This window comes from Solanum lycopersicum, chromosome 10 (assembly GCF_036512215.1).
Source record: "Solanum lycopersicum chromosome 10, SLM_r2.1".
Lineage (NCBI taxonomy): Eukaryota > Viridiplantae > Streptophyta > Magnoliopsida > Solanales > Solanaceae > Solanum > Solanum lycopersicum.
Window position 1 is genome coordinate 58,389,292 of NC_090809.1, and position 144,179 is coordinate 58,533,470.

Below are 144,179 nucleotides of genomic sequence, written 5' to 3' on the forward strand. Positions count from 1 at the left end.
ACGACCAAAAATCTTGATACGGCCAAAGAAGAAAACACTTCCATTAGCTATGATAGGACTCGGTCCTCTGCAGAGTATGAAGAACCAATATCATCTGCAAAAAGTACAGATAGTTGTCTGCATCAGGGAGGTTGGTGAAGAGCAGAGTATTTCTCCAATGAAAATTGACTAGGTTGTTTTGTTTGATGGACAACAAATCTTGATGATATATATCAAACAAAACACAACATAATATTCATTCATCAAAAAGGCAAAAGTACCATCAAGCATCAAAACAACAAGATATTGATCAAAAGGCTTTCAGCTCTTCTTGTTATTTGTTGTTTTCATATTTGCTTGTAATTGTTCTCAAATTGTAGGATTTTTTCAAACTTGATAGAAATATATCAAACTTTGGGTGTTTCATTGTAAGGGCTTGGGTTACGAGTAACTTATGTCCTTACTGAGCAGTGTTGTATCTGCTCTTGCTCAGCTAAGTAATGGGGTGTATTGCTTAGTGAAGAGACTATAGAGTTAGTCTCTTGTTTTATAACCGACTTTTACTTTTTCTTGATTGAAGATTAGTGAAAGTGGTTGTTGAAAAGTCCTCTTGAGAACAGGTCGTGGTTTTACTCCCTTGAGCAAGGAGGTTTCCATGTAAAAGTGATTGTCTCTTTTACTTTCTGTCTTTTTTCTTTATTTACTGTTCATTGGTGTTACAGGGACCAGGTTCCATCTAAGATAAGTGCACACATACATTCCAACAAGTGGTATCAGAGCTTGACTTTTCATTTTGGTTAACACCAAGAAAAGGAAGATCCTGAATGAATGACTGCTCCACCGAATTTGGAGGAAGGACAATCATCCACAAGGCCACCTCGCTTCAATGGTCACTACTATGGGTGGTGGAAGAATCGAATGCACGACTACATTAATGCAGAAGACTATGAGTTATGGGATGTTATCCTGGATGGTCCTTATGTTCCTTTGAAGGAGGTGAAGGATGAAGCCTACCACCTTCGAGGTAAAGACCAGAAAGGAGTATACTGAGGTTGACATGAAAAAGATTGAAAATAAATATAAGGCGAAAAAACCCTAGTCTATGGTATTGGTGCTGATGAATATAACAGGATCTCAGCTTGTGAATCTGCAAAGGAAATTTGTGATTGTTTTCGAAATGCACATGAAGAACCAAGAGGGTGAAGGATTAAAAGGTGTACATTCTTACTACTCAATATGAGAACTTTGTGATGAAGGATGGTGAAACCATATTTGAAATGAACTCTCATTTCACTGCCATTATAAATGAGCTCAGAGGATTGGGAGAACCTATACCTGTGTGCAAACAAGTTTGAAAAATTCTCAAGCTTCTTCCAAAATCTTAGGAAAGTAAGGTGGATACAATCACTGAGACGAAAGATCTTATGAACTTGCCTATGGACAGCTTATAGGAAATCTGCAGACTTATGAGCTAAATAGGAAGCAAGGAGCAACAGGGAAGGAGTCAAAGAAGGGAAAGAACATTGAGTTAAAATCTCCACAAAGCGAGATGACTGAAGAGGAGGCTGAGATGGCATATATATGTGACAAAGAGGTTCCAAAAGATTATCAAAAAACATGGAGGCTTCTAAAAAAAGGATCAACCAGCAGAGTAGCAACAACTAATGACTCATGCCACAAGTGTGGTAAGGCTGGTCACTTTATGAGAGATTGTCCAAGTCAAATGCAAAAATCTCATGAAGTGAGATATCGTAAGAAGGACCTGGTGCCAGACAACTTTCAAAGGAAGGCACATGCTGATCAGATGATAAAAATGGCCTTTGCTGTCTGGGGTGATGATTCGAGTAAGTCAGGGGAAGAAGTTGAAGATCACGAAGATGTCTCTATGATGGCCATAGAAGATGATGAAAGCATTTTCAACTCAATCTTCTCCTTAATGGCAAAATCAGATGATGAGGACAATACACATGAGGTGACTCTCTTTGAATTGAAAGATGATTTAGGAAACCTTTCTGCTGAAAGTCTGAGGAAACTTGTTGCTCTACTAATTGATTCTGTAGACAAGCAGTCTACGGAAAACATAATGTTGACTGAAAAATTAAGTTTATTTGAAAATGAAAATGCAGCTTTTCTAACACAGATTTCTGAAATGAGTAGAGGAGTAGGGATATTGGAGTTTAACAACAAAGTTGATGAAGAAGAGCCTAGTACCTCTAAAAATGATAAAAGAAAACTTAGCATTTATGAGGAAGAACTGGAGGATAAACTTAAAATTTCTGAATCTAAGTTAGCTGCTTCTCTTGAAACTAATTCTCAGCTAAGGAAAGATCTACGGAAAATCAAAAAAGAGTTAAGTCGTTCTTTAAAATGGATCGACTATTCCAAGATTTTCTGTAATATCTCTCAGCAAAGTTTCAATGGGAAAAGAGGTCTAGGGAGCAAGCAAATAGAACCACCATACAATCCTCATAGCAAATATGCGTCTTTAGCTGATAATCTCTTGTGCACCCATTGTGGAATAAATGGAAATTTGAAGGAAAGGTGTAACAAACTAAAAGAGGCTAAGGAGAGGCATGTGAAGTTTGTAACTCAAGGAAAGATAGATCAACTTATGCAACAAAGATCGATAAATGAGTAAACCAAAATACATAGCAGATTCATGATATACTTAGACAAAAAGTGAACTAAGACTTCAAATCAAAACATAATCATCATATATTATTATAAGAGAGAACCAAAAAACTTAAAAGTTGAATTATGATTTTACCCTTATTATAAATTAAAATGTTATTAAAGTATTTAAATATTTAATTTAAATATTAAATTACATTATTTTAATAAAAATGTTAATGATTGTTGCACTTCTTTAGAATAATTTTTAATTAAAATATCTAATTTAATTTATTTTCTTGAAATTATTTACCCTTTAAATAGATGCATGTATATGGTTTATCTTTTAAATTAATTTATATTTTTTGTTAATCTGTCTTTAATTTTTGTAACACCTGACCTTTCAACTTTGTAAGTGAATCTTCATATTTCAAAGCTATATTTTTTTCCTATAAATATAAATTTTTTGACATTATTTTCATAGAAAGATTTATATGTGATACAATTTTTGTGTGTGGAAGACTAGAGAAGTTTTAATCAAGTGGAGAAAATTTCAAGGCAAGATGATTTGTGTCAAGATTACAAGACATAATGTGATTATAGGAATGAATAACACTTAAATTACTAGAACATCAAAGCTTGATGTATTTGTTTTTTTAAAACTTATTTATCGAGATTAGAACTATGATAAAACCCCTTCATTTATGTAGTTGAATATCACTTCCATTAATTTGTCTTCCAAAGATTTTAACTTTTTTTATGGTCAAAAGTTGAATGTTTATTACTATAACTTTGTTTCAATTTGCATTATCAATAAAAAACAGGAAAAAGATTGTCTTAGAATTTTTCAATTTTTCGTTGGTAGCCTTGTGCTAAACTTGCTACTATATATGATACTTTTTCTTTGTATTTGTAGTTTTGTTTTAAGAATATATTTGATTGAAGGGTGTATTTTTTGCTTTAGAAAATGAGACAAATACAATCATAAAAATAGTGTACAAGGCATGTAAAACAATTAATGCCTACAAGATATTCTAATTTCAAATTATTAATAATTACATTTTTGCATCTTAAATTTTAAATATTTGTAAAGAATAATTCTTACTTGTGCTTGTGGATAAAATCAATAGTTTTTGGAGAATTTTCATTAAAATTATCATGAGATTCAAATTCCAAAGTAAAAAAAATGATACACCAAAATGCTTAAAAAGTTAGAAGACCTTTTATCCTTAGACCAAATATTGCTCCTATTAATATTTAAACCAAAAAATGTAAAATATGTTTTAACAAACTTTTAATTGTAAGAATACTAATGTTGTCATTTGGCTCTCCATTAAATTAAAATTTGATTTATTTAATTAAATATTTATATTTTATTTGTACAATTACATAATTTAAATACCAATCATTGCACTTTAAATCTTTAGTTATTTCCTTCTAATAAGTCTCTTATTTATAAATTTGAATTACTTAATTGCATTCTACTTAATGAGAAGGAGAATTTCATCTTTTACTAAGTCAAACATTTTATCTTCTTGAAATGTACATCTTGTGTAACTATTAATTTAATTTCAACATTTTTACTCTATTCTATGAGATAAGAGAGACATTTTAAGAAAGAATTTCAATATTTTTACTCTATTCTATGAGACAAAAAAGACATTTTAAGGAAGTTAATCATAAGATAGTGTGCCTCCTTGTTTGTTTTTGCTACTTTATTTTGTCTTTTAGAATAAATATAAAATTTCTATATCAAAATTATAATAAAGGGAGGACTAAATGAAAAAAAAATTCTTCAAGTTAACTATACACTATAAACATTTTTTTAAAAGTTTATCATTTTATTCGTGGTTATGAAGTTACGTGCAAATGCACGTGCCGATATACTAGTGGGCAAATAAACAACAAAGGCAATTAAGCATCTGGAAAGAAAATTCAAAAGATGATCCTAATTCATACCACATTAAACAATATAATATGTAGAGACAATAATATTTCTTACTCACTACAAAAAATAAACAACAAGTATTTGCCAAACTTAAACCGGAAACAGAGAATTAATTGGAACAAAAAAATGAAGCAAGAAAAGAGAAATGGTTACCACTTGCCCAGAAATATCCCCTGTGAGATCCCACTTGACCAGAAATATCCTGTTGTGCGAAATTTGAGATAATACGAGAAAATATATAAACGCGAAAAACAAGACAACATATCCCCTGTGAGATCCTTTTCCTCAAACTACAGCTTGGCAAGAGCTCTAACTAGCATCATTTCCAGCGTAAGGTCGTCCCCCAGGTCCATAACATTCTGCAGGAACACACACATTTAAGCACAAAGATGACAAGTCCGCAGAGTTTCATGAAGCTTAATGATTGTTTTTGATATGTTAGGTTTACATTTGAGCAAGGAACTTATTGAGACTCATATCAAGATATTTGATCTATCAGGCCCTAAAGTTGTGGATGAATTTAATGTACATGAGACTGACTAACAGAACACATAATTCATCTTCATTTGACGATTTGTCAGTAAACAAGGACAAGGACTTCGGAATCCAAGAGTCATAAATTCAACTTATCCACTCCATAAATAAATAGAACTAGATAAATAACAAACTGAATATGTTTTCTGTTTCCTCAAAACCACAACAAAATAAGAAATGAATACATTAGTTACAAAGACTAGTTCATTACTAGCTAAACAAATGAACTGATGATAGCGAAGCTATTTGAATTAAACATGGAGAACTCAAGCCACTTGTCTAAGAATTACACACAGATCACCTTTTCTATCTTGAGGAATTGAACCTAAGACATCTATAAGCCTTTTGGACCACTTTCGTCCTTCGACTAGAATCGCCACCTAAACTAGCAGAGTTGCACACTTAATGGACATTCGAGAACATCAAACATCTCATCCAAAGACTTAAACCATCGTGTCAAGCACCAAATGTAAGAAAACAGAATGGATACTGCTTGTCAGGCCTACACAGTACACATCAGCCCAAATCCAGAATATTAAGCAATGGCGTGTAAAATACTACATTTCTATCACCTAAATTCACAATCATGAAAGTAAAATCCACCACCAAACGCAAATCACTCCAAAAATCCAAGTCATAATCAAAAAGCATCAAACAAGAAAACTGAAGATATAGAAGGCAAAATAGCTTACACTACTTACAGATTAAGAAGAATACCTCCTCCGAGAAACATCATAAATCTGGCACTTAATAGCCATCAATAGAGGCTTTTTCGGGATCAGACCCATCATATTCCTTCAACTCATCTTCAGTAACTTCTCCAAGTTGAACAGGAGGAGGCAAGGCTGTGTCTGTTCCTCGAAGTCTCTAGACCTTTGGTGGTAACCATGATCAGATAAGGGGAAGAACCTGAGATAACATTCTCTGTCAAAAAGATGAAAAAAGAAATACTCAGCCGTATCATAATTAATTGTCACCTGATCAAAAGCCATGTGTGGAAACATGTATCCCTATCATGCTAGTGTAACTCTTCCTTTTCAAAGGAAAGAAGGAAGTTGCAACAAGTGTTGCATTCTAAACTCTCCTCCCCCAAAAGAGGCTACTTTCCTCTTCAGTAACAAGAGGGTGTGTTCAAGTTCCTTGTACTCTATCCCCAATTTTTTCCTTTCCTTTCTTTATTTATTCAAAAGACCAAAAAGTCTGTACATTTGGCGTGGAATATAAACCATCCACTGAGGCACTAGCCATTGATGAGTTGCCAAAAGCTTCATCTGAATGCTGCAAAGTCCAGTCCTGACTAAAAGAAAAATTATGCAAATTACAAGAGTAAGACGGTGTTGAAAAAAAGAGGAGAGGGAAAAGAAAATCTTTTAGAAAACAAAATGAAAGACGTGCCAAGATCACCAGAACATATTTTTTTTTAAGACAATCACATTATATAGATATCAAGGAATCAACTTATCACCTCAAAAAAAACTAGCATCACCAAGTTACAAATCCATAATCAAAGTCCAAATACGCTTATCAGAAACATAAAAATAAGCCAGAATAGAAGGATTAGACCATGAATATTCATGACCTGCTTTTGGGATCCAAGTCAATCTCATGATTTTTGTTATGAAAACACTCAAAATATAAAATATAATGCTTGCTTTCATTGTACTACTACAACTATACCTCAGCCCCAATATCTAATCCGCTCCACTTGGACTCATCTTAACCAGAGCAATGCATGCTTAGGTGAGCACATTCCAATGTTCTGCGAGGAAAACACCACATAGAATTTCTAAGAACTATTGTCAATATGCCACAATTATTTTACCAGGCACAAGTTACTATCTGCCTACAAGCTATAAGGCTCGGACTCTTCAAAAATGTCGACGGGTGCATGTCGAATACTCCAAAAGTAGCACATTTTGGAGAATCTGACATGGGTGCAGCAATAATTTTGGAGAGTCTGAGTAACATAATCGACAAGTACTCAATCAAGTTAATGAGCCATAGGTCGCAAGCAATTCATTCAAGCCACTCGAGTTTCACGAGACTAACCAATAAGTTGTTTTGAGCTAGTAGTAAATATTAAATAGGAATAAGTGATGGTTCCTATAATTTGTAAAGATAGGCAACTTAACAAAATGTTCTGTTAGTTACCCTTTTCTCAAAAAAAAAAAAAGATGTTTTGAAGGTGAGGGAGGAGTGGGAAGATGAATGTTGATTTACTTTCATTATGAACAGAAATTGGTCTTGCCCTTTATTTGTCTAGTATAGCTAGAAGGAGGTAAAGTGGCATCTACTTTCTCCGTCCAACTTTGCAGGGATGAAAAAAACTAGTGTTTATTACATGCTTTTTATTTTCTAGTTGAAACTTTCTCCAAAGGTTATCTTCAGTAAGGATTGACTCCCTGATAGTTGTCCATGTAAAACACATGATTTTTTTTGGGAGTTTAGCTCCACAAATCAGCCTCCAAGGCCAGTAGTAGGCCACTTCATTTTGAGCAAACAATTTATTATAACATGCCTAGACTGACTAAGATCCCATACTTGAACTACCACATCTTAACGACTTAGCCTGTCGCTGTCCAGGGGGTGACTGTGCAACCTCCTAAAATTCAGAACCTACTAGTAGGATACTACTGGTATGATGTTGTTGTTGTTGAGGAGGTTCCAGCTCTATTTTGTGCTACTGTTGAGTTGTGGTTCACAGCCAGCAGATAGAATCTTAGTTGAGGGATTCTCTGGGGTTGTTTGTGAAGCTAGTTATCATTCAAAAGACTCACTAAATTTCCATTTCCAACTAAAAAGGAGTCATCGAGAAAGAAATCATCCCAGAGCTTGCTTATGTGTTTACTGGGCCCAAGACCTTGGGGAGCTCTGCTTGTACTGGTGCTCCAATGACTTCGTTTCCCATACTTGCCAGTCACCACCCTTGGCCATATCTCCACCATCATTTTCAAAAGCAGGCCGTTATTGTGTTCGGATGTGTCTATGAGGCGTCGTGCCCCGAGCCCCCCCCCCCCTCGACCTCAGGGCGTCATTCCCTGAGGGCCCCCCGCCTCTTCCCCAATATTAAATCTAATTATATTGGGATAAGACAAAAGTATCGCGTAGAATATAACTGAAATCTCATGGACACATACCTAAACATAACTAGAGTCATATTACCCCTCCCCCTATCCCCAAACTAATTTAAAATGGAATAAATACACCATAAATATTAACATGACATAGAGAGTATGCACACTCTCTTGAAGGCAAGTGATGAATGTACGAATTCAACACATGTCGTTTCTTAATTGATAACTTTATAATTAGGTCTAACCCATCGCGATGCAGCCTGTTAAAGTTGGCACGAAGTTTCACTTATTCACCTTAAGTAAACGATGTTCATTTTAAACACCTTACATGAGTCTCGTTGTATCATTTTGACACTCTTTTGTCAATAAACAAGAACTTGACTAAAACAAAAATGGAGAAGAGAGGTCACACCTATTTTGATGTTTGAAATTGATTGACTGAAGAGAAGATCCTTCTGAAATCAATTTAATAACTGCTAACCATTTGGAGAGAGAATTGTTCTAAAATAATTTAATAACTGCTAACAATTAAGAGAGAATTTAAGAAGAAAAAAAAAAGAAGTTAAAAAGGAAGTGTAAACGTGAATTTCACTAGTCAATGTTATGTATCTAGAAGTTTTAAAAATGAGAAAAGACATAAAATAACCATTTAAGTTATTTGGGATTTTTAAAAAGACACACATCATTCAATACATGACAATTGTTAATTTAATTAAAAATTTATTATTATTTTTCATTTTAATTCCTTTATCTTTTTGTTTTGTTTCTCTCTCTCTTACTTTTTGGATTTTAATTTTAATTTATTTTAAATTTCATTTCATTTTTTACCTTTTTCCATTTAATTTTTTTTTTCTCTTCACCTCCCACCCCTCATGTCAAATTGAATCTCACTCCCATTTTTTTCTTTTCTTTTTGTTATTCTTCTCCGGTCAAATTCTATTCATTATATTAATTATACTTTATTAAATTATTGATGACAAAATTAATTTTTTTTAAAAAATAATTAAAAATTTTGATGTATCATCAACTATTCATTTTCATATAAATCCAAAATTAGAAACATAATTTTAAAAGAATAAATTAATTTCTGAAAATTGAAAGAACTTAATTGAAATTGGATAAAATAAAAATTATATGATACTCCCTGATCATCTCATTAATTTAGCTCATTTTCATATAATTTCATAACTAGAAATAATAATTTCAAAAAAAATCATAATTCTTCGAAATTTGAAAAAGTTTGATTGAAATTTGGATTAAAAAAACTAAATCATACCTACTAATCATCTTGAAATCTAATGTGCTTATCAAATTGTTTGAATGTAATATAATGTTTCAATATAGTTTTGAATTAAAGAGATAGTTAAACTAATAATAGTAAAAAGGGAGATGAAATTGTGATAAAAAGTGACATTTAAAGTGAGGAACTTCAATTAAGACGAAAATGATTTTTTAAAGAAGGAAGAAAGAGAAAAAAATAATAAGGAGAAAAAGTTAAAATAATAAGAAAAACAAAAAAATATAAAAGAAATGATATAATAATATTAGTTCATAATTGTTTAGGGGTAATAGGACGTTTGCATATTTTAGGTGTCTTTTTAAAACTTCAGAACAACTATATCCGAAATTTCAACTACACACTCCAACTTCACGGGTGTCCCATTACACACCAAAGCTATATTTTGATCTATTTCTACCTACCTAAGTGCTGACCTCAACACATAAACCAAATAAATCAAGTTGCGTGATTCCACGCGTTGGGACCCACACCTAGAAACTCCCCTTTTTTTTTTCTCCCTTTTCCCCTCATTTCTCCCTAAACTAAAAGAAGAACAAAGGAAGCAAGAAAAATTCAAAAAACCTTCTTTTCATCTCCTACTCCCCTTTTGGTTATCATCAAACAATTATGCATCATCAAAAGTAAGAGCATTTACATCAGACGATTCTGCATTATCAAGTGATATCACAAAAATCTTCTTCCCAAATTTAATTTCGACCAAGAAGTTTGCAAATTCAGCAAAATTCCGTGTTTGTATCTCACTACAACGTTGAGCATTGAGTCTAATTTATCCATACAACGCGTATTCAAGATTTTATTTGCTATTTTTTTTATGAATTTTGAGAAAATTCAAACTTCTAATTAGAAACCTAAATAAGAAATTAGATCAGATTACAAATCCTAAATTTAAGATTTGAAGTACAAATGAACATTAACAACTAAACCCTACTTGATTTTGAGAGAAATTCGTGAATTTTTTTACTAAAGAAACAAGGATTAATGGTGGGGGAAGAAGACGTAATGGGTATTTAAAAGTGGGGAAGATGACTGTAGGAGAAGAGGAAATTTTTTGTCAAATTTTGCTTCAAACGTGTCTAGAGGCGGTGACAACACTTCTTATGACAGGTCAGCACTTAGGTGGGTAGAAAATAGATAAAATTATAGTTTAGGTGGGTAATGGGACACCCGTGAAGTTGGAGTGTGTAGTTGAAATTTTGGGTATGGATTAGGAGGCTTTTGATCATTTTTTCTATATAAGTAATTTTTCCTATCTTATCGATTTTTATCATTTATGTATATGAGTCATAAGGCTCTATGACAACTTTATGAGATGCTTCAAGCTGACCAAAATAATGAATTTCGATCCTTTATGCATAGTAAACTTAATAATAGGAAGTTATGTAATGTCAGTTATTTTAACTATTTTTTATTTTAATAAATTGTTGTAATCTTTTTACGTTTTGAATGAATTTTTATTTTTTTATTTTTGTGTATGATTAATAATCAAATAATCAAATCAAATCGAAATTGATAATAACCAAACTGAAACATATGTATTATATTTGATTTGATTTCAATAATCTTAAAATCGATTGAATCAGTTTGATTTTAATTTTAATTGATAACCAATCCTATCCGATCCGTGAAGACCCTATATATATTATATATATATATATATATATATATATATATATATGTGTGTGTGTGTGTGTGAGAGAGAGAGAGAGATCGAGATTACTGGTGATTAGTCAATAATAAATTCATTGAACAAGCTTAGATCCACCGACGAAAAATTGGATCCCCTTTCTCCATCAGTCAACCCCCTCCATTTATCGTATAAATCAACCAAAATCCCCATTTTTTTAGCCATAAATCAATCACCAAACTTCTCTGTATTTCACCAACGAAATTCTTAACAATGGCAGCCGCTTCGCCAACACCAGTTCTTCCAATTTCCAACCCCCAAACCACCTCCACAACCGTCGCCACCACCGATACCCAACAAACCGTCACCGGTGTGGGTCCTACCCCGGCTCTCCGTGCATTCATCAACCGCATCTCTGAAACCGTCCAAGGTGGTCTCTCCAATCGCCGTCCATGGGCTGAACTCGTTGATCGTTCTGCCTTCGCTAAACCCGAATCTGTTTCCGATGCTACCCTTCGTATCCGCAAAAACTACTCCTATTTCCGTACCAATTACCTTTCTCTCCTCGCCGTTGTCCTCGCTTTCAGTCTCATCACAAACCCATTTTCCCTCATTCTTCTCACCGGTCTCCTCGCTGCTTGGCTTTTTCTTTACCTTTTCCGTCCATCAGATCCGCCTTTGGTTCTATTTGGTCGGCAGTTTTCTGAACGGGAAACGCTTGGAGTTCTCATTGTTTCCACCGTCGTTGTTATTTTCCTCACCAGCGTCGGATCTGTTCTCGTTTCTGCTTTGATGATTGGTCTCGCAATTGTGTGTACACATGCTGCTTTTAGGGTTCCTGAAGATCTTTTCCTTGACGATCAGGAGTCTCCGGCAACTGGGTTTCTCTCTTTCTTGGCCGGCGCCGCCCCTACCTCTGGCCCCGCTGCTGTTTCCGCTAGGGTTTGAGGGTACAACGACACCGTATTGAGGTCCAAGGAAATTTATTTCTTGTAAAGGTAATTGAAATTGATTAGTAGAGTAAGAGAATAATCAAAAATTATATTAACCCAAAGAGATTGTTCTTTTTTGTTTTTTCTTTTTTAGTTAATATGGAATTGTATAATCAGGATCTGCTGGGGATTTTGTTTGTGTAATTTGTTTAGTACAAAGTTTATATGTCTTATCATTTGATTGATTCATTTCTTAATTGTTGTTAATAAATATGATATTGAATGTTATATATGTTTACTAAAGGTTTTTAATTCTAAATTTACATAATTAGAGAACATCATAACCACTCCTATATTAAATTGTTTTATTTCTTATTCATGTTGTTATACTTCCTATACATGAACAATTTATGTATTAAATTGTTGTCAAAAAATGTAATTAAATATCCTAAAACACTGGTAATACTATTCCTTTTGGATTGTGGGAGATCTTTAATGTTATTAGGTGGGGTGGACAATATTATATCATTTTTAATTAGAGGTTCAAATTCAATTGAAATGAAATTGCTAATGCTCTACCCTTTTAATTAAAATTTGTCGATTCAAATACGAATTTATTGAGATTTAAAATAAATATCAAATATTGAGTGGTTAATCAAAAAGGATTGGAGATTTTTGGTTTGAAGGCAATCTCATACTTGGCTCTTTAGCTTTGCTCGAGTGTCAAAATAGATATCAAACATCGAACGTTAAGTTGTAAATAAAAGATCGGAGATATTTGGTTTGAAGGCAACCTCATACCTTGATTGTTGTCATTCTTCCCATTCACCATATTTCACCCACACACTATTTAGACTTAATATTTTGATTCAATATTTTTATCATCAAACAATAAAAATAGTGAATCCATTAGAAAAGATGAGAACCTCGTTAATGTGCATCTGTTTCCATAGGTTCATTACTAAGCTGACTGTTGATTGATTATATCAAGGGTAACATCTAGCAACAATCATTAACCATCGTATCACATGAACTATATGATATACGTACGCTCAAAAATTATTGAGAAAATATATATGTAAAATTCAATTTAATCGGTAAAAATTGATTCCTTTTTATAGATTTATTACAACAAAATTTGTCAATTCAACAACAAAAGTTTCTCCCAATGGAATGGTTTTCAAGCCTCTGCCTAAGATCGATTTACTATCTCTTCTTTAGCTTTAACTTGAACACACGTGAATCACTCAATCGAAAAAGAGGAAGACATTAGGAGCACTCATTCCTTGTACCCGGGGAACTGATTCATAAGAAAGGGCTATACCAGAAAAGGAGTTTACGGTGAATTCCCATAGACACTATTTATTTCGAATAAAAAAGGAGCAGCATAAGCCTTTCGGTCTTATATATCATTAAAAAAATAGATATATCATTTAAAAAAAATAAAAGCATGAAAATAATGCAATGGTGATATTTAGTAGAATGCACATATCATTAAAAAAATAGAAGGGAAAAGAATTAAATCAATTTATAATTATCTAAACTCTTATCAATATCCACTACACAAATCTATTACTATTCAAAAGTCTTCTTCTTCTTTTTCAAGCCAAATAAAAGCATGACTATAATGTTATCGTGAAAATGAAGGATAACTTCGAACAGGATATACATTATAAAACAAAAAATATAAATTTATACATAAAATAATGGAGGAATAGCATAAGATTTCATATTTAATATTTAAAGGTTATGAATACGAAAAGTTGAAAATTGTGAAAGTTATGATATTTACACATTATAATATCTAATAAAGAAGATATAGTAGAAGGTGAAAAGTTGAGTACTTGAATATAAAGACTATGAATAACTAGAAGAAGTCGATGTTGTGGATCCTTAAAAGATCTTCAATGATTTCTAGACCTCAATGATATTGAAAGCAAATATGGTTAGTAAGCTACCGAGATTTTGACTGAACGAGAGTCAACATAATAGATATAATAAGACTTTACAATTATAATTTTGATAATTATATAGTATAATTATAGTTTTATTTGCAATAGAGACTAGTTTGTATATTTTTATTCATTGTGTATATATAAATAAGGTAAATAAATACAATAATTCACTTTGTATAAACGATAAAATAATTCACTTTTTTCATACAACAATTCACTTTATATCAATTATTATAGAAAATTAGAATCGTTACTCAGAACATAGCCGATCTCCTACCAATTATTTTTTAAAACCTTAGCCATGATTAATTCAAATTTCTCCAATTAATATGTTCTATAGATGAGAAGAAGAAAAAATAAAAAGGGTGTGCTTTTAGTTAAAATTTGTATTTAACAATTTGATAGACATTTCAAATCAAAGATGATAAATATTAAATTAGATTCAATAGTATTTTTAAAGAAAAAATTGATAGGGCGTAGGGGAAGAATATAAAGTGCATGAGACATCGAACTCATACCAAAAGTGAAGGCGGATTTACGTGAATTGGTGGGGGTGCTATGAGCCTATGACATACAATAATCTCGAAAAAACGTTATATATATATATATATATATATATATATATATATATATATATATATATATATATAAATTTTGCCAGCACCTAATTTTTGCTTGCTCATTTTTTTCTTTTTTGTCTTTTTTCCTTTTTTTTCTTTTCTTTCCTTTTTTTGTTTTTTTCAATAATGTGTAAAAGGCATAAAATATTTTTCATTTATTCGTATTTATTTACTATTCTTTATTAATTCAAAATCGACTCTTTTTTATGAATAATTTTTAGTTTTCTTACTTTCTTTTTCACTAATTATTAATCTCTTGTTATGAGTGTTGTATGTTTATTCTTTATCAATTATTGAGTATTGAATTATGAACGTCACCTAACCATTATTAAAATTATATTTAAATAGTAGTTTTTAAGAAATATAAATTTTTAAACGATTGAATATTATTATTAGATTATTTTTAAAAAATTTAAAGGTTCTTTCGATTTTCTCTAATGTTCTTATTAGCAAGATGACTAGGCTGAAACTAAGATTTTTATTCTTTCCCTACGATATTCTCCAACAACACATAAATTCAATGGAATATGAATATATTAAGTTAATGTCATTAGATGGTTTGTACAAGCTTAAATTTTAGTATGAAAAAACTTCTTTTACCTCAAAATTTAAGTGAATAAAACCTCTAATTTAAAAAATGACATAAAAATTGAATTGTTTAGTTATCTCTGATCTCAGAATATCTAAAAGAAATTAATACCAACACGCATACTTAAAATTAATAATCCAAATTATAACTCGAAATTAAAACAATTAATCATTTTATCTTAATTGAACGATGTGATTTCCACTCCTCTAAATCATAGATCCGTCTCTTAGTTCATATATAATGTGATAATTGAGGGGCATTCTTTACTCTTTAGCCCATAAAACAAGCTAGAGATATTTATAAAACAATAAATAAATAGAGGATATTTGGCCCTTGTCCATTAATTGAATTTAGTTCAATGACATTACTTGAACTTTTATCTTATAATGTACTTATTTTCAACCATGCAAGTAAATTACACATTTTATGGTAACCTTTTCATATTGTCTTATTATACTTTTCTCTTTGCGAGTAAGTCACATAAATTATATAAAGTCAATATCGATCAAATAAAATGAAACAGAAAGAATATTATGTATTTTCTTATGTGGCCTTTTGGTATTAACTTTGCGCACAAGAAACAAATAGTCACAAAATTGTAATGTAGAAACTGAAAGATCTCTACAGAAGTGGAAAGAATAAAAAAATACACAAAAATCGTGGTCACCAAGAAAATAGACAGGACAGCCACCAAAGCATTAAAAGATAATAACATTTTTTTTGCCTTTAATTTATAAAATATATTTGATTTCAAATGTGATATTATTTAATTTGACATATAATTTAAAATAAATAAAAAGCTTTTAATTCATCATTAGAACACATCTTATATATTTATGTAGTTGAAAACACGATATTATGCATAATTCTATGAGACTTGACAAAAAACTTTGTACATATTTTAATTATTTAAAAGGAGGCGAATCAAGTAGAAAACACGGACGATACTAACAATAGAGTACCATTATATTATTTTACAATAGTGTAAAAATAATTTTCAGCAAAAACAAAATACTTATATAACTGGAGAAAACAAATTAATTAGATCACACGTAATACTAATATTGAATATTCAACAAGAAAAATTTAAAACCTTACAAGAAAAAAAAATATTTAATACTTCATAACTTGTTATTCAAGGCCTTTGAAATTTCTTGTGGATTAAATATAGTAATAATTACTATCCGAGATGCTACAAATTAATTTACCTTCAATAATGTGAATAACATTATAGTTTGTGAAGTTGAGACTATTGAACGTTAATCGAGATTGTTTGTGTTCTTTTGACCGCACAAAAAAATATATTATTATTTTCATAACAGTGTTATAATACTTTTTTAATGCTAGCAGCATAAAATATCATCATAATCTACTCTCTATTGATTCAAACAAAATTAAATTCTAAAGAGAAACATTGATGATTGATGATTACAAAAATATATTTATCATTTATGATAATTAATAGGAAACTATCATTAATTATCATAGATGTCCGTGCTTTCAATCTCCTAGGCCCAAAGGCAAAAGATTATTTTTAAACTTGCTTTTAACATATAAATTTAATAGGTATGATTTCATTTTTTTTTTTTGATTTTAAAAAGTCTTTGCCTTTGTACCCAAGGAAAATCCCTTAATTAATTAGTTACATAAGATAAGCATAGTAAATACTGTTAAGTAATTCACACCATCACTACACGTTACTACCCAAAAAAAAAAAAACGCCTTATTTGTTTATTCATTTAATTTTTATCGAAAAAGGAATTCCAATCCCAATTAAGCTAGGAAAAGGATTTCAACATGTTAAAACAAATATATAAATACACAACAAATTCGTAAAAAAGACTATTCATTGGCCAAAACCAAAATACAAAACTTCCAATCAAAACATTTATATATATATATATATATCTTCGATGGCTTCTCACATTGTCCAGAGGTGATCTCTTGCCAACTTTGTAGTACTTAGTATTCTCAATTGATGATTAGTTTCAGTTTGTATGGTAATTCTCTGTCCTAATTTTAAACTGTTTATATAAGAATGGATTTTTATGATAACAGGAAAGTGAAAAGAAGGCGTAATGGATCTGATTCGATAGAAGAGATTTTATTGAGATGGAAAAATTTCAATCAGGAAGTTAATTGGAACCATGAACAAGTGAAGAAGAAGAGAAAATCTCCGGGTAATGGTTCAAACAAAGGTTGTATGCCAGGCAAAGGCGGTCCTGAGAATTCGGGTTGTAAATACAGAGGAGTGAGACAGAGGACTTGGGGTAAATGGGTGGCTGAAATTCGCGAGCCTGTTTATATTAGTGGTCAGTATAAGAGCAAAGGAAAGCGACTTTGGCTTGGTACTTACTCGACTGCTGGTGATGCTGCTGTTGCTTATGATGAAGCTGCTAAGGTTATGTATGGATCCAATGCCATACTTAATTTCCCCAATTCGAGTAATGGTAACATTACTAGAACATCGAGTGGTCAATCGTCGATTGATCATGAAGAGTCGGTGGTTGATGATGAGAAGAAAACTGAAATTGAGTCGGATTTGAAAGATGATGATGGTGATGGTGGTGTTGTTGTAAATATGGATTTAAGTTATGATTATGCGAATCATGGTTCGCCTGCTTGTTCCTGGACTGAAGAGGAATTGGAAGTTATCACGGAGGAGAATTCCGAGATAGAATTAACCAATTTGGAGTGTGATTCAAGATTTTTTCATAAATCTCATGTTAAAGTTGAGAGGCCGATAATGGAAGAAGAAATTGATGAGGATGAATTTGTACATAACGACGTCTCAAACACAATAGACGTGGAGCCAACCGTCATGTTTAGCAAAGATGACTTCTCGAGGCTTGATGAAACTCGTAATTCTAATGATCAAATTGTGCTACAAGACATGGATTTCAGATCTTCTGAAAATCTGAACGAAGATGTTAGTACGCTTCTAGAATACATGGAGCATTTTCTAATGGATGACAATTGTTCGATGGAAGCAGCAAATATATCAGACATCATTTGTTTGACAGAGAACCATGATGAAGCTTTCGATTTTCAGAGGTTTTTAGAAGAATCGTTTGATTTCGAGCTAAACTATGCGAAGAATGAGGAGCAATTTGATTGTACATATGCATACAACCAGCAAATTGACCACCAGAATTCAGAGACAAATTTCGAGATTCGATCAGATGGAATTCGGAAGGAGAAAAACTTGCATGGTTTCGGATTAGATGACTTTGGAGCAAGCAATAACCAGAGGAAAATATAGAAGATTTGCCTATGTGCAACTTTGATTTTGATATATCATCCTATATTAATGATATTAATTAGGAAAATATAATGTTTCAATTCATTATCCTTGTGATACTTTAGTAATTGTAGTCTGCTAGAACATAGAATAGAAAGTTTATAATGGTATTGGTATCAACTCTAAAAACAAGTTGTCTTCTAACTTATTTTCTTTTCATGTTTGATTGGTGAGTGAAAAATATTAGCTAATATTTGGTTGATGAATGAAAAAAAAATTGGCAAGAGAGTGGAAATTAACTTTTAGGAAAATAGTTTCTGACTCGCAAATCAACTCTGATAATCAATTCAGGACCAGATACCAACACTCAAATCGGGACACAATCTTGATGACCATTTCGAGACTCAACCCCGATGCCTAATCCGGGACTTGACCTCGATTCTCAAACTGGGACTCGATATATGAACAATTGGGGACCTGACCTCAATTCTCAACCTGGGACCTGATATTCAAATAGGGACTTTACCCTAAGCCCGACATCCAAAGAGGAACAAGGACTTCACTCTGAGCCTGAAATCCGAACAAGGACACAACCCCAATGACTGATTTGGGATTCGACTCAAGATCTGACCCCTGGTCCTGGCCCTAATTCCTGCTTGAGACCTAACATTCGAATGGACTCGACTGCGACTGCGACGTTAGAACCGGAAAACAACCTTGATAATTGAAGTGAAATCTGACCTCAACTCTACTCAAGACCCGACTTTCGAATTAGGAGTCGACCCCGACTCAACCCGTGAACCAACCCCAATACTCAACTTCAGACTCGACTCTGAAAGTCGACTCAAGTCTCAACTTTTGAATCAAAATACAACCCCAATAATCGATCAAGGATCCAACCTGGCCTGACTTTTGAATTAATACCCGACTTTCAAATTGAGACGCGACCTGTGATTTGACCCTGACACCTGACATCGACGAGTGTTTCGAGACCCTACCTCGACTGTTAACACGTGTCTCGACTTTCAAATCAGAATCCAACTACAACACCGAACCCGACTCTGACACTCGAATCTAGACATGACAGATTGGGATCCAACCCCAACACTCAATTCAAAAAGTGACTTTCGACTCCTTAACCCAAGATTGATACCTAAATAAAGACTCGACATCTGAATCGGAACCCGACTTCCTAATGAAGACAAGATCCCATCGTTCGATGTGGGACTTAACTTTTAAAGAGAGACCCAATCCTGACTCGAGATTCGACCCAACTTCTGACTCGAGATTCGAGACTTAATCCTGAAGACTTATCAAAGACTCGACCCTAAGACCTGACTTTTGATCTGAGACCCAACCCCGACCCAAACCGAACTTTTATATCAGGACCTAACTCTAACACTTTGATGCAAGACTTGATCCTAATACCTGACCCAAGACCTAACTATTGACTTGTGCAAGGTGGATGAAAAGAAGAATTTCGTCTAGAGTATTTTATGGCCAAAAGGTATCACCAAAACTTAAGGGCAAGTTTTATAGGTCTAATGGTGGTTAGACCAACTAAGTTGTATGGGGCAAGTTGTTATCTAGTTAATAAAAACTCTCACAAAAGTTTCAAAGACGAGGGTGATGCGGTGAATGTGTGGACAACTAGGAGAAATAAGATTATAAGTAAAGTCATTGACAAGATGCAGAAAATAGGGTTGAGAATATGGTTCAAACATATGAAGAAAGAGATATACGGATTCTCCAGTATGGTGGTGCGAGATGTTAGGTGCGAGATGTTAACTACGAATGGTTTCAAGAGACATAAAGGTAAAGTATTGAAGAGAGGTGATTACATAAAGATGACACATTTGCAGCTTATTGTGGAGGACGGTCTAGGATAAAAGGTTATAATTAGTAGGGAGTAGAGCATTTTGTTTCTCATCCTTATCTTACTAGTAGTCATAGAATTTCTCCTATAATTTCTTATCGTCTGATTTTCGTCAAAATTCTATTATTTCTTGTACTTCGATTATTATATTATTTTATTATAGTTATAATTCCATTTTTTTAAGAATGTTATGTAATGTTTTCCTTTAAAATTATTTTGATATGTTTTTCCCTTGAACTGTGGCCTTTGAGTGGAAAAAAGGTACTATTAGTCTATACTTTTCCTATTTTCAACTGTGCGTGTAAAGTTACACATAAAATATGTGACTTTTGGCATTGCCTTAGATTAATCTTTCTTTGCGCACAAGAAACAAATAGCCGCAAAAATTGTGGTGTACAAACTGAAAGAGAATTTTATAGAGGCGGCCGTTATAAAAATCTTATAAAGAATAAAAGATAATTTTATACTTAAGTTATTTCTTCTAATTATATAGAAATATGACCTGTTTTTCGGAAACCCTAAAAAAAATGAGCCAACTAACTTGGTGGGATAGGAGTAGTATTGCATTTTAATAAGTTTTAGAACTAATATTATGATCAAAATTTATTTATAATTTTCAAACACTCCCTCTGTTTCAAAGAGAATATTTCTATTTATTTTTTTTATAACAATTTAATTTTAACTTTTCACGTGGCATGTTTAATACTACAAAATTAAAGGACACTTTGGTATATTTGATATAACTTTAATTTAGAACCACAAAATTAAAAAAATCTTATTTTTTTTCTTAAACTCCACTCCAAATGATTAAATCATACCATTCTTTTTAAAACGAAGGAGTATTGAAATCAAAACCTATAATCAAAAGTGATAAACTTGGCATTACATTTCGTTGTTAATAGTTAGTCCCCAAGAAAAAACCCTTAATTAATTGGTTAGTTAGATAAGAATAGTAAATACAATTAAGTAATTCACACCATCAACACACGCTACTACCAAAAAAAAATGAATCCCAATCCCAATTCGACTAGAAAAAGATTTAACAAAATAAACACAATTATATAAGGAAGTATCATTGGCCAAAACAAAATGCAAACCTTCCATTTATTTATTTATCAGTTATAAGTTAAATATTTACTGTTTAAAAAAAATGATATGATTTGACTTGACATAAAATTTTTAAAAATAAAAAATACTTTCAAATCTTATGATTCTAAGTTACAGTTATATAAAATGTACAAAAAGAATTTTTAATCATGTGGCATTAAATATGTCAAGTGAAAAATTAAAACTAAAATATCACTTTAAAAAAAAGATTATTCCTTCTAAAACATATTTAAAAAGAAAGCAGTTCATTCTTTTTTAAACGGATATAGTATTTGATATGTCTTCTCACATTCCACAAAGGTGATTTCTTTTCTTTAATTTTCTCTTTTCTATCTACTTTTTATAATTTTTAAATTAAATAAATTAGAAATAACTGTAGTAGTACTCAGTATTTAGAATTTGGAGTGCAATTAGAGATTTTTTCCTAAACTATGGGAGGAATGAGGAGCAATTTGATCGTAAAATTTTAGGGGTGGACATGATTGAGTTGGTTCAGATTTTTTGAAATATCAAATCAAACTATTTGTGTTGGATTTTTGAATTCACAGACCAAACCAAATCAATAAAACTCGGATTATTCAACTTTGGATTTTTTCGTATTTTTCAAAAAAAATTGAATTTTTAGATTTTCTTGGTAAAGTATTCATACTAACATATAATCTACTTGTACTTCAAATATTTCTTTACTCCAACCAAAATACAACTATCTAAGTTATTTCTCAAGAAAATAAACAAAATATAATATGATTAATGATACTAAAATATCCACCAAAAAAATAATGAAATCACGTAAAACAAACATTGCGCATTAATAAGTCACAATGAAATTGATCATAATTTAAAGTATTAAATCATGCTAAAAGAAGTTTAGTAGATATTAATTACATGACTAAATATAAAAAGAAAGTAAAATTAGAACATATATTTTAATTGTCTAAATCTATGTAAAACTAAAACTAAAATACTCAATATTATTGTCATTCTTAGTGTTGAATATATTCTTTTTGCATTAGTATTAATTTGATTTTTATTTAAACTTTATTATAATTACCAACAAGTATTGAACTATAATTTTTATTAGATCATTAAAAATTCTAACTTTCAAACATGAAATAAATATCTTAAAGGACAAAAACTATGAAAAAGTACAAGAGAAATTTAAAAATTATATCAAAATAAATAGTTTTACGTATAAAATAAAATTTTAAAATTATATATACAATATCGGGTTGGTTTGGTCTTGGGTTGATTTTTTTTTTGTTCAAACCAAATCAATCCAAATATGGTCAGGTTTTTTTTCCAACACCAAACCCAAACCAAATCACTAGTCGGGGTTTTTTTTCTGTTTAACTCAATTTGCAATTTGATTTGCATCGACGTCTTGAGCAAGTGAGAGCCTTGATCCAAGGACGGTTGGTTCGATTTTGTACCCCCTAATAAATATGTATACAACCAATTGACCTCCAGAACTCAGAGACGAATTCCGAGATTCGATCAGATGGAATTTGGAAGGAGCAAAACTTGCGTGGTTTCGGATTAGATGATTTTGGAGCAAGCAATAGTTGGCAACCAAAGGATAATATCGAAGATTTGTCTATGTGCAGCTTTGATTTTGATGTATCATCCTATATAAATGATATTAATTAGGAATAAATAATGTTTAAATTCATTCTCCTTCTCATACTGTTGTAATTTTAGTATGCTACAATAGAGATAGAAAGTTTATAATGGTCTCGTAAAACAATTTGACTGTCTCGTGTTTGGTTGATAATTGAAAAATATTGTTTAATGTTGGGTTGGTGAATGAAGAAAATATTTTTGGCCGGAGAGTGGAAAATAACTTTTAGAAAAGTAGTTAATGACCCGCAAACCAACCTCAATGACCGATTCAGGACCCGATCCCAACACTCGAACCAGGACACGATCTTGATGACCGATTTGGGATCTAACCCGGCACTTGATCAGGGACGTGATCTCGATTCTCAACATGGAACCAGATATACGAACAAGGACTTTACTTTGACCCCGACACGGGCACGACCCTAACGACTTCTTTGGGATCCGACCCAGGACCTGATCCCGGTTCATGTTTGGGACCTCACATTCAAATTTGGGACTCAACTCCAACTGTGACACCTAAACTTGAATACAACCTCGATAATTGAACTGAGACCTAATCTGGGATCCGACCCTAAGACCTGACCTTGATGAATGATCCCAGCCAAAGCTTAACATCTCAACTCGGGTTTCGACTTCTGAATTGAGATCAAATCATGACAATTGACCCTAAATCCAAAATTCAAATCTAGACATGACCTCAATGACCCGTTAGGATCCAACTCCAATACTTAATTCAAAAACCTACTTTTGACTCCCTAATCTAAGAATGGATACTTAAATTGAGACTTTGACATCTGAATTAGGACATGACTTTCAGACCAAGACCCAAAACCTGACACCTAACTTTCATAGAGGGACTCAATCCTGACTCAAGATCCAACCTAACTTCCGACTTTCGATTTGAGACTCGGTTAATAAAAACTCTCACGTTTAGACAATAAAGTTTGCAAAGTTGAGGATGATTCGGTGAATGTGTGGGCAACTAGTAGAAATAAATTATAAATAAAGACATTCATGACAAGATGTGGAAAATAAGGTTTAGATGGTTCAGACATGTGAAGAGGAGATGCATGAATACTCTAGTGCAGTGCAGTGGTGTGAGATGTTAGCTATGAATGATTTCAGGAAAGGTAAAGGCAAGTCGAATAAGCATTGAAGAGAGGTGATCAGATAAGATGACACAGTTGCAACTTACTGTGGAAGATACAAACTAGAATAGAAGGTTATAGTTAGTAGGTAGTAGAACATTATTTGTTCATTCTTATCTTGTCAGTAGTCATAAAATTTCTCCTATGGTTTCTTGTCCTCCAATTTTTGTCAAAATTCTACTATCTTTTTATACTTCAATTATCGTACTATTTTATTATAGTTATTTTTCCTTCTTTTTTCTCTAGAATGTTATGTCATGTTTTCTTTGATATTTGTTTTAATATGTTTTTCCTTGAAGCGTGAGTATATTGTAAACTACCTTTTTTTTTAACTCCCAAAAGTTGTGATGTACAATATGAAAGATCTCTATAGTACTGGAAAGAGTCGGAAAACAAAAAATTCATGGTCACCAAGAATTTTTTGTTTTTAGATTAACCATATAAATAAGCTCTATAAATTTGTGTGGCTAGGGGCGGTAATTCATTTTGTTTATAAAGAATATAAAAAATAAAAATTAAAAAAAGAAGTAATAATTGTACTCAGAGTATTTGATATGTTATTATTGATTTTGTAATATTCTTTAAATGAAAAGTTATTTTGGGATATGATTTTAAGAAATTTTCTATGTTAACATATAGTTTATGCTCTCATCATTATGTATCGAATGTTTTTAGTAAAGATATAATAAATAATATTTAATTATTAAGAATCAATAAACATTATGTGTAATAAATTTATTTTTAAAATGAATCATTAAATTCTTGAATTTATTTTACAATGAATGATTTAACAAAAAAGAATTACACAAAGTACTTTATGTATAATGAATTTATTTTTTTGTGAATTCAATAAATATGATATCTAAATTAATAAGATACAATGATTTTAATATTATAAAAAATGAATTTTCATTAAATTTCTAAAAATTCTTTAAATTAATAAATATTAATTAATTGAATTAAATAATACACTTACAAAATTATAATATTTTATGATCCCACTAATATTAACATTTTAATGTAATTGCCACTACATTATTTGTACATTTATTCATTTCCTCAAAAGTGGATCCCAATTTGAATAGGAAAAATATTTCAAACATTTTCATCTCATATAAATATACCACAGATCATTGGCCAAACCAAAAAACAAAACTTCCAATCAAAGTTTATTTATTTATGAATTATAAATTATAATTTATACTTTTCATGTCTGCTCACATTCCACAAAGGTGATTTTCTTCTCTCATATTTTCTCCTTTTTATCTACTTCTTATAAATTTTAAATTAAATAAATACAAACAACTGCCAACTTTGTAGTAGTTACTCAATATTTTTGAATTTATTGTGTGCTATTTTCTGATTTAGCACGCTATATTTTTATCTACTTTTTATAAAATTGTTTCAAGTCATAAACTATTTATATGACCATAAATTTTTGTGTTAATAGGAAACTGAAAAGAAAGTGTACTGGATCGAATTCGACACAAGAGATTTTGTTAAAATGGAGAAATTTTAACCAAGAGGTTAATTTGAACGTTGAACAATCGAAGAAGAAGAGAAAATGGATCAAGAAAAGGTTGTATGCAAGGCAAAGGTGGTCCTGAGAATTCGAGTTGTAAATACAGAGGAGTTAGGCAGAGGACTTGGGGTAAATGGGTGGCTGAAATTCGCGAGCCTGCTTATATTAGTGGTGATAATAAAAGCAAAGGAAAGCGACTTTGGCTAGGTTCTTTTGATAGTGCTGATGAGGCTGCTATCGCTTATGATGAAGCTGCAAAGGTTATGTATGGATCCAATGCCACACTCAACTTCCCCAATTATTCGAGTAATGGTAGCATTACTCGAACATCTTCACTTGAATTGAGTGGTCAATCGTGTGTTGATCATGAAGATTTAGTGCTTGATGGTTCAAAGAATGATGAAATTGAGTCGGATTTGAAAACATCAGATACACCAAATACAGATTTAAGTTATGATTATGTTAATCATGGTTCGCCTGCTTGTTCCTGGAATGAAGAGGACTTGGAAGTAATCATGGAGGAGAACTCTAAAAATGAATTAATTGATTCGGAGTGCAATTCAGAGATATTTACCTAAATCTCAAAATTCTTGTGTTAAAGTTGAGACACCTTTAACGAAAGAAGATGAATTTGTACAATGCCTCAACTTCAACGATGTCTCAAACACAAAAAACGTGAATGAAGATGTTGGTGCGCGTCTAGAATACATGGAGCATTGTGTAATGGATGATAATTGTTCAATGGAAGCAACAAACGTATTAGATACCTTTTGTTTGACAGAGAACCATGATGAAGCTTTCGATTTTCAGAGGTTTTTAGAAGAATCGTTTGATTTCAAGCTAAACTATGCGGAGCAATTTGATTGTACATATGCATACAACCAGCAAATTGACCTCCAGAATTCAGAGACAGATTCCGAGATTCGATCAGATGGGATATGGAAGGAGCAAAACTTGGGTGGTTTCGGATTAGATAACTTTGGAGCAAGCAATAGTACGCAACCAGAGGATAATATCGAAGACTTGTCTATGTTCAGCTCTGATTTTGATGTATCATCCTTTCTTAATGATATTATTTAGGAAAATACAGTGTTTCAATTCATTATCCTTTGTTTATTTATAATGTGATTCAAAGTATCATGAACTGTTTCGATTTTACAAAGTAGACTTGACTGAGATTTTGCAAGCAGAAAGTTGTATGAAGTTGGAATTGTCAAAAATTAATGAATTCCTTCACAAAAAACACTTACGGTTCACGCTACTCTCAATAAAACTCTTTAAAGGCCTCATTTGTTTGTACTTAATGAAGGTCATCTGATTCAGATTCAGCACATTAAGTTCATTTGTTTTATTTTTAAAAGAACCTCTTAGTGGGTCTAAAGAGGTCTGAACGAATAAATCTGTAAGAGACTCTTAACAACATTCATATTCATTTGATAAGTTATTAAATAATACATCATAGTTTATCTGCTCTGAGTGTGCCTTTTTATCTCATAACTAAAAACTTTATTTCTCTCTTTTCTCAATCAAACACTATTTTTTCCAATATGTTAGTTTTTATAAATCCTTTCAAGTATATTTTTTATATTAATAATTTTTTTATATTGACGCGTGTCAAGAACATTGATTCTAACAATGTTTTTGGTGTATTGTTGTTTATCAAGGTTTTAAATGAAAAAATAGTACTCCAAATCATGATTATTCAAAATTTTAAAACTTTTTTTTAATCAAAAGTCATATATTTTGTTGGGAATGAAAATTTTATAATATTTTATTAATATAATGTTCAATTTTACTTTCACATTCAGATATTTAAAATAAACGACATTAATTATTTAGTGTTCAGATTAGGGACCACATCTTAATATTCAGATGTATATTCAGATAAACACCCAGATATTAACGCAAATCTTAATATTCAGATATGTATTCGGATTTAGACCTCTTAATCTTAGTGAAAACAAATGAGGCCAAAATCACCCTAAATAATCTATTTTGTCCATTCTACATACATCTAAAATTAAATATTGTGAAAATCTTTTAACAAACAATGTTTTGCATTGTCTTCCTTTTAATTAGCAATTTTATTTTTATTTACTTTTCATTTGACTTTATATCAAAAAATTATCAGTCGATTCTTCTTATTGAATCTGTGGCGTCGGTCAAAGACTTTTACTTCTAATAATGAAAACGAAACTCGAGTACTAGAGATTAAAATTAGCTAAATCTTGATTACTTGAAGTCCTCCACTATCAGTTAACCCCAAAAGTAATGATGTATATACTTTACAAGGTGAAGTTGGTATAAAATTAAGCTCCACCTTTATCTAACTGATAAAGGAAAAGAATATATCATGTCTTTCCATAAACTCACACAGTCCTAACATTTATTTATTTTTATTAGCAAACAAGGGTCTAAAAAAATATTTTTTTGAATGTTTTTCCAACAAACAATAAAATATTATATACATATATATAATCAGAATAGTATGGATTGCATTGGTGTAGTTTATACAGGGAGTATAGTTTTAAACTGTTCTTAGCCAAAAATTTGATGAAATTCATAAACAATTGGATAAAAAAGGGGAAGACAAATGGATTAACATAAATCTCAGCATAAACTATAGGTATATTGTTAGTGCAATAATCTCAGGTTAATACAGTTGTTAACCAATGACTAGGATTTGCGATAATATTTTATATATATTAAATTAACATTTTAAAATATAAATACATAATCTAAAAAAATTATTGATTTATGTAAACTTGTAAGTAATTACTTTAAATCTACTTTCAAATACATCTACAATTCAACTAAGAAGATTGAGTTGAGTACTAGGGAAAAATTTTTTCTATATAAACAGCCACGACTATAAATCAATTCTTCCGTCTTGTTTTCTGTATTTCAAAGATATGATGAATTAATGAAAATTGATAGTTAACTTTAATTTAAAGTTTTTAGTAGTTTAATCCATTGAGATGCATTATTTAATATCCAAAACTAATAAAAAATTAATATTTTAATTTCACCTTTGTTGATATTCAAAATTAGAGCTTCACCTATAAAACGATAAAATTAACCACCTAATTATATTTAAAAACTGTAGTTGATATGTATAATTAATTTATTAGAAATTCACTCCTAAATCGTAAAATTTACTAACTAAATAAACTCAAAACTCTTACCTCACCTTTATTGGTATTCAAAATTGAATTGGACAAAATAATAGTTATCTTTAACTACTTAAACTCAATATTTGTGTTAAAAAATCTATTTAATGTGAAACATTAATTTATTAAAAATTCACTAAGCTTCTATTTATAATATTAAAAGCCCACCAACTAAAAATTTTAATTTCACCCTGTTGATTTGATACTCAATTTGTTTCAACAATAATTTTATTACCCATAGGAAAAAAAAGCTACAAACCAAATAGGTGAGTGTCGTGTGAATATATACATGTTTTTTATTTGACAATCTTCACTCTCGCTCACAGTTCTAACATGTGAATATATATATGTCTTACGATTGTTTTTCTAAAAACTTATTTTTGAAAAACTAACAAAAACCAAATATTAATGTCACATTGATATTGTCATCCACTTGCCATTGTATTTTAGTGAAGCATTTAAAGTAAAACGTGGAACCATAACCACCTTAAATTAAAGCTAGCAAATAAATACTGTCTGAAATTTGGTATTTACTTTTCAGTCTGTGTAATCAGATAATAACATTAATACTATATGCTGAATTAGAATAATCACTCATGCTAATCATATACCTCCTTTCATAGTCTTACAAACATATTGCAAAATAATTTATGTTAGCTCCGATTTTCCGATTTTTTAAAAGTAGGCTATTTTTAAAAGATAACATACATCCAAATCAACATTTATTGAGGGATTTGATCAATGTAGCTATACTCCTTTTGTTTATTTTTATTTGGAGATAATTTCATACACCTCCATTCAGATTTTGCTCTATAACACTTGTGTTTTAAGATATTACATATTCCTCCTTTATTTTGATTTTTGATATCTATTTAAAATAAACATAAATTAAATATCGTTTGATATATTTACCCTTTTTATAATAGTTTCTTCATGTTAAAACATATTATTAGAAATGACTTATCTAATAAATAATTTTAAGAAAACTAACACAAATAAATTAATATATAGATACACGTATTTATTTTACAGAACAAAGTCTGAAGGTCTGCAAATAAAGTGAACTACTCGACTGGTGATTTAATTCACACTAAGCCCTATTATTCATGGGCGATTTCTTCAAATCAAAGGTGAAAATGGACTCCCGGGAAAGGAATAATATGAGAACAGTCAATTTGGTTTAATTTGACTTAGCCTCTGCAAGCAATAATTGCTTTGAGAAATCAACAACTTCTTCTGTTATTGATCTCTCATGCCTGATTTTATCTCTCAAATTATTTCTTTTATTTATTATATTTGAATTTGACATTTTTTTTTAAAAAAACTAATAAATAACATAATTATTTTACTATATTATTTCTATTAGATAATGTTTAATATTAAACTTTAAAAATAACTAAAAAATAAATAATTACTGTAGAGGATAAAACATAAAAAGAAAAAAGTAGTCACTTTTTTAATATGTTAAAAATAAATAACTAAAAATTAAAATCTATATCTATATTAATTAAAAGAGTAAACAAATAAAAATGAACAAATAAAATAATTAATAATGAGCAAGCATTTAAACTGAGCATAGGAAAATATGATCGCTAACCTAACAATGACCAATTATAACCTCCTAGTGAACCGGGCCGGGCTGGCTGAAAGCCTAGCCCATTAGGAAGCATAGGTTTAATAAGTGTGTTTTAAGAGGCTTAGTTCGGGCTCGGGCTCAAGCGCGAGCTGGTCCCATCAAGAGCCTAAACCGGATCCGTGGGCCTAACTAAGTCTTCACCCCTTATCTCCTTTCAAGCTTTTTAGGTCTAACCTTATCTAATCAACGACATCACATATATTGTGCTCTTCCAACTAAAGCAAACGTATTTAGTACGAAAGATCAACATGAAGCACCAAAAGCGAGCATGAAGAAGCCATAAAACTCAGGATGGATAGCGCTATAGATAGCCATTAAGATGTATTCATGGTGCTATCCCTCCTGAGCTTTATAGATTCCCCATGCCATTTCCACAAGAACAACATTCATAGTTGATCTCTTTAACACATATACATATATTGAGTGAGAAAATGAATGGCAAAAAAGGAGAAAGAAGTACAAATAAAAAGATATATAGATAAAATGTATGGTTGGGAAGTGTTAAAAGGGAAGGGGGGCCTATTTATAGTAGCAAAAGTAACATGGGAATTGACCAAGTATTTCAACAACATGTGTAGGTAAACATTTTTTTGTCTCTAAATTGGGACTTATTTTTCCTTTTGGTCATTATTTGCAAAAATTGAAATACTTTAAATAGTTAAATATTCCTCTGCCGACTACGTTACTCTCCTTCCAATACTTGAAATAATTAAAGTATTTAGGTACGGTATGAATTGAAAATTGTGAATTATTCCTTGCTTTTACAAATGGCTATTGAATTTCATTTGCAAACTTGGTCTTATTCGAGACAATTTTCCAAATTTTACGTTAGCTTCATCATTGCAAACACAAAATTCTTGAGATATCCTTTGACCGTACCTAAACTTGAATTATTCTCGTAAACAAAAAAGACATGATTGAAATATTTAAAACTTTATCAGTTTACATCCAATGTTTGATATCTGCGAATCTAAGATTTGTAGAATAATATTTTTGTATGATAGACGTCAATAGATAATATTATATTGATTCAAAATATCTAATTTTATGAAGATAACACACGTTCACGTATCCTGATTTTCAAATTGGACCCTTAACCAATTTAGGGTTTTCAACATTAAAATAGTCATTGTTGCAAATTTAAAGAAATGGGTTTTTAATTTAAATATAGAAATTGAGTATATAAATCAAGTGGTGTTTTTAAGTTTGGAAATCTTTACAAGGATGAAATTCATAGTACAAACTTCAAAAAGTAAGTTCGAAGTTTGATTTTTATCGGTGTCGACTCTATAAAATTTGTTTTCTAAAAGAAAAAACACATACTTTAGGCCCTCAATTTTTGAGGAGGTCCATTTTTTATTTATCAATAATATATTATAGCTTTTTCTTTTTTAAGAAAAAGTGTTGAACACTATTGTACAGCTAATGAAGAAGTTTGATATCTTTAGAATATTTTATGTCTAAAAATAAATAAATGAATTAATTATATCATTAATTAAAAAAGAATTATTAGAAAATTCATTATTAAAAGTTATTAGCCAATTTGCATCTCAAAAACTAGGAAAATAGACTTATAAAAGTATATTTCTTTGTCTTAAAGTTTAAGGCATGCGTTCAATCTTGACTTTAAACTAAATGTATGTTTGAGTCCCTCCTAGTTTTGGCAAGTCAAACATTAAGCAACAATGTTAAAAGTTATCTTGATAAGCTACATTTCAAACAAAAATGTTGAAAGTTTATGGTCAAACTTCATAATTTTTTTTAAAAAAAATTAAACTTCAATCGCATATGCTTAAAGTTGATACAACAATAATATCTAATTTAATATCAGTAGCTAGTTACAAAGCGACTAAATTTGTAATTTTTACACACTACGCTATAACTTAATGATTATTCCAAAGTCTTTAATCCATAAAATTGTCATGTATCAATGTTAATTGTAGTTTTGATAATTTAACAAATTAGAAATCTTGTAAAGAGACCTGATTCTTGTGCAAATTTACACAAAACTGGCAGGATGAAAAAGTACAATTGGTTGTTGCACAATCTCCAACTGTAGCAGAAACCTCGATCATCACATGATCTCGAAAGTTATGACTATTCTTCATAAAGATTATGTCCAATAGTCACAATCTTAGTTTTTGCAATTTAAAAACTCTCAACCTTGTAAAGGCTAACACTGAAGTGAAGAATCATCCTCAAGAACAATAGCGACCCCATAAAGCTGCAAGTTTAGGTGTCTTAGGATTAACACTTTTGCACTTATATTGTAAATTTGTTCCAAATCTATAAAGAATTCAGACCTTGTATTTATTTGTAAAAGTGTAAATCAGTTAAGGGTAACTGATTTAGTGGCAACATTATTTGTTGTTTGGTCAAAATTTTTAAGTCTCCTAAGTGCTAGTTGATTTAGTGGGAGAGTGGTAACTGCTTAGTCAAATTGTAATTGTCTAGTGATGATAAGTTTGTGGGTAGTGTGGTATCTGCCTAAGCTCGTTAAGTAATAGAGTTATTACTTAGTTATGAGATTAATAACTTTTCTTACTTGATTGTAACTGTGTTTCGCTTTTGCTTGAAGAGATTAGTGAAAACAATTGAAAATCCAATGAGACAGGTCGTGATTTTACTCCCTTGAGTAAGGAGATTTACACGTAAACTGCTTGTGTTGTGTTCTTGTTGTTATTTTCTCTTCATTATTGTTCTTGCTGAGTCATGAGACCTAGTCCGTTGAACCTAGTCCGCTAGTCCATGGCAGCTCTATGTTTTTGAAAGTAAGGCTTTTGTTTTGGGCCCCAAATTTCGGTGCCCCCAATTTTTCATCAAGAATAAATTATGTGTTAAAATTTCTATATGAAAAATTGATTATTTATGATAAAAATTATGTTTTTTTAAAATATATTATTTTACCCACTTTAACATTTCTTGTACTTTGTTAAAAATAAAATTTAACTGTGAAAAGTATTGAACAAAGTGAGTTACGAATTTTTTTTATTGCTTTTTAAATTTTAATTTCAAGTATTACTAGAGGCATATTAAAATGGGGTATATAAGTCATCAACTTCTTGCTTCAAATTCTATGGTTCTAACTCTTATCTTTATTTAATATTTGTTAACTTATTACCTACAGAATTATGTCAACAATCCATAAACTAATGGCCTCACTGAAGGGATGTATTTCAATGTTGAGTTGACAAAATCTTAATTAGCTAAAACTAATAATTCAAAAAATAATATTAAAATACTAATAATTTTTATCAAAAATAGTATAAAATAAATAAATTTTAAATAAATACATATATAAAATTTATTCATATTTTAGGCATGAATTAAAATTTCGCTTTTGACCTTCTATCACTTCGAGCTGCCCTGATTGAAGATGTCTTTGTTAAGTTAATTTATTACTATATGTTTAGTAATAATAATATTTTCCCACCTCACATCCAATGATGTTAAACAGGGATAGAAAAATAATTTAATCTCAAATTACGTCAGTATCACCTAAATCCCTTGGGGGACCAATGTAATCTTCGTTTTTACTATATAAAATCCAAGTGATAGCGAACCAACTTATAATGTTTAATTTTACACAAAAAAAAACGATATATTTATTTCTGGCAAGTTTTATTCAACATAACTTTCAAATATAATGATGTATTTACCACTAATATGTATTTAAAAAGATAATTAGATTTTTTATTTTTATTTTATCATGATACATTAAAATAGTAAAAGAGGTGAATGGGAAGGGTAGGAAAATAGTTATGTATATACATGGAAATCATACTGAATACACATCACATATATATCTGTATGTATATTCGATATGATTCACATGTACTGAAATAGTTAATTAATTTATAGGAAAATAGCGAATAAGATCATAACTAATAACTAAAAAGGAGTAGAACAAAAGTTTATTTATCTATCTCAAATACGTATAAATATAATATATTTAGCATAAATTATACCTATTTTGATCTTATATCTTTGAAAATACATATATATCATAATATATTTAAATATTAATGTTAAAAATTTGATAATATTATAACTAAAGAGGAAGAATGTCAGGTATTAGGTGAACCATTGAAACATTAATGAGATTTCGTCATAATTATAGTGTTTTGAGTATTATTTAGAGAGACTTCTTGGGAAATTGAACCCCTCTTTTCTGACTCTCATCATTTCTAAGCACTCAATATGAGTAGGTAAAAAGAAACTGCATGCCGCAGAAAATTAATTACGCTCTCCGTATTATTTTATGTGACACTATTTATTTTTTAGTCAAATCACTTTTTCTTATAACAATTATTCTTGTAACTTAGCCACTAGCAGACTGAATTTAAATGCGATGGATATTTTTATTTTTTAACAAAAATAATAATATAGTTTTTAATAGTGACCGAGGAATAATACAGTGAGGAACACACAAGTATATAGGTCAAGTATAATTAGTATGCTAATAATAATAATCAAACTTAAATATAATTAAAGCAATTGCGAGATATAACTTAATGGTTAGAGTTATATATTAAATATATGATGATGAAGGTTTGATTTTCAACTCAACACATTTCTTTGGTAAGTTCTATTCCAATATTCAAATTTCCTAATTTTTATTAAATATAATGCCCGTTGCACTACTAGATAGAGGCATTTCCCGTTACGAACCAATAATAAGTTCTGTGTTATAAAGCATGATTTTTTCATTCAATTTTTACTGAATAAGCTTACTAGAGAATGCATAGTAAGAAATAGATTCACACTGAAATAATGGAAAGAATTCTGATTTTCATATGAAAACACGTATTTTTATTCACAAATTCAATTAAAAGATATGCAGGAATAACTGCGAAATATTTTCCATGACAATGTTTAGTATAGTTATTTAGGTTTGAGGCTTAATTTGATGAAAAAATTACATAAATACACATCTTATTTTACTATAATTTTTAAAATTTTCCATCATTCTAAATAATTACAAAAATTTCCCCTCAGATACATTCATATCCTCTTTTAAATACATATTTATTCATAAGAATTTTGTAATTAGCTCATAAAATTATGAAATTAAGTTGATGCATTCTTCTTTCTTCTTTCTGTTTTTTTTAGTCATGGTCTTCATTTAGCGAAAAATGGGCCTTTTTAGAATGGGCTTCTCTTGGTGCGTAGTGTATTTTTGGGCGGATTTGTATAACTAAGATTTATTAAAAATTTTATATATAACCATTTAAAAATAATTAATTACTCTTCATAGCTATAGTTTAATAATTACAATTTTTAGTTACATGTTATATGAAGAGAGAGGTGAGCGAAACTGGGAGAGAAAGGAGGAAAAGAGTGAGAGAAATGTGAATTATATATGTATATTATACATATGTATTTGTATATATGCAAGAGAGATTGGAGAGGGAGGAGAGAAGCAAGCGAGACTGGGAGAGAGAGGAGAGAGGAGAGCGAGAGAGGCCAAAGAGTGGGAGAGGGGTGAATTGTATATGTATATAATTGTATATTATACATATACATTTGTATGTAGGGCAAGCCAGATTGGGAGAGGGAGGAGAGAGGTGAGCGATATTGAGAGAGAGAGGAGAGAGATGATCTATATTGGTAGACGGAGCAGAGAGGCGACTAAGAGAGGGAAGAGAGTGGGAGAGAGGTGAATTGTATATGTATATAGGTTAAATAATTATATATTATACATATGTATTTGTATATTCTGGCGAATTACACATATACAAATATGACTAATTATACAAATTCGAAGTCAGACCACATAATTAATGTTAGTGTTAGTCACGAGTGGTAATTATAGCAAACTATAACTATATAAGTAATTCAATAGTATAAATTTGCTTTGTTGCGTAATTTTTCCTACTTTTTTAGGGAAACTACACAAATTGAACTCATTAGGCATTTTTAAAAAAAATTTGACCGAATCTAATATATTTACCCTGATTAGATTCATAGAGCAAACTATTTACATGATTTCCTTCCTTGTTCTACTCATCGAACTACTACTAATACCATTTCAAAGTGTATTATATATATATATATATATATATATATATATATATATATACTATGATGGTCGATATACTATGATAGTATCAAGCAGTAGCCTTTCACTGAAATACTAGATTTTCTTTTTTGATGTCATCAAAATATATTTACTCTGATGATATCAAAGAATAATTGACCAGTAGTGTTTTTACTGAATCATTGATTTCCTCTTTGATACTATTAGAATACATATACACTCTAATGGTATCAATCAATAAACATTAATTAGTAGTTAAAGACATGGGGTATGAAAGTAATTGTGTATGTAGGGGTGTGCATTTGGTTTTTTGGTTCGGTTTATATTATCCAGTTTGGATTTTTGATTTTTGATTTTGAAGAAGTGCAACCCAATCTGAACCAAAATAAATTTGGTTTAGTTTAGTTTTTCTCTTTTTTTTTTGGATTTTTCGATTTGGTTAATCAGTTATGTCAATAATTAGAAACATTACAAAGTTATATTTGAAATTTAAAGCACTACTTCCTTTATATATATATCTATCTATCTATCTATCTATCTATCTATCTATCTATCTATCTATCTATCTATATATATATATATATATATATATATATATATATATAGATAGATAGATAGATAGATAGATAGATAGATAGATAGATAGATAGATAGATAATATCAAATAATAAACATGAATTAATAGTTAAAAATAAAAAGTATGAAAGTAAAGAAATAGCCGCTTGTAAATAATTCTTCTTTTGTAGTACCAGTGTTCTTTCCCCCATTTTTTATGCCACTGTTTAAATTTTGACCCCGTTAAAAAAGAATTAGGCTTAAGTCATGTACAGCCATTTAAAGTTGTCCGCAAAATTCACTTAGACACCTTAACTCATCCATATGCCGATTGAACACCTTATTTGTTCAAAAATCATTTCCATTAAACACAAAATGCTGACATGGCAAAAAATGTGTAGTTCACTTTCTTTGAGCGCGTTAAGTTATGAAAAATAATATATTTTCTTTTTTTTCATTAACTTTTACACCTAATTTAATTTTTTAAAAAAATTAACAAAAAAAAAGAATAAACATACATCTTCTTCCCCGATATTGCTGCAACTATTCTTCCACCATTTTTCATAATCTTTTTACATACACACACTACACTACACACCACCACCTCCACCTCTCTCTTTCTCTCACCCTCTATCGTTCTTCTTCTGCTTTTCCTTTTTCTTTCTTATGTTGATTTAAGTTTCAAATATCTTGATGAAGTCCTATTAATTATGATGAACAAAGATATGAATAGATTTTTTTGGACAAAAACTTGTTATTATTATTTTTCAAATTTAACAAATCTTAATTAATGATTAAGAAAAAGTGTGATTGGAAGAAATATCATTTCCAATATTGAATTAGATTCAAGGAGAGGGGTAGGTGGGTTGATCGGAAAAAAAAACATATAATTTCAAATTAAAAGGAAAAACTTCAAAGTGAATGGTTATTCGAAACGTGATTCGATTTTGTGTCTTTTGGTAAAAAAATGTGGAATTTAAAGTTGGGGTTGGGTGAGAGTGGTTCTGGGAAGAAGAAGGAGAAAAGGGAAGGTTGCTCTTTTTTAATTTTTTTTCTCAAAAAATAGTTTTTATTTATTTAATTCTGTTTTTCTGGGCCCAATGCCAGATGTCTCTTTTTTATTAGCTACCATGCCATGTTAGCCGCGAGTGTATGATACACCATCTTTATTTTTAGTTGATTGTCAAAATATGTTCGATATGTATTTTTTTAACTAAAAAAGGTGTTCAATTGAAACAAGTCTAAAATAAGGTGCCTAAATGAAATATGTGGACAACTTTAAGTGGCTGTAGATGACTTAAGCCAAAGAATTATGTACAAATACAAAAATAGAAGTAGCCTAGATAGTTTTCTATCTAACCATTTAAACAAAAAGTAATGGGTAGATCTAGAATTTAGGTATTATCCATGTTATGATATGTGTGTGATATATGTCTACGAGCTAGTAAAAATAAATAATGAATATAAACAATTATTTATGTAAAGTAATTTTAAAAATAACTTTTTTGTAAGAATCAAAAATAAAATATTGATAAGTCCTAATTTTAAAAATAACTTTTTTGTAAGAATCAAAAATAAAATATTGATAAGTCCCCAAAAAAACTTAACAAGAAGTTATATTTGATCATCTCGATTTGTGGGAAAATCCCCACAAATCTTGAATCTCACTAATATGTCGCGTAAAATTCATCAAGTAAATAGTTAATTTTTTTTACAATATTTATAATAATGATGTTACAAAGTGGACCGAATTTTATGAGCACATCTTTTTGGGAGGCAAATTAATTACTAGATTAAGTGTCTGACGGTCTTTTATTAGAAATAAAAATCTTTAATTAAAATAAGTAAAAATTGCTAGATCTTATTTTATTAATTTTAATGATCAAAATCTAAATAAAAAGCTACAGTAAATACTAGAAATAAGTTATATTAATCATAAGTCATCGTAACATTTATTTTCATCGGTCTTTTTCATATTTATATTTTTCAAATTTATTTTAAAAGCATTTTTTTCATGTTCATGTACACTTTATTCTTTCTAAATTTCATTTGTAGAATATATTATTGTTGTAATAGTAAGGAATAAGGCAGGTTACACAAATATTTTGACAAATAACACAACTATCATTATGATACGATATTTTCTTTAAAATAATTATAACCATTTTTATATATTCAGACCCAATTATAGCTAACAGACAAGCCTTCAACTTGAGAACAAAGGAATATAAAAGAAAAGGGATGGAATATATATTTATTTAGAATTAACATAAACAATAAGAAATGGTAAAAATTTAAAAGTAGCTTTTCCCTTGTTTTGTGAAGAGAAAGCAACAGAAGATTCTTTCATAAAAAAAGTTAACTTTTTTGAGATCCAATAGAAAGTTTAATAACATATTTTCTCTCCATTCTTTCTTCACAAATCAGAGTTTTTTTTTTTTTAAATACTTTTTCATACTAGTCAAAAGAGCAAATCTCCAAATGCAACAGTGGAATATATATTGAAAAGAAAATATTTATAACTAGCTTTTTGCATTCCATTCAAACTTAGTATTATCATATCCTACTTGTATTATTTAAATCTCATTGTATTCTTCATTTTACTATTAATAAGCACTAATAATCAAGATAAATAGTCGAAAGAAATACAATATTTAATACATATATATAAAAAAATATTTTTTGTTAACAAGAGTACATATGCACTAGTTAAGTCATTTTTGACTATGATATATACTACCATCCTGGTTCGTGATGGAATAATATAATTTCTTCAAATTTGATCAGAGATTTCTGAAATAAATCATTCGAATTAATCGAGATCTCAATATTGAAAGGCCGAAGGGAGTACGAATTATACTCAGTTGAATGTGTTGTAGCAAAAATGTGATCGATCGAGTTGTCACGTGATAACTCAATTGGGCTTGTTACATGAATTGATTATAAACAAATAAGGAAAAATTATATGGAATGACAAACATTCCTAAGTAATTATATAATAGGGGTATAGTTTAATTTGTTTACTTTTTATAATTATAGTTTATTTTTTTTTTGCTATAATTAATGGGGTCCACCACCTATTATATAACCAATAGTATAAAAACTTTTTTTTTAATTTTGTATATAATTTTACACAAAATAATATTATCTCTCCTATTCACATTCCACCTTTTTCTCCCGCAATTAATACTTATATCCGATTTGAATTTCAAATTGTCCAAAATTCAATTACTCCCTCCCAAAGTTGAATTCAATTTTCGTCCTAAATTTTAGTCGTTTTCCTTCTTTTTTTCCCTTATTCAACAATTGTATATTTATTGTGTTTCTTATGTTTTTTCATATATTTTTTGATGAAATAATCGATTGTTTGTTCTTATTAGATCTCAAATTAGTCACAGAATGAATGAATCATCTTCATCTATGAGGATCCATTGCATGTCAATTTTGTTGACAATTTACCATCGTTTTCAATTGGTTTAACTCAAGATTTTGGGGTTGATGTAGGGTCTATGGTAAAATCAAAACAAGTTCAACATGAACAAACAATGGAAGAATCGAAATCAAAGAAAAAATATGACCCTACGACAGTTCAAGAAGTTATTAACAATGCTAAAGCTAGAGGCATTAAAATTGTACAAGGAGGAAGAAAGAGGAAAGCAGTAAACATTGAGTCAGAGGAACATGCATGTGAAGTTGACGGATCTGAAGATCATAATTATGAAGTAATGGCTTAAAACACAAATTTAGATACAATTTTGTTGTTACTTAGATGTCAATATACAAAAAATTATTGTTTAAGTAAATTTTGTATTCACGTAATTGTATATAGTATATTGCATGTTTAATACACACATGTTTTAGTTATATATTTGTATATATGTCTGTGGATTTGATTACTTTATACGTACTTTAAGTTATGTATAATGAATAATATACTAAGTCTTAATAGTGGTAGTAGCAGATTGTATATTAAAGGCTCATTATTATTTTTGTTTTTGTATAAATATACAAAAAGTAATTGGACTTAATTATACAGATGGGAAAATTTCATATATGATTATAATTTGTATATTTTATTAGTTATATACAAATTATTGAAGTTAATATATATTAAGTTTATATACATATACAAAAATTGATCTGTCCATGACTGTTTTCAAAATTTAATGTTTTAGTATACATATATACTAAGTTTTAATAGTGGTAGTAGCGGATTGTATATAAAAGGCTCATTATTATTTTTGTTTTTGTATAAATATATGCACAAAGTAATTGGATTTAGTTATACAGATGGGAAAATTTCATATATGATTGTAATTTGTAATATTTTAGTAGTTATATAAAAATTATTGAAGTTAGTATATATTAAGTTTATATATTATTGGAGTATATACAAAGTCATTTAGACAGTTGTATATATTGTCATATTTAACTACTATATTCATGTACACATATTAACCAGAATGCATAACAAAAATAGCCAATGAAGCCATTATCTATTCAATTATAAAAACATATATATATTTCAAATCATTCAAAGAGATCATATATACAATTAATACAACACTATTATACAATCAAATTACTGAATTGATTTTACACTGATATTCTTTTTAATATACAAATACTACATCAAAAAAAGTATATAATTGTATCAAAAGTATAACACTTGCTTTATGGCTATATACAATTATCACCAACGATTACTTGTATTCGCTTACACTGATCTTCTTTATAGTATACAAATACTACATCAACAAAAAGTATATAATTGTATAGTACGAAATTTCTGCTTAAAATAATCATATTTTAAAACCAATTTTCAAAAAATAAAATAAAATTACGACACCACAATAACGAACGCACATAAATCAAATTTGTAAATCCTATAGAACATTGTATAATTATTGCAATAATAAACATGAATTTTCATCCAATGAACACTTACCTGAATTCGATTACAAAGAAAAAATAAAAAAAATTGATGAACTGATGTTTCATAAACAACAAAAACAAGTTTATCTTTTGTTTCAATTGCTGTATAATTCTTATTTTTTTGGAACGTTTACCTTAAAAAAAGGATGTTTACCTTAAATTATGACATTATCTATATTTATTGTTAGCATATTTAACGTTTCAGTTACAAACCACTTTTTAAAATAAAATTATATAAATAAAAAACAAAAGAAACCTTATATACACAATTAAAAATACCTAAATAACTAAACTATACCCATAGAATGTAATTAGGTAAGCTATACCCATATAATGTTATTTAATCAAATAAGTTTACCATATATGAAATTTTCCCAACAAATAAAGATCAAGTAAAAAGCTTATTTTTTTTATAACATTTCAAAATATATACTACTGTTGTATATAAAGATCCAAGCTTGGAGTTTTATGATTAAAAGAGATTACTTTTTGTATGGGAAATCAGAAGACAAAAAGAAGGCTGTATAGTGTACTATATTTATTCTTTGATTCCCCATATATATGTGACCATTTGGACAAAATGGAACAGAAGATCAAAATTTCAGAAAAAATATTGTACTTTCACCTGAATTAATGTCTAGACAACAATGAATATGACTGAAAAAGCGATAGAATAGTAATTATTTTATTCTCGAGTTTCCCTAATATTAAGTCATTTTTCTTATAGAGCACCTCAAAATATAGAATTTTCTAATAAAAACTTAACCGAACTTCAATATAAATATTGAACGTCGAAAAAAAAAACATAAATCTACATGCAATATCTCCACTGCTAATTTTCCATCTTTTTTTTTGTTTTCTTATCCAATTATGCAACTATTTGCTTTTCGTGTCTCCAGTAGATTCACTATTAAAAAGAGTACTCTACCTTGACTAATTACTCCCTCCCTCCTAATTTATATAATACATTTTAATTTTTGAATTCAAACGAATTGATTTGATTGTAATTTTTGAATATGTTTTCTAGATATTAATTAATATTACGACTTGTAGTATTCTATTATAACTAATTATTTTTTAATCTCAATTTGTATAGCACTTTTTAATTTTTGAGATTTAAACGAGCTAGTCTTTGGCTTTGTAATAATATTTTCATGTATTTTTAATTAGAAGCAGTAATTTTACCTAATGGACCTTTGTCAATATTCCTGAAAACTTTTAACTAAGAGAAAATACATAAATCAACCATTGAAGTTGTCTCGAATTTTTAAAAAGACACTTTAATTTTGTATGTGTCCTATTATCCCACTAAACAATTATGAACCGGTATTATTATACCATTTCTCGATCAACCTCAAAATTTAAAAAGCAAGTGTATTCACACACCAATCAATACATGACACGTGTTAATTTAATTAAAAATGTATTTTCTTTTTCATTTTAAGTTTTTCCTTTATTTTTTTTCTCTCTCTTACTTTTTGGATTTTAATTTTAATTTATTCTAAATTTCATTTATCTTCTGGCTTTCTCCATTTTTTTTCTTCACCGTCCACTTCTCATCTCAAATTGAATCTCACTCCCATTTCTTTTCTTTTCTTTTCTTTTTTCTTCTTCTTCTCTGGTCAAATTTTATTCATAATATTTTTATACTTTACTACATTATTGATGACAAAATTAATTATTTTTCTAAATAATTTAAAATTTTAAAGTATCATCAACTATTCATTTTCATATAATTCCAAAATTAGAATCATAATTTTAAAAGAATAAATTAATTTTTGAAAATTGAAAGAACTTAATTAAAATCGGATAAAACAAAAACTATATGATACTCCCTAATCATCTCATTAATTTAGCTCATTTTCATATAATTTCAAAACTAGAAATGATAATTTTGAAATAATCATAATTCTCCGAAAAATGAAAAAGTTTAATTGAAATTTGAATTAAAATAACTAAATAATACCCCTATTAATCATCTTGAAATCTAATGTGCTTATCAAATTGTTCGAATGTCATATAACGTTTAGTTATAGTTTTAGTTAAAGAGATAATTAAGCTAACAGTGGTAAAAAAGGAAGAAGAAATTGTGATAAAAATTGACATTTAAAGTGAGGATCTTCAATTAAGATGAAAATGATTTTTTGAAGATGAAGGAAAAAAGAAAAAGAAAAAATAATAAGGAGAAAAAGTTAAAACAATTAAAAAAAAAACAAGAAACTGTATTTTATAGCAAAATACTTGCAAAAATAAAATTATATTTATTTTTTTTGTTTGTTCACGCTCTTTAAGAGAGTGCATACACTCTCTATGTCAGGTGGACAATAAATGATGTAATAATATCAGTTTAAAATTGTTTAGGGGGTAATAAAACACTTGCATAATTTAGATATTTTTAAAAATTCGGAACAACTTCAGGTGTCACTTTATGTTTTTTCCCTTTGAATAAATAAACTCACCTAAGTAATATATCTCATTTGCTCATACATTAATGTTTTGTATAAAATATTTTGAAAATAAAAAAAGAAAAGGACTTAAGTACTTAACATAGTACTCACAACAAACTGGAGGAATATATTCTGTCCACTTTAATTTGTTGTACTCATAATTTGTCTATATGCTGTCTATTTTCTACTATAAATACCTACTCTAGCTAAAACTATAGAAAATAACCACAAAAAAATTGAATAAACTAAAAGTGGAAGCATAACTCATAACTATGGGGGAAGATAAGAAAATTAGTGGTGTTAGAGGATGCATCAAAACGAGCAGAGGGCCTTGGTTGGTTCACAGAACCGCGAAAGATGGCAGTGTTGTGACTAGGTTCCGTTATCCATCTGATAGGGAGCGACAGAAAAATAAGCAAAGGGAGAAAAATCGTCGAAGAGTAGCTCACAAAATCTTTGCTGGACTACGAGCTCATGGAAACTACAAACTTCCTAAGCATGCAGACACCAATGATCTTCTCATGGCTCTATGTAAGGAAGCTGGATGGCATGTTGAAGAAGATGGCACCATTAAGGGGAAGGTGAGGATGAACACTCTGCTATTGTTTCTTCACTTTGTTCGTCAACGTTTTGCATAATTTGAAAATGAAAACGTTTGATACTTCTCACTTTTTTGGTGTCAATGTGATTCATCATGATTTTACTTCTACCTTTTCCATAAGAGAAATCATGTTAGAAGGATTGACATTTTTTGGATTCTCAAACATGTATGTAAGCTTCTGAGGGCATTTTCACATCCTAATAAAAAAGTTTCCCTTGTTGGAGATAGCAGTTGGCTTTTGTCTAGTTGATAAGAGCTCTTTGCAACATTAGACAAATATTGAAAAGAGTAGAAAACTTGGCTATTCGAACTATAGTTTGCCAATTTTTCCAGATGATATGCAACAATATTGACCTTCCTTAGCAGTGACTAGCTTTAACACTACCATGTCTCGTCGTTTGTTATATGAGACTTATTTTGTTGTTAGAATATCTTGACAACTCTGTATTAAAAACCTTATAGGATCCGGTGAAGGACTTGCCAAGATTGATTGATGTAGACTCCGCTCAAGTTTCTATGGAAGATCAAACTAAAGAGGGAGACTATTGTAAATGTGAAGATCAAATCAAAAATGGAGAGTATTATTGTAAGTGTGAGGTTGACATGAACAATGTGGAAACCGAGAAAGGTAGGCCAGAAGGGTCGCTAACGTCATCTGCTTTTGATGTCAATTTGACTCTATCACTCTCTTCTTAACTATTTTTATCATAAAAAAAATAGTTATTTAGGACAAAGAAAATATAGTATGACTTCAATTTGAATATACGGTTTATCTATGTAATATATACTTGAGATTAAAGAAGTAATATGTCAAATATAATATGCGTATCTATATAACTATTATTATAAGCTAAATTTATCATCATTATGTTGTATTTGATATTTTTCCTAATTTTAAGATGAAACATTGTTTCACTGTCACAGCTGTATTCATCAATAACCTTGTTATTACTAGTTAGTAGACAAATGAAAACTCAAACAATCCTCTCGTTAGCAAATGTATGTGTTTATGTTCGAGAATACAAGTCAGCCCTATATATTTTCAACTTTGCAATTGTATTAGCTCATTATGAACTCGCAATTGCTGAATTTAGATGGTTGTTTGAATTTGGTCATTTTTCTCATTTGTTCAATTCTTGCTATTAGTTTGAACTCGATCTTTAAAACATTGCTTGATTCAAACATATAAGACGAGAAAAATCAAGTTTGGTAGGTTTGATTTTCTGAAGGATTTGATACAAATTCACTTCCCCTTTGTTGCTTCTTTCTCATTGTTCTTAGGTTGCTCAAGTTTTCAAGAAATATTAATATGCTATGTATTTTCAAAAGCACAGGGGTGTGTGACCATACTCCATATGGTTAGTGCTATTGATTATCAAATATTCCAACAAAATTGCTACTATTAGTGCTCGCTTGGTTGGGAACAAGTTATCCAAGATTGTTTATCTCACCTTCAATGTGGAATAAAAATAACACAACAATTTGGGGATAACTAAGCAAATGAAACTAGAAATAAAGAAAACTCTCTTCATTGTGCAATTGGTTACCATCATGACCTTCAAATAATTTTTTGACTATATATATGAACAACAAAAATCACATGCTTTTAAGATGGATATATAGTTGAAGGATCAGTTACAGAGAGTCCTGTCACACTCACTGTCTTTGACTTGTACTATATATCTCCAATTGAATATAATTCGTTATGTATACTTTGTATCACAGTGAGTGCACTAGTATATATCTCTATTCGTTTAATTCTCTTGACGAATCCATTATGTAGGCATGAAGAATCTGATTCCAAACATCAGGCACACCAGGAAGGCACCAATGTACACAGTCTGAATTTTTTCTTGGATTTAACAGTTGTTCTTTTGTTGGAGCAACCCAATTCCTCTTGTAAACGGATGGGTGTCCGTCTTTTCTATACTCGGAGAGTTGTGTTATGTTGAGATATTGTATGTCTAATCCCTTTCTCTTCAGCTCATTTACAGAGGCCTCTGCTATTTGCATCATATTTATATCACTTTCGTTACCCCAATACTCTCTTCTTGATATTGGTTCTGTTTCGCCATAGCAATTTTGATCATTTCCCCTGCCCCAATCTGTACCACTGCATGTAACAACAAAAAGGATTAATTCTTTCGTTGTTTGTGCAACAACGGACAAACAATTTAGTCATGATCGTACTTTTTATGAGAAGACGAGAGGCTCATGAAGAACAATTTAGTCCTTTTTCTTTCAATTTGAAACTCCAACCAATCTGACCATGTTCTTAAGGCCATCTCATAACGCCGTAGCTTCATTTCAACCTTCTTGTGTATTGCATCGGAGCTGTTAAACGATCCCCATCTGTGTAAAGTTGGCATGAAACTATGAGACAACAATCATCATGTTACTTATAACTACGAGATTGTCTTTACATTGTCAGTGTATATAACTTAATTCCAAATATGAAATGTTTGTGTAAAATGTGAAAGGAGTACTTATTTTGGTGTGAAGCAAAACAGGCTTACTGAAGTGTCATATGTGATTCAAGCCACCAAGTGAAGGAATCAAAGATGAGAATGTCTGCATCAATCCAATGCCTAGCATGTTTTTCAATGGCCTCAACTCTGATAATTCGATCGCGGACACGATGCTCCACCGGATCATCACAATTGGATTCTACTAGCAATGGTGACCAATAGAAATCAATTGTTGCATTGTATTCCTATATCATATTAGAAAATCAAAAACTTTAACCACACAATAGAAGCAAAACTTCTCTTGAAAGTAGAAACTCTTAACTAGTTGATATATTAACTAGTCTCTCCGACCCAATTTATGTGCTCTGAACAGGATTTTCTCTATAGGGGGCTCGAACTCGAGACCTCTGGTTAAAGTTGAAGCAATCCCACCACTGCACTACAACCCATGTTAGTTCTCATGATTTACCTCTTATTGTCGCATCATAAATGTCACTTTCTTGGTTTATACTTTATACAACAAATTGCAAGAATTTTTCTTTGGGAATAATATTTTATCTTATTTGAATTGATTAATCACCTAACAATCATGCAATTTTAGGCATCTCTAACAAACTCTAATAACAGACACATACAATGGAATACATTATTTGCCATTTGAATTAGTGATGTTGACAAATTTTGTGGATTTACTTGGTTTGTCTTCTTTCAAAGTGCACAATTTTCATGTGCAAGGTCTGATGAAAAGGCTAATTGTTTTGTGAGTCCAAGGTATGGCCTAGCGGTAAATAAAGTGAGATAAAAATCATGAGAGACCATGATTTAAATTCGAGCAAACGAAAAAAAAATATAGTGTAATTACCTTGACCTCAAAGGTGATTAAGTTGCCTTTCCAAATAGGTGGGTTGAGAGATGGAATTCCAGAGGATTCAATCAAGCATACCATAGAAGCCCATTGATTCTTGTTCAATGAATCCCCAACAAACAACACCCTCTTCCCTTTAAGCTTCTCCAACAATCCCTTGGCATTAAACCTACACTCTTACAACACACATATTTTAAAATAAAATTCAACTAACAAACAACAACATAGCCCCACAAGTTGAATCTGGGGAGTGTAGAATATACGGACACCTTACCCCTACCTTGGTAGGTAGCATACTCAGTACGTTCCCACAAGTGGAGTCTAGGAAGGGTAGGGGTAGAAAGACTATTTCCGAGAATGAAATTCAACAAAACAAGAAAAGAGGAAATCAAGGAGAGTTTTTTTTTTTTTTGTTACCTTGGAAGATCACAATGATAAGGTTGCCATCTCCAATAATGATATTTTGAGTCTTTTCTTCCAAATTTGTGGCAAGCAAAATCGTCAGGCATGAAAGAACATTGTTTTTCTTTGTACAAAGGATATGACACATTATCAAAAATCCATCTTCCAGAAAACAAATCACATTTTGGAGATGAATTTTTCCTTGTAGACTTATTAATTGCCAGAAAATTAACACCATCACTATTATCTCCTATAAGATAAAAAGACACAAAAAGAAAGAACAAGAGGAGGAATCCTAAAACAGAATGCAAATTATATTGAATTATCCATGATTTATGCACTAATTTTTCTGCCATATTCTTCTCTCAAATAACCTCTTAGCTTTGATTTATCTTCTTATAAGTAAGTACTTATAATACTAAGGAGAAAAAGCAGCACAAGGGAAATGAAGTTGTTGAATTTAAAAGATATTTGAGTGGGTAACTATACTTGCCCTTTTCGCAGGACGGACCGATAGAATTAAATAATTTTGACTAAATAATAGAGAATTTATTTTATATATTTCTTCTGTTTCAAAATAAATGTCACTTTACAAATTCAAGACAAAAATTAATAGGTATTTTCTAATAATTATACTACGTATTCTTAATGGTATTCAATTTTTAAGAGACCGTTATTAAATAAGATAATTAAGTAAACTACAAATTGATTTATAAATAGACATAATTTTGTCAAAGTAACACTTAATTTTACTCAAACAAACAAACAAACAGGAGATAAATATTAAATTAAGCAAAACAGAAGCAGGTCAAAAACTAGTAGCACTTTGAACAATGAGCAATATAATAACAGTGATTTAGTTGATTTTATTTGACTTTTTTCTAATGAATAATGAAACTACTTCTCTAACTAATTTAATATATGTTTAAGTTCACCTAATCTATGAGCTGATCAGTTAATTGATTTTGAGTCTGGTTTAAGTCTTTATTATGAGATTATCTGCCAAAGTCCTAATTAATTGTGGCATATAACATGAAGCAAACTTTTATTTTTTCTTTAATTACGACGTGTCTGCAAATCTATTATATTTAATTTCTAATTCAGAGATATGCTAAACTTTTTTTTTTTTTGGTCACTTTCAATTTTTTAAAATTTTGGTATAGATAAATTATTGCTATCTTCTGCAAGATTCTTGCTATGTCTGGCGATAAACGTGATGAAATTTTGACGAATGTTTGTTAATAATACATTCACATGCATCCACCTCGTAGAATGTACAACCTCTTAGGCTAATGCATTTATAATAATAATATACATCAAAAATGTATATTGATTATAAAATTTTTTGATTGTCCTACATCCATGTCAAATCAGTGGACAAGTCAAGTTTAAATAAACCATGATTCTATTGCCACTTTGAATGATTGATACTATCACTTGGATCTGGAACGTATACACATGTAGCATAACGTGTATCGATTTTTTCAATATTTTGTTTGGATCATTATTATATATAATTTGATCATAGTACATCATATTATATAGTATATATAATATTAAATCATTTCGATGGATATATTTGAATAAATATGTCATTTTTCATCGTAATAAACTGTTAATATTAATAATTTATAGCATGAGTCTACGAGATAAATAAGTTGAATGGAGTATATAGAAGTATTAAATGATAAAATATGATTACTAGATATTAAAAAAAGATAAAATGAATAAAATAATAATAATAGTAATAATAATAATATGTCACGATCCAAAAATGGGCGTGATGACACTCGTCTTATCCCACCAAGACAAGTCAGCCTAAAACTCAACCATTACAATAAAGTGCGGAAGTAAAATATAAGTAGCTTAATAAAACCCCCAAAACCTGGTAGTCACGTGTACAAGCCTCTAAAGTATTACAATTGATTCAAAAGAAAACTCAAGTCTCAAATGAACTTGTTTCTAGAATAGAACAAGATCATAATTAAGGAGAAGAAAGTCTGCTGCGATGGAAACAGCTATCTGACAAATCTCCAAGAAGCCTCGGAAAAGAAGAGAATGACAAGTACAACTGAAATACGAGTACTCCTACCACCTCCAACTGAACCGCCACAACCATAACCTGCATTAAAATCTACCCAACATAACAGCTCAGAGTTTACATAACACGTAGCTCAACAACAACACTTAGACAAATTACATATCCTCAACAACAACACTTTAACAAATTACATACCCTCAACAACAATACTTCAACAAATTACATATCCGCAATAACAAGCTCAATATTGATCTATCACAAGTTCCACAGGAGGCAATCAGAAGATCAGCAAAACACGATATCGAGTTCACTAATAATAAGTATGTGCAATGCAATGGAATGCAATGTCAAGTATAATGATGCATGTCTGACCTAATGATACACAATCGCTGTCTCTCAGTCCGGGACCCATGGGGGACACATCTGTCCATGCATCTGTCGCGGCGCACGACACGACCCTCGATAATAGTAACCATCGCGGCGCGCGATACGTCCCTCGAAATATAGTATCCATCGCGGCGCGCGATACGTTCCTCGAAATGGTACATCCTCTTTAAGTTCTCATTCTTTCTCAATACACATAACACTTTCACAACCATGTTACAGAATAATGCAAATGACATGTTCACACAAATAATGAGGATATGACCATTTTCACAACACTGCACAATTCACAACAACATCAACAATGATTAAACAAACTTTTCAAATCATTCTTTATTATCAACACATCACACACAAGCAATTATTCACATTGCCTTTTATCACCCTTTGTTTTCATCATTAGAATTATTTAATGTGGACAAGTCAACACATCACCAAGTCTCATTACTCTCAAACATATACCACAAGGAAATACACGCATTTCATACACTTAACAAGAGTTTAGAAATCCACTTGCCTCAATTTATCGAACAATCACTTTGGAACTTTAGCCTTCCTCCTTTGTTGCACTTCCAAATAAAATTCAGTCTATTCAAATAATTAAACACTATAAGGTTTCGAAGTTAACAACACACATATTGCACGTGTCTAGACTAAACCAAAAAAACTCACGCAAATTTATAATTAAGTTCTTAAGTTTCAAGATTAGGATTAAATTTTTAATTTCTTTTCAATATCATAAATCTTAAGACATTCACTTAATACCATATACCTAATACTTAATTATATATATATTAATATATCAAAATTTAAATGATAATATGAAAACTATTAAAAGGATCTCAAATTGATCCCAATTTATATCACCCATATTTGAACACCAAAATAAAGATATTTCATGAAATATTTTTATACGGAAGGCTTCTTGCATGTCTATTTACCTCCCTTCCCAATAATTGTTTCATGATCATCAACATGACTAAGGTGAAATTTATGCTAAATAACATATGCATACATGTACACAAAATTAAAATTAGTTTCACATATTAGTGTAAATTATACACGTTTTAATCTAAAAATCTACTTCTAATTACATAAAAACTTAATAGAAAGGATGGAAATAATTACCTTGACGCCTTGAGATGAAAATATTGATTTTTCTCCTCCTTTTCCCTTTTCTTTTCTCCCTTTCTTTTCTTTTCTTCTCTGCCTTTTTTTTCTTTTTCAAATCGTTTTTTCCCCTCAAATAAGCCGTCACAGGCTTTTTATAAGTTTAGGGCACTTTGCCCCTTTTCTTTTTATTTTATTTTATTTATTTAATTAATTAATTTTCTTTTTTTCCCCATTATTATTAGCAACAAAAAAATCTTTTATTAAATCTAAAAATCGTGTCACTCATTCTTACAAGTCATATAAATTATTTATAAAATCTACTAAAAAGGTTAATATAAAAAAATAATAGTTGAAATTTCTAAAACGACTAAGAGGGTCGTTACATAATAATAATAATAATAATAATGTAACAACGTGATCATATCAAATCTTTTTAGATAATACTAGTTTAATAATACAATATAATAAGGTTAAATAATAATTAAAATATATATTATATTTAAACTAAGAATACAATATGATGACTGACCTTCTAGTCATTAATTGGTGGTTGATTGGTTGAGGTGTTTACTCAAGGCCGGTAAACAGAAGAATATATTAAAAAAAGACCAAAATTTTTTAAACTTTACTTCCCAAAAAGCTCTTTACTTCTCCAGAATCATCAAAACAAAATTTCAAAAGATTTTAAAAAAATCGATGAGTCAAAAATATATTTAAAGTACCTATGTTTTTGGAGATTCATGTCTGAATTATCAAGTATATGAGTTTTCTATAAATTGTCACTAATTATTTATTAAAGACATAATACATATATGTGTTTTTTAACTTAGTTTCAAATTATAAATTTCACCTTTAACCTCGATAGTGTACAAAAAGACTCTCCAACTATCCAAAATTTATACAAAAAAATAGTCCAATATTTTAGATACAATGCATGATATACAAATACTTTGACATGATAATACCACTAAGTTGCTGCCAACTAACTAAAATAAATACACCCACATTTTGAAATAATAAAAATAAACTATAATATAGAATAAGGTGAAAAAGAAAAGAAATTCATTTCTTGAATTTTTTGTACCAAGCTCTTCTCCTTAATCTAAATTTCTAAAATTCATGCCCTTATATTCAAATTAAAGAAAAAATTGTTCAAGATATGTGCAAAAAATTCATATACTAGAACGATTACGTATTCTTCTTTCTTAATTTAGTCAAAGTATCAAAGTTCAACACTTTATAAACAAGAATTGCATATTGTTGGTTAGATGTTCAAGCCACAATGGGAATAACTAGAGGAAACTAACTTTTTGTTGCAAAATTATTTCAGAGCAGCCCATAGGTATAAGAAGTCATGAAAATCAACTAACTTATTCTTCTTTCTTTAGTTTGAAGTATATTTATGTTTTAAGTTGTCAAATACTTAATGGAAAAAAGAAGAAAATGTTTTGTACATTATGATTGTCATAGTAAGTAATTTACAATTACGAATTTTCAGAGGCTAAGAAATAAACATAGAGTCCTAAAAATTATTAAGTAAAATGGTACACTTAAACTGTTTAATAAAATGTCTAAATGAACTTTTCAAAGATTTTTGTCAAGTTAGAGTAACAATTTGATACCTAATCTAAATTTAAGGAATCTTGTAAGTGTGGATTGAAATAGTTGATTGATCATCTTCGGACTTAGATTGTGTTCGATTTTTACAAGTGTATACTTACTCTATCTTACTTACAATAGATATAGAAAAAAATAATAAAAAAAGAACTTCATTATAGCTTTTTTTTTTTCACAAAAACAAAAATAATTAAATGTCACTTGCAATTCGTGCATTTGCAATGAACAACAAATAATGCCAGGAAAAAAAGGGAAAATGTTAAAAAAAATTAGAAAGAGAAATAAATGAAATTTTATAAAAACATATATATATATATAAATATATATATATATTGCCAGGTAGGTTTCAAGTTCTTTTTTGTTTAAATTTTGGATAGTTAAAGTGCATATTTGTGCAGTGACAAAGTTAAAAGTCAAAGTTATAATTTGAATCCAAGTTAAGAGTCTGAGTTATGTGTTATGCCTTTAGTAAAATATACCTCAACTATCAATTGTTTCTATTTCCTATATAAACACAAATAATATATATTTCAGATGGAAATTCGCACCACTACCATTTAGATATAAAACTCAATTAAGAAGGAACCATTCTTCAAAAAAAGATATAGTTAGATTAATTCTTATGTGTTGTTTATCCCATTATATTAATCAAACAAAGGACCATGGAAGGTGATTGCAATAAATTCAACATATCAAGAAAAAAGTTCATTCCTTCCACTTCTCCCTTTTGCTAATTTACAAATTGTATCTCTATTCTTGTGGTAATTAACAGTATATGTACTTATTAATATTCATAAATTATATTGTAGCTAAAGATAAGTAAATTTCAGTGAGTACGCTTCTCTTCAACTAACTATAATGATTAAGAATTTGGATGATAATCTAAACCCTTAATTCCTATTATTATTTGTTGGAACTTATAATAGAACATTGATGGCTATCGACTCTAAATTCATAGGATGAAAATTAATAACAACCTTCACAAACTAAGGTGAAGTCATACGTTTATGATTTGATTTATATTCTCAAGTAGAAATTAAAGAGTAAAGTATCATATATTTGTTTTGGACTTCAATTCTAGAAATTATTATAGACAAGAAAAATAATGCACAACGAGGAGAAATTATCCCCCCCCCCCCCCTTTTTTTTTTTACAAAATAAAAAAATAAAATAAGTTGACCTCTAATCTCTTTATTACTTTGTAAAATTATTCTTAAAAAAATATTTTTTCAATTATTTACAAGGACAAAATGAGGGGTATCTAAATAAGATCCTATAGACATAATGTAAGTTCGCTTGTACTCCAAAAATTGTTCTATTCTTTTTAGAACATGCTTAAAAGAGAATATCATGTAAACTGGTTAATTATACTAGGTATTATAGCTAGAAGTTTAAAAAATAATAATTAGTTGTTATAGTTAAACCAATTTTAGCTATTCACTTGATTTGTTTAATTTGTCTGATTTGTACAAGTCCATAATTTATATAATTCGGTTCTGATTGTAAAAATTTAGAATTGTGTATATGCGTACCGTATCTATTTGTATACGATTTATGAAAACTTCATAATATATTACCATTTTTTTGGTATATTGGGAAACAAAATATACAAAAGAAGTTTTAAAAAATCCTAAATGTATAAACACAGAATTTGTATATATATATATATATATAGTCTATTTGTATATTTGCAAGTTAAATATACAAACAGACAGAAACGTACAAACCTTTGGAGTGACCATAGCAAATAAGACTATATCTATGGAGAGCAATTATCAAAACTATAATTATAGAGCCTTATTATGTCTATTATGTTTGTTGTTTTTAAAATTTTCTTGTCTGAACATTATTTTGTCTTGAACAAATTTTGTTCCTGAGTAATATTTCAAAAGAACTCAAACATATTGAGGAGTTCGAATCTAAAAATTTGGGCAATTTTGATGAGATTTGGGCTAGTCTTAGACTAGATTTCAATCATAGTTCGTCGAAGTTCAAAGTTACAGTCAAATTATATCAAATATTTATCTATCAAAGTTGTAATTTGTGTACTGTGTTTGTATGAAAATTATTTGTAAATTTGCATGTACCTTATGGTTGTATTGAATTTGTATGCATATTGTATAAAGGTTGTATACCATTAATATTCTTGTAGGTATATTTAAGTTTCAGAAATCAAAATGAATATTCTGCAAAATTTCGTGAGCGAGACATTCATATTTTATATCAATAGTATATTGTGATCCAAAATTCTAAGTTTTGAGCGAGATATTCATATTTCATATCAATAGTATGCATTTTCCATAAAGAAAAATGAGCAAAATTCTAAGTCTTGAGCGAAATATAAGTATTTCAAATAGATTTTATATAGTTTTTATACAGAAAAATGTGAGAAAATTTCTCAAGTCTTGAGCAAGATTTTGAATTTGTTTTGAAAAAAGCCTCTTGCTTATATTTTATATATGAAAATCTCCTACTATCTTGGTAAATATGAGTCTAATTTCACATATATGGATTTTTTTTCCTTCTCAATATTAATTGGACTAAAATAAGTTAAAACTAGAGTCAAGGTCAACTGACAAACTCTTATGAAGTTAATTTCTAGGTTTATTTTCTTATAAGTTAATCAATTACACATTTAATTTTTTTCTTTATTAAGTCTATACATGATAAATTAAATAATTTTATATTTTTTCACTTAAGTTACTCGTGGATCAACTTTTAGGATAAATATCCGATCAAGTATAATTAGGTTAAGTAATGTTCAATGACATTATAGATTTATGTCATGTGTACTGTATAATAATTTATGGTTGAGATTAACTTAAATTGTATTCTCATTATAATAATAGCTTATAAAATAACAAAGTTATCAACTTTTTAAAAAAAAACAAAATTATCAAATAAAGCAATTTAAGTGTACCAAGCTAATATTTCCAAGAAAGAAATTAAGATTGACGGAAATATGCAAACTTCTTGACTTTTTACCCGCTAAACTTCTTCTGGAGTAATGTCACACATGCTTTCTCCAAATTCTGAAGTAATCTCCAAAAATAGATCAACCTTAAAAACATCATTGAATTCTAAGGGCCCTTTTGGCCATAGATTTTTCAAATAATATTTGGAAAAAAACATGACAAACTGTGTTTGTCCATACACTTTGTCATTATTTGGCAAATATCCCAAATTTCCAAATACTAGTTTTTTCTAGTATTTGGGCCAAATCTCATTATTTGGGATATTTTAAAAATTGAAAGTTGACGCCAAACTTTTATCTTTTACAAAAACACCCTTTATATTTGTTGCTTACGTTGTATTACATAATTTTTTTTACATTAATTCCAAAGCAGTGATGAAATATTCGGTGAAAGAAATGATGATATAATTATTGATGAAAATGATGAATAATCGCTCAAGATAACAAAGTCATGTGTTTTATCTACTTCACGATGTATGAAATGATGCTTGTACTCACTCAAAATCACCACATTTCTCTAGTATCATGGACACTATTTGTTATTGTTGTAACAAAGATCCGATTGACTTGTAATACAAACTTATAGTTAGTTTTGATATTTTTAAAACTTAAGAGTATAAATCATATTTTTCTAAAAAAGTAAAATATATTTTCCAAATGCTATGGCCAAAACACAAGGTGAAATTTCATCCAAATTTTCACTCAAATAATATTTGTCGAGAATATTTGAAAATTTATGACCAAACGCTAGCCAAATAATAATTCAGTTAAAGAACATGATAATACATTTTTAATTTATTTTTTTTGGAGATTTTCATATAATTATAAATATATTTATTCAGATTCTTCAAAAGTGTCAAATACTTTAAAATTAGAATTTATTTAAAAAATTCAATACAAGTACAAGATTTGGCAGATAAAAAAGTCGAGAAGTTTGCATAATCCCGTCAATCTTATTTTTTTCTTGAAAATATTAGCTAGGGTACACTTAATTATTTTATTTGATAGTTTTAAAAATAAAAATAATTGACGAATTTGTTGTTTTTATTATTAAAATGAATATAATTTAAATGTATCTCAACCACAAATTATTATATAATATACATGACATAAATCTATAAAGTCATTAAAAATAACTTGACATAATTATACTTAATCAGGTCTTTATCTCAATTTTCAACTATATATTAGATCTTTTTTAAATAGAGTGAATTGGACATGACAAAATAGAGTAAATTAATAGATAAACGAATTATAGATCCGTTCAATTTAAAAATATGATCGGTTCATATGATCATATTTTTATGTATAAATTTTGTCACCTTATTCAAACTCCTAAGCACAAAGGTGTGAGTTATTAAAAATAAGGTTGAATTCATAGGCAGAATCTTAAAGATATCAAATTTCACTTAGACATTTCAAGTTGGTTTTGTTCATTTTAAACACCTCAAATAAAGGTTCGCTATGTCATTTTGACACCTTTTTGTCAATCAGCTAAAATTACAAAGTGTGTAATACACTTGCGGATGACATGGCATGATGACTAATTAAAATTTGTCATCTGACATTTGAATATAAAAATAATAATTTTAAAATAAATTATTAAAAAATAACTAATTTTTCAGTAAAAAAAATAAATAAAAATTACCTATTTTCAACCATCCCACCCCACCCCACCCCTACCCTATCTGCCTTACGTCCCTTTTGTCTCCCCAACTCTACAACCATTTTCTTGATTCTTCTTCAATTTTTTTTAAAAAATCATTAGATTTTCGATTTTTTAATTGATTTTGAAATTTATAAATGACATTCTTCTAATTTATTTTTTTTAAATGTGTCTCTTATTCTAAAAAGAACTTTTCAAAATTAGTATGATGATTTTTTAAAATTTTGTTCTTATAAATGTTTTTAAAATTAGTGTGATAATTTCTTAATTTTTTTTTCATATTTTATATGATCTTTTATCATGAATTTTCATGGGGAAGGTAGAATTAAGTGTTAGGGCTAAAAAGTGAAGAAGAAGAAGAAGAAGGAAAAAAATCCTAAAAGAAACCCTAACGCTCTCAAAATGGGTGCAACACACACAACATATCAAGTCAGCAAAAAGTGTCAAAATAACATAGTGAGACTCAACATGAGGTGTCTAAAATGAATAAAATTTAGTTGAAGTGTCTAAGTGAAAATTGATATCAACTTTAGAAGGCTACCGATAGATTCAACTTAAAAATAAATGAGAGCGAAGACTAAAGCTTCATATGTTTACAATATACACTATGATATACACATATCACAGTAGTATTTACGAAAATCAGTATGTAATAAATGTTGATATACATGATAATGATATATATATCACATGTGTTAAGATTCTCATCAGTTTTTGTTCCTTTTGGTTATTCAAAGGCCGTTTGGGTGATTGTCAATGGAATTCATTTGTCATTGGGGATTCCATACTTTGTTCCTTTTGGAAATTTAATTATCTCCAAGATGTAACCCTTATATATATATATATATATATATATATATATATATATATATATATATATATTAACAAAAGGAAAGCTTAACCTAAGATGTATTAGACAAAGTGCACAGATATCCGATTTTGACGCTTCCATTTATGTTCTATCTGTCTATAACCTAATCTACATAAAGTGATATGTAACAAGTAAAAATGAACGTAGTACAAAATTATTGTAATATTATCATCATCAATAACAGTAACAAAAACAAAAACAACAACAAACTCTGTAAAATTTTATTAAGTGGGGTCTAGAGAGGATATAGTAAACACAAAATTTATCATGACCTTGTGAAGATAGAGAGGTATTTCTGAGCATCAAATCCAATTAGTACAGGAGAAGACGCAATGAAGGGAGCATAAAAGTTAATAAGGAAGCAATGTAAAAGTCTAAAAGAAAGAAACAATAAAAATAATCAAATAGTGTAATAATCGAAATACAAAATACACATATGGCTAAAACTAGTAGTGAAGACACGATATTCAATAAGGGATTTAAAATTTGAAAAAAATAGATATACGAAGTAGACAAAGGGGGGTCGACATCTATTATATCTATCTAAAAATTTATTTTAACCTTGTATAAATAATATAATTTTTCATCGAAAATGATTCAAATGAGCCCTAACTGTAAGGTGGCTACGCCACTGGCTAAAATTACAAGAATATGTCTCGTACTAAGCAACAAATTATATCCCTACTAACTTTCTACGTAAAATTAAATCAATAAATCATTTCCTAATTTTTATGCCAATAATTTTCTCTCTTTTGTGCTAATTGTTAAAAGTAATTAGTTCATTTAGTTAGTTAGTTATAATTATAGAGTAGTTAGTTACAATTTAAGAAGTTAGTTACTTGAAAAGAGTCTTGATTAAATCTTCTATATAAACACTTCATTGTATCTCAATATGGATCAATAATATGAATGAAAAGCTGAGATATTCTCTCTACTATATACTCTTCTTCTTCCTAACTCATCTTCTCTTCGATTAATCTGTTTTTCCTCTCCTTCATCTTCTTCTTCTCTCTTTACTTCATAACAAGTTCATGGTATCAGAGCAGGGGATCTAACCTATGAAATCTGAATTGCTTCCGCTAATCAATCGTGAAAAACATTGAAGAAATCTAAATCTCTGAAAAATGGCTGGAGATGATGAACCAGTTATTGTTCAAGAGAATGCCAATCGAGCTGCCAACATTGGTCAAGAAATTGACTACAATCATCCATTGTTCTTATCTCCATCAGATGTTAGTGGAAATCAAATCATTTCATTCCAGCTAACAGGTATGGAAAACTATGCAATCTGGTTTCGATCCATGCGAATTGCTCTACTAGGAAGAAATAAACTAGGAATGGTAGATGGATCTTGTGATAAAGAAAAATATAGTGAAAATATGTGGAATCACTGGGATCGAGTTGATGCCATTGTTCAATCTTGGCTGATGAACTCTGTTTCTAAGAGTTTACTAGGGGGCATTATGTATGCAGCCACAGCTAAAGCAGTTTGGCAAGATCTACAAGAAAGGTTTACCAAGGTAGATGGTTCAAGAACCTTCAACTTGCATAAGGAAATAGCCACTCTAACTGAAGAAGTGAACTCTGTAACAGTCTATTTCTCCAAGCTCAAGACCCTTCGGGAGGAATTTGAGGCTTTGGTACCACCACCTGGTTGTAACTGTGAAAGATCTAAAGAGTTCATAGTGCATTTGCAAAAACTGAAACTATTTCAGTTTCTGATGGGGCTGAATGACTCTTATAATCAAGCAAGAAGTCAGATACTACTCATGAGTCCATTAACTTCAATCAATCAAGCCTATGCTATGGTGATGGGTGATGAGAGTCAAAAGTCTGTGTCAGCTATGAATGGAATCTTGGGTGCAAATCCAATGTCACATACAGGCAACTATGAGTCTGCTTTGTACAGCAGAACAAATGGTAATCAAAAGTTTACAAGAAATTCTCATTTGTATTGTGATGTTTGCAAAATAAGAGGACACAATAAGGATAATTATTGGAAAATAGTGGGATATCCCCCTGAATTCAAGTTCAAAAAAAGGAAATTATCTGAAGGTGGAAGTGTAGCTTACAATGTGAGTGCAAAAGAAAACACTCAAAATGAGGTACTTCAGGCTGGAAATGAGCAATCTGAGTTCAAGTATGGTTCTGATACGAATGTGTTCAGTCATGGAAAAAATTCAAGTAGCATGGATCAAACTCAGTCCAAACCAAGTCGAGTTGAGGCTAGTCACTTTACACCAGATCAATACAATCATATAGTACAGATGCTAGCACAACACAGTCCTCAAGTCAACCAGAATTCTATGTCTAACACAGCTGCAAACACAGCAGGTATGACTAACTCAATGGCTATGAATGTGTCTCACAAACCTAATTGGATTGTGGACACAGGAGCAACAAATCATATGGCTTCAAGTTTAGAGCTACTAAACAAGTTATCAGTTAATAAGTTAGGCTATAATAGAACTGTTGAATTGCCTAATGGAGATGAAACAAAAGTTACTCATACTGGATTAAGTAGTATATCTGATGGCAGTACTATATCTAATGTATTGTATGTGCCAGAGTTCAAATTTAATTTGTTATCAGTTTCAAAACTAACAAAAGAGTTACAATGTTCTGCTTCTTTCTTTTCTGAATTTTTTGTGTTGCAGGATCTCTTCACTGGGAAGGTGAAGGAGATTGGTAGAGAGCAGAATGGACTATATTGGCTACTAAATAAAGATGCAAGAAGATCTATCAGTCTAGCTGCTCAAGATGTTAAGAATGTGTCAACATACAAGATAAATTTGTGGCACAAAAGATTAGGACATACATCTACTTCAGTGTTACATAAACTGTTTAACATTGAGCTTACTTCTATTAGAACTTAGATAGGAGATTGTGTAGTATGTCCTTGTGCTAAACAATGTAGATTACCTTTTCAGAATAGCAGCATAAAAAGTAATAGTTGTTTTGAATTGATTCACTTAGATCTATGGGGTCCTTATAAAACCAATACATATGATGGACACAAATATTTCTTAACAGTTGTAGATGACTATTCAAGATATACATGGATATTTCTTTTGAGACAGAGATCTGATGTTTGTGTATCCCTTCAATATTTTATGAATTTTACTAGAAATCAGTTTGGTAAAACAGCTAAGATAGTTAGAACTGATAATGGAACTGAATTCATTAACTCTTTATGTGAAAAATTATTTAAACAATTAGGAGTTATTCATCAAACAACTCGTGTATATACACCCCAACAAAATGGGGTAGCTGAAAGAAAACATAGACATATTCTTGAAATAACTAGAGCCATTAGGTTGCAGGCTAATATACCTATAAAATTCTGGGGACATTGTGTCCTAGCTGCAGCTTACTTGATAAACAGGTTTCCTAGTTCTGTGTTAAAAGGAGAAACTCCCTTTAGCAAACTTCATGGAAAAGAGCCTTCTATAGCTCATCTAAGAGTTCTAGGGTGTTTATGCTTTACTAGAATGCCAAACCAATATGATAAACTTGAATCAAGGTCTATAATGTCTGTTCATATGGGATATTCAGAGGTGCAAAAAGGATATATTTTGTATGATCTAACTAATAAAGTGTTCTTTGTTAACAGGGATGTCATATTCAATGAAACAACATTTCCATTTGGTAAAGGAAAACAATTAGAACCTGTGTTTAAAGACACTCATTCAACCTTAGATCATGCATGTCAATGGTCAAGTATTCCTGTTACTACACCTACTCAACAAGTTCAGCAACTCATACAATATGAAGGTAGGGAATCATGCCAACAAAATGAGGAAGAGGAGTTAAGGACTGTGATAAATAAGGATACAACACAGATCCCTTTACAACCATCTAGAAAGTCTGGAAGAAGCAGTAAACCACCTATTTGATTAAAAGACTTTGTTTCTCTCAATATTGAGAAAAAATCAGATTATGGCATTCAAAACTATATAAGTTATGAGAATATTTCTGACAAATATAGTGCATACATAGCTGCAGCTTCGAATTATACTGAACCAAAGTCCTACAAAGAAGCTGCTAAAGATTCAAGATGGATAGAAGCTATGAAGTCAGAAATTGAAGCATTACAAAGTAACCATACTTGGGATTTAGTAACTCTTCCTGAAGGAAAAACTCCAATAGGCTGCAAGTGGATATTCAAAATTAAATATAAATCCACAGGAGAGGTAGAAAGGTATAAACCCAGACTAGTAGCTAAAGGATTCAACCAGCAAGAAGGTATTGACTACCAAGAAACATTCTCTCCTGTAGTAAAGATGAAGACTGTTAGAACAGTATTGGCACTAGCTGCAAAAAAGGGATGGTGTGTACACCAAATGGATGTGTTTAATGCTTTCTTACAAGGAGATTTGTTTGATGAAATATACATGAAATTGCCTCAAGGTTTCACAAGTCAGGGGGAGAAACAAGTATGTAGACTTGTGAAGTCATTATATGGATTGAAACAAGCCCCTAGACAGTGGAATGCTAAGTTGTCTAAGGCATTAGTGGAGCTTAAGTTTAAACAGAGTGAGTATGATCAGTCTATGTTCATCAAGGAAGATGAATCTGGAATGGTGATTATTCTTGTGTATGTGGATGATCTATTAGTCACAGGAGATAGTCTAAGAATTGTGAAAGAAACAAAAGAGAAGTTAAAACAGGTGTTTAAAATGAAGGATCTTGGAGAACTAAGATACTTCTTAGGCATTGAGTTTGCCAGGTCTGATCAAGGTATACTTATGCATCAAAGAAAATACACCTTGGAGCTTATATCAGAGACAGGGCTCAGCAGTTCTAAACCAGCTGCAACACCAATGGATACAAATGTTAAGTTAACAACTAAACAGCTTGATGAATATATCAGATTAAGAAATTCAGGAAAGTTCAACTCAAATGATCAATTAGCAGATCAAGGAGCATACCAAAGGCTGATAGGAAAGTTGTTATATCTAACTGTGACAAGACCTGATATAGCATTTGGTGTCAATACTCTAAGTCAGTTTCTTCAACAACCAAAGAAGTCACACATGGAAGCTGCCCTAAGGATTGTAAGGTATGTAAAGAATCAACCAGGGTTAGGAGTTCTGCTGTCCAGCAACAAGAATACAACTCTCACAGCCTACTGTGACTCAGACTGGGCTTCATGTCCTCATACAAGAAGGTCAGTGACAGGTTACTTGGTTAAATTTGGAGATTCTCTATTAACTTGGAAATCAAAGAAACAAACAACCATTTCAAAAAGCTCTGCAGAAGCAGAATACAGGAGCATGGCAGCCACAGTTTCAGAATTAATTTGGATCATAGGTCTGATGAAAGAGTTGGGAGTAAACTTGAAACTACCTGTTGATATTTACTCAGACAGCAAAGCTGCTATACAAATTGCAGCTAATCTAGTGTACCATGAAAGAACCAAACATATTGAAATAGACTGCCACTTCATAAGGGTAAAAATAGACAAAGGATTGGTAGCAACAAGATACATATCAACAAAAGATCAACCTGCTGATTTACTTACAAAAGGTCTTAATACTGTTCAACATTTGTATCTCAATTCCAAGCTAGGAACTTGTAACATTTTCACACTACCTAGCTTGAGGGGGAGTGTTAAAAGTAATTAGTTCATTTAGTTAGTTAGTTATAATTATAGAGTAATTAGTTACAATTCAAGAAGTTAGTTACTTGAAAAGAGTCTTGATTAAATCTTCTATATAAACACTTCATTGTATCTCAATATGGATCAATAATATGAATGAAAAGCTGAGATATTCTCTCTACTATATACTCTTCTTCTTCTTAACTCATCTTCTCTTCGATTAATCTGTTTTTCCTCTCCTTCATCTTCTTCTTCTCTCTTTACTTCATAACAAGTTCACTAATCATTTAAATCCAAAATGAGAAGAGATAGTAGAAGGAACCATAGCAAAATAACAAAGTTGAAAGCCCAAATTGGTGAAAGCATAAATGAAAAAGTTGGGCCAACACATGGGCATGCACGTGACATATTCACACTAAGAAATTCACTCTCTCAATTATAAAATATCATCTATCATCGTGACATATTTAATATAATTTCACAAATATATCAATAAAAAAAATTAAAAAGTGATTTGAATATAGATTTTATCATGTTACCTTATGCAGATAAAAGAAATAATTTTTGATAAACCCTTGATTTAATATAATTTTAGAATATTATGTTTAAATTGTAAGTGTAAAATTTAAAAAAATTAGAATAATACTAGCTATTTTTCAGTTGCAAAGAATCAACTGTAGCTATTTATTGTGAATTTTTCTCATAATACTTTTGACATTAACGTCCTTTGGATACTTTTTTCTTTTGTTATGTTATTCTCTTGGAATATATTTGATTCCACCTCCATTTTATTATTTGGTCAACAACTTAAAAAATAGTCATTACAAGCTGTTTGTTTGATTATTATTATTATTATTATTATTATTATTATTATTATTATTATTATTATTATTATTATTATTATAATTATTATTATTATTATTATTATTTAGACAGTTAAAAAATATTTTAAAAATAATTTTAAATTATTAACTATAGTGATAATCATCATTTTTCTTTATTTCCATTTGTAAGGAAATATTTTTGGGACTATTCCGCTTTGTGTTTGGGAGTTTATGCCATAATCCCTCTTTGCTGTACTCATTTTTTCAAAAATAAATAAATGAAAGTGAGATTTAAATGGTCCACAGTTAAAATTTGAAATTTCAAAATTCATAATTGTGAATTCAGACATACAAGTTTTAAGTTTTTATAAATTAAATTTATGTTGGATATTATAAATCACAATAATTAACAACTTTAATACATTTAAAAGACATAAAAATTGGATCAAAGAAAAATTAGTTGACTCAATTCTGTGCCACATAAATTTAAATAGGAAAGCAGTTTCTAAATACATAAATTTTATTTCAAAAAAACAATCAAAAACTATATATTCAAATTCACATTCAATATTAGCCAGTTTAATATTCCGAATCAAACCGAATAAAGGGAGAGAGTATCTTATTCCACATCGATCTGCAGTGGGGAAAGGCATAAATCTAAAACTACACTGTTCGTGTGGGGCAATTTTCAATTGCAGTTGTTAAGTCACTTTCACATGCCATATGCATGCATGTCTTAATAATTATATGATAAGTTCATCTTCTTTTCTTATTATTTACCAACCAAAAAAAAAACTTTATATCAAAATAATGTTCTTAAATAAAGGTGATTTTATGTCCGCAATTCAAATTTGAGATCACTAATTAAGAATAAAAGAATATTTATAGTCTATCACAATTTGCATTGATGGATAGCTCTTAACATCTTCAATCACTAATATAAAAATTGATGTTTAGCAGTAATTAGTTAATAATAATAATTTAATTATCTCTAAATATGTTTAAAAACAATTAACATTATTTATAAGTGTCTCTAAAGTCTATAACTATATTAAATCTAATGATAATTAACTAAAATCAATAAAATATTTCTAACATTATTTATTAATAATTATATTCAATATTGCTGCTAAAAGTTTATTTTTATTATAGTAAATAATCACTTGGAGATAAAATTAAAATGAATGGCCTAGTCAATTTGACTATTGAACTCTTTGAAATATAGCATTTTGATATAAGAAAATTGTAACTTAATTAGGAGTATATTTCAAGTAGGAGTATTTTTTAAACAAGAGTACTATATAAGTTTGAAAAGTTCAACTTTTCGATTTTGATTAATTTTCAAAATTAATCAGATTAAATTAGTTTAAAATATTTTAAATTAAAAAGTTGAATATTCATAAAATATTTTTGTTACAATTTTCACATATAAATATGTTTAGAAAATAGTATATCTTGATGTATAATACTTCTCCTGTCTCGAATTATTTGTTCACTATTAAATTCATATACCTATTAAAAAAATATTATTAATATAGTGAAATTATTAGCTTACTTCTATTAATTTTAAAGTTGATCAATAAAAAACTTAAAAATTTTAAAAAGTTTATGTCTTAATTTTTGTAACCTTCAAAGCCGCAATTAGCCAACTAATTAAAGAGCCCCAACCTAGAGTAGCTAGGTGGATAAAATTATAAAAAGGATCTTGAACTAGCATGATCTAATTAAGGTTGAATATACAATATTTTGAGATTGATTCTTTTGACAAAACAAAGTAAATGTAAAGTATATTACTTCATAGTTGGATTATTATTATTATATAATTAAATATTTAATAATTTCTTAACACATTGAATTTAGGTGAGCACGTATATTATTCTATCTATTCTGGATGTTCATAAAAAAGAATGTTACTTTTATAGATAAGTCTTTACATTATTTAAAATTTAATAGTCAAGAAAATATTTTGATTCTCGTATACTTCTTCACTATTTTAATTTATATTAAGTTGTTTTGATTGGGTACAAATTAAGTTTAAAAGAATAAAGGAGAGAATTTTAAAATTTATAATTTAAATAAGTTATCAATATTAATTTTGCTATAGGTTATCTCATTAAAAATGGAACAATATATAAAGTTAAATTGTTATTAGCTGTAACAAGATGTCGTTATTTTTTTCGTTTAGCTAAAAGAAAGATGAATACATAAATCGAGACAAAAAAAATACTCTTTCCATCTCAAATTATGCAGACATAATTTTTTAAAATTGTAAGTTCAAATTATTTGTTATTTTATAAGTTCACTACAACATTAATTATTTTCCCATTTTATCTTTAGTTTTAGTAGTAAGTGTTCTTGATGACTAGAATCATCATTGAATAGATATTCACTGAGAAATTATTCCATCCGTTTAAAAAAAGGATGATCTAATTTGATTTGAAATGGAAGTTAAAAAAAAAATTTAATCTTGTGGTTCTAAATTAAAGTTATGTTAAAAATGTATCAAAATGCCCTTTAATCTTGTGTTCTTAAATATGCTAAGTGAAAAATTAAAATTAAAATATTACCAAAAAAGAAAAAGAATCATTCTTTTTTTGAAACAAACTAAAAAAGAAAATATAAACATTATTTTTAAAACAAAAAAATATAGTTTAAAAATACAAAATATAGATTAAATAGTCAAAATTCCTCTTTAATAGTGTATAGCTAGAGCCATCTTAGGCTAAGGGTGATCTAATCCACACCTATATAAATGTTTAATATTAGCTATTATAAGTTTGTATTTCATATATACATCCTTAACACAATTGCAAAAAAAAAAAAAACCAAAAAAACATGAGTACATTTTAACTTCAATTTCTAACTTTGTTACTTGATTGATAATATTTTTTTACAGACCGCATGTATATAACAAAAAACACGATAAATAAATAGAGATAAATGAAAATAATACTAAACATTACTTATAATTATCAAATGTGATGAAGTGACTAATATTTTTTCATTCTAAATCAGAGATCTTAAATTTGAATATCCTCTAAGGATGATAAGAGTGGCGTGAAGACATTGATTAATATAAATAATAAGTGGACAAGAAGTTGCACGGGGATCATGAATTAGAAAATAGTACATCAAGTTGCAATAACAAGTTGCATAAATCTATTCAAAAATTGCCAGAAGATAAGTAGAGCAACTTGCATCTATCTCTCTGTCCCTTTTTTTACTTCTTTTTTTTTTTCCTACTTAGAAACACTACGTACGTAAACAAATCCTGATATGACAATTGAATATTTTGCAACTTGCTCTTTTATTGAATTGATAAATATAATAATACTATATACTATATGTCAGCTAATTGGCTTTTCTTTCCTTAAAGTTCCCTCCAACTTGCCTCTTTTATTCTCATCAACTTGTTCTCAATAATTTATACAGACACCCTACTAACCATATACTATATTAATTAGTTCTAGTTCTTAATTATATAATAATAATAATCGTATAATCATATATGTAAATTTCTAATTATCTATCTCTCATTCTACGACTTACTCCACGAATTCAAACAATATAGTTATTTATGTTTTCTTATTATTACCATTTGGGAGGAATACTTGCCTATCTGAGAAGTAAAAGCTCTTGTTAGTTGTTACTATATATAATGTCTTTGAATCGTGAAAAGTTATGGGAATACATTGTTTGAATTTCTTTTTTACATTTATGAAACTTCAAAAAATTCCATTCCATTTACAACTTTTGTGTTCCACATGTACTTACCATATCATCTAATTTTTTCTGTCCCTACATATATCTCTTATAACTTATTATTATTCTTGTATATAGATATAGGATTGATTAACTCATGAAAATAAATTTAAGGGGTAATGTAAAGAGTAACGCGTAATAATATGACTTACATGTTATTATCATTTCTACCTTTGTCTAATGTACCACAAAAAAATAATCAGTTATTATCCTTAATCCATGTATTTTTTTTTTGTCATTCGATGTTCAGTATTTATATTAAAATCGATTAAATTTGGATTCACCTTGAAAATCTGAGAGATAAATGACTACCTAACAAAGGAGGGGAAAAAAGTCATTAAATTAATATTTACCACTTGATTACGTTGTTAAATTTATTCATAAAACAATCAAACAAAATCAGAACCGTTTAGCTTCATTTCATTTTCTTATAATTTGAATCATATACAAATAGCATAAATAATTAGGGCATTGCTAAATAATATATACTCCTATTGGCATTTCATTTCAATATTAATATAGTACTATAGATATATCCATCTTTGGACTTCATCAAGATTATGAATTGATATCTTGCATTACTTATACTTAAAGGTTCTATCACAAATAATAAACTAGCATGAAAACAATTTTTTTTTAAAAACAACCGTATAAAGAAATTAACTCTAATCATGAATTTATCTTCAAACAAGTGATGAACAACATTAGCTAAAAAGGTGCAACGATTCTTCAAATCATCATATCCTAAAAAAAAATAAAAAAAATCGATACAGTATCATTGATCCACCTCAATTAATTTTACAAAATATTTCTATCTTACTTTAAATTCTCCGCGATCTGTTTCAGTGATAGAAGATTACATTTTACAATAGTATCAACAAAAACACACGTTTCATCTTTCGTATTCCCCTTTGGTATATCAACAACGTACGATTCCACAACGATCGTTCCATTACCAAACGGTTCTGGATGTAAAGTAGTGACAGATTTATAATTCGCGAGTCGGTGGTCCCCACCGACTACGCTAAAACTAATAACGTGGCGCTCTTCGTCAAGTATTTCGAGTCTCTCCGTGCTGTTGACAGCTGGCAGCCCGGAGATAACTCGGACTTCACGAAGAGTGCCTACGTTACCGTCTCCGTCGATGAGGTGGCAGCTCTTGATGAAGTGTTTATACGCTTGAGGGTTGTCGAATCGACGGACGACGGACCATACGGTGGATACCGGTGCTGAGATCCGCTGGATCGCAGCGGAGCAGCACTGGTAGGGTCCCACTAGATGCGCGTGATACTTGACGACGGAATCTGGTATATCTGCGGTGCATGGTATTGGTGTGTGGTGATGTAGTGATTGTTTGTTACAATTACAAGGATTGTTGGAAGTGATTCTTTGGAGTAAAATTGATGATTTTTGAGGATTTGGAATCATTTTTTTTTTGTGTGAGTGTTGAATATAATGAATTTTCAAACTATGTAATAGTGGCTAATATAAGATGAGAGTTTTTTTTTGTTGTGTTTTTTCTAGTGAATGATATAGTTTTGTATAGAGATATATAGAAGATCTAGAGAGAGAGAGAAATTGGACTTTGAAAGGAAGAAGAGACAATAGGTTTCATGTGAGGATGATAAAAATAGGAAGCTACTTGCTTATAGTCAACTTACCAAAACAACCCTAACCTTCAAGGATATTCTTTTTTTTTTTAATTATTATTATTTGAATTTTTCACTATTCTTTTGGAAGTTTATTGCCAAATAATTATTTACACTAGAATTTGCAACTCATATGATAGAATGATAAATAATTTAATACTAAATTTAGATATATTTCATCCTTTCTATGATTAAAATGAAATATTTAGATATATTTCATCCTTTCTATGATTAAAATGAAATATTCATAACGACATAATTTGATTTAATCATGTTAGGATTTTTTGGAGAGAGATGTACAACAAGGTAGAAAAGGTGTAGAAACAATTGATGTAATATTCAAGTATTTCTCCTTGTTTTTTTAACCCTAATCTAGTAAAGTTAGTGTGCTTGTGATTCGTTTTAAGTTTCTTTAAATTTGTACCCTTTTATAATGTGATATGATATTGTGTCAGATCTTCATCAATAAATTTTTTTAAGTATATTTCTTTTTACGATATCTGGAGGAGGATATATAATCACACATTTAAGAAGTGTATTTTATCATTAATGTCATCTCTTTATATAAAAGTTGTTATAGATATTACATGATCATTCACCAGATGTTATATACTTATATTCATCTTATTATTGAGCAGCGTTTATTAGAAGCAACACCATATATTCCAATTTACATTTATTTTTTTTGTTATGAACTTTTCCAACTGTCTGCCCTTTTTCGACTCACTTATCAATCTAATTCTTGTATGATTTTTTAACCAAAAACATTGAAGATGTCTTAACAATTTATGTTCGTACATATTTATATGGAGTCATAAGTCATTGTCCAAAACTTTTATAACCAAAGGTTGTTAATATTCTTGTAGAGAAGAAGTGAATGAGAAGAAACAGAGAAGAAATAGAGAACAAAGAAGAAGAAGCAAGGAAGAAGAGGAAGTATGGAGGAAGGAAACGTGTATCTCCTTGTGTATTTTCTCAAGTGTATCTCATCTGTACATTCAAACTTGAATATATACAAGAGTAACAAATTGAATTCTAACTACTTTAACAACCTTCTAACTACTTTAACAACTTCTTTGATGGATAGTCCTCTTAATTACAATTATTTACATAATGAACCTAACACTAAAGCTTTAAGTGATGCCTTCCTCCCCCTCAAGTTTGTAGGTATGAATAGATTCAATACACCAAACTTGGATAGTAGATATTCATGTTGAGTTTTTCCCAAGCCTTTTGTCAACATGTCTCTTCTTGTTCTTTGGTGCTCAAGTATTGAGTTTGCACTAATCCATTCTGTATCTTCTCTCTTATAAAACGGCAGTCCAACTCTATATGCTTTGTCCTCTCATGTAGCACAAGATTAGCAGCTATTTGGATAGCTGACTTGCTGTCACTATATATAGTTACTGGAGTGTGTACTTCAACTCCAAGCTCTTTGAATAGCTTCACTAACCACACAACTTCAGCCACTGCACTTGCCATACTTCTGTACTCAGCTTCAGTTGAGCTTCTAGAAATGGTTGCTTGCTTCTTAGACTTCCATGATATTAGTGAGCCTCCCAACTTTACCATGAAACCTGTAACTGATCTCCTTGTATGTAAACAACTACCCCAGTCTGAATCACAGTAAATTTGAAGTTCTTTGCTCTTTGCACTTGATAATAGAACACCCAGTCCAGCTTGCCTTTTGATATATCTCACTACTTTGAGGGCAGCATTTAGATGAGATTGTTTAGGCTGATGTAGAAATTGACTTAGTGTCTGTGTAGCAAATGCAATGTCTGGTCTAGTGACATTTAGATATAGTAATTTTCCAACTAATCTTCTGTACACTGATGGCTCTGTTAACAACATATCATCTTTGTTTATTCCATTTATTTCATCATACTCTTTAGTAGTTAACTGCACATAGGGATCTAGTGGAGTAGTAGCAGGTTTTGCAGCACTGAGACCTACCTCAGATATGATCTCCAATGAATATTTCCTTTGATGCATTACAATCCCCTCTTGTGATCTTGCAAATTCAATTCCAAGGAAATACCTGAGATTCCCTAGATCTTTCATTTTGAAGTTTTCTTGTAAGGTGCTTTTGGTTTGTTGAATGAGATTGATATCACTTCCAGTGATCATCAAGTCATCTACATATACTAAAAGTATAACCAGAGATGTACTAGTTTTCTTGATGAATAATGAGTAATCAAGATGACTTTGTACAAATCCCAATTTGACAAGAACTTCAGTGAGTTTTGCATTCCATTGCCTAGGTGCCTGTTTTAATCCATAAAGGGATTTAGTGAGCCTACACACTGGTTTCTCCCCCTGCACACTAAAGCCCTTTGGAGGCTTAAAACCAAAAGGAAGTACCATATAGACTTCATCATGTAAATCTCCCTGAAGAAATGCATTAGACACATCCATCTGATGAACATGCCAATGTTCTTTTGCAGCTAAAGACAGCACACTTCTAACAGTCACCATTTTCACAACTGGAGAAAAGGTCTCCTGATAGTCCAGCCCCTCTCTTTGATTAAATCCTTTTGCCACTAGTCGTGCCTTAAACCTGTCAATCTCACCAGAGGCATGATATTTGATTTTAAAAATCCACTTGCACCCAATAGCCTTCTTGTTGTGAGGTAAAGAAAACACCTGCCATGTTTGATTGGACTCCAAAGCTGATATTTCAGCTTGCATTGCTTCACCCCACCTTGAATCCTTACAGGCTTCCTCAAAAGAAGTAGGTTCAACTTCAGTACCAAATGAAGTAATGAAGGCTCGATAAGAAGAAGACAAGTTGTCATAGCCAATGTACTTATCAATGGAATACAAAGGTTTATTGGATTGAAGCTGAGTAGATGCCACATAATCCTGTAGCCATATAGGAGCTTTGGTACTTCTTTGTGATCTTCTTATAGAAGGAGTATCTTGTGCTGGAGCTTCCTCAGTATGTACAACTATGGTAGGATTAGGCTGGAACAAAGGTGCAACCTCTGAAGATTCATTAACCTTGGGAAACACTTGCCATGCAGTAGATGAAGGAGAAGCAAATGGAAATATAGCTTCTCTAAATAGTACATCTCTGCTAATGAAGAATATTTTGTCTTTGATGTTGTACAACATATATCCCTTTGTATGAGTACTATATCCCATGTGTACAACAATGACACTCCTAGGATGAAATTTGTCCTTAATGTGCATGTTTTTAGCAAAACACAGACAACCTATCACCCTCATATGATGTAGGGAAGGTTTGCACTTATGAAACATTTCATATGGAGATTTACCATGCAAAACAGATGTAGGTAATCTGTTTATAATATATGCAGCATTAAGAATGCAGTGTCCCCAAAATCTGATAGGAATGTGACCTTGGAATTTGATGGCTCTTGCGACCTCAAGTATATGTCTGTGTTTTCTTTCAGCTATACCATTCTGTTGCGGAGTGTGTATGCAGATTCTTTGATGAACAATACCCAAGCTTGTATACAAATGTGTACACTCAGTGTTAACAAACTCAGAACCATTATCAGTACGAATGCTTTTAACTAATAAGTTGAATTGAGTTAAGTAATACACCTGAATTATCTATTGAATGTAAGAACAATGGATGATTATGGCTCAGCTTCTCAGGCAACTCATTATCGACAGTTGCCATGGTTTTGGCTGAGATCTTGAAGCTCTACTGTGTAGGCTCTGATACCATGTTAATCTTCTTGTAGAGCAGAAGTGAATGAGAAGAAACAGAGAAGAAATAGAGAACAAAGAAGAAGAAGAAGCAAGGAAGAAGAGGAAGTATGGATGAAGGAAACGTGTATCTCCTTGTGTATTTTCTCAAGTGTATCTCATCTGTACATTCAAACTTAAATATATACAAGAATAACAAATTGAATTCTAACTACTTTAACAACCTTCTAACTACTTTAACAACTTCTTTGATGGATAGTCCTCTTAATTACAATTATTTACATAATGAACCTAACACTAAAGCTTTAAGTGATGCCTTCTTTAATAAAGGTGTCATATTTGGACACCCTTGATGGTTCCTAAGACGGGGTTTTACTAGATTTTATTTAGATTTGGTCTCCGTGGTGATTACTAATATGTTAACGAGGGTTTATTTGATAACTTACTGTTAAAAAATCTCATCGTCTAAGCCTCTAAGGGAAGCTAATAAGATGGCGGACTGTTTGGCTTAGATTGCGACTTGTTTAAAGATGTAAATATATGGTATATGAGACTAATATAACGTCAAAAACTAGCTCATGGGGCGAAGATTTCCCAAATTTATATATGTAGTGTAAGAAGTTCCAAACCGATAGAGAGATGAGAAATTGGTCCTCCTTATATGGACTTGGACAAACCTCCCCTCATAAGTTAGCTTTTGGGGTTGAGTTAAATCCATGTATTATTTCTTTACATCTTATCAGAGCTAGACCCATCCCATGTTGTTCAATTATGTTGGCCCCCATTTAGAAGTGTTCACGTCTGGGCGTGCGGGGAGTGTTAAGAAGTCCCATATCGGTAGAGGGCCTCATGAACTAAGCTTTTAGGGTTAATTAAGTCCAAATGTCATGTCTTTACAAGTAGACCGTCTATCAATTCCTCAACTAATATGGGACCTTAACCCACTCTAACATCCCCTTTCACGCCCATAAGCCCAACTGGAGTGTAGGTCGAGAGCCCAACAGGATGGACTGGCACTCACACTATGTAAAGATATGATACCTAAACCTAACTCAACCGTAAAAACTAGTTCATAAGGGGAGAATTACCCAAGACCATATTAGCAGATCAATAGTCTATTCCTCAGCTAGTTTAAAACCTTAACCCACTCTAACAAAACAACAATATTATCTACCAAGCTTCACAATGAGAAAAAAAGAGAGTAAATTTACATATAAAAGCTAGGCCCTTAGAAGTGTTCATGCTTCTGTTGAGGTCTGGATATATTGGGGGAGTGTTAAGAAGTCCTACATCGATAGTATGGGAAATTGATCTCCTTATATGGATTTGTCAAACCTCTGTCCTTGACATGTCGGAGAGTGTTAAGAAGTCCCACATTAGTAGAGGGATGGGAAATTGATCTCCTTATAAAGACTTGGACAAACCTCCACTTACGAGCTAACTTTTGTGGTTGAGTTAGATCCACATGTCATATCTTTACAAGTAGGCCGTCAATCAATTCCTCAACCAATGTAGGACCTTAACCCACTCTTTAACACCCCCTTTCACACCCAAAAGCGCAACTGGAGTGTTGGTCGGGAGCCCAAACAAGATGGACTGCCTCTCGCGCTATGTAAAGATATAACATCTGGACCTAACTCAACCCCAAAAATTACCTCAAGAGGAGGATTGTTCGACCATATAAGCAGACCAATAGTCTATTCCTCAACTAGTAACAAAACAACGATATTATCTACCAAGCTTCAGGAGAAAAAAAATGTAAATTTACATATAAAAGTACTTCTTGAAAATTACTATAGTTTAGGCTTCTAAACTTCCTTGAAGAGTTCATAATGGCTGAAAGGAACTGTTCATTAAGAACGGTCTCATTTTATTTTAGGAAAAAGGGTTAGAAATGCCCCTCAACTTTGTTTTATTGGTCGTCTATGCCTTTATCGTTAAAGTAGAGTTATATTTATCTCTTACTGTTAAAATGGAGTTATACTTACCCCAACCGTCACTAATTTGACCATTTATGCCCCTAAATTATATGAAAAGCCCCAAATTAATTAAAATTATCCACCACCCAACCCGAATATACAACCAATTTTTCTTCATTTTCATCTTTAAACTTGTGTTCATTTTCAAAAACAACAAAATTGTCTGATACAGCCAAACAATATCGAAAATAATGTAATAATGACTACGAATCCAAAACACAAGAACACAACAATGATTAAATGTAGGTAATCAAGCATTATTTTCTAGTCAGGTCTTAAAAATTGTCGGAATTACTGTAGCTTGGAGCTCTAATTCGTCGTTGTTGATTTTCTCCGATTTACCGAAATTGGAATTACGCGGATGTGGATGGACATTGTTCGCGATGTGGGTCTAGAGAAAGTCGAAAGAGTGGTTTTTGCTTGTTTCAGATTTGGTTTTGTTTATTACTTGTTGATTGGTAGTGGCTCGTCAGAGTTGGAGATGAAGAGAAGAGAAGATTGTGGTGGCTTGTAAGTCTGTACACTAGGGTGATTGTTGTTTGGCTGCTGAAAGAGGAAGGGTGTTTGGTTGAAAACCCTCCAATTTGTACCATTTCATCTCTGTCATCTTCTCTACTTGTGGACGACTGTTCTGCTGGTGAAAGAGAAAAATTCCTACTAAGATTACAGCGGCGCAGGTGCTGGTTATATTCTTGTAGCAAAAAAATTTGTGTGCTTTTGAATTACTCACTTATTAATGTTGAGATGAAATTGTAATTAGATTTGGAGAGTTTGGGATGAAATTCAGTAAAAATGAAAGAAAATTCTTCATTGTAAAGAATAACGATGATTAAAAAAAAGATGATTAAGGCTAATAAATTGGATATAAAAAGAGAAAAACGAGTATTTTGAAAAAGAAAAGAGGGAGAAGATGAACAAAAATGGGTTATAATATTTGGTGGGTCAGGACGGATTAAAATTGAGTAATTTAATTGATTTGGGTTTTTCATCCAATTGAGGGACATAAATAGTGAAATTAGTGATGTCAATGGTAAAAGTAATTCTATTTTAACGATAAGGATATAGTTAACCAACAAAACAAAGTTAAGGGGTATTTTTAACCCTTTTCTCTTTATTTTATTTTATTTAAAGGGGTGCAAAGACTGGACCAAAGACTTTTAAACAAGCAATAACCATTTTGTACCAAATTCATAATTAGCTGCAGAACTGGATAAATTATTTTATATTCTCTTGTCTAAATTTTAATAAATTAATTATGTTTGATAAAGTTGTGATATCATGCATGACCACTTGCATTTGAACCTATATATAAAAAGTTTGAATCAATATCTCAAACTCTGAGATATTATTTAGCAAAATCATTATTTATTTTGTATTGATAAAATTACATAATTGAAAATTGTATAAATAAAATAACTCAAATTAGATAAAATTACTTAACTAAATTTATATACAAAAAATTTGATATGATAAAATTATTTCTTTCATGTCAAGTTCATTTTATTATTAAATAGTAAAGTAATGGCTAAAATTTACTACTTCATTATAATTAATAGTAAAAAAAAGTACCCAAAAAAGAATAAGAACTAATTTAAATGATTTTATTTATGTAAAAAAAATCCTATTTTGTAAATGTAAATAAACTACTATAATTTGTTTTATGATTTTTAGATATTATTTAGAAGGAAAATTTCTGAGTAGTTAAATAACTAGAGAAAAATAATTCATCAATGTGCCGAATTTTTTTTTGTAATAATCCATTTTTGTTGGATGGATTTGTTTTTAATAGCAAGTCATGAATGACGTTGGAGGGTCAAGTGATCCTTAGGCATTTCTTATGGTTGATCGATCGACAAGATTCTTTTACACGTTAATTTTAACATAGAAGTGGTTGTATTATTCTTTTTTAAATCATCACCAACTATTTAAAAAATGACCATTATCCTCGGAGACTTTTGGTTTTAGGATTTTGGTTCCTATGGTTATTATTTCAAATTGATGGTGTTATATGCTATAACATGTGATTAATGGGTTAGGCCATACATTTAAAAGGAAGTCACAAAAAAATTGGAGAAATGAGATCTTTTGCACTCTTACCATCGACATTTTAAGATCTTAAAAATGAGCATATCTCTTATGAAAAGAAAAATGTGATTCATTAAAAGAAACTCACAAGGAAATGAGATCTCTTACCCTCTTACAGTTTGAATAGAAGAAAATGATATATTTAATAATTAAAAATAAAATGAAAAGTCAAGGAAATGTAATCTCTTACCCTCTTACATTATGAATAGAAGAAAATGACATCTTCAAATTGTCAAGTTAAATATTATGTTGTCAAATAAAAATCTCTTATAAAAAAGACAAAATTATAAAAAGTTTATAAAGGGCTAGGAAATCATTTCGGATAATATTGAAGCAAATTATAAATATTGTAACTTACTATAATTTAATTTGGTTTATTTGAATATCTAATAATCAAAATTTGGTTCCTTTAGTTAATTAGTTTATAGGTGAAAGATGACTAACCGAACAATAAGTATTCCTGCTTGGAAAAAACTTATTCGCATTCAGTGTTTATATCAAGTCAATGTAATTTTCATAATTACGTGATTCAATGAAATAAAATGAACTATAAATTCAAACACATGACATGCATGATTAATTTGATATAAACAGCCGATGCAAATAAGATTTACTCATTCCTACTATTCATGACCAGAATTAACTCATAATTCAGTTGAAGGCCCATGTAGTACCTGAGAAGAAATGGATCAAAAATGATATATTAAAAATTAATTTTTAAAAATAATAAAAACTACAAAACAAATCCATATTTTGCTTTTTCAAAACATAATTTTTTATATGAATAATTTTTCGTCAAACTAAATATTTCAAATTTAAAATTAAATCTAACCAAATCAAATCAAATATCTATTTTCAATCAATTTGATTCGAATTGTGATTTAATTTAATTTTCTAACCATAACCATAAAATAACTTTACTCGTGTATTGAGAATTTGCAATTTTTGTTTTATAATGTGAAAGGGTTATTTTAACCACTTCTTGTTTATCACTTAAAGTGTTGAAGGGCAAGAAATATAAACCCTCAATTTGATATATCATTGTCTTTAGATAACAATTTTTTCTCATAAATGATTCGACTACTTTTATTGCTAAAGACAAGGTGATTCTACAATGACAGATTATTGCTTGATCAAGTCAAATGAGAAAAAGAAGTCTATAGTAAATATATGATGTGTCAAGTTGGACATACAATAATTTTTATTTTTATATTTTTCAGTGAAATTTATATAATCATAAAAAGTCAATACGTGTTGAGCTATATTAAGTTTATAATATCATATAAAATTTAAAAGTCAATAAATCAATTATAAAGATAGTAAGTCAAATTTTTTATCACCGCTAATGAGATAATATAACTCACGCTTTAAATTTTTTCCAAAATAAACATATACTATTATTGTACCATGAAGTTCAAAAAAGAGTTCAATTAAATGAATCCCAAATCTTCTAAATTACTATTATTTAGATATGTAAATAGTTTCAAAATAACAATTTTATATATGTAGACATAGTGAAATGGAGAAATCTTTCTAAATTAACATAATGTTTATAAGTTTTTGGGTGGCTCCATTATTTGTATCAGCCCAAATTCAAAATTTTAGCCATTTTCTTCCAAATTTTGTACCTTTTTTTTTTAAAAAAAAATATTAATAAGCAATGTGAAATTGTATAAGCAATATATAACTAAGCTGTATTGTCTCTAACAATGATGTATTCTGTACATGTATATTGTATTTTAAATAAAATTGTATATAAGATTAAATTATTAAAAAGTAGCAATCAATATTAAAATAATACATTATATTTCTTTAAATAATATAAATAAATAGTGTATGTCAACTATGCCATTATAGGTTGTATCTCATTTTGTCTTCTTTTACAAAATGATTTATTGGAAATATATATATTTTTTGGGTCGCATTTTGAAGGTGCAATATATATTTATCCACGTGACATAATATTTTGAAAAATACAATTCAATGTTTTTCATAGTTTGACACTATAGTGTACTATTTACTATCGTACAAATATATTTAAATTAATGAAGAACTTTTCTAAATTATGATTAGATAATAATGTTTATTTAAATTAATGAAGAACTTTTCTAAATTATGATTAGATAATAATGTTTAACTTCCCTATATTATTTGTTTTTATCAAAAAATGATTTTCATAAAAAAATAGTTAGTTGACATTAATGTACAATATATGTAACATAAACTTAACAAGTATCCGTACAAATACAAAAATATATCTCATGAGGAAAATCAAATATGCTTCTTGGATAATCTCGTTACACCAATTTTACTGGATAAAACTTAGTCGTATGAAGTGATTATAACAAATCAAAACATGTATCTCATGTGTTTAAATTTATAATTTATTTTATTTTATTAAATTACGTGTTAAAATAACGACATTGAATCAATAAAATAGATACTGTAAATTTTTTTTTTTCTTACTTAAACAACATAAATTTATATTTTTAGTATACGGATCCATGCGATGCGCGACCATTTTACTAGGCAATTAATGATTTAAAGATATAAAAAGGTTTTACGATTGTGGCACGCACGATACTTAAAGAGTTGAACATTAATAGGAAACGAAGCTTTGCCAAAGCAAAATTGGGGTTAGAAGAAAACTCGATTCCACTTTATCTCTCTGAATTGGACTCAGAGAGAGAGAGAGGGAGGAAGGAGGAAGAAGAGTTGTTTAAGCTTTTGGATTTTTTGTTATTGGGTTTATAGAAATCTTCGACATTGAGAATGGATCAGATATTGAACAAAGTGGGTTCTTACTGGATAGGTAAAAGAGCCAACAAGGAGATCAATTCCGTCGGCGATGACATTAATGTACGCCCTTTTGTCCCTTACATTCGGTTTGCTTATCAAATGTATCGTGTTTTCTTTTTTGAATTTTGATTGTTATGATCTAATTTAGGGATGCGTTTCTTCTTTTATGAGTGTGGAAGTAATTGATTGTGCAATTTACCTGAATGATTAACAAGTTCGTTCTCAATTTTGATAAAGATTAGGTCTTTCTAGATAGGGTTTCTACTTGGTATACTGCGGTTCAAGCTGAGGATAGTGGGTGTGACCACAATTTCCTTTTTTCACAAAGTTATCGGTTATTAATCAACTTTAGTGTTTCGTTCAGTCCTGATTATTTGAGCCTTTTCTGTGGTCTAATTTTGGGAATTCTTAATTATGTTTGTTGGAAGCATTAAAATTTTACTGCTTTGAATGCAAAATTTATGTTAACGTTTAGGATTTTTATCCTCTCGTGACTCGTAGTGTATATTTGCTGAATGAGTGTTTCTTGCTAGAAGTGGATGTAGGATTTTAAGCCGGAGTGTTTTTGTTCTATGATTTAGGTAGAACAATGCAGGATGTGTGATGGATGGTGACAGAGTGCCAATTTTTTTAATTTATAATCCTCACGCGATGAGCCAAAACTCCTATTTGAGGATGTTATGCTATTTTACCAAATAAGACATTCTGTTGTCAAATGCATGGAATCTTGCTAGTTGCTAAGCATGACTTTTGAAAATTGTTGTCACTCTTTCCAATTCATGTGAAGATGTTTTGACTGGGCAATAACAGTTACGAATGAAAGGAAGACTTTTGAAACTTCTTGTCCAAAATAATCAGTGGGCATTTCACATTGAAAATGAGAAGTTTTAATGTAAATTGTTACTATATATAGAAAAGTTCCATTCTTTTTGGGACCTATCAAAAAAGAAAGAGAGTACATAAATCGGAGCGGGGGAGTATAGAACAGTGCATATGAAGATACCATTTTGCTGATTGCTCTGCAGCCTGGTTATCAACTGGCGCTCCCCCATATTTTGATCAATGTTGTTGCTATTCAGAACAACTTTGACTTGGGATAAATATGACTTCTGTGACATGATGGAAGTTAATTTAATTGGGGGGTGGGGGGGGGGGGTGGGGAGGGGTTTACTTCCATTGGCATTTGTGAGGATTATTTAGTGAGTGCTCTTGAAAATTAGTTTCGGTACATATTAGATGTACTGCATTTCCATCTGTACCTTGGTATTTAATCTTTAGATGTATTGGGAAAATGGCTCTTTGACTGTAAATGGGAATGCGGAACCCTTCTTAGTGGAAAGTGGATTAATTACCAGTTAATGCCGCTAGATTTCTTTTTTTGGACAAGACTTCCACATACAACAAGCTGGAGGCATGGTACCACTAGATTTTGTCACTGATGTGATAAAATTCACAACTTTTTGGATGAGCAGTATCTTCTCTCTCATGCTGTTCTTCCATTTTTTCGTATTTATTATCTTCTTCTTGGACAGTAGACAAATTTGTATTTTCCATTGCTAGTCTAAGGCTCATGTGGACTTATTTGTGTGGTTGCCCTTCGATTTTGATGAATTGCATCTCCTGTTGCATTTATTAGTTTCTGTTAGGACATGAGTTTTCTTTTCCCTTTTTTCTAAAAATATTTTCATTGAACATTGTTTTTGGTTAGTTTTTGAAGGTGATTTTTTTTCAAATTTGAAAAAGTGATTTTTTTTCTCACTCACGAAACTTTAAAAAGAAGAGGAAAGAATCAAGTGAAATGCATGTCTAAACGCAACTTCAATTTGCAATACAATTTTTCAACCTCTAGACTATTTCTTTTTTCAGATATCATTCCGTTAATGTCCAAACACCTACTTGATTGTTTTAAGGAATAATATAATTCTTTATATTCTGTGAGGATAAAGGAACCTTCTACGCATCTTCTCCACCTTTATTATTTAATATGAGCACTAACTTTACGGTTGGGAATGCTAGTGAATGCTGGTGTGAAACTATTAACTGTGAATGCAAGAGTTATACAATTGAAAACCTTTATCCTAAAGATGATGTAAAAGCCAAAAGCCAACAGAAACGTTCAAATTCTAAAATAACAAAAACCAATAGAAACTTTTATGTTCTAGTGTGATTAAAAGTATTATAATGTTATGACAGTTCTTCAGGAGAGAAAAATGGTAACCAAATCCACTCAAGTGTTCTGCTGCACTGAAGCAAATGACCATAATTGATGGAGAGATTGAAAAGAATTTCTGATTCTGGAAAATCTTGATAATGTCACTTTTCTAGCACATCAGTTGAAAGCAATTTAGAACTATTATTCCCTAGGAAGAATAGTAGATGTTTGCTAATTTTGGGTTGTTTGGCAAAGAGCAGTTGGTTCCTATCAGTCACTACTCTGTGTGGTATTTCTATACATCTGTTCCAGCCGTTTTGGTTCATACTGATCTTTTCCCTTTCCGTAATCAGTCATTGCAAAGCAGCATTGAAGGAGGAACCAAGTGGCTAGTGAACAAGCTTAAAGGTTTGTCTTCTCTCTGCATAACTTTTCACCATGCTTGCACTTCCACCCCCCACCTCATCCTTGTATGTTCAAAATTTGCTGTCTGATCCACTAGGACACCTGTCTTTCCCCATGGCAGTTTGAGGGCAAGGAAAGGAAAATAAAATCGCTATGTTGCTGCCAAGAATATCTCAGAATAGTGTTTATGAATATTAAAAATGGCGAGTGAATTAGTTGATGAGAAACCAGGAGTGCCAGGGTGGAACATATCTTGTAAGAGTCCGTCTGTGTTTATTCATGTGGCTCTTTTTTTCTTTTCTATTTGGGTGGAGAGGAATCGTCCGGCAAATTGAGGGAACTTTTTGTTTGTAAGGAGGGAACATTGGCTGAATATGGCGTAAGGAACCTTTCTCTAGTGATGTTTTTGTTGGGTGTTAGCTGTGGACTAGAAGACTGTTCCATTCTAACTTGTCTGGTTTCAAGTTCTTTATTATCTAACTGGGACTTACTCGTTTTCTTGAGGATTTCTAGCTAGATCAAAAAGTTATATAGTATGGTCGTTTGGTAGAAGATATAACCTTTTATCTTCCCTTCTTAATCTTGGTTTTGTAGGAAAAATGCAAAAGCCATTGCCAGATCTTCTGAAGGAATATGATGTTCCAGTAGGTATTTTTCCTCGTGATGCCACCAATTACGAGTTCAATGAAGAAACACGAAAGCTCACAGTCTTTATACCCTCTGTATGTGAAGTTGGCTACAAGGATTCATCTGTATTGCGCTTCTCTACAGCTGTTACTGGATATCTGGAAAAAGGAAAGCTAGTCGAGATTGAAGGAATGAAAACAAAAGTGATGGTGTGGGTAAAAGTTACTGCCATCTCTTCAGAAAAATCCAAGGTTCATTTCACAGCTGGGTTGAAGAAAACCCGAAGTAGGGAAGCTTACGAGGTTCTGAGAGATGGAGTAGCTATTGAAAAGTTCTAGTGAGATAATTGGCTTTGAACGTTCGATATACCATGAAACCATTTCGAGGGCTCAACTTCTATATGTTCATTTCTGTCTCTTCTTTTTTATGCTGCTGCTGCAACCGCTGTGTTGGTTTTCTAAGTTTGATTCCAAAATATGTTTCTTACCTTTGGCATGTTAGAGTAAGTAACAAACAAAGCCTGAACGACTTTGAACTGATATTATTACTTTGTTTTAGACCAGTCCTAGTATGAAAAAATTGTTAGCATTTTATTTACTTATTCTGGTCTCATACAATGATGCATACATATATACTATTGTAAAATTAGGTTGGATAAACTTTTTATTTGGTACAGATAATGTTTTCTTCTTTGACCACAAAATATACAACATATTTAGTAGGGTTATACACTAGGATGCTATTTTCTTCTTTTCCACATATTTCATGTTTTGGAGGAAAGGTATATTTAAACAACTAGATATATTTATGGGCAACTTTCACATATAGCAAACAAAAAATTCATATTTGTATGCTATAGCAAACTTTGCATAATTGCGCTCCATAGCAAACATAAAACTGTATAATTTGCTATACATATACAATTGTATAATTCCCTGGCGTATATTGTATAATTCGCTGGCCTATTTCGCTGCAATTGTATAATTTATTTTGCATACAGTTGAATCGAATTAAATATGTATATTGCATAATTATAAGTGTATAGCAAGAAGATATATGTTTTTCTCGCTTTATACAAAAACAGAAACACAATATATACACTTCTGTTGTATAAAGCTAGAGAAAATTGTATTTCACTGCAATTGTATAATTCGTTGGCCTTTTTCTCTCCAATTTTCGAAGTAAAATGTTTGTAAATTGTATAATTAAGTGTATAACACGAAGATATACATTTTTGCATGTGTATGTACAATTTTCTCTCGCTTTATACAAAACAGAAACAAAATTATACACTTCTGTGTATAAAGTGAGAGAGGCGAGCGAGAATGGAGAGTGGCGAGCGAGATTTTTGGGAGAGAGACGTTGACAAATTTTAGCTAATGTTTGCTATGGAGCACAATTAAATCAAACCCTAGCCATTCCATTTAATTTAGGTTATTAGTTTCCTATTATATACAATTTTTCCTATACTTAATTTGTGACATTATGTGATTTATTGAAACAAATTCATAAAAAAAAATTATTCTACTTATAATATTAATAAACTTAAATAAAATCATTAATAAAAAATAAATATGTAATGTACAAAGATGATGCAAATTCACATAAATTAACTATTGAATTATTATCTCATATTGTCAGTCAACTATGCACTATTTTCTCAGAAAGTCGCAATTTTGATATTTTCCAAAGTCACTCAACTATGAGTTTTTTTTTTTAGTACTCAACCATGAGTTCTTTTCTGATAAAGTCACTTAACTTTGATTTTTAATTCAAAAGTCACTTAACTATGAGTTTCACTTACAAAATCGTTCAATCTATTTAATTGATTTTTTTTTCATTAAAACTTACAAACATGAAATTTTTATTTCAAACTAAAATTATAAGAAATAAAGAGATATTTATTTAAACTATTTAATAACCCGATCAGTTGGAAATATATCATTTTAATGATTTAATTATTTTTTGAATTTACTAACATGAAAAAAAAATTTCTAACCATTTTTTTTCAAAAAAATAAAAGGATATTCATTTAAACCAATTAATTAATTTAACTCTAGCACTCTAAAATCAACATGTAAAGACCAATTTTTTTTAAAAAAAACATGTCAAGACCAATCTTAATCAACTTAATGGTAGGAGAAACATTAGTAACAAATTCAAGCCATTTTTTTCATTCACTTTTTTTTGTTCCTTCATTGATTATCGTTGTTACTAGAAATTTTAATTTATCTTAAAAAGTAATTTTGTAATTTCTAAATTTTATGAACAATGCACGAAGATCGTTGTATTCACACACAATTGGAGAAAAGGAGTAAAATAAAAGGTAATATATTATATTTTTGACCGATCGAATTATTTAATGATTTAAATGAATATCTTTTTATTTTTTAAAATTTTAGTATGAAATACAAATTTCATGTTTGTAAGTTTAATGAAAATATTTAATTAAATAGATTTGGTGACTTTGTAAGTAAAAACATTCATAGTTGAGTTACTTTATAAGTTAAACACTCATAGTTGACTGACTTTTGAAATAAAAATCAAAGTTGAGTGACTTTCTAAGAAAAAATCTCCTAGTTGAGTGACTTTCTAAAAAAAAAAAACTAATAATTGAGTGACTTTTAAGTTAAAAACCAAAATTGAATGACTTTATGAGAAAAAATGCATAGTTGAGTGATCATCTGAGATATTAACTCCTTAATTATTTGCTTGTTTTGTTCAATCAAATTAATTTTAGTAGATCTATCAATCTTCCATTACTATATCCGTTGCATTAGCGCATGTTACATTTTCTCTCAATTTTGGGAAGAATGATTTTTTTCCCCCTAAGTTTTGTATCAAGTTGTGCTACATGATTGTGACTATCTACCAATTAACAGACCCTTTTGAGGCATGATGATATAAATTCACCGATATATCAGAAATATTCATGCTATATCAATAACAATAATAACATATTTTGTGAAATTTTATAAGTGAAGTTTGAGTAAGATAGAGTGTACGTAAGTATTATTACTATCACATAGAGGTAAAGAGACTATTTTCGAAAGAAATTAGGCGCAAATACAACAATTTGATGTATAAAGTAGAAGAAAATGCAAAGCCTACAAGAAAAGAATATAACGAAATAATGTACGTAGTAGCGAAAACACAATAAGCTGATGATAGATATCAAAAACTAGAACTGCAAGAATATGTCTAGTACAACGAAACATCAACAAGTATGAAAGCTAGAAAATAAGGCAACACTCCACTACCAACTAACCTTCTTGCGTGACCTCCACACCCTCCTCTCTAAGGTTATTTCTCGATAATCTGAAGTTGCATCATGTCCTATCTAAATACCTTTACCCAATGCTTTTTTGACTTATCTCTACCTCTCCTCATGCCTATTACATCCAACCTCTTATACCTCCCCGCTAGGGCATCTGTGCATCTCTATTCACATGTCCAATAATAGATATTACAATAATTACGGGCAATAGAAACTTCATCGATGACAACCAACCGTATAATATTGCAATACTTGGTGTGCACATGCTTTGCACGTGCGTCTATTTTAGTGCACGTATTTTGCACATGTGTCTTAAGTCAATCAATAAAATTATACATATATTTTTTATATTTTGCCTTTAACATTAATTATTTATTTTCCAAATCATTTCCGAAGATCTAAGTCATCATTAAATTAGAAAAATTTAATAATTCAATTAAATATACATGCTTTGCACGTATATCACGATTAATAATAAAATGATAAATTATTGTTTGTATATTACATTATTATTGCAAAAAAAAAAGCACTACTATTAGGAAACATGTAGTGACCCACTCCAATTTTTACATTTTCTCTTCAAATAATGTAATTATTTGTGTTGTCATCGATATAATACTACCTTTGTCCCATTATTACAACGACTATACATAGGAGCCGCTACGTGATAATTTCTACCATTTTTTTGTTCCTTTAATATTCTTCCTCCAGTGACTGTATTGATAATTTCAGCTTTTGCAATAGCTATCTCGAATATAATGTTATTGTTTGTTGTAACTATGTTATCAACAATAATTTTATGTTGTCAATGTTAGCTAATAAACATTTAACGTGATTGTTTCTAAAGATGGAACCGGAGACTTAAAGGACAATAGTTGTAGCAAGATATACTAGGAGTACTACATCATAGTATCATGCAATACTACATAAAGATTAAGCTAGACACATATCGACAATATATTCAAGTTGCTAAAAAAAGACTAATATAGTCTTAATCGAAGAAGGAATGGATACTAAAATAATAACAGGTAATAGAAACTCCATCGTAGTATCCAAACATATGACACTACAGTAAAGTGTAATTCTATATATATTATACAGTGTGTTACATATTTCATTGATTTTGATTAATTATTGATATTCTAATTTAATTTGTAGGGGTACATGATTCACAACCCAAGATATCACCTTTAGGAATGATGATAGACCTATAAAACATCAAGCGGTAACATTAAGAGTAGAATCAAATTCTATTTCGTTCTATAAATGTCGTTTGGATGGATTTCAAGATACCTAAAAAATGATCGTCAATTTTATTGAAATTGTGAAATTTATGGTAGAATGAATTTTATTTTGTTTGATGCGACAATCCCGTTTCAAAACTGCTTAATTGAAATACGTATTCCATCGCTCAAGCAGTATAACACAATCACTGCACAACACAAAGAGCTTGAGAACTCTACAACTGGAATAATGCTTCAAAATTGCACTATAAAGGCTATGTAAGATTAGAACAATGTCAACACATATTTTGGTCGACCATGAGAAAAATTCTCTAGGACAGTGGTATGAAAAGTTATGTAGACAACTTGATAAAACCTAAAGGATAGATTGAATGTACAAACATTTGTTTTTTTTAACTCCAACCATATTATCTTGAGTATAAGAATAAAGGACCGAGTGCTAGTAAAAAGGACGTGTAACTTACACATCAATCACTTTGGATCCAAATATTGTGTCAAACACTTCATAAATGGTGACAAGTGGATTTCTGATAATGTTCCACATTATCTAGATTTTTCGTAAACAACATCAAGAAATTTGTTAATAGAAGCTTTCCGTGTAAATGAATATCATTGTATATTCTTTCTACAATAATTTGATTTATATAAATTTCTTCTTTAAAAAAAACTCTGCTAATTATAAAAACTAGTTTCTTATAAAATAAGAATGTTATAATTAACATAAAAATGAGTATAAAGGTGAAAAAGGAGATATATATAGTTTTCAATCAGTTTTTTCCTTAAACAAATCGAATATAATATCATTGTTTGTTGTTGCAACTATGTTATCAGGCATAGCTTTGTGTTGTCAAAGTTAGCTAATAGAAATACCTAGCACTGTTGTTTCTCAAGACGGTACAAGAGACCTTAATTAAGAACAATGTCTGTATCTATATTATCTTAATTAAGAACAATATATGTATCAATACTAGTAGCGCTAGATCATAATGTCAAACAATACTACATAAGGATAATTAACAGGACACGAATTAAAAATACATTCAAATTGATAAAAAGAAGACCAACATAGTGCTAATCGGAGAAAAAATGGATATTACAATACGAGCAATAAAAAACTTGATGACAACAACCAAACGTATAGCATTGCAACATTGGGTGTGTACGTGCTTTGCACGTGTATCAAATTTAATGTACGTGCTTTGCACGTGCATCTAATTTAATGTATGTGTTTTGCACATGTATCTAATTTAATGTATACGTGCTTTGTACGTGTATTATATCAATCAATAAAATTATACATATATTATTTCTATTTTATATCTTCAACCAATTATTATTCTTCAAATCATTTTCAAAACCTAAGTGATTATTAAATTAGAAGAAAACAATTTTGATTAAATGCACGTACTTTGCACGTGTATATCACGTTAATTAATAATAAAAATAATAAATTATTGTGTGTACATTATTGCAAAAAAACTACTTATATTAGGTTGCAATATCTATTAATTTGGAATATAATGTCATTTTTGTTGTTGCAATGTTATTAACCATAGTTTTATGTTTTCAAAGTAAACACCAAATGTGGTTATTTCTCGAGATGGGACCGGAGACTTAAAAGGACAATAGTTGAAGCAATAGTAGCACCACATCATAGTGTCATGCAATACAACATAAAAATTAAATAAGGCACGTATCAAGAATATATTCAAGTTGTTAAAAAAGAAGATCAATATAGTTTTAATCGGAGAAAAAATGAATACTACGATAATAATAGCAATATAAGCTTCTTTGACAAAAACCAAACGTATGAAACTACAATTATGGGTAAGTCTATTATATTGTGTATTGCATATTTCACTCTAATTTAATTTTTAGGGATACTTGAGGATGACTTCACAGCCCAAGACATCACTTTTAGGAATGATGCTGGACCAATAAAACATCAGGCAGTTGTATTAAGAGTATGAAGCAGATTTTGATTCATTCTACATGATACCGTTTGGACAGATATCAAGATACTTTATACATAAAAAAGATCGTCATTCTATAGAGATTATGAAATTTATGACACGATATATTTTATTTTCAATGAGACAACAATACTATTTCAAAATTGCTTGATTGAAGTATGCATTCCACTGCTCAAGCAGTATAATATAATTACTGTACAACACGGAGAGCTTGAGAATTCTACAAATAGTTCTTCAAAATTACACTATAAACGCTGCCAAGATCTGAGAAATGTCACTCATATTTTGGTAGACCATGACAAAAATTCTCCAGGACGATGGTAATAGAAAGTTACGATAAATCCTAAAGGATGAATTGAATGGATTGAATCAGTCAAATTTGTTGTTCAACGCCAATCATATTATCTTGACTACAAAAATAGAGGACAAAGTGTTGTTACAATGAGACATATAACATGGGCGTCTATCAATATGTCAAGTAGGAATCCAAATACTGCATCAAATTTTCATTTTCAGACACTTCATAAATTGTGATAAAGTGAATTCCCACAAGTATTCCACTATATAGACTTTTCCTAAACATCATTAAAGAATGTGTAAAAATGAGCTCTATATGCAAATGAGTTTCATTGTATAGTCTTTCTAAAATAATTTGATTTTTATATATCTTCTTTGTGAAACTTTGTAATTAGTATTACACACATTTATTGATATTAAAATTTATATGTGTTTAATTATTTTTATTTCTTTCTTTAAAATATCTATTATAATTTCTTTCTCACTTTAGAATTTTATTTTTGTCTATTAATTTTTCATATTTTCACTTCTAATTATTTTTAAAAGAATTATGTGTATTTTTTTTTAAAAAGTATAATTTTAATGTTGAATTTATATGTTATATTTGATTTTCTATACTTATTTTGATATCCTTTCGAAATTAAATTATTTTTAAAACAAAATATTTGGAATTAAATTTAAAATCAAATCAAAAGGATTTACAAAAAAAAATAAAAAGAGTAAACAAAATCAATAAAAATACAAAAGAGAAAAAAACAATGAATGAAAGTAAAAAATAAAAAGGTTTTAGATTAAGGCAAAAAAGTATGTGTATTAACTTAATTTAAACACAAGAAAATAAGAATATTTTTTTAAAAACAATTAAAAATAAAGATAAAATATCTACACGCATGTAAAAACACCACAAACTTGGGTGGTTGAAGGTCAAATAATGCTGGAAAGGCATTGTCATTATATGAAATGGACGTTGGCAAAGCAACAAGTCATGACATGGCTTGGACACTGACAAGCATTGGTTGTGGATGAAGTTAGCATGCGAAAAACACAGTCTGGTCAATTGCAGGAAAATCGAGTTGAGCTAAATTGAAGCATAGTCAAATGTGAATGAAACGCAGCAAGAAAACAATGAATAACACGAGTAAACAAAAAGATAACATGGTCAAGGCAAAGCAGCGGCAAGGCGTCTGTGGTGCGCAGGCATGGAAAATTGGTGGATGGATTCGGGTGGACTTTGATGAGACAATGACTATACAATGTTTAGGCATGGTATCAGAGCCAAAATTATGGAGGGAAAATGCAGCAAAGGGCCGAATCCAGTCAGCCAAGTCACATTCCAAGCACATGCAGTGATTACCTTTTTGTAACCGCTTGTGTCCAGATTCGTTGTATCTTTTGAATGCTTTTTGAAATCAAATTTTGAATGCTTCTTATCAGTTGGGGATGTCAACTGAATTATAATTTAGTGGGCTGATTATTTGACAAGTGTTAAACATGTGTCACAACACTATGCAATGCGAACACAAGACTACCACATGTTCTATAAATGGACAGTATTGTGTGATTGGACCTTTTTGGATAGGAAGAGAGGATAGACTTGTTAACCTAAAGGTAAAAGAGGAAAGAGTAAGTCTGGAATTTCACCAAGACACTTAGACAAACGCGAAGATTTTAAAAGGGTGTCAAAGACAGCAATCGACTTGTAATTGTGCTTAAGTCAAAGTCGAAGTCGAAGTTGGACAGAATGTCATTCCAACGAGTGATTGATTTGTATTTGTTTTGATTATTAATATAAAGGTTGGGTTTGACCCGTATGTTTATGTGTTCATTTCCTTATTGAACGTTTGAAAAATATTCAAAGGCAAAAATAGTAAAACGTCCTTAAAACGTTAGGCAGACTAGTGTCACGGACTTAGAGTATTTGTTAAGACTTTGTGCGGCACTCGACGACTCACTCACTAATTTTTCAAGATCTTGTAACTTCAAGGAAGCCTTTACTACTTGGAACGCTAAGAGAATGCTTGGAAAGACTTAGAAAAAACGAGAAAGAGAGTTTTTGAAGAAGGCTATGTATTATGCTTGGAGAATACTTTACAACTTCCTTGATCCTTTGCAAATGAAGGACACCTCTATTTATACTACTTTCTAGAGACTAAAGTGCAACTAATATTTACTTACAAGTCCCTGAAATATTTACACTTTGATCCCCTTTTTAGAGAATTCTACAATGCTTTGTGACCTTTCCTAGCCTTCTTGAGACTTCCAAAAGGTTCGAGAGTCCTCCGCACAACTCTAGAACGTTCTGTCCCCATCCGGACGCGAAATCAGGCTGAAATTGTGACGGGACGTCACACTAGTCTGCGAAAGGGCTGAGTTGAGTGAGACTTGACTGCCTCACATTGGGCTAACTTCTTGCACGAAATTTAGGTGAAGTGTGTTAATACAAAGTGTGCACAAAAAGTATGAGTTTTTTTTTGGGGGGGAGGGGGGGGGAGGGGAGAGGATCCTAGTTAAGCTTATCCAAATAATATTTGTCAAGAATATTTGAAAATCTATGATCAAACGCTAGTTAAAACTTTCTTCTCCAACTCACTCAATCAATAGGTTGAGACAATCAACTGAAAATCGACCAAAAAGACCTGTCAAGCTTTAAATGTCAAAGAATACTGTTAATACATTTCATTGATTATGAACTACATTCTGGAGAGAATTTGATTAAGAAGAAAAGAGAAAGTTTTCATATATGATCTGTTAGTTCACTACTGTAGCTACAACTTATTTATACAGCAATTTTGTAACAAACTTTGTAACTAACTCTGTAACTAACTCATCTAACAACTTACATGTGACTATTTAACAGATTTAACAAACACCAATTACTCTATATTATTTAATACTCCCCCTCAAGCTAGGATGAAAGACATCAAGTACTCCTAGCTTGGAAAGAATAAACTGATGTTGTACAGTCCCTAGACCTTTTGTAAGTAAGTCTGCCAGCTGAGATTTAGTTCCCACATATTCAGGCTTGATCAAGCCATCTTTGATCTTCTCCCTTATAAAATGACAATCAATCTCAATATGTTTGGTTCTCTCATGAAAGATTGGATTGGTAGCAATCTGTATAGCGGCCTTGCTATCACAACATATTCTAACTGGAGTAGTAATGTCTACCCTTAGATCCTTTAATAATCCAGTCAACCAAATAATCTCTGCTACTGTACCTGCCATGCTTCTGTATTCAGCCTCTGCTGAGCTTCTACTGATGGTATGCTGCTTCTTTGACTTCCATGAGATCAAGGAACTTCCAAGTTGAATTACATATCCTGTCATTGATCTCCTGGTATTAGGACAAGCTGCCCAATCTGAGTCACAGTATGCTGTCAAGCTTGTGATGAAATCTCTTGCAGTAACACTCCTTGCCCAGGTGCTTGTTTGAGGTATCTGAGCACTCTCAATGCTGCATCCCAATGTGACCTTTTTGGATGTTGCATGAACTGACTGAGAACTTGAACTGCAAAACATATGTCAGGCCTGGTGATTGTCACATAGATTAGTTTCCCAACTAATTGTTGATAACTGTGAATGTCACTTAGCATAGGATCTTCAACACCTCCAACTGCTGAGTCATACTCGAATGTAGTAAGCTTTACATTCATCTCCATGGGAGTGGAAGCTGGCTTAGATCCTCCCAATCCTACTGTCGAAAGTAATTCCAAAATGTACTTCCTTTGGTTAAGTAAAATTCCTTTTTCTGACCTCAACACTTCAATTCCTAAAAAGTATATGAGTTGACCCAAGTCTTTCACTTTGAATTTGCTATGTAATGTCTTCTGAGCATCTTCTATCAGTTGTTGGCTGTTTCCTGTGATCATCAAGTCATCAACATAAACCAGGATTACAACTATGTCATTTCCACAATATTTGGTGAATAAGGAATAGTCATGTGAGCTTTGAGTATATCCTGATTCCAACAAGGCAGTAGATAATTTGATATTCCATTGTCTAGAAGCCTGTTTCAGTCCATATAATGATTTCAACAGCTTACAAACTCTTGTCTCCCCCTGTCTGTGGAAATCTTGAGGCAGTGACATGTAAACCTCTTCATGTAAATCACCTTGAAGAAATGCATTATTGACATCCATGTGAATTAAAGGCCATTCTTTAGATGCTGCAACACTGATTAAAGTGCGTACGGTTATCATCTTTGCCACAGGTGAGAATGTTTCATGATAATCTAAACCTTCCTTTTGAGTGTATCCTTTAGCAACCAACCTTGCTTTATATTTATCAATAGTACCATCAGCCTTATGCTTAATTTTGAACACCCATTTAGAGCCAATAGCTTGTTTACCTGGTGGTAAGTCAACCACTTCCCAAGTCTTATTACTTTCCAAGGCACAAAGTTCATCAGTCATAGCTGCAATCCATTTTGCATCTTGAGATGCTTCTGTGAAGGATTTTGGCTCAACTTGAGAAGAAAAGGAACTTAAATATGCCTTATAAGAAGTGGACAAATGTGAATACTGAAGAGAGTCAGAAATGGGATATGAGCAGCTGACAGATGGTGGCTTAGCTTTAGAAGATGTGACATAATCATTTAACCATCCAGGTGGTTTAGTAGATCGGGAAGGTCTAGACTGAGTCTTGTCAATAATTTGGAGAGGTTCTTCTGAAGGCTGTATAGATGGTGATTCACCAGTTAGGATATTAGGAGTGTTCTCTATAACAGGATCAGGGATAGGAACAGTAGTGCATTCAGTTGGAGGAGCAGAGGAAATAACAAGAGGAAGGGAAAAAGAATCTGAATTATGTAATTCAAACATGTCAAGACCAGTAGAAATAGAGTCATTTTGGTAATTTTGATAAGGGAAGATAGATTCTCTGAAAGTCACATCTCTACTAACAAAAAATACCTTATTAACCAAATCAAACAACCTGTAACCCTTTTGAGTTTCAGAATAACCAAGAAAAATCGATTTTCTAGCTCTAGGAGCAAACTTATCCCCTCTTGGCAATTGAGTTGCATAACATAAACACCCAAAAACTCTTAAATGATGAAGACTAGGGATTTTCTTGAACAACATCTGATAAGGTGACCTACCACCAAGTACTTCAGTAGGGAGCTTATTGATCAAATACACAGCTGTCCTAACACATTCACCCCAAAAATGAATTGGAATAGAACTTTGAAATCTCAAAGCTCTTGCCATTTCCAAGATATGTCTGTGTTTTCTCTCTACCTTTCCATTTTGTTGAGGGCTGTATGCACAACTACTCTGATGTATAATACCTTGAGAAGCAAGTAAATCATCAACTGAAGAATTGAAAAACTTAGTACCATTATCAGATCTTAAGGTTTTCACAGACAAGCCAAATTGATTCTTTATTAATGCAATGAAATCCTTGAGCACTACAATAACCTCACTTTTAGAGTGAATGAGACATATCCAAGTATATCTACTATAGTCATCAACAAAAGTGACAAAATATTGCTTCTTATCAAAGGTAGGTTTCTTGTATGGCCCCCAAACATCCAAATGAATCATTTCAAATGCCTTCAAAGTTTTGCTTTCACTAACAGGAAACTGTAATCTACACTGTTTTGCTAAGGGACAGATGTCACATTTATGTTGCACACTCTTGTCTGAGAAATGCTTCAATGATTGAATATGCTGTAAAATACCAGTTGAGGCATGTCCTAATCTCAAATGCCATAATGTTGCATCCTCACTCATATTTGCAGTAGCCATAGCTTGTACTGATGGCTGTATTTGATTCTTTAAAATGTACAATCCTTCCTTCTCCTTACCAATCCCCAATACCTTGCCATCGTAGAGTCCCTGAAAGACACAGAAATCAGGGAAAAAACACACTGAACAAGATAATTCCCTGGTTAATTTTGATACTGACAGCAGACTAAATTTGAAGTCTGGCACATGCAAGACATTTCTAAGTTCACGATCCTCTAGAACCTGTGCATTGCCAATTCCTTTAATATCACATCTACTTCCTGTTGGAACTTGTACTCCATCACTACTATTTCCTTGTACTCTTCTGATGGTATTCAATGTCTCTTCATTAGGTGTGATGTGGTGTGTAGCTCCACTATCTATTATCCATTCATGAACTCTACTTGTTTTTGAGTTTGGAGAAGCCATACCTGACATGTTAGCAACACAATCTGATGTTCCTGCTCTCTGCATCCTGTCTACCAGATCCTGGTATTGAGGTGGTGTCATGTGACCTTCAGCTTGCTTTCCTTTATCATGGAAATCATCAGAGTTCTTTGTGAAATGTGCATTTGGTCTGAAGTCAGGCCTAAAACCTTCAGCTGCTTTGTATTCATTTTTATAACCATCAGTTCCTTTCTTTTTGCTTTGAAATCCTGGTGGATATCCTACCAATCTGTAGCAATCACTCTTATAATGACCTTTGAATCCACAGTGATCACATATTGTTCCAAGAGGCACAAATTTCTTTGGCCTGGGATTGTATGTCTGAGATTTTCCTGCTAAGAGTGTTAAAGGATCTCTTGTTTTCTCTGAAACTCCCAATGCTCTTTGATTTTCTTCTTGTGCTGCTACTGCATATGCTTCATTCACAGTTACTGTTGGTTTTTTAGACAAGATGTTACTTCTAATACTGCTGAAGCTCTCATTCAATCCCATTAAGAATTGTAGAAGTCTTTGTGATCTTAAATGTCTCACATAAATTATTGAATCCTCACAATTGCAGCCTGGCAATGGAATCAGCCCACAAATCCTTGAGTTTTGAATAATATGAATTTACAGAGTCAGTGCCCTGTTTAAGAGTTGCAATTTCAGACCACAAATGATAGATTCGTGTTAGATCTGATCTATCAAATCTTTCCTCAAAATCTTCCCAAACCTTTTTTCGCATTTGAGGCATATATGATCCCTGGCATTAGTTCACTTGTGACAGTACTTGCAATCCATGATAATACGATTGCATTACACTTTTCCCATTGCTCCTCCAGTGCTCCTTTGAAAGCTGTCTTTCTACATGATCCATCAATGAATCCAAGTTTTCCTTTTCCTCTAAGAGCTAATTTCATCGATCGACTCCATAAGGCATAATTTTCTGGTCCAGTTAACTTGATTGGAACCAAAATCACTCCAGGTGCATCAGATGCTTGAAGATAAAGTGGATGATTGTGATTCAGAGACGTGACTTCATTTTCTGCCATTGTTGTTGCTTCATCTGTCGGCATTGATGCTTCCTTTATGAATTCTTCTTCACTGCTTCTCCTTTATGCAGATTGATCCCTTACGATCTGGGCTCTGATACCATGTTAATACATTTCATTGATTATGAACTGCATTCTGGAGAGAATTAGATTAAGAAGAAAAGAGAAAGTTTTCATATATGATCTGTTAGTTCACTGTTGTAGCTACAACTTATTTATACAACAATTTTGTAACAAACTTTGTAACTAACTCTGTAACTAACTCATCTAACAACTTACATGTGACTATTTAACAGATTTAACAAACACCAATTACTCTATATTATTTAATAAATACATCACTTATCATTAACTTAATCTAACGAGTAATCGATACAATACAATTGTGTAAAAGGAAATGTAAGTTATGTTATCTATAATCAATTATGTTTCGTGAATGGAAAAAAAAAGGACCCGCCAATTAGTACTTTCACTTTTCTTTTCATCCTAAAAGTAACTCTTTTTACAGGTAAATTTATTACATAGATTTTTTATAAAAAAGAAGTATCATAAATTTAAAGAAGTAGAAAAAATAAAAATTAATGATGTAAGAGTAGAATGAACATTTTAAAATTATTCAGCTCGACAGTCGTCCTCTCAACCAGAAATTTGTACATTCATAAAGAAACATTTGAAAATAAGATTTAGCCCTTCAATAACCTTCTTCAACTTTAGTTAGAACATGATTTAAAATTTTACGATGTATCGAGGCAAATACATATAACTAATTAATATGATATATTTTAAGTGGTATGCTTGGAAGGAACTGACATTTGAAATATTTTTCTTATTACATGGTCATGATATTATTATTTAGGCTTCAGGTAATAGAAGGTACATTATATTACTTCAATAATAACTTGATACCCGTATACTTGTTCACAATTTTAATGTCACACTCCACCATTAATTTTTTTCTAATTAAAGCAGTATGTTTTGGAAGAAACTTGTTTAAATTATTCACTAATGACAATGTTGATCTTAGTATTCTATCTTAAAATTGGTACCTCATGGTATTCTTTATGTGATATGTCAACTTCTTTTTGTAACAAATTAATATCATCAACATAAAATAATCAATGTAGATTGAGTTGACCTATAGTTCAATTAATTTAGTATTGGCACAATAATTGAGGAGATTTTTTTTCAATGTTTTAGACTTTTAATGTACATTCGGAGTCAGGATTGTTATGTTATGAGTTTTAAACCATACCTCTTTTTTGCTTATTTGAGCTCTAGTAGATGAAAATTTTGATATAAATACAAGGTTTGAGTCAAAGCTACTGAATTCTGTCGACTTGTAACTACTATATACGGGCTCCGCCCCATGTTTTGTTAGTAGTATGGTGATTGAGGCATTATCAATCCTCAAAGAAAATGTATGGGATCCATACATGGGACTTGAGGAAAAACTAGAAACAGTAAAAAGAAAGATGGAAGTGTTGATTAGTCGAAGGAAGGATATCGCGGATGAGGTAAAGGATGCAGAGCTCCATTCGAGTAAAAGACGGAAGACAGAGGTTAAAAATTGGCTGAGTAGTGTACAAAAGCTAGAAAATGAGTTCCAATGCTTTGAGCAAGAATTAGAACAGAGTTCTAGCTTTTCGCGCATAGGATTGTCAAATCAAGCTGATAAAATACATGATGAAGTGGAATATCTCCTAGATCAAGGTAAATTTTCTGAAGGAATTTTGCTTCATTTGAATGAAGAGAAGATGCAACAGTTGGTGATGAAAAACTTGAAAGGTGAAGCATTTGTGGAGAGTCTAAGAAAGGTGTTAACGTCGTTGAATGAAGTTTCAAGTATTGGCATTTATGGTATGGGAGGCGTGGGGAAAACGACTCTTGCAATGCATATACATGATCATCTCCTCAAAGAATCAAGATTTTGGGGTAATGTCTACTGGATTACTGTATCACAAGATTTTAGCATTTCTAGAATTCAAAACAATATTGCTAATACCATCGGTCTAGACCTTTCGAGTGAGGATGATGACAAGAAGAGGACAGCGAAGTTGTTCCATAGTTTGAAGAGGAAGAAAAGCTTTGTGTTCATATTAGATGATGTATGGAATATATTTGATGTAACAAAAATGGGAATTCCACTGGAAATTGGTGGAGGTAAGATGATCATAACTAGTCGATCGTCTGAGGTGTGTGATAAGATTGGCTGTCAGAAGAAAGTAAAAGTGGAAACTCTTTCAATGACTGAATCATGGGAATTATTCATCAAGACACTTGGTTGTCAATGGGGAGATCTTTCGATGGAGATAGAAGAAATCGCGAAGAAAATGACTAAGAAATGTGATGGATTGCCACTGGGGATAATAACTATGGCTGCAAGTATGAGAGGAGTTAACGATGTTTTTGAATGGAGGGATGCGTTTGAAGAATTCACAAACTCTTGTATGGAAATGGAGGATATGAACAATGATGTGTTTCCGATTCTCCAGTGTAGTTATAAAAGACTGAGAGATCCAAAGCTACAAAAGTGTTTTCTTTATTGTTGCTTATACCCTGAAGACTACAAAATTCGGAGAGATGAATTGGTTCGCCTTCTCATAGTGGAAGAGTTACTTGTCAAAAGGAACAGCAGGAAAGCAGAACTTGACCAAGGCTATGCAGTATTGAACAAATTGGAAAGGGCGTGCTTACTAGAAAGTGTCGTGAATGGAAATGGATCTCGATGTGTGAGGATGCATGATTTAGTGAGAGAGATGGCGTTGCGAATTGCAAGAGATGAAATTAATTTGATGGTGAGAGCAGGAGCACAATTGCGCGAAATACCAGGGGAGCAAGAATGGACAGAGGACTTAGACAAGGTTTCTTTGATGAATAATGATATGACCAAAATTTCACAGCCATTATCCTCTATATGTCCGAAACTTACAACTTTGTTATTGCAAGGAAATTCCAGTCTGAGTCAAGTTATCGATCCCTTTTTCGTGCAGATGCCTGGTTTACGTGTTTTGGATTTAAGCTACACCGCGATACATCAGCTGCCCAGTTCTGTGTCAAATCTAGTAAGTCTCTCTGCATTGTTGTTACGACGTTGCTATGGACTTAGATTTGTTCCATCATTGAAAAATCTCAAGAACCTCATTGAGTTAGACCTTTTCCACACAATTATCCAGGAAGTGCCCCAAGGTTTAGAAAGCTTAGTTAAATTAAGATGCTTGGACATGACAAGAGATGAAAGAGTTCCAAAGACACTATCTAAGAAACCAGCTGTAGATATTTTAGCTAAGCTCTCTAATCTTCAATTCCTCTCGATTCCTTTTGTCGTACGAGTAGAAGACTTAGTAGGGATGAGACAACTAGAGGTATTTCATGGAAAGTTTGTTGATGTTTGTAGTTTTAATGGATTTGTCAAACATCAACAGCAATGGGGGAAGCCGAGTTCCTTTGTAATTGCTTTAGATACAAAAAGTTCTTCCGAGCCAATTTTGGAGAGTGGTCATCTTTCTTATGATTTGACCTTTTACGCTGAACGGGTGATTCTAAGGCATCTTCTTGTCACTGGAGACAGCATAGAGATGCTACGCTATGACCAGATAGTAGATGAAGCGCGAAATGTGACTCTTCTACCAGTAAACATTCAGGAGTTGCTTATTTCAGAATGTGATTTTCGTACGTTGGGTAATAGCTTGTTAGATGCTATTCCATCTCTGATTCAGACCAAAGACTTGAGGCTAATTAAAATTGGAAGATGCAATGGGATAGAGTTCCTAATTAGGACATCAAATTGTAGGTCAACGAGACATCAGGGACTCATGTCTACTTGTAATACACTCGAAACTCTTGAGAGATTGGTTCTGCATTGCTTAAAAGAGTTCAGTAGTCTTTGTAAGTTGGAATTAGGAGAACCTTTGCCTCCTGTTGGAACCTTTTCCCATCTCCGGTGCCTTGAAGTTTCGTTCTGTGATAAAATGAAGAAGTTAATCCCGAAGTGGCTGCTGCAATACCTCCAAAATCTCACAGAAATTGCTGTAAGGATCTGCGATGAAATGGAAGAGATAATAGCAGATGATGAAGAAGAACAAGTTAAACAATGCGCGAGCTCTGCCTCATCATCGCCTATTATTGTTCTACCGAAGTTGCAGATGCTTTATTTACATGCATTGCCAGAACTCAAGAGCATATACAAGGGAAGAATGACTTGTGGTTCTATTCAACGTGTAACAGTTTCGTTATGTGGGAAGCTAAAGAGACTTCCATTTACTCTTCCTCTTCAAAATGGGCAGCCATCAGCTCCACCAGAGCTTGAATATATTAGAATGAGTGAAAAATCATGGAAAACTTTGGATTGGGACCATCCTCAATACAAGAATGTCCTCCATCCTTTTGTGAAAAAAACATAGATACAAACCTCAGTTTACGTATATATATTTCTACTCATTGTTTAGATTATTGTAGCATGGCTTCATGTATATGGATTATCTTTAAGCTATATAGTTCATTGTGAGATTTTATTTTAATAATCATCAATCTTGAGCATAATTTTTACTTGGATCTAAAATATTGTTGAGATTATATGAATGATTGCGAAAAGAGAAACCGATTTGAAGTGGTTAAATAGAGGAGAAATATGTTACAAAATATTTGGTGTAATCTAGCTTTTTGTTTGGTTAGTACTGCAATAAGGATGAGCATACTATACCATGTCGAGTGGTAAAGTTTGCATATATTTTATCCTCTCCAGACTCTATTTGTGGGATACACTAGGTATGTTGTTGTTCACCAAAGAATGTGATGCAGTGGATGGAGTTGCTCCCCCTTAACCAAAGGTCTCGTCTTCAAGCCCCGAGTGCGAAAAAATAGGGAGGGCTACCCAGCACGAATCTAGATTACTCGGACTCCAATGGGTAGGAACACCGGATGAGAAAAAAAAACGTAAGTTCATAGTATCATCACATTGGAAAAACTCTCGACTGAGCAGAGTACCAGACATTCATACTATGCTGCAGTTCAATGTACATACAGAAGGAACCGTATCTTTGCAGTGTTACAAACAGAATCAGCAGCATTCTGCACTATGAAGTTCAAAAATATTTCGAGTTAGAATGCATTTGTATTTACAACTTCCCACACTTTTTCATCTTTTCAGTATTTTCCTCCCATCACGATTTTGATTTCTAACTCTTCTTTTCTTTTATGATTTTTGTTGCTGCGGTCATTGGAAGTCTCATCTGAATTCCTTTAAGCATAAATGAAGTGGATCATCACATGAATTAGTATTGGCCCTGTGTGCACCTTAAAAGAATTTAGGCAGAAGTGAGTCAGTGACTGACTGTCCAAAAAATAACAATCCTGAAGAAGCCAATGATTTTATCTGCTCTTTCACATTGATCGTTATTCATTAGATCGTTGTCGTGCTTTTGAATAAAGCTCAAGTGTATCTGCATGGCTAGAGTCAAGACACAGTGCTGCTTCACAATCTCGAATGGTAGATGTAGGCTCATTCATCGAGTCATGAAAAGCTGCTCGAAGATGGAGCAGGTGCAAGTCGGGCTTGAAAGCTATGACTTTTGTTAGCTCTGAAATTGCCTCAGATTCCTTATGGTCATCCATTAGAACTGAAAATACAAATACAGGATATTACTTCTCTAGCCAATCAATCAACTAAGAGATATAAAGATTGCAAGTAGCAGAAATGATCTCTTGCATGATCTTACTTCTCAGATTTCATTTCTCAGATTCTGATGCAAAAATATTTATTTATGTTTGGCAACAAAGTAAAAGTGACCATATTTTAAGACATTACTCCGATTTTCAAGTAAAACAGCCAAAAGACTTAAGTCGCTTCTCCCATCAGCCAATTGAAGTTCCCTCAGTAGCAACATTTCTTCTCTGCTACCAAATATGTCCACTTTGTAACACGGAGACTAGGTTGTACAAGATGCATTCTTTTTGAATCAAACAACAATGATGGTGCGCCCAAAGCAATCATAGGAATACATGGAATTGAAGAAAGATTTGGCTGATCAAGCAGTTAACTTTTTGTCATTACACATGTTAAGGGACAGAAATCAAGTGGATTTCACTAATATCTTTCTCTTTTTTAATATGTATACCAACCTATAGCCCACACAAGAAAACTCAAATGTAAGCATGCACAAAAAGTTATACGTCATTACATAGGACAAAAGCAACTAGACAGGCCGCCTAGGACCACAATCAACAAGACTCCACCTCACTGCATATGGCATGAAAAGATGCAACTTACCAGCTGCTTTATATCTGTATGGATATGTCCTGAGGGGATCTAACTTTGTTGCCATTGTAAGATCACTTTTTGCCAATTCACGATCACAATATTCAGAACGCTTCTCATAAGCTGATGCATTGTAGCTTGCCTTTTCAATCAACTTTGTCATCTCATCATATGCGGCTTTCCTCTGATTTTTGAGGTGGTAAACACGTGCCAGGCCCTGGTGGGCTCGTGTATGCTTAATTGTCAAGGCATTCACGTAGCAATCAATTGCATTGTCTAGCTTATCGACATCTACATAGATACTTGCCAGATTACTCAGAGCCTGCATGAGTATGTAACCTTTTGAGTGAATATTCTGGTTCATTAAACATTATGTATTTGCATATTCCTGCAAGGAGTACTCACCTGGCCTTTCCTAAGACCATCTGAAGGGCATCTAAGAGCTTCCTCAAGCAGTTGTATCACATACAATGATGACTCAGAATCTGAATTTGTTTCTGATAAAACATATGCTTTTAGGAAAAAGGCTTCAAATGATCTCTGGATTGAGATGGACTGTTCAGCTTTAGAAATAGCTTCTTCACGATAACCTGTGTCATATAGTATCCATCCTTCATAGACTAGCCTTTCATATTCGGTGGTAGCTTGGTTCCGGGCTTCTCTCAGACTACGCATTGCAGCTCTGTGGCTGTTCAACCTGTAATAAAACTGCAAATCAGTCTTACAGAATTTATGGAGTACAATAGAACATTACTTAAAGCTCCAGCCAGGTATTCAACTTGAGCTACTCATGCATGAGAAGACAACTGCCTGATGCAAAGTTGTTACGATGAACTGAGAGTTATGATTTAGAAAATTGTTTTAACATAGAGAAGTAAGATCATACTTTAATCGATCATTTAGAGATTGTTCAAATACCAATACAAAAAAATAACTGCACACATTTTATGGTTAATCAATTGATGTAAACGTTAAGAGCTTCAAGTTTCTTAAAGTGACTCAATGTAGACAGCCAGCAATGTAACATGCAGCTGATCAGGAATGATTGCCAATGGCAAATAAAAAACTAAATATATACTTTAATCATACCGTAAAAGGAGGAGAGATTGCCTGAACAGTAAGAGACTCTTCCCAGGGTCATTGGCCAACATGTGGTGAACAACACCTAAGGAACCAATATCATCTACAGAGGACCACCTGTCATATAGTTGCATCCAGCAATCAGCCTGATTACGCTGCTGAACAGTATGGCATAGCAGCTCCACCAATTTATCACCTTGCAATTTCCCATGGAACATCACGTACTGAGGATCCAAAGTCAACAACGCTCTGACATCCCTTAAAGCCCCTTCGTAGTCTTCCAAGGCAATTAAGAACCAAGCACGAAGCTCAAGGCAGTCAGGAGAGACCTTGAAACCAATTATTTTGTCGATCTCAGAAATAGCTGCCTCAGTTCTATTCTCCTCAACCATTGACATAGCTCTGTATTTATATGGATAAGAAAGGGTTGGATCCAATTCAGTAGCAGTACTCAAGTCCATCGTCTTTTCCTTGCCATGACAATACAGGGATCGCTCCTGATACATCCACCCGCAAGGTGTACAGTCAGATATGAGGGAGTTCATCAACTTATATGCCTTATACATATGGCCGCGCTTGTACTTGGCTCTGGCAATGCCAGCTAAGGAATAAACATGACCAGCTTCAACAGCTGCCTCAAACCATTTCTGAGCATCTTTATACTCTTTTCTTTCAAGCATCACACAACCTAGCTGGTGGAACGCAAGCTGTTTCTGCCAGCCTAGGCTTGAAAATTCTCCCAGTCTTTCCAAGAGCATTACAGTTGTGTTTGATTTCATGTCCTCCTCCATAGCTGTCTGGGTCAGAAAATAATATAGCAAGAACGAAGCATGCCCTGCAGAAGCTAATCTATCCTTACCCTCTGAACTGCAGAAGAGCCTTGACACGTTAGGGTTGTGCATTGAATTTGGAAGTTCCCTCAATAGCACCTGCAAGCAAGCTGCCACGAGAACATATGCGGTCTCCTCCAGCCCATATTCAATAAGTAACATAGCACTATCCATATCAAAAACCAATGATGCTAAATAAGCATCACAAGCAGACTTCATTTCAATGCAACAAAACTTGTTGGCCAATGATAGGAGCTCTAAGACAGTTTCTGGATCAAAAGACTCCACACTTTTCGTTCTGCTGAACATCTCAGCAGCTTTCATCCCCTTTGCAGAAATCCCATTCTGTGAAAAATTTATCTTCTCCCTTCGAGACTCCATAAAACCATCATACAACATCACTTCAAATGGCCTCGAAAGTGAAGCCATATTAAATCTCCTACACCTGACCTCTTCTTCCCCAATGCAAAATGACATATCATAATCTTCCTCCTCATAACCATGACTAATTGATGTCGAACATTCGTCATCTCCAACAAAAACTTCAGTATCCTCATCTTGTACAGGTCTCTGGTGACACGAACAAGGATCAGTAGCTAATTCAGGATTATACCCTGACACCAAAGAACTCCTCGGACATTCAATACTTCGCCCACAACAATCCATAGCCGATACACCAATAAGCTCATCCTCTCTTCTATCAAACCTCAACCACGCGGAAAGCACAACCTTAGAATGCACATCAACAGCATGTTCTCTACCCGACTTTAAGCACTTCCTAAATAACTTAGGATCTGATAACCCCTTAAATATTGCACATTGTTCAAGATACATCCCTGATATCTCAAACATAGAACAACCCTTCATCCTACGATAAACATCAGCTAACGTCTCCACGAAATTAACAGATTTCAAGTAAGATTCAATCTGGGGTTCAATAAAATCAGTTTGGGGTATGCCATAACTAGCTAAAGCTTCCACTAAAACAGCATTATCTTTGGGTTGCATAGCTTGGTAATTCCTATTAGACTTTGACCTAACAGAATTCACCCTCTCATGGAGATGTTGTAGAAATTTCTCACCAACCCCACCATAACCATTAGTTGTGGTTTTTCCAGATTGATTAAAAGCATAAATCTGTGTTCCTTTACATCCTTCAATCATATTCAAACTACGCATCGTTGCAAAAATGTTATGTTGCATATTCCTCAAATTAACAAAACATACGGTATCAATCAATCAATCACCCAGAAAAAGAAGCAAAAAAATTCAATAGGTAACTCAAAAAAAAAACTAAATTTAGACAAAAAAAAAAAAAAGGAAAATTACCCGCAAACACCACTGTTGAAAAAAGGGGGGGAAATGGAGAAAACAATGGCGTTGCAGGTTGTTTGGGGGCTTTTTAACAATTCTGGGTGTTTATTAATATTATTTTTTTCTCACTCCGATTCTTTTAGATTTTCTTTTTGGGGAAGAAGAAAAGAAAAGGAAAAAAGGGAACATTGATGGGTTGAGTTTTCTCTTAGTTTAGGGGAAGAACAAATGTAGATTGATTATGAAGGAAGAACGGTGGCCATTCAAAGTGTAAACCACTCCTTATAGATATACAAATTACACTTACGTGTATACTCTGTTTTCCCAACAGAAATTCAATGGCTGTATATTCAAATCCGTTAATGGTGGAGAGCCTATCAAAAAAACGAAGAAGAACAATACCATTTTTTCGACCCGAATCTATTTGGACTATCCGTGATTTTTAGGGAAAAAATTGATACCTCCATTAATGGAGTCTATTAATGGAGTCTCTTAGATGCAACTAATTTCATCGTCTTAGCTCAAATAATTTTGAGATTTTAAATATCTAAATAATTTGATTAATGTTTTATTCTCTATCTATAATTACTATTATTAAATTAAATTATATTATATTAAATTAATTAGAAAAATAACCCTCCCACTCCCCACGTCTAATATTATGACTATTTCATCAAATCTTCTTATACAAATTCTTCAACTTTTCATCTTTCTCTTTTCATTATTAATTATTCTCATTTATAAGTTATTATAACATTAAACATCTCTTATTCTCTTATTCCCTCCGTCTGGTACTATTTGTCATAATTTCTATTTTTAAAATTAAATTATAAAAACTTTAACTAACATTTTAAGATATATTTTTTCATCAAATTAATATGCGAAAAATTGCAATTTATTGTACTTTTCATATAGTTTTAGAATATCTAATTTTTTTTACTTAAAATATCGACTTAATGTGATATAATTTAATTTTAAAAATTAATCAAATTAAATTTTGAAAAACGTAACATGACAAACAATACCGGACGGAGAAAGTATAACATTAAACATCTTTTCTATCTCAAAATCAATTGTAGATGTAAAGTTATTGTCTTCTTTCATAATTTCTATAAATTTCTAACTCATTAAGGAATATCTTTTGTTCACCAGTTGCTTTCTTTTGATGAGATTATTTTGGTAACTTTTAGGTATCAATTTATTTTATTTGTTTTTGTTTGAAAAATAATAATATCATATAAGATTTTAATAATGATATTTTGTATTCTACTTTTATCATTATCACTTTAATGACTATTTTTTCAAATGATTTGTTGTTTTATAAATTCTTGAATTTATTTGGAATCTTATATTTATATATTGTATTTTATCATGTTGCCGTATTACTTTATTCTTGTGTTTATTTCTATTCTAATGTTATTTTTTATTTAAATTTTAATTTTAATTTTTTCAATTGATGAGTTAAATTTCTTCTACTATTTTCATTACAAAAAATTGATGGCTATTGATGGAATAACTTTCTTAATTCCTATTGAGATTTTAATAGCTTTAGTTAATAATTATTCATACATGATTTTGCTCGATATCTTGTTTTACAATTTATGTTTACTTCTCTTTAATATTATTTTTTATTTAGATTTCAATTTTTTTAATTGATAAACTAATTTTTAAAAGTTGAGATACTTTAAAAGTGATGTATATGCTATTCAACTTTTCTATTGCAGCAAAATTTGGGAGAATATCAATTAAAAGATTTATTGTATTATATCTTTTTATTATTATTGATATTTTAGTAGCTTCTTTATATGTATAAAGAGAGAGAAGAAAAGAGAAGTAAGGTGAGATATATCTTTAGGTAAAATGATTCATGATTTTATATTCACCTATTTTCTCAATTCTTTGTCCTTTACTTAACTATTATTTCGGAAGAATGTCTTTTATATCTTTAACATTAAAAATTTTAAAATTTCATGTTACAAATCCTTTGTGATAAATAACACTTAAGTAAAGTTTATACACATAATGACTAGGACTTTTAAAATTTAGCTTTTTTATTATCTTTTATATTATTTTTATTCTATTTTAGGTACTTATATTCTTACTAATTAACCATAACAAGAAAAATCTAAGAGGCGGATTTCCAAAATAATTGAAGAAGAATTGAAAAATATTGTTAAGAAATTCTTAAGCGTAAGATCTTAATATATTTCTTTTATTTAAAATAGTTTCTCTAAAGAAGAGGTTCTGAGGCTAATAATTTGTGTATTTTTTAATATATTTTTCTCCAGCAAAATCACTAATTGAATTTGCATCAGAGTGATAAACATTTATTTGATTTGTATTGTGTAAAGTGTATATTATAAGATTTTATTAAAAAGTGTTAAAATTTAGTCTTTAATTTATTTGAAGATTGAAACTATAATATTATTTTTAAAAAAATCATGAATCTAATATTTTCGTACCGTGCAAAGCATGGCCATGTTTAGTAGCTAATAATAATAATAATAATAATAATAATAATAATAACAACAACGGAAAAGGGCCTAAAATACCCTTCAACTATGCGAATTGAAACAAAATTACATTTCTTCTATCTTTCGGGCCTAAGATGCATTGACATCAACCTTTAGGCTCTATTTTGCCCTTATTTTTAAGAGAAAATTATATATAATAACAAACTAATAATCTAAAATAAATAGAGTAGCTAGGGTTTGATTTTATTGTGCTCCAAACGTTTGCAAAACATTGTCAGATTCCTCTCTCCCAAATATCTCGCTCGCCACTCTCCTCTAATCTCTCGCTCGCTTCCTCACTTCTTATACAAACACAAGTGTATAAAAGTTGTTTCTAATTGTATAAAGTAGAGAAAATTGTATAAATACATATATTTTTGTTCTCCTCTCTCCCCTCTTCCAGATCTCGCTCGCCACTCTCCCAAGTCTCGCTAGCCACCATCGCCTTTCTCACTTATACAAATAGAAGCGAAATGTATAAATTGTGTTTCTGTTTGTATAAAGCGTGAGAAAATTGAATATACACATGCAAGTACATATATTTTCGTCCTATACACTTATAATTATACAATAAAAATACTCCTGTACCCAGTTTCTTTTGCCTTTCTCTCTTTCTCGTTTTATACATTTTTCAAATTGTATCTAATTTCTCTCTTTTTCGTTTTATACAATTCGATTCAATTGTATATTTCTTGTCAAGTTTCTTTTGTCTTTCTCTCTTTCTCATTTTATACAAATTCAAATTCTATGTAATTGTTCTATACACTTATAATAATACAATTCGTTCTATACACTTCATTTTTATACAGTTCTCTACCCAAGTGTCTTTCTCTTTTTTGTTTTATACACTTCGTTTTATACAATTTGCTTCAATTGTATATGTATAGCAAATTATACAGTTTCTATGTTTACTATGTAGCACAATTATGCAAACTTTGTTATAACGTAAAAATATAAAAAAAATTATTTGCCATATGTGAAAGTTGCCCTATTTTTAATAGCATAAATAATAATATCAATTATCAAATTCATTTATGATGTATCGCTTTCCTATTGGATACCCTAATAATAATTAAATTTATGTTAAAAAAAATCAAAGCCACCCATGACCCAAGCCTTTTAACCGAATATCCAGCAAAACGAATTCACGCTGTTCTTCTTCGTGTAGGAAGCTAATTGACTAAATTTCCATATTCCTCTTTTAGAGGAAGTTGTTTTTACACATTTTACCAGTATATTAACAAAGTTAATTTGCTAATCCCGGTATTGCTTATATTGGAAACAAAATTCCAATTAATAATAACAACAACAACCATAATAGTAATAATAATAATAATAATAATAATAATAATAATAATAATAACAAAAACAAAAATCTCTACATGATTAGTCAACTTTTCTTCTTCTCATAACTTTTTCCGTAACTCCTCTTATAAATAATGTAATTTATGTTGATAAAGTATTATTCTTTATGATAATAAAGAAATTTTATAATTTAAAAGGGTGTAAATCTGCAATTTGCTTTTAATATTCATACTCATAACTCATATCTAATTACCTATTCAATTTTTTTACTCGTGATATTCATAATTCTTATCTCTTCATATTTATAACCTCTAAATATTCAACCTGAAACCTTAAGATGTCTTTCGGTATTCCTTCGTTTCTTGCTATATAAATTCAGTCTTTTTATTTCAGAACCTCTCAAAAGATTATCATTTTTATTCTATAGTTAAAGTAGACGAAGAAGACTTTTGATTTTGATAGGATATGGGAGACAGTCGATAAGAATTGAGAATATTATGTACAAATTTTGTATTTATTTTTCCATCTATATTATTATCGATCAAAGTCTTATGAAGTATGTATACATTTTCTTTCTATATTTTGTGTGTGTGTTTTTCTCTATTAGACTTCTTAATTTATTTTTCTATGAATGTTTTATTGTCATAAGTCTAAATACTTATTTGAGCTCAAATTAGTTATTTATGACTTTATTGAAAGTTTGCTAACTATTAACCAAAGTTCAAAAGTTATAGTAGGTTGCTTAAAAAGAATTAATTTGAAACATCAAAATATGCCCTTCATTTGGTGTTTTTTGGTTTCTATATATTATTAAAATTTTATATATAGTTTTGTATTATATTATTCATCACTTGTTGTTCACAAATCAAATATATGTTTTCATAGGATTTTAGTTACTATAACATATCTATAAAAATTCAGATGGAACAAATGTGCAAAGCACGTGTTCAAAAATTAGTATATTATTATTAGTGGGAAGATTTTATCTTCAAAATTGAATTACAGTTTTGCCCTTATTGTTAATTAAAATATTTAAAAACCTAATTAATTAAATATTAAGTAACAATATTTTAATTATCTTTAGATTATGAGTTATTTATTAGCATGAAAATTAAATAATTATTAATTATATTGTATTATGAATTAGCTAAAACAAATAGTTACAAATTAAATGCAAGTGCATGTACGATGAAGAACTCAATCACAAATTAATTGCAAGTGCATTTATGGTGAGAACCCAAGCGTTATTTGTATGACTTTTTATTGAGCATGACTTATGAGTTTCTATATGACATTATATATTTACTAACTTATAAATACCTTATGTGCTTCTCATACTTTTATATAAACTTTGTCATGAAGTAATTTTAATTTTTTCTTATTATTATTTTGCTTGTTTCGTTAAGATAATGAACCATGGAAATGCTGATGATATGAAAGAATTTTCATCAGCTTCATTATCAAGGTGTGAGAATAATGAAAAAATGAGATATTTTTTTTTAAAAAAAAAATTAGTTACATTTCATTATTGTGTCTCTTGATTGTTTTATTTCGATATCACTCTTTCGCTTTTTGTATAATTTGATATCTGTAGCCATTTTTCAGGTTGAAGTGATGTGATGTTGAATGAAAGAAAATCTACATATACACACATATATTATGTTTTGCTTGTTAATTCTATTATGTATTTATTCTTTTATATTTGCTCTATTTTGTTTGCTTTTCAGATTTAATTTTTTGTTATTTGTTTTATCCTTTTCACCCAAGTCACGGAATACAATTATACCCGTCGTATGATTATTTTTAGAGTTGAAAAATTAGAAAACTCTAATGTTTTTAATTTTTTTAATGGTTACGTACTTTGTGCTGACTAGGTGAACAAAAGACTCACACAATATATATTATTTTTACATCGTATTATTTTATTCTGATATTATTTTATAACTTCGCAAGAAAATTCTCTTGCATCTATGATTTACATTTAATGTATCATATTTTATGTTATTCTTTAGAAATACAATAATAATTTAAATTTATGAATAAATAAATAGGATTGCATGTTTGGAGCTACTAGCTTTAAAGAAAAAAAAGTATATTCAAGATTTTAATAAGTATCTATCTAGCTATACTATTAGATAAATAGAATATCTTAAACTAAAGTAACTAAAACTAAATAAATCCTATAAAATTGAATGTCCGCATAAAGTTTTAAAACATATTTTTAGTCTTCAATCATATTCCTTCTTTTTCATATTTTTCACTAAAGGTAGTGATAAATAAGAAAATGTATCGATTCAAGGAGTTAAGACTGGCGGTTCGGTGATCGAGCGAAGGCTTGGTTCCTCCCTCCATTAGACTTGTCAATCCTTTGCTCTTTTTCCTTCTCTCTTCCAGTTCTCCCCCTCTACTTTATTTGACAGGGGCGGAGAATACCACTCTATCAATAACAAGAAAAAAGTAGCAATTCCGTTTCAAATGGTTTGAGCTTGGAAGCAACCTGCTATCTATCGATAGGCAACTAAGCTGACACGCCGGAGTTGGCTGCTGGCACAACAGGGTGGTGCCTTACCGCACCGCAGGCGGACGCGCGGTAGCGTTCGTGGTGGTGCTTCAGGATTCCAATGTACTGCGTCCAAGATCAGAACGAGTCCCCCCCCCCCCCCAAAAAAAAAAGAAAATATTTGAACAACTTCAACAGTGGACTTTTGGAACACAAAATCTCTTTCTTTATTTGAAACATAGTATTTAATAATATTCATGCAATTTTTAAGAAATAAATACATTGATATGGGGTTCCTTCAAAATTGGATTACATTTCAATATATAATTAACGGAAAAGGGCCTAAAATACCCTTGAAGTATTGAAAATGGTATAAAATTACTTTCATCCACCTATTGGCTCCAAAATGCCCTTTTCATCCACCTATAGGCTCCAAAATACCATTGTCATCCACCTTTGGATTCAAAATTGACCACTTTTTTTAAATTAAACTCTTTAAATATTTTTTAAAATACATGACGTTCAACTATTGGTTATAATTTAATCTATTAATATAATTTATAAACTAACCAACGCTGCTTTTAAGAATGAGTCATTGCCCTTCTCCGACCCTGACTGCCCAACCTGAGAGCGGACAACTAATGCGTTCCACTTATTGAACAGGGTTCTATGGTCGGTCAGTGACCCCTGGATGCCGAAGGCGTCCTTGGGGTGATCTCGTAGTTCCTACGGGGTGGAGATGATGGGGTCGGTCCATGGATTTTCCTTCCTTTTCTTTTGCCGCATTTCGCTCAAAGGGTTGAAGGGAGATAGTGCATCAAGCTGTTCGCAAGGGCCAACTTGATCCTCTTCCCCAGAGATCTCAGATGAGGGAACCCTGGGAGAGCCGCCGACTCCAACTACCGTCCATGTACGATCCATACTAGATCTGACCAACTGCCCATCCTACCTCCTCTACGTTCTTGACAGCCCATCTTTGTCTCAGTAGAGTCTTTCAGTGGCACATCTAACCCACTACCCACTAATTACTAACTAAACCTCACCCAATTAATAATCCAATTATAATATCAAAATCATCATAAACACTACTAAAACACGATGAAATTATAGATTCCTGAAAATAACATTCAAAATTATTCGAGTCCGAATCGAAACCCCAATTAAATTTAGGTTGAGCCAATTATTTAGGAGGACACTTTCTTTCAAGATTGAAGAGAAATTTATGATTTAAGGTAAATAAGTAATGCATCCTGAATTAATTCATGCATTTTTTTATAATATAATTTTATAAATATGTATTATTTGTTTTAAAAACTTTAATATATTATTTTTAAGAAAAAGTTAGCTATGAAGTAACATCACATAATTGAGATGCAACAATAATTAAGATAAACATAGTCAGACTTTTAAGTTTATCGGTAATTTTATTTGGACACTTGAACATATGATAATTTAAATCTATAGATATTTTTGCCTCAAATTTTTAAAAACACTCAATTGGTAGTAGCTAATCTGTTGTTGCATTAACAATGTGACAGATTTATTAATTTAGAGGGGTTTAATTAGTAATGGGTGGGTAGTGGATTGATTTATAAATTATATTAATAAGTTAAATTATAACAAATAGTTGAGCGCCACGTATTTAAAAACATATTTAAATAGTTTAAATATAAAACCGTTAAATAAGTGGTCAATTTTGAACCAAAAGGTGGATGACAAGGGTATTTTGGACCCAATAGGTGGGTGGGAAGGGTACTTTGGAGCCAATAACTGGATGGAGGGTAATTTTGTACCATTTTCAATACTTTAAGGATATTTTAGGCCCTTTTCCGTATAATTAATTTGTAATGACTTAATAAAGTCTATTCAAATTCTTGATGTTGTTGTGTCTTTATACTATTAAACTTTAATTCGATTTACACTTGAATGTGTAATTGTATGAATTACTATAAATAATTTTTATTATGAGATGATATATTGTAGATGAACTTGTATTTTAGAGGATTAATTCATTGTTTGAAGTTCTTTGTCTAATTTGATGTGTCATCGCACGAAGCACATTGATCTTAATAGTTTGTCATGTTACATTTGATATTATATATACATTTTAACTAATTATTTCTATTAAATTGAATTATGAAAGGACTCTGAAGTTTCAGCCAAAAGGTAACCTATATCCCTTTCAAAAGTTTATATAACTCATTAGACATTTATTCTAATATTATTTTAATAAATTAATACTTAGCTTGGAATACACGTGCAACGCACGTGCTCGAAAACTAGTTTAACATATAATAACAATTGACTCTTTCCATCCATGCGAGATATTCTAACTCTTGCTCACGTAACATTAGATATTTGAAGTATGAACAATGTAAGTCGGGATCAATCATTTTTAAATTTAGGAATAGTATTAACTCTTGAATTATCAATCTCTAAATTATTGAGATATGATTTTAAATGAATTTTCTAAAAGTATTATTTATGTTATTATTTTTAAAGGTCGAACTCATAAATAAATTCCTAAATTTGTTGGGTTTTTCTCCTCAGGTACCTCAACTAAGCTATTTTCCTGTTGAATCATTGAACCACCCTAATTTGTTCCTTTTAAACATTGTTGATTGATTTTGATCGGCTTTTCTATTGTAAATGTCTTCAATTGTGTTCGTATTATAATGATTTTGATTGAAGGAATGAAGACAAACCGTGTGTCAGTCTCATTTGTTTTCTAATATGTTCAAATGACTTGAAGTAAAACACAATTATTCTCGAACATTTTCACTATCAGTTGATCTAATGAGTTCTGGAACAACATATGTATCCTCTATCAGTACCCCTCACAAAATGTGATTCCACATCAACCAACCATGTTTAAAAGGAACAAATTATGGGTTGTTCAATGATTCAATAGCAAAATAACATAGTTGAGGTACCTCAGGGAAAAAACCCAACAAATTTATAAATCTGTTCATTTATTTGACCATTTTTAAAACATTTAAAAAAGATGCATATTACGATTAAGTACTATTTAATTATTTTAATAACTCTAGTAAAAATCTCAATAATTATGAGATACCCTCAAATGTAATTATTTCCCTCGAGTATTTATATGGAAGATGCATGCAACATGTAAACATATAACAACATCACATGCATGATAATATTATTCCAAAGTTGATTGGGAGGATCAAAATAAAATTACTTTAAAAAGGATGAAAGACGACAGATATGCTCATTCTCAAAGAATGCTAGATCCGCATTAATAGGCACATATATTTGTTTTCTTATAAATTAAAAAATAGCCAAACATATCCCTATGGGAAACTTATTATATAGTACTAATAACAATAATAATAATAATAATAATTTGGTTCGTGTTACAGAGTCTAAATGAAAAAGAACAAAACTTGTGTCGGAGTTGACTTCTTCGAATCTTTTCAGACCATGTGTTTGTCCGAATATAATTTTTTTTGTAAAAAAATAATTATTGAATATTAGTAATTATTGTAATATAATATAATATATATCTGACTACATTTTTTAGAAAAAACTTGTCAATGATCGCACTAGTTCAATTTAACTAAGCTTACCCTAATGCATCAATTAGTATTTTGGTCAATCGAACCATGCATATTATATAGCACCTTATTTAACTCATATTATACGAGTTAGACATTGATTTTGTTCACTTTATCGTGAAAAAAGAATTGATCATCATAATATATACTTTAAAGTATGCCATTTAGACCTCGAATACTTAGATTATATACTCTCTTTGTTGATTTTTATTGATCATGTTTCGCTTCTTCAAAGTTAAATTAAACTGTATGAATTTTAATTAATATTTCAAAATGTATTTTTTAAATTATAATAATATGAGAAGAATTACGAATTATAGTATTTCGTATAATTTTTAAAGTTTGAAATTTCAAGTATTATAGCTATCTAATTAATTTAACTTCAGATCAAGCAAATTGACTCAAAAAATGAAAAATGAAGGATAATGGATTTAACTGCTACTGCTCACAGCTCACAATGTAAATTAATTATCCACATTATCATATAGGAGTAATTTAACATGTTAATAGAATGTTATTTGTCTTGCTCTTTTGAATCTTTGAGGTTATTAAATATGAGTATAATTTGGAGTGGTAATAAAACAACTCCATAAAAATATAATTTTCTTATTCTTTTTATAGGAATGCTAACGCGAAATTTTACGTTTTTTTTTTCACTTGCTCATTCGCTTATTTATTACTGTTGTTTATCTTATTTTATTAATAGATTAAAAAAAGATAATATATAATTCACTTATTAACTCTGCTAATTTTAACCTATTCAAATTCAATCATATCCGCCTATTTAACACTCTTTAGCTAGTTACTTATATCATATAAATTAATATAAATAACGTAACTCTTTTTAAGAGATTATTCATCTTGTGAATCACCGATATAAATTCATGGTAATCTAATTATATATAGCTATATTATATGTAGTGGAAGCAGCTAAGCAAAGGTAGGTTAGGGACACAGCCCGTGATTCCCGTCGCAATGCAAGCTGCAAACAACAAATTAATTTTCCATTCTTTAATACATTTATAGTCAAATACACCAAGGCATCATATAGAAAAATAAAACAATATTAATATTGAAAAAGAATAAAAGAAAAAATAGTAAACAAACGGTATGACAAAACAAGTAATTATTTTAAAATCGATTTTAATCCGATATTAAATTATTGTATCGAATATCGTTGCCTAGGATTACAGTCATTGCTAATGTGTGATCACATGACTAAGAGTTTAAAGATTACACAAAATATATAATTTTCAAAAACTATTTATTCGAAGAAAAAGAGACTATTTTCATTGATAAAAATATTGAATAGTGATATATGTTTATATAAGCTAAAATCATAAATAATTTAATTGTGCAAATATGTTTTACGCTTTTATCAATATATAAAAATTAAACTTTTTACTTACGCTGATCCGCTTAATCAAACCAAAAAATAAAATGAAATAAAAAAACACTATATATACTTTCCATTTGTCATATTAGTAAAGTTGCCTTTCAAATAATCTTCATTCTTCCAAAAAGTTTAAAAACATAATTATTAATTTAGGGATTACGTCTTATTAATGTCTTATTTATTTGACATGCTAGTGTTTGACTAATATTTGAAACTTTTTGTTAGAAAAGTATTTATATATATTTGACTCCCTAAACTATTAACCCTTTAAAGAAAAAGAATTGGAGTTATATGTATTATATATATTAAAATTTTACACCATATTAGTTATATACGATTCTCGATCAACCTCAGTAGGAATAGACATGTGCTTTTACGATTTGTTGCGATTAATAGCTAATTATAACAAGTGATATATTTGAAGTAGTTAATTAACTAATTTGTATAATAAATGACGAACATACATCACTGATTTAAAGGAGTAAAGTGTCTTCTAAGTCGAGGGGCAAAATTAAAATGTCTAAAATTTGAGTTGAAAGTGCCTAATAGAAAAATTTTATCATGTGTTCAGGTACTCAATTGAAATATGCTAAAATTTAAATATTTAAATAAAATATTCTGACAAATTTAAAATGTTATTCATATATTTTGATCTGTCCACTTTCGATATATATGTATCCTACAATAAGACTGAACCACATTTGATTGTTACGTACAAATTACTTTGCCATATTCAAATTTAATGACCTAATAAATCTCTTATCGCAGTTTATCTTGGACTAGATCTAGAACTACTACGTATTAAATTGCTGAAGAATTAAAATTAAATTGGATGGGGCCGGTTGGTTAATTACACACGATAATTTCCTACCTAACAATGTGAAAGGGGGAATTATTTTTGGAAAAGAAGGAATAATTTTATTTTTTGGTTTTACAAAAAAAAAATAATATATATATATATATAAGTTGCAATTTTTATGTTGGAATCTTTTGAGAATGATGTGACATAAAAATTGACAAATTCCAATCTTAAATAGAGTGGTCCCATGACTTGTGTTTTTTTTTAAATATCTATAAAATAAAAATAAAGTAACAAGAGTAACCAAGATTTATTTTGAAATTAATTGGACTCCATCAATAAATAATGTTATATTTGAATGTTTGCTTGGCCTTTGCAAGCATTGTTTCTCTCAAATTGGTGAAAAGTTTAGGGAAAACGTAAAAGTACTCCCTCAATCTATGCTTGAAATTATATAGACACACTTATACTATATTAAAGTCCTATTACCTTACTGAATTTATTTTATAAATAATTTTTTCTTTTTTTCGATCTACGTGGCACTAACTTAAAAAAAGTCAATCAGCTTTGGACCCATAAGATAGTGCCACGTAGGCCCAAAAGGGATAGAAAATTATTATTAAAATAAGTTTAGGGAGGTAATAGGACCTTAATATAGTAAAAATGTATCTCTGAAATTTCGGACATAGGTTGAAGGGGTACTTATGCATTATCTCAAAAGCTTATGTTTTCAACGATGTTAAACCGTCCATTCATTAAACTTCCTAAGTTTACTTTGTTCAGTATTTATATGTAATAGTAGCAATATATATTATCAATGAGTTAAATTCGTGTTATAATATGGTATTAAAAAATATTTTTATAATAATATATATAAAATTCTGAATGATAAATATTCTTTACTTTCAATCTTATTTCAATCAATATATATTATCAATGAGTTAAATTCGTGTTATAACATGGTATTAAAAAATATTTTTATAATAACATATATGAAATTCTGAAATGATAAATATTCTTTACTTTCAATCTTATAATTGTGAATTTACAATAATATTTTGTATGTCGACTTAAAGAAGTATTGTGGAGTTACTCGTAAGAGTCAAAATAGTCATAAAAAGAAGACTTATTCACGCAAATTAAAATATTCAATTGGTGGAAAAAAATTCAATAATTTAAAGCAACCACATAATTAAAAAAATGATTTAAGGAAGACATTTTAGACCATATCAAACAAACCATCAATATGATTTTGATTTTCCACGGAAGTACAAAGAAGAGCTGGTCTCACATGAGTTTAATATACTCTTCTGTGTCTCAAACTTATGTAACAATATTTTTAAATCAGTCTAAGATAAAACCATAATTTTTATATTTTATTAACAATTTAACTTTAGATAACTCAATTTAACTTTCATAAAATAGTAGTTAATTTATATTCACACAAATATTTATGACTAAAATCATTTTTTTCTTCTGATGCTTCAAATATGTGCTCAGACAAATACCTTCACATAAATTAAGAGATATAAGATATCTTTTTCTTCCTTTATTTTTTCATTTTGTGTCAAGATTTGTGGTGCCCTTATTACATCATCCATGAAAGCATGCATGAATGGTTGAATTTACTATATTCACATACAAACATACATATATTTATATATATATGCATGGAAAGTTAGATAAATAATTGGAGAGAGAGAGAAGAGTCTTGATCCAACTTCTAGGTAAAGTCTATATGGTTGATTTTTCCATTTGTTCTACTTAGAATATTTCCCTTGTATAGTACACTTCTCCTCAAATAGAAAGAAGAATAAGTACAAGTATGCTCAAAAGTCTATTTCTTCTCCCTTTTTTTTTACATTAGGAGAAGCTATTAGCAAGTATGATGGAGGATAGTGGTGACACTGAATTTTCAAAGACAAGCCCTAATTCTAACCAAAATGAGGAAGAGGACGAGAACGTCACCTCAACCAAATTGCATAAGGACGGAGGAAGCTCAAGCATCAGTACTATAGAAGAGAGTGAAAAGAAGTTCTCTGTGAGGCCTTATGTTCGATCTAAGATGGTTAGACTCCGATGGACACCTGATCTTCATCGTCGTTTTGTTCATGCTGTGGAAAGACTTGGTGGACATGATCGTGAGTTTCTAGAACCTTCTTGATTGTAATTGAAAGGACAAAAGTTTGCTTTTAATTTGGAGTTTGTAATTGATCTAAATCTCCTAATTAGGGTAATTCACCTTGTTAATTAATTAAATGTTTATGATTTTATCTTCTTTCTTTTTTTTTGGGTACAGGAGCAACACCAAAATTAGTTCTTCAATTGATGAACATAAAAGGACTCAACATTGCTCATGTCAAGAGCCATTTGCAGGTGATTAATTTAAGAAAAAAACAATTATCTGATTGTTTTCTTGATCCATATAATTATGAAATATAATTAGCTTCATATAAACTACTATACCTTTTTCTAATTTTTTTTTGTTTTCTAATTTCTTGTTTACATAGATGTATAGAAGCAAGAAGATTGATGATCCATCTCAAGGTATATATGTTGTTTATCTTTTAAATTACAAGTTTAGGGTTTTAATATAGTAAATCTTGCTAATTTCTAGTCCTTTATAAATCTTTTAGGGATTACAAATCATCACAAGCTTTGTATGGAAGGTGGAGATTCATACATCTACAACTTGAGCCAACTGCCTATGCTCTCAAGCTTCAAGCAAAGGTTCAATCCCACTTTTAGGTATGTCAATTTATTATATTCAAATCCATAAGAATTACGCCTCAATTACAATCAAACCTTTCTATAACATCATTTGTCTGATAACTTTTTGATTGCTACGGATGATATTGTTATAAAGAACGTACAACATGACATAACATGAAAAAAAAATCAATTCCACATAAAACATATGATTATTATAGTGAAATTTTGTTGCAGAGGATGACTATTTAGAGAAATCTGAATTGGTTATATGAAACTTTACTATTCATGTTGCTCTATTTAAATCCGTCTCAACGAGAGATTCTTAATTAGTTTATTACTCTTTTCCCTAGATATGGAGATGTTTCTTCTATGAATTGTCAAGATCATGACTTGATGCATAGCTCCATAATGGGACAAAGCACAATTGACAAGGCTAGAATAGGATTGTACACTACACTCAATGAGAGGATCTTTGGCAGCAACCCTATTGATAAGCTCACTCCATTATTCCAGATAGCTGAAAAATCTCAAGCAAGAATATTGAGTACTCCTTTGAAAAGGAAGGCTATGGATTGTGACCTAATTGACCTGAATTTATCCCTAGGAGTAAAGCAAAAACACAACAGCCATGACAACGACGACGACGATGATGATGGGAGTACTTTAACATTATCATTGTCCTCACAAAGATCTCCTTCAAGATTGAAAGAAGATGTTAATTATGCTATAATTGAAGATGCAAGAAGAGGGGCAAGTACTCTAGATCTGACTCTATGAATGTGACATGATGATTCTAAGTGAGATCTTGAGGTACTTGTTTCTAAGGTTAATGCATTTTGTTGAGAATCTCTATGTACTATTTACTAAGTTAATATTACTACTCTAGTATTTAATTTTATGAACTTTACTTTCATTACTGCGCTTAGAATTTAAAAAAGTAAGAAGAGTTTTGAATCTTATATTACATACGTAACTAAAAAATGCTCGTAATGAAACAGAATGTTCTTAAGTTTTATAGTCTTAAATATAATATATATATAAGGTAAAATGATGAAGTTAAAAATTACTTATGTAGAAAGTGACATATTTTTAAATAGACTAAAAAAAGAGTAAGATGTCTAAATGTTTTCTTCATTTTAGATTTTATTAGTAATTTTTACAAGAACTATCTTTAACCTACACGGACATGAAATCATTATGCTTACATTATTTCTATTTACGTGGTTCAATCTAGTGATAGTATTTTCACTTTTATTATTTCTATCTTTTTAGAAAAATATATCGATCTCTTAGTATCTAGACATAGTTTATGTCATGATCAACGAAGTACGTGTGTTTTTAATTATCATAGTGAATTCCAAAACGAGTATTCTTTCCAATGTTTACTATTTCAAATAAGTCAATAACATACCCTCAAGAGCGGCTCAGTTGAATAAGAAATCTAAAGCCAAATTAAAAAGAAGAAGAAGAAGAAATCTTATGCTTATTTATAATAATTATGTATATAGTCTCATAAAATTCTAAAATATATAATAATTGATTATTATCATTTTCAATTGTCAATATAATATTTCTTGTAATAATTAGTTAGACACAAACAAACATATGTAAATTATTATACGTTATGTATCAATAAAAATGTTTATATCTTATAGAAGTTATTATATTGATTATAGTTTCAAAATTTTTAGCAATTAAATTAATTGTAATACAAACCGTAGAAATATTATATTATAGAAGTAGTAGAATATTTTTTTTTTAAAAAAAAAGTTGTGACTTCATCTGATTGACTATACCAATTAAAGTAGAAAAAAATTGTATAAAATAACAAATTATTAATTCAGATTAAATGATATTACCACAATTTTATTTAATTCTAATCCGTAGAAAACACTTTATTATTTGTCTCCTCTATCCCAGAGATCTCGCTTGCCACTTTCCCCGTCTCTCTCACTTTATACAAATACAAATGTATAAACTACATTTATGTTTATATAGAGCGAGAGAAAACTGTATATACTAATACAAATACATATGTTTTTGTCCTATACACTTATAATTATCAAATACAGATCTTTTCCTACCAATTCTTTTTTATTTTTCTCTTTCTCGCTTTAGACAAACACAAATTACAATGTATATTTTTTGTTAGTATAAAGCTACAACTTACAATTGTATATCACAACAAAAATGATATACAACTTATATACAACCAAGTTAGTTTCTTATTTATATACAGATTCCAAATATATACTTATACAATTGATTTTTATGTATAATTATACCGAAAATACAGATTAATGGCCATAACAAACATAAAATTCGTTATGGAGCGCAATTATGTAAACTATAGCTATAACATACAAATACAATTTTTGTGTTTGCTTAATAAATAAAAAGAAAAAAACCTAAAATTTACTCGTTAAAGTATCAGTTTTACTTATATATGTTTCATATTATATTTAATTATAAAATTAATTCTAGACCATAGTGAATGTTACGCTTTAGAAGACATTCAAAGTTAAAGACAAGAACTTTTGAAACTTAATTATTTTATAAGCTAATTAACTTTAGCTTGAAATGGGTAAGCGACATCAAAATCAATTGAAGACAGTCTTATAAAGTTATTTTAAAATATGATTTAATTCAAATTGATATGAATTAGACAAATTAAGAAGTAGAAATAAATTACAAACTTTAATTGACTACAAGTTCTAATTATAACTACACCAACTTTATTTTAAGAAAAATAATAAAATTAGATTTCAAAAGCATAAAATTAGTAAAATATTGACAATAAATTATTAAAAGAAAATTTAAATAATACTAACAATAAATATATATTTTCAGGGTTTAAAGTCTACTTTGGTGGCTTTAGGGTTTGAGTCGCCCCTATATGAACCTAATGCATATAATTTTTTTGTTTGTTGGAGAAATTATACATAATACATAATCAAAGAAATGCATAAAGTGTATTAATTAATATTTGATAAAATGATTTTTTATGGTGAAAAAAAATTGTATTCAATTATAAATTGAGACAGCGAGAGTATATACTATTACTTGTGTTAGTGTAATTTTAATTATAATTTATGTCATGATTAATATACTTGTTAGTAGCAACCACCTACTTCCATGACATCTCTAAGAAAATTTGGCACCAAGTTCCCCAAATTGGTGTGGATTTTTATTGAGAGAAGATAAAAAAGTGGACGTTCATGTTTTAGTGTGCTTCTCAAGATTATTACAAAAATTATCTTTACAAAGAAAGTGACAAAATGGATGCATGAGGATGACCAAATGTTGATAGGAAGAAAGTTTTAGGTATTTGTGTTGTTGGAATATAGTGTATGAACCTTAGTGCCATAAGATGTGTGTAAAGTTAATAACATGAAACTTCCCTTCTATTGATTAAAAAACTATATAGTAAAAATACTAAGTTACAAAATTAATATTTCGAAGCTGATCAAAAGCTACTTGAAGAAAGACAGAATTATTTAAAAGATAACATTTTGTTGCTCGAGCTTTGAATATTGGAATAATAATTAATTAAGAGCATTTCTAGGTTCAGAAGAGGATGTTTGTTTTTATTATAATTATTATTATTATTGTATAGAAAAGGGCAAAATATTGGTAAACACATGGTAGACTTCACTTATGAAGTTGTAATTCCAAGATAACAGGTATTGTCTGTAGGAATCTTTCTTACAAATATACATAACCTTATTTGGCTCTTAATTATATGCATAGTCTTTCTTCGCGAATATTTCTATCGTCACAAAATAGGTGTTATTTTAGTAAATAAATTATTAAAAATATTCACTGTAATAAAATTAAGTTTATGCCTAACTAATAAACCAACGTTGAACTCTATGTGAATCAGTTTATGCCTTGCACGTACATTAAGTTTAAGAATATAAATAAAATTTATTTGAATCATGTGATACTAAATTAATGATATATATAATGTTAACATCATATTAAAAATGAAAAAGGGCTTAAAATATCTTTGAAGTATTGGAAATAGTATAAAATTGTCATTCATCCACTTATTGACTCCAAAATGCATTTTTCATCCACCTATTGGCTCCAAAATGCCTTTGTTATCCACCATTGAGTTCAAAATTGACCACTTATTTAACTATTTTAAAATTAAACTGTTTAAATATTTTAAAAATACTTAGCGTTCAACTATTGGTTATAATTTAATTTATAAGCCAATAACTACCCACTCATTACTAACTAAACCCCACCCAACTAATAAACCAATTATAATATTAAAATCACCATAAACACTACTAAAACATGACAAAATTATAGATTTCTGAAAATGATCCAAAATTATTCGAGTTCGAATCAAAACCCCAATCAAATTTAGGTTGAGCCGCTTATTTAGGAGGACAGTTTCAATATGATTCTCTTTTAAACTTGAATTCGAAATTTATGATTAAAGGTAAAGAAGTAGTACATCCAAATTAATTAATGCACTTTTTTTTGATATAATTTTATAAATATTTATGATTTGTTTTAAAACCTTTAATATATTATATTTTTTTTAAAAAAAGTTATCTATCAAGTAACATCACATAGTTGAGACGAAAGAATAATTAAAATGAACATAGTCAGACTCTTAAGTTTATCGGTAATTTTTATTTAGACACTTGAATGTATGATAATTTACTTGTATAGATATTTTCGCCTCAAAATTTTAAAAACACTCATTGGCAGTAGCGTTCCTGTTTTTGCATTAATAATGTGACGGGTTTATTAATTTGGTGGGGTTTAATTAGTAATGTGTGGGTAATTGATTGATTTATAAATTATACTAATAAATTAAATTATAACAAATAGTTGAGCGCCACATATTTAAAAAAGTATTTAAATAATTTAAATTTGAAACCGTTAAATAAGTGGTCAATTTTGAACTCAAATGTGGATGACAAAGGCATTTTGGAACCAATAGGTGGGTGAGAAGGATATTTTGAAGTCAATAGGTGAATGTAGGGTAATACTTCAAGAGTATTTTAGGCCCTTTTTCGTATTAAAAATATTTTTTAAATCTTATTATGTTAAATATGTTATTCTTTAAAAGCAGGGGCAAATCCAAAAGCTTAATTGTCGTTTCATGCTAATTCAATAACTTTTATCAAGATGGACTTAATTCAATAAATTTGGAAATATCTCTGGATAAAAGACAGATGAGGCCTGAGGGATGGAATTTTTTGATTTTCAGAGTTCAACTTCGAAAAAAGTGAACAAAATTTATGACAATATCTCCTAACGAAAAAATTAACAAAATTGATGGCCCATGCAGGTCTCGAACCTGCGAGCTTCGCGTTATTAGCACGACGCTCTAACCAACTGAGCTAATGGGCCGTCCCTTTTTATTTTCATTTTAATTATAAATACTCAACTTCTATACTTAACAATGGGCTAATGAAACTTATTGTGTGCCATTAGTTTGTAGTACTAATTTTTAATTGGGAAAATTTCATAAATGACTATAATAGGAAATTTAATAGGTCTCCTTAACTATGGTTTGGCTATTTATGTATCATAGCTATAGTTTGAATAGCTACTATTATTTTTATTTTTATATTTTAGACATTCAAATTGTTTATACAAATGCGGTTTCAATAGTTGTGTAACTAATCAATTGATAATCAAGGAGAATATTAATATCATTATTTTAGGTCATTAAGTTTAATTAGAATCCATTACTTAATAGGTGTCCTTCTTGTTCCAAAAACACAGAGTACTTAATCGTTATGTACTCAATCTTTGAGTTTGTTAAGTTTATTGTGGGTTTACTTATTTATCTCAAATTAGGTATTGTGATAAGTTTGTACTATAGGTATACAGTTTGAACTTCTAAACATTTTTATACAAATCGTTATGAAATTTAAGTTAATAAATTTGCATAAATGAAAATGTTTATACAAATTTATTTATACAAATGAGCACGTTTATAATTTATATAAATTCGTATATTAGAGAAATTCTTTATAACTTATTTAAATTTTATACAATTCGTTATGTATTTTAAATGAATAAAATTACATAATTGAGAAATTTGCAGTTAGTTATAGCAGTTTGTATATGCTAAGACGTGTATTATACATAACACTAATTTTAAACAAGTCATTATGTTTATACAAAAGATTATGTATTTTACAGATTTTTTACAAATCGCTATGAAATTTAAGTCAGTAAATTTGAATTGTTTATACAAATGAGTACATTTATAACTTATATAAATTTGTATATTTGAGAAATTCTTTATAACTTATATAAATTTTATACAATTCGTTATGTATTTTAAATGAATAAAATTGCATAATTGAGAAATTTGTGATTAGTTATAGCAGTTTGTACATGCTAAGACTTGTATTATACATAACACTAACTTTAAACAAGTCATTATGTTTATACAAAAAGTTATGTATTCTACAGATTTTATACAAATCGTTATGAAATTTAAGTCAATGAATTTGAATTTGTTTATACAAATTAGTACATTTATAACTTATATAAATTTGTATATTTGAGAAATTTTTTATAACTTATATAAATTTTATACAATTTGTTCTGTATTTTAAATGAATAAAATTGCATAATTGAAAATTTTGTGATTAGTTTTAGCAGTTTGTATATGCTAAGACTTGTATCATACATTATAGAACTTTTGTGTCTATACAAAAATTTATGTATTCTACAAATTTTATATAAATCGTTATGAAATTTAAGTCAATAAATTATATAAATGAGAACGTTTATACAAATGAGCACATTTATAACTTATATAAATTTGTATATTTGAGAAATTCTTTATAACTTATATAAGTTTATATAATTTGCATAAGACTTGCGATTAGTTATAACAATTTGTATGTGATAAGACGTGAACTATACATTGTACAAATTGTATACAAGTTATTATGTACTTTTTAAATCAACAAATGTGTATTATTGAGTAACTTGTATATGATAATGCGTGCATTATACATTATACTATTTTTATACAATTTGTTATGTTTATATAAAATTATATATCTTACAGATTTAATACAATTCTTTATGGAACCGACCACCTCATTGTATACCTAACCGTAAAAGACCTTTTTATGCTTTTGTATATAAATTTATACAAAATATAATTTATCTCTCATATCCCCATTCCATATCTTTCTCCTAAAATCATTCCTCCACTCCTATTTTGAATTTCAAATTTGGAAAAATATCCACATTCCATATCTTTCTCCTAAAATCACTCCTTCACTCCTATTTTGAATTTCAAATTTGGAAAAATTTCACGTTGTCCCTCTCGTCTTGCTTTCAATTTTCGCTGGTAAGCGTCAAAATCAACCCATGAATTCATTTTTTTCCTTTTTGTCTTTTCCTTCTATCTAGTTAGTTTTTTCATATATATATATATATATATATATATTAAAATCTTTCTTTCTTATCACATTGTAAGTTTTTTTTTTTAGAAATTAGAATGAATGATTCATCTTCATCTATGAGGATTACGGGAGGTATGTCATTGCAGGTGAATCCATCCTCTTTTTCAATGGGTTTAACTCAAGATTTTGGGATTAATGTAGGGTCTATGACAAAGTCTAAACAAGTTCAAGATGAACAATCTATTGAAGAATTGAGATTCAAGAAAAAAAATGACTCAATAGCAATTCAGAAAGTTATTAATAATGCGAAAGCTAGCAGCATTAAAATTGTTGGAGGAGGAAGTAAGAGGAAAGCCATAACCAGTGATTTAGAGGAGATTGGATCTGCCTCATCTGAAATTGACAAATCAGAAGAACATCAGGATCATCAGGTAGTGTAATTTATATACAAATTACTAAAGTTATGTATATAGTGGGTTATACATTAACGTAATATATACAAAGTATTATGAGACCGTTCTTATTTGTATATTATATTAGTTGTATTACCAATTACTAAAGTTATGTACATAGTGGGTTGTATATTAAGGTAACATCTACAATGTCTGAGAAAGTAGCTATTTGTATACAAATATTTGATTTTGGATAAATTTTTTTGTTAAAATCACTGCATAATACATGTACAAAATTATAGTACATTATACAAATTCGTTGATATATACAAAAAAAAAATTATGAACATAATAAAATATTGTATATATAAACATTATACACTCAAATGTACAAATAGATTTCAAACTTACCACATATACAGTTGACGAATGAATATTATACAATCAGTTTAATTATTATCATTTTTTAAAAAAAACACGAAATTGCATATACACATATACAAATATAATATATATACCAAAATGATTGTGCAATATTCAAATTTCTAGATATATACAAAAAAAAAATATAAACATAATAAAATATTGTATATAAACAGACTACACAATTTTTTTAAAAACAAATATAACACATACTGTCATATACACAATTTCCATATTATGATGGTCATATATACAGTTAATAACACATAATCTGTTGACACCCAATTTTGACCCGCGTTGGTATAAATTAATTATCGAGCTTCGTGAGTTTTTCAAATTATTTAAAGTTAATTAGTTTTTAAATCTTGCACAAATAAAATATATGTACATATATACATATATGTATATACATATAGGTATATGTATATATGTATATCTTACACCCAATATTCCCAACAGCCCACAGACTCAAGGCCCAATTCCCCCAGGCGGCCCATCCTCTTCAACCCAGTCCAACATCCCCTTTTATTTCTTTTAAAATACCAACCCAACACACATTTTAAAACAAGCCCAACAAATTAATCCCAACACCCAATTCTTTTATTCTCCAGCCCAACCCAATTCACCATAACCCATCCTACCCGACCCAACCCGTCCGACCCGGATCCGACCCGTTTCCCCTTCCCTTCTTCTTCCCCATTCTCACTCACGCGTTTAGCAGCCACGATAATTCCCCAGAAAACAGACGCAAAAAAATCCCCAAGCCAGCCCCGCTCTCTCTCTCTCTCCCTCATCTCCCCACGTTCTCGTCTCCCTCACGCGTCTCTCCCTCACGCGACCTCCCTCCCTTTCCCTTTCCCTTTCTCTCCCCATCCCATCGCAGCCTGCAAAAACGCAGAAAAACAGAACCCCCAACAACCCTGCGTCTCTCTCCCCACACTCTTCTCCCTTCCCCTTTGCGTGAACGAGACAGAATGGCAGAAACCTACTCCTGCCGCTGTCACGCAGGTCTGCGACACGCAGGACGTCACAGTCGCCCTCGCCAGCACGCAATGGGTTTGACCCGGAGGAAGTTCAAATTTTCGAACTCGAAAATAGGCCGAAACCGACCTCAGATTAAAGCCCTAGCGTTTTCTATATAAACCCCCACCCTAGACTGAATGGGGGGCGGTCCGGGGGGGTTGGGAAATTTCTCAAAAAGATTTGGCTTCCCTTTACTTTGGTTGGACGATTGAGCAAAGATTTTTGGTTAGCCAATTCTTGGTGGAAAATTTTCAAAAGAAAGATTCTGCTCCCTCTTCCGTCTACTGTTAGCGATTTTGAGGAACCTTATACAAATACGTGTGAAATTTGGAGGAAGAAACTTCCGAACGATCGCGGGTCTCGACTCTGTTCGCGCAGCTCGTGTTTCGTCTGAGACGGTGAAACTCGCTGCTCCTTCTTGTTCTCGCTCGTCGTCCCAGTTCTGCTGCCCCTAAACAGGTACTGTTCATCTCTTCCTGAACACTCCTCGTTCGTGTTGTTTCGACGTAATGATTTCTTGCTGTGAATGGAGTTTCTCTCGAGTTAATAATTGAAATCGCTATGTATGATGTCGCAGATCAGTATGCTGGTCTTCTTTTATTTCCTTTTCTTTTGTCATGCTTGTTAAGTGTTCGAGTGTTGAGGGTGTATGGTTTATTCGCGGTGAATATAGAAGATTGATTTATTGGTTTCGTGTAAATTCGAGTCAAATTGCATGTCATAGATTGTTTCGTCGACCGGTTTGCGCCTCTCTCTGTTTCTCCTGTTTCGTCATGGTGCCTCTACAATCAATTTGGTCGTATTGATCTTATTTTTGTTTTGAGGACCCATAGCTCGATAATGTGGTGTTTGTTCATCACCTTGCTGGTCGTCTTGTTTCGTCTTGGGTTCAAATCTGTTAAACATGTGGGTGTTGAGGATATCTTCAGTCTTTTGACTCTCTTGTCTTCTGTTAGTCCTTGACTTCGGTTTGTCAACTTAAGATCTCTTGTTGCTTTTCTATACATGCGGAGCTTTGCCCATTTTTACTCACTTGTCTTTCGGTTTTGTATGGGAAATTTGTTCGAGTCCTATGGATTTCGCCCTTGCATCTTCGTGGGCCATGGAAGATCTACTCACTTCCTTCATCGAGTCGATCAATCTGCGATATTGACGAACAGGTCCCGAAGTTCGAAGAAATCCAAAAGAGGATTAGAAGACTTCTTTATTTCTTTTTGTTATATTTTGTATTTTATTTTGTAACGGGCATAAGCCCTTGTTGTTTTATTTTCTTGAAATTTATTTTGTATGTTTAGATTAGGACAGGTACAAGAAATGGGTTAAAAAACCCAAAAACAGGTGGGTCGAAAACTCGGTCAAGGCGGACAGAACCCGAGTCTGGACTCAAAATCTCTCTCTCTCTCTCTCTTTATTAATTGGTTACGTGCTTGAATATCGTTTAGTTTTAGAGTTGGAAGAACTCCAAACCCCCATTGAACGCCTTTTGCTTTATCAAAACTCGAAACTAAAATTGGAACTTTAAAGATGTCCGAATTTGAAAGTCGCTTAGACTTAAGTTTAAAAGGTTTAACTTTTAATAGAATCTCAAAACGATGAATATTTCAACTCGCAAGTTTGTTTAAAACTCTAATATGTTCAAATTCTATTCCTAAGTTCGTTTGTGTTAAAGGGCTTTAACCTTAAAAAATAAAATTGACAAGATAAATATTGCAAAAACTTGTAAATTTGTTTAAACTCAAAATTCAATAAATTTCGCAAATCTTCAAAGGTTAAAAAATAATCAAATAAGTTAGTCGTTGGAAAACCGTATTTAACGGAGTGTCTTAGGTGCCTTAAACACCTTCCTAAGATGCTAATAGGAATCCCGAACCCTTAAAATGTTTCAAAACAATTTTTCTGTTTAAGTTGTTTAGAAACGAAGTTTTCTTGATTTTTCTTAAAAATTAAGTGGCGACTCCTAAAAGTCTAAAAACAAAATCTTTTCGAAAATCACCCCCTTTTTTCGATAAAACAGAAATGGCGACTCTGCTGGGGACTTTGGAGGATTCTAACCTTAAGATTAACGCATTTGATTATTTGTGATTAACTGTTTAAGTGTTTAAATTATTTAGATTTTTTAAACTGTTGCATACATAGCATACATACTTCCGTCAAACGACACTTTTTTACATTTCCACTAAAGGACGATTATGCGGGTTCGCAGTCGTTCGTTAACCAAATATCTTCTCGGGGCACCCTGACGAGTGTAGTTGACTACTTGATAGTCAACGATCGTTAATTGTCCCAGCCCAAGTAGTCCGCTTGGGTTACCCAATCCACTCTAAATACAACCCACTCTTAGTCAAAACTAGGATAGAGCGAAACCAAATCCCGAAAATAGTGCATTGGCCTAGGATGACCCGACACCCAGGGAGTGTCGGGCCCATTAGAAAGTCCACCTTGAGTCCAAAGAGCCTGCGGCTCGATAGGACGCTCATGTTTGTTGTTTAAATTTGAAGGATGTATTGCGTGTTTAACTAGTTGTTGTATCAGGGGGATTGAAAATTAACTAGTTGTATGTTTTTGTAGATGTCAAGTCAGTTCCTTCACTTCAAAATGGTCACCCAGGCACCCGACATTCTTCGAGTATGGTGGAGCAATCTTAAGGAGTGTCAAAAGAGAGAAATCTCGATTTACTTGGGTCACCTACCTTCGATAATGGACTTCAAGGTATGGCCCACATTTATCGAGGTCATCACCCGATTTTGGGACGATGATAAAATGGTCTTTCGATTTGGAGATGTCGAAATAACGCCCACACTGGAAGAGATCAAAGATTGCCTTGACTCGATTGGGACGTGTGGCAAAAGGAAAAAGCGTCCCGATCATCACATTCTCTTACCAGATAGGCCAACCAAGAACGAATTGAGGGATATGCTATTCCTAGTGAATGCAGATTGGTTAGAGACCAACAACATTCCGCTGATGAGGTTTTTCGAGAGGTGGGGGCACGACAATTATTTTAGATTGTTCCCGGACGAATTTCATGATCACAGTACTTGGAGGCAAACCCAAGCTATCGCTTTCTCCGCATGCCTCTTGGGAACTATGGTGTTCCCTAAAGACGAAGGAAAAGAGATCGACACCAGAGTAGTGATGGTAGTGAATGCCATGTTCAGAGGAGTCGGTAGAAAATCTGAAGAAAAGAAATATTGCTGTTTGGCCCCGGTCATCTTGTCCGACATTTACCGATCTTTGAGCCTGTGCAAGAATGGTTTCCCGTTTTTCCAAGGTTGCAACATCTTACTTCAATGGTGGTTGACGGAACATCTATGCAAAAGAGACAACCCCCAGCTACAGGGTTTGGCCGAACCAAGTCAAACAAGTCCTCTCGATAATTATGAGTTCTACTTGAGTATCCGTAAATTTCCAATTCACACCACCAGGGATGCGTGGGCAAAGGTGTTTTACAATTTGAAAGAAGGAGACATACAATGGGTATTACCGAGCTTCAGGTCTCAGATGATAGCAGCACAAGGGGCCAAATTGCCATTTTTAGTCCTTCCCGGCATCAGAGGATTGCGTCCTTACAACCCGACACGAGTAATGCGGCAATTTGGGAAATTCCAAATCATACCCGCCCAAGGAGATGCCAGCTCTTTCATTGTTGATTACAACGAGAAGGACAAAATACCTTTCGCTAAAATTATCCTCCAGGAATGGGCCGGACGCGTCAACATGAAGCGGGAGGTCACCGAAGACAAGTATGGAGCTGGGTATATCGACGAATACAAGACATGGTTGCACAAAGATTTGCGTGGTGTAGTGGATCCAACACCACGCACGAGTCGGAAAATCGAAGATGTGGAGACAAGGCTTCAGATTCACGCGTACCATTTTCAGCAAGAGTGGGACCGAAGGGAGCAGGAATTCTATAAGAAAGAACAGGAATTTCAACAAAAAGAGCAAGCATACCAACTCCGGGAATTAGAAAATCAGAGAGTTTTGGCCGTAATGTCACAAGAATTAGCTGACACAAGAACTTGTCTAATGCGTTTGGACACTGTTTTGGACGAGCAGATGAACACCTTACAAGCCGTACCAACATCTTCCAAAGCCGCGTTCGCTGAGCCATACGTGTTCACCAGCAAATGCATTATCCGAGAAGAAGTGGAGAAGGCCAGAAGAGGAGCTGGATCATCGACCTTTTAACTCCCCTGCGTGGGATTGATTTTATATGTGTATTTGCACTACATCCCCTTCCCAAGATATATCCCGTTTAATTTTGATTGTGTAATGAACGCTATGACATCTAGTGAAATTTGTTTCGGGGGTACAATTACTTATTTAAATGGCGCAATACATCCTTCAGATCGCTAGGCCTACCCTTGGCACAAAAGGGTCACATGCATGTTTAGGACACGATATATTTGTTTAAATGTTTATGTGTTATGTTGCTTTGATTGAGGATATCGTAAACCCACTCCTAGCCAAAATCCTGAAGAGTATACAGAAGCCAACATTACAATTGTCCGACCAAAATTCCCGAGTCTCAAGTTTCTCACACAAAATCCATACCATAAATCCTAAATACCGCTCTATCATCTCAGGAAAGTTGAATCACCGCTATGGACAAAGGCAAGAACGTCCAGACGGAGCTCACTGAGGAGGAATTGCGAAGAAAGATCGAGCGAGTCACTCGAGAGATTCAAAAGGTTAAGGAAGAAGGACTCAAAGTAGATGCGACCACGGCGATCTACAAAGCTGCGGTCACAACATTGGATGAAGATCTGGCGTCACAGATAAAGAGAAAGAAGGAGGTTGAGATGGAAACCGAAAGCCTAAGGAAAAGGTTGAACTTGCTTCGTTTGGAGATACACGAAGGAAAGGCGAGAGAGGCGAAGATAGATATCGAGACTGCTGTGTTATTGGACAGAAGCGCGGCGCTCGACGAGGAATTGGCGACCCATAGCGACCCAAAGGGCGGAAAATACCTCGCCCGTGATCGGGGAGCAGATAACAGTGGCCCCGGCCGTGAAGTGACTGAGGAGGATGATGAAGAAGAAATAGTCTACAAGCCTCCATTTCCGACTGTCTGAAAGGAAAGGAATGACGCAGCCACAAGACAAGAAATCTCCGAATGTGGTCTTCTAGAAATCTCAATGTTGTTTTTTCAATTCCCTTGTAATCACAACGAAAGAATGAATGGAAAATTTTCATCCTAAAATCCGAATTACGTTGGGCCTGAATTCTCCCCGTGAGATACGTAGGCAGCCTTCCCGGCCCGGCCCCTATCACAGAAAATTTTCATTCTCCTCCATGTTTCGGAGATACGAAGATAAGATCAACGGACGTCACAAAGCAGCTGCAAGAAGACCATAGCTCAACGTGATTCAGATTTCCCAAGATAGCGCCAAACAAACAAATTCCTATTTGTTCAAAATATATATCTGTCCTTATTCGTGGGTTAAGATATCCTCAAACAAAACGACTTGTGTGCTTATCTGTTTTATGTGCGATATTATGCATTTTGTACTCTGGATATGCACTAACAAATTTGCCTTTGAGTTGTTTTTACATCTCAGGTACCTTTTACTGATCTGTGTCGATAAAGCTGGCAGATCATCCTTACTTCACCAGATCAAAAGGTCCTACAGATTCCTTCCCTCGATCAAATTCAGACAAAGGAAAGACAGTTATGGGAGACAACAATGACGAAGGGCGTCTTACTGATGTTGTGGTGGCTCAGCCCACTGTAGTGGAACAGAACGAATTGATCATGCAGCTGATGCAACAGATTGCTGAAATGAAAGTTGAAATGCAACGGAGACAGGATGCGCCTCCACCTGGATTTGGTACTAATATTGCTGATGCAAGACCTCCGGTCTACTTCCCTTCATCAAACATAGATCCAACTCAGAACCAGCTTTCTACACCTGTGCATAATCCGTCTGTGATTGACCTCGCAACCCAAAACCCTCAATACGCTTCTGCATCTTACCAAACTCCTTCACCTCTTCCAAATAACCACCCTCAAATACCACCCCATCCTCAGAATACTCAAACTGCCCCACCGCCATAAAATCAAAACCAAACTCAAACTGCCTTCAATACCCAAGCATTTCATCCGCATTTGAGCCAGAACACCAATCCTCAGGCCTACCCACAAAACTACCAGACCGCCCAAAACGTTCCAAGTCCCTCTATAGCTCCACCCCTCCCCAAAAGAGCCACCTTCCAAGTTCCCGTTCCTGCCGAGCACGAGCTGCACGGTTCTGAGTTGGATCACTATGAAGAACAGGAAAGAGAATGGAAGGCGAAAGAAGAAGTGAAGATCGATATAAAGGAAGAAATCAAAAGGGCTATGAAAGAGCTGCAGTGCATCCCAGACGCCGTCGGACTTAGCTACGCAGAATTGTGCATCCATCCAGATTTGAACCTTCCCGAAGGTTTTAAAATTCCGAAGTTTGACACCTTCGGAGGAGCAGGCAATCCTATGGCACATTTGAGAGCGTATTGTGACCAGCTCGTGGGAGTTGGCAGGGATGAGGCCTTGTTGATGCGGCTTTTCAGCCGAAGTCTGTGTGGGGAGGCCCTCGAGTGGTTTACTTCACATGAAACCAGGCAGTGGCCCAGTTGGAATGCATTGGCTAAGGACTTCATTGACCGATTCGCCTACAATGTTGAAATAGTGCCCGATCGGTATTCTCTAGAGAAGATAAAGCAGAAACCAACTGAAAGCTATAGGGAATTTGCCTATAGGTGGAGGAAAGAAGCGGCGAGGGTAAGGCCACCCATGACCGAGAAAGAGATTGTGGAAGTGTTCGTGCGGGTACAGGAGCCTGAGTACTATGATCGAATCATGTTGCTGGTCGGAGCTAAATTCGCTGAGATAGTCAAAGTTGGTGAGACTATCGAAGATGGTCTAAAATCGGGGAAGATAGCCCGTGTATCTGCGTCGCCTGGGTCTTCAGGATTGATAAAAAAGCGAAGAGAGGAAGTTGCCGCTGTCTCGTATGGGGGAAGAAAAACCCCTAGAAACCCGTCACATTCCCAAGATCGTTCCAGGCCTTCCCCAAAGTCTCACCGATCCTACTACCCACAATCCAATCATCCTAATAACCACAATACTGTCCCCACCTATCAGAATGCTCAAATTTCGTCGTACCAAGGTCCACCCTCCAATCTCCAAAATTTTTCTCCCATATTCCCAAATTACCCTCAACCATACCCGATCCCATCCCCTTATCAGAATATTGCTCCCGACTGTGCCAACGTACAGTCGAGCTACCGACCACCTCCGCCCACTTATCAAGTCCGAGCTCCATTATACCAGGACCCCCTCCCGAATTACCAAGCTCCAATGCCAAATTTCCAGGCAAACCCTTATCCCCGAAGCCAAGCTCCTCGTACAAATACCCAAAATTATCAGCGGGTGCCTCCCCCTCGGCAAAGCGGTTATGATAATTCCCGTCCGAGATTTGAAAAAAGGCCTTCAAGGAACTTTACCACACTTGCTGAAAGCCGGACCAAACTATTTGAGAGGCTAGCCGCAGATGGATACATCCACCTTGTGGGGCCCAAACCCGGGGATGTTAACTCGAAGTTCTACGGGCCAGATCAAAGGTGTGCTTATCATTCCAACAGTGTTGGACATGACACGGAAGATTGCATCAACCTCAAGCACAAAATCCAAGACCTGATCGATCAAGAGGTAGTTTCTCTTCAACCGGCAGTGCCAAACGTCAACACGAATCCGTTGCCGAATCATGGAGGTGACAACCTTAATATGATTGAAACGGATGAAGACGGTGTGGAACAAAGATGATTACCCCTATTATGCATGAGGACTTGGAAAGGGGTGTCGCTTCTTTAAGCGTCAAAGAAAGGAGGAAGTTTGTTATTCTGACACCTGCAAAGGCTGTTGCCTTGGTGCCTTCGAAAACCCTCGTTAAGCCCAAATTTGTCATTGAAACTGCCGTGGCCCAAGGCATGACCAGGTCCGGAAGGTGCTACACTCCTGATGAGCTTGCTCTCGGAGGACAGAAGAAGGACCATGCTAAGAGGCCGATAAGCGAGGGGGAAGCAGAAGAATTTTGGAGAAGGATGCAACCGAAGGACTATTCCATCGTCAAACATTTAGAGAAGACTCCGGCTCAGATCTCCGTGTGGGCCCTGCTGATGAGCTCTCAGTCCCACAGGCAAGCCTTAATGAAAGATCTTGATGATACATACGTACCCTCAGGTACAAGTAGTGATAACGTGGCCGCTATGATTCATCAAGTCATTCGGGGGCACCGGATCAGCTTTTGTGACGATGAGTTGCCAGTCGAAGGAAGATCCCACAACAAAGCGCTACACATTACCGTGATATGTCGGGGAAAGGTTGTCAACTGTGTTTTGGTAGATGATGGGTCCGGTTTGAATATTTGCCCATTGACGACTTTGAGGCAACTAAATTTTGACCTTGGGAAACTGGAGAAGAATCAGGTCAATGTAAGGGCATTTGATGGTGTGCAAAGAGACACCTTAGGGGCTGTGACTTTGACCCTTCAAATGGGCCCCGCAGAGTTTAGTGCGCAATTCCAAGTATTGGACATAGACACTAGCTACAACCTTCTTTTGGGAAGGCCGTTTATCCACATGGCTGGAGCCGTCCCCTCTACTCTCCATCAGATGATGAAGCTTGTGTGGAAAAATGAAGAGTTAGTGATTCACGGCGAGGGAAGTCGCTCGGGCAAGCAGGTGTCGGTCATTGATGAGATGCCGCAAGGCGCAGACTTTTACACGGTGGAGCTGGTGAATGCCACCAACGAAGATTTGGCCCTCAACTCCATGCCAGCCGTGTACAAAATGATAGCCACGGTGATGCTGCAAAATGGGTTCGAGCCAGGTTTCGGATTGGGAAGAGATTCCCAAGGAATTATTGAGCCTGTTCCGGTCCTTGCTCAGGGATCAAAGTATGGTTTGGGGTACATCCCCACAGATGATGATATGAAGATGAAGAGGAGAAGGGATCAAGAGTTGACTAAGCCGATCCCGCATCTCTATCACTCCTTTCCAATTCGGGAGCATGCCGAGCCTGAAGACGACGGGGAAGGAATCTGTGACCTGTTCAAGGAGATCAATGCCGTCATAGAGGAAGAGGCCGAGCCAGCTGGCTTTCACGATGCTGAACCGGGGGAGATGCTGAAGAATTGGACGTCCACACCAATCCTGATGTCTCGGACTTTTGGGTAGAAAGGAATTATTTTGTGCATGCCAAAATCGGTGGTCGTTCGGAAGAGGCCCGAGACCCACCATTTCTGCATTTTCTTGATTTTGAATTTTGTTATGATTGTTTAAAGGGCGACATGGCCTTGTGCCATGACCCAACTTTGCATCTTGATTCAATTTAAATGAAAGCCTCCTTATTTTGACTTTGTTTATTCGATTGCTTGTTATGTTTTAATTTTCTAATTTTGTCTGTTTATGATTTCAGTAACGTAAGTTACAAACCTGCCAACGTCATGTCATGTCATGAGCTAAACGAACAAAATGAGGCAAATGACGACGAGGCTGACGACTACGACGAAGAAAGTGGGGAACCAGACTATGTAGTAGAAGAGTTTCGACAGTTCGAGAATCAACATAAACCGAATCTGGAGGAAACAGAGACGGTAAATTTGGGAGATTCAGAATGTGTCAAAGAGGTTAAGATCAGCACTCACCTGAATGAAACTCAGAAAGAGAGCCTGATTCATTTGCTTGCCAAATACAGCGATGTGTTTGTTTGGGAGGTCAGTGACATGCAGGGGCTGAGTACCGATGTCGTATCTCATAAGCTGCCTATCAACCCAGGGTTCGAGCCAGTGAAGCAAAAGACTTGGAAATTCAAGCCTGAGTTGAGTTTGAAGATTAAGAAGGAAATCACCAAGCAGATAGAGTCCCGGTTGGTAGAAGTAACGCAATATCCCACCTGGTTGGCGAATGTCGTTCCGGTCGCCAAGAAAGATGGAAAAATCAGGATTTGCGTTGATTACAGAGATCTCAACAAGGCTAGTCCAAAGGATAATTTCCCGTTGCCAAATATCCATATTCTGATTGACAACTGTGCCAAGCATGAGATGCAGTCATTTGTGGATTGTTACGCGGGTTATCACCAGATTCTGATGGATGAAGAAGACGCGGAGAAAACGGCCTTCATCACACCTTGGGGGGTATATCACTACAAGGTGATGCCGTTTGGGCTCAAAAACGCCGGTGCCACTTACATGAGAGCCATGACGACTATCTTCCACGACATGATTCACAAGGAAATTGAAGTGTACATGGACGACGTCATAATTAAATCCCGCGAGAGTTCGGATCATTTGACACACCTGCGAAAATTCTTTGAACGTTTGCGTAGGTACAACTTGAAGCTAAATCCCGCCAAGTGTGCTTTTGGAGTCCCAGCTGGGAAATTGTTAGGGTTTATAGTCAGCAGAAGAGGTATTGAGCTCGACCCTTCCAAGATCAAAGCAATTCAGGAGTTACCTCCGCCGAAGACGAGAAAAGAGGTGATGAGCTTCTTGGGGAGGTTAAACTATATCAGCCGGTTTATAGCACAATCGACGGTGGTATGTGAGCCTATCTTCAAGTTGCTGAAGAAAGATGCCCCAACTAAGTGGACTGAGGAGTGCCAGACCGCTTTCGACGCTATCAAGAGCTACTTGTCTAACCCACCAGTATTGGTTCCTCCGCGAGAAGGGAGTCCCTTGTTGCTATATTTGTCTGTCTCGGATAACGCCTTTGGATGTGTACTTGGTCAACACGACGAGACAGGGAAGAAGGAAAAGGCTATCTACTACATCAGCAAGAAATTTACTCCGTACGAGTCTCGTTACACTTTGCTGGAAAGAACATGTTGTGCTCTGACGTGGCTTGCCCAGAAGCTGAGGCACTACCTGTCATCGTATACTACATATCTTATCTCCAGGATGGATCCGTTAAAGTATATTTTCCAGAAAGCGATGCCGACCGGGAAGTTGGCTAAATGGCAAATGCTGTTGAGTGAGTTTGACATCATGTACGTGACTCAGAAGGCAATAAAAGCACAAGCTTTGGCTGATCATCTTGCGGAAAATCCCGTTGATGAAGAGTATGAACCTCTCAAGACATATTTTCACGATGAAGAAGTGTCATTTGTGGGCGAAGATATCTCTGAAGCTTATCCAGGTTGGAGATTATTCTTCGATGGAGCGGTGAATCACCAGGGTAAAGGTGTTGGAGCAGTCTTGGTATCAGAATCTGGTCAGCACTATCCTATGGCGGCTAAGCTGCGGTTCAACTGCACAAACAACATGGCTGAGTATGAAGCTTGCATTCTCGGTTTGAAAATGGCCGTTGACATGAGTGTTTACGAGTTACTGGTTATTAGAGATTCAGACCTCTTGATCCATCAAGTTCAAGGAGAGTGGGCTGTGAAGAACCCAAAGATTGTACCTTATGTACAATATGTGCAAAACCTGTGTAAAAGGTTTCGCAAGATCGAGTTCAGACACACTCCCAGAATACAGAATGAATTAGCTGATGCTCTTGCCACCATCGCTTCAATGATCAAACATCCGGATATTGATTACATCGACCCGCTGGATATAGATTTGAAGGAGCATCCAGTCCATTGTTCACACG

General features: G+C 31.5%; 11 protein-coding genes, 1 long non-coding RNA gene and 2 other non-coding genes across 16 annotated transcripts; 8 read left to right on the plus strand and 6 right to left on the minus strand.

Moving 5' to 3' along the window:
• Positions 1-807: 807 nt before the first annotated feature.
• Positions 808-2,617, plus strand: LOC138338958 (uncharacterized). The gene is made up of 3 exons (XM_069290059.1): positions 808-1,003; positions 1,110-1,195; positions 1,424-2,617. Exons 1-3 carry the CDS (start codon positions 808-810, stop codon positions 2,615-2,617), a joined length of 1,476 nt encoding a protein of 491 aa, XP_069146160.1.
• A 2,538-nt stretch (positions 2,618-5,155) lies between these two features.
• Positions 5,156-6,565, minus strand: LOC138339050 (uncharacterized). Its single transcript, XR_011212075.1, has 2 exons — positions 6,049-6,565; positions 5,156-5,980 (listed from the first exon to the last, which is right to left on the minus strand). It is a non-coding gene; the product is annotated as an uncharacterized lncRNA (long non-coding RNA).
• A 3,404-nt stretch (positions 6,566-9,969) lies between these two features.
• LOC101245109 (PRA1 family protein B4) lies at positions 9,970-12,304 on the plus strand. Its single transcript, XM_004249015.4, has one exon. The coding sequence runs from the start codon at positions 11,343-11,345 to the stop codon at positions 12,015-12,017; it is 675 nt and encodes a 224-aa protein (XP_004249063.1). The 5' UTR covers positions 9,970-11,342; the 3' UTR covers positions 12,018-12,304.
• Positions 12,305-16,916: 4,612 nt separating this feature from the next.
• On the plus strand, positions 16,917-18,595 carry LOC101245410 (uncharacterized). Its single transcript, XM_010329417.4, has 2 exons — positions 16,917-17,101; positions 17,224-18,595. The coding sequence occupies exons 1-2, from the start codon at positions 17,079-17,081 to the stop codon at positions 18,425-18,427; spliced, it is 1,227 nt and encodes a 408-aa protein (XP_010327719.2). The 5' UTR covers positions 16,917-17,078; the 3' UTR covers positions 18,428-18,595.
• A 7,146-nt stretch (positions 18,596-25,741) lies between these two features.
• On the plus strand, positions 25,742-26,759 carry LOC101268444 (uncharacterized). Its single transcript, XM_069290060.1, has 2 exons — positions 25,742-26,188; positions 26,244-26,759. Exons 1-2 carry the CDS (start codon positions 25,742-25,744, stop codon positions 26,757-26,759), a joined length of 963 nt encoding a protein of 320 aa, XP_069146161.1.
• Positions 26,760-30,723: 3,964 nt separating this feature from the next.
• Positions 30,724-30,886, minus strand: MIR390a (microRNA MIR390a). The gene has a single exon (NR_130096.1). It is a non-coding gene; the product is annotated as a microRNA MIR390a (primary transcript).
• A 13,799-nt stretch (positions 30,887-44,685) lies between these two features.
• Positions 44,686-45,903, plus strand: LOC104649830 (protein BRASSINAZOLE-RESISTANT 2-like). Its single transcript, XM_010329419.4, has 2 exons — positions 44,686-45,043; positions 45,526-45,903. Exons 1-2 carry the CDS (start codon positions 44,735-44,737, stop codon positions 45,757-45,759), a joined length of 543 nt encoding a protein of 180 aa, XP_010327721.1. The 5' UTR covers positions 44,686-44,734; the 3' UTR covers positions 45,760-45,903.
• Positions 45,904-46,576: 673 nt separating this feature from the next.
• Positions 46,577-49,255, minus strand: LOC101268733 (protein trichome birefringence-like 34). Of its 2 annotated transcripts, none has more exons than XM_010329420.4 (5): positions 48,814-49,255; positions 48,394-48,565; positions 47,580-47,776; positions 47,254-47,415; positions 46,577-47,176 (listed from the first exon to the last, which is right to left on the minus strand). In XM_010329420.4, exons 1-5 carry the CDS (start codon positions 49,152-49,154, stop codon positions 46,810-46,812), a joined length of 1,239 nt encoding a protein of 412 aa, XP_010327722.1. In that variant the 5' UTR covers positions 49,155-49,255; the 3' UTR covers positions 46,577-46,809. The 2 variants fall into 2 exon arrangements, with proteins under 2 accessions (XP_010327722.1, XP_069146461.1); XM_069290360.1 differs by having other exon boundaries at positions 48,394-48,572; positions 48,814-49,105.
• A 21,048-nt stretch (positions 49,256-70,303) lies between these two features.
• Positions 70,304-72,279, minus strand: LOC101245998 (abscisic acid receptor PYL4-like). Its single transcript, XM_004249017.5, has one exon. It carries the CDS (start codon positions 71,078-71,080, stop codon positions 70,469-70,471), a length of 612 nt encoding a protein of 203 aa, XP_004249065.1. The 5' UTR covers positions 71,081-72,279; the 3' UTR covers positions 70,304-70,468.
• Positions 72,280-81,540: 9,261 nt separating this feature from the next.
• LOC101246292 (uncharacterized protein At5g01610) lies at positions 81,541-85,626 on the plus strand. Its single transcript, XM_004249018.5, has 3 exons — positions 81,541-81,905; positions 84,351-84,405; positions 84,997-85,626. Exons 1-3 carry the CDS (start codon positions 81,819-81,821, stop codon positions 85,365-85,367), a joined length of 513 nt encoding a protein of 170 aa, XP_004249066.1. The 5' UTR covers positions 81,541-81,818; the 3' UTR covers positions 85,368-85,626.
• Positions 85,627-100,250: 14,624 nt separating this feature from the next.
• On the plus strand, positions 100,251-103,544 carry LOC101244633 (probable disease resistance protein At4g27220). The gene has a single exon (XM_004249666.5). The coding sequence runs from the start codon at positions 100,407-100,409 to the stop codon at positions 103,422-103,424; it is 3,018 nt and encodes a 1,005-aa protein (XP_004249714.2). The 5' UTR covers positions 100,251-100,406; the 3' UTR covers positions 103,425-103,544.
• Positions 103,545-103,942: 398 nt separating this feature from the next.
• LOC101246576 (ethylene-overproduction protein 1) lies at positions 103,943-109,034 on the minus strand. The gene is made up of 4 exons (XM_004249019.5): positions 106,367-109,034; positions 105,683-105,974; positions 105,290-105,599; positions 103,943-104,639 (listed from the first exon to the last, which is right to left on the minus strand). The coding sequence occupies exons 1-4, from the start codon at positions 108,388-108,390 to the stop codon at positions 104,416-104,418; spliced, it is 2,850 nt and encodes a 949-aa protein (XP_004249067.1). The 5' UTR covers positions 108,391-109,034; the 3' UTR covers positions 103,943-104,415.
• Positions 109,035-122,106: 13,072 nt separating this feature from the next.
• On the plus strand, positions 122,107-124,217 carry LOC101244920 (uncharacterized). 2 transcript variants are annotated; one of them, XM_069290315.1, is made up of 6 exons: positions 122,107-122,319; positions 122,460-122,733; positions 122,892-122,968; positions 123,103-123,139; positions 123,229-123,340; positions 123,655-124,217. In XM_069290315.1, the coding sequence occupies exons 2-6, from the start codon at positions 122,478-122,480 to the stop codon at positions 124,079-124,081; spliced, it is 909 nt and encodes a 302-aa protein (XP_069146416.1). In that variant the 5' UTR covers positions 122,107-122,319; positions 122,460-122,477; the 3' UTR covers positions 124,082-124,217. The 2 variants fall into 2 exon arrangements, with proteins under 2 accessions (XP_069146416.1, XP_004249715.1); XM_004249667.5 differs by lacking the exon at positions 122,107-122,319 and having other exon boundaries at positions 122,350-122,733.
• A 4,389-nt stretch (positions 124,218-128,606) lies between these two features.
• Positions 128,607-128,680, minus strand: TRNAI-AAU (transfer RNA isoleucine (anticodon AAU)). The gene has a single exon. It is a non-coding gene; the product is annotated as a tRNA-Ile (tRNA).
• Between the last annotated feature and the right edge of the window lie 15,499 nt (positions 128,681-144,179).

Coding starts and splice junctions, on each gene's coding strand:
- LOC138338958 (XM_069290059.1), top strand. CDS start 808: ATGACTGCTCCACCGAATTTGGAGGAAGGACAATCATCCACAAGGCCA. Junction 1,004..1,109: donor TGAAGCCTACCACCTTCGAG/GTAAAGACCAGA, acceptor TGAATATAACAG/GATCTCAGCTTGTGAATCTG. Junction 1,196..1,423: donor AGGGTGAAGGATTAAAAGGT/GTACATTCTTAC, acceptor GCCTATGGACAG/CTTATAGGAAATCTGCAGAC.
- LOC101245109 (XM_004249015.4), top strand. CDS start 11,343: ATGGCAGCCGCTTCGCCAACACCAGTTCTTCCAATTTCCAACCCCCAA.
- LOC101245410 (XM_010329417.4), top strand. CDS start 17,079: ATGGCTTCTCACATTGTCCAGAG. Junction 17,102..17,223: donor GCTTCTCACATTGTCCAGAG/GTGATCTCTTGC, acceptor TTATGATAACAG/GAAAGTGAAAAGAAGGCGTA.
- LOC101268444 (XM_069290060.1), top strand. CDS start 25,742: ATGCAAGGCAAAGGTGGTCCTGAGAATTCGAGTTGTAAATACAGAGGA. Junction 26,189..26,243: donor GGAATGAAGAGGACTTGGAA/GTAATCATGGAG, acceptor AGTGCAATTCAG/AGATATTTACCTAAATCTCA.
- LOC104649830 (XM_010329419.4), top strand. CDS start 44,735: ATGGGGGAAGATAAGAAAATTAGTGGTGTTAGAGGATGCATCAAAACG. Junction 45,044..45,525: donor ATGGCACCATTAAGGGGAAG/GTGAGGATGAAC, acceptor AAAACCTTATAG/GATCCGGTGAAGGACTTGCC.
- LOC101268733 (XM_010329420.4), bottom strand. CDS start 49,154: ATGGCAGAAAAATTAGTGCATAAATCATGGATAATTCAATATAATTTG. Junction 48,566..48,813: donor TATCATTGTGATCTTCCAAG/GTAACAAAAAAA, acceptor GTAAGAGTGTAG/GTTTAATGCCAAGGGATTGT. Junction 47,416..47,579: donor GAATCACATATGACACTTCA/GTAAGCCTGTTT, acceptor AACTTTACACAG/ATGGGGATCGTTTAACAGCT.
- LOC101245998 (XM_004249017.5), bottom strand. CDS start 71,080: ATGATTCCAAATCCTCAAAAATCATCAATTTTACTCCAAAGAATCACT.
- LOC101246292 (XM_004249018.5), top strand. CDS start 81,819: ATGGATCAGATATTGAACAAAGTGGGTTCTTACTGGATAGGTAAAAGA. Junction 81,906..84,350: donor CCGTCGGCGATGACATTAAT/GTACGCCCTTTT, acceptor TTCCGTAATCAG/TCATTGCAAAGCAGCATTGA. Junction 84,406..84,996: donor GCTAGTGAACAAGCTTAAAG/GTTTGTCTTCTC, acceptor TTGGTTTTGTAG/GAAAAATGCAAAAGCCATTG.
- LOC101244633 (XM_004249666.5), top strand. CDS start 100,407: ATGGTGATTGAGGCATTATCAATCCTCAAAGAAAATGTATGGGATCCA.
- LOC101246576 (XM_004249019.5), bottom strand. CDS start 108,390: ATGCAACATAACATTTTTGCAACGATGCGTAGTTTGAATATGATTGAA. Junction 105,975..106,366: donor CAATCTCTCCTCCTTTTACG/GTATGATTAAAG, acceptor GTTTTATTACAG/GTTGAACAGCCACAGAGCTG. Junction 104,640..105,289: donor ATACAGATATAAAGCAGCTG/GTAAGTTGCATC, acceptor TTGTATTTTCAG/TTCTAATGGATGACCATAAG.
- LOC101244920 (XM_069290315.1), top strand. CDS start 122,478: ATGATGGAGGATAGTGGTGACACTGAATTTTCAAAGACAAGCCCTAAT. Junction 122,734..122,891: donor AAGACTTGGTGGACATGATC/GTGAGTTTCTAG, acceptor TTTTGGGTACAG/GAGCAACACCAAAATTAGTT. Junction 122,969..123,102: donor ATGTCAAGAGCCATTTGCAG/GTGATTAATTTA, acceptor TTGTTTACATAG/ATGTATAGAAGCAAGAAGAT.